At 41.9% G+C, this 144,179-nt stretch overlaps 4 protein-coding genes across 5 annotated transcripts; 3 read left to right on the forward strand and 1 right to left on the reverse strand.

Annotated features, from left to right (window-relative positions):
* Positions 1–1,606: 1,606 nt before the first annotated feature.
* On the reverse strand, positions 1,607–21,675 carry LOC103187850 (tumor necrosis factor receptor superfamily member 11B). The gene is made up of 3 exons (XM_042347001.1): positions 21,666–21,675; positions 17,287–17,664; positions 1,607–2,160 (listed from the first exon to the last, which is right to left on the reverse strand). The coding sequence occupies exons 1-3, from the start codon at positions 21,673–21,675 to the stop codon at positions 1,847–1,849; spliced, it is 702 nt and encodes a 233-aa protein (XP_042202935.1). The 3' UTR covers positions 1,607–1,846.
* Positions 21,676–36,377: 14,702 nt separating this feature from the next.
* LOC103187845 (collectin sub-family member 10 (C-type lectin)) lies at positions 36,378–65,982 on the forward strand. 2 transcript variants are annotated; one of them, XM_007907524.2, is made up of 8 exons: positions 36,473–36,617; positions 40,004–40,155; positions 49,522–49,593; positions 51,456–51,527; positions 53,922–53,975; positions 55,522–55,617; positions 57,718–58,028; positions 65,692–65,982. In XM_007907524.2, exons 2-8 carry the CDS (start codon positions 40,023–40,025, stop codon positions 65,722–65,724), a joined length of 771 nt encoding a protein of 256 aa, XP_007905715.1. In that variant the 5' UTR covers positions 36,473–36,617; positions 40,004–40,022; the 3' UTR covers positions 65,725–65,982. The 2 variants fall into 2 exon arrangements, with proteins under 2 accessions (XP_007905714.1, XP_007905715.1); XM_007907523.2 differs by lacking the exon at positions 65,692–65,982 and having other exon boundaries at positions 36,378–36,617; positions 57,718–58,495.
* A 9,871-nt stretch (positions 65,983–75,853) lies between these two features.
* Positions 75,854–88,216, forward strand: mal2 (mal, T cell differentiation protein 2). Its single transcript, XM_042332454.1, has 4 exons — positions 75,854–76,062; positions 76,919–77,089; positions 86,537–86,689; positions 88,017–88,216. The coding sequence occupies exons 1-4, from the start codon at positions 75,934–75,936 to the stop codon at positions 88,086–88,088; spliced, it is 525 nt and encodes a 174-aa protein (XP_042188388.1). The 5' UTR covers positions 75,854–75,933; the 3' UTR covers positions 88,089–88,216.
* A 50,293-nt stretch (positions 88,217–138,509) lies between these two features.
* Positions 138,510–144,079, forward strand: ccn3 (cellular communication network factor 3). The gene is made up of 5 exons (XM_007907521.2): positions 138,510–138,647; positions 139,075–139,294; positions 140,693–140,944; positions 141,552–141,760; positions 143,629–144,079. Exons 1-5 carry the CDS (start codon positions 138,603–138,605, stop codon positions 143,905–143,907), a joined length of 1,005 nt encoding a protein of 334 aa, XP_007905712.1. The 5' UTR covers positions 138,510–138,602; the 3' UTR covers positions 143,908–144,079.
* Positions 144,080–144,179: the final 100 nt, after the last annotated feature.

Consider the following 144,179-nt stretch of genomic DNA (forward strand, 5'->3'; position numbering starts at 1 on the left):
TAATTCGCAATGCTACACAGAAGTGTATACTTGTCCTGCATGCTGTGCATAATGATATTGAAAGAAATCGATGCATCCTCTGTTGATTTATCCATGAGTAAGGCATCCCAGTCTTTGTCACTTAGATCAGCCCTCACACCCCTTAAATTTACCTGTCTAGAGTTTGGTTGCATGGTTTTGTTATTGACTTATGCTCACTGTAAACTGGTGGATCAACTACATTTACATCCTAAGTGATGTCTGGACACTGACTGGAGTTAAGACAAGGAGCAAAATAATCTTTGTGGGCTCCCTGACCCACTAGCAAGGATGCCACAAACTTACATTAACAAGATCATAATCCTTCCTCTTTGTCCACACTCGTGGTACAAATTCTGGTTAGTTAGGTCATTGCCGGTTTACGTGAACTGAGTGATTCATATTCGCATTTCCCAAAGTTTTATTTTAAAACATCTGTGATAGTTGAGTCAGCTGGAGAGGTAAGCGTGGTCTTCCTGGAGCTGAACTGGCTCCAAAGTGACATGGAATTTCGGAATTGAGATAGCCCTCTTTAGTGGTTTTGGTAGTCTGATTCCTGAGTCAGGCAGATTCACAGTATTCCGGGGCATTGCTGATAACAGCAGATCATTGGCAGGACCTGGAAGGGCAGACCAGTCACTGGGGCAGGGAGTCATTCCACTCAGCTCCTGTTAACCCTTCAAGCTAAACCCCAACTGGGAAGGGTGATCCTAGCCGGACAAGCAGCAGGAAAGCTTTCTAGACAGCAATATCAATGGCAAGCTAAGCGGTTTTAACTGGTTAGACTCCAGCAGTACCCCAACCACACCCTGTGGTCTTAAACCTTGGCTCTTGTCAACCTGTGCCTAATACTTTCCGGAATTAGGTAAACAGGATGTGTCCCTCCAGGAAGAGAGGGCACATTCCACTCCAACAATCTCTGGGATTTCCATGTATAGGTGGGATACATGGCATTCTCAGTTTGGTCAAGCCATGCCACTCTTAACAATTCAATAGTGGCATGGCTTGACGCTGAGCCAGAAAAGGTGGGGTGGGAGTGGGTGATCGATGACATTGTCAAAGAGGAGAGTCTTCCAGTGTGAAGGGTGCTATATAAATGCAAGTTGTGTTGTTGTTGTTTGTTTGAATCTTGGTCCGTGCTGAGTTTGCGAGTCTCAGATTGAGCTGAGTGGCTCCGGTCTTCCCAGGGTTAGGGACGAAAAAAGATGCTCCTAATCCCTCTAATAGTTGTATGCCATTACTGGACTTTTTCCCCTGGAAGGCCAATCAAGTACAAGAGGAACATAACTTCAAAATTAAGGCTAAATGGATTAAAATTGAGAAATGGATGAATTCCTTTTCACAGTGATTATGGAAGAAATTCCGGGGATTCAAGGAGGAGATGCTTTGGAAATAGAAATCTTAATTCTAAATCCTTGTCATGGACATTTCGGGCCCTGGTTCCCTAGCCTCAAATCTTTCTCACAGGATCACTTCAAGCATCTATCCAAGAGTCAGAAGATAATGCATCCTAGTTTTATATAATAAACATTAATTTGATAGTTTAATGAAGAAACACAGACAGTGACAACAGATATCCTCTATTCTACTTTTAGGGGTCAAAAATATGACTTGTGATATCATAGCATTCACCACATTTCTCCCCATTATTTTTACAATGCCCTGTTGTCACCTTTGAAAACATTCTCAGTAGAATTCTAAGGAAGTCTGGCAACAGTCTCTAAAAACAGTACAGATAGGCTTCTCAAGAAAGGATAATGCTCTATCATGTTACCCACAAGTCAAGGCTGTCTGTTGCTTACTCAATACTAACCATTATTCCAGCCTTTTAATTCACAGTGTTTTCAATGGGCATGTTTATATGAAGCCTGCGCAGTAGTTTTTGATAGACACTGTGAATATTGGCTAACTCCAGGCCATACAGTAAGCTCTTCACAGTATCTGCTCCATCATTTTCAATTTTCCATTGTTTCAGAAGATGGAGAAGGTGAATTTTGATCATATTTGTCCTCCTACTCCAATCCAAGTGTTCCACATTCATTTTCTTCCCAGGTAAATTCTCCAGCAGTTTTCTCAGCTGCTGAGATGTCAATTTCTGACGGGTGATAAATGTAAACACCGCCTCATCACACAGTGTGATATCTGTACAAAGCAAGAAAAGTTACTGGAGAAGCTTATCAATCGCTACTTTATTCTTCAACCCTACTGATGTTTTACGGCTCCTTAATTATTTTTGGTCAGCCAGGTATATTATGGAACCCCATCATCATCCCCTTATTCATACAAAGAGTAATAATAACAATAATCCTTGCATTAGATATAGCGACTTATTACGTTGTTGAGGTGTCCAACAACAACAAATTAACAAATTTGTATCTAACAAATCTAAAATAATTTTTTGTTGAGGTAACGGAGAGGGTAGATAAAGGTAGTGCAGTTGATGTAGTTTATATGGACTTTCAAAAGGCATTTGACAAAGTGCCACATGAAGTGGAGTCCTGTAGCTCAGTGGTTAGAGCACTCGCTTTGCAAGTGAGAGACCTGAGTTCAATTCCAGGCAGGGCGAAACCTTGGGCAAGTTTCCTTACTCCACACGCCTAATAATAATCCCTCCAAAACCAAAAACAATAATAAATTGGTCATTTTCAATCTACGACTGTTTGTGGGACGTTGCTGTGCGCAATTGGCTGCCGCGTTTGCCCACAAATATACAGTCAATTCACTTTACAGTGTGTTCTGTGAACCGCTTTGGGACGTCCTCCCGACGTGAAAAGCGCTATATCAAATGCAAGGATTATTATTATTATTATTATGAAAGACTTGTAAGAAAGATAGAAGCCCGTGGTATAAAAGGGACAGTGGCAGCATGGATCCAGAACTGGAAGAACAGAACAGGGGGTTGGGATGGGGTGGGGAGGGTATGTTTGGAGGGCAGGGAGGGTAGAGATAGGAATGGGGGGTTAAAGGAACAGTTGAAGTGGAGGGTCTTGAGACGTGCCTTGAAGGAGGCAAGGGAGGGAGTGAGGCGAAGGGACTGTGAGATGGAGTTCCAAAATGGTAGGGCAGAGAGACTGAAGGCCCGACCTCTGTTGGTGGGGCAGGGCAGGGCAGGCAAGGGACGTGGAGCAGGCTGGAGCCTGCTGACCAGAGGGACAGGTCGATATGGCGTTAGCAGTTCCATGAAGTCGGAAGGAGCGAGCTCTTAAGGGCTTTAAAAGCAAGGACGAGGATTTTGAACTTTATCCTCTGTGGGGATGGGGAGCCAGTGGAGCTGGACAATGGTGGGGGTGATAAGATCACAGAGCTTGAAGCTTGTGGAGGGAACAGTTAAGCCGACAAACAGGAAGTTGGCCTAAATGAAGGAATGTATGAAGGTTTTGGTGGCTTACACTGTGAGATAGTGGTGGAGCTTGGCGATGTTGCGGAGGTGGGGGAAGGCAGAGCGGGTCATGGCACGAATGTGGGGTAGAAATGGCAGTTGAAGGTCAAACAAGACGCCAAGGTTTGAGACTGGCTCGGTGAGGTGGAGTGAGCAACCATGGATGGTGATGCTACCAGTGCCTGAGGTGAGGAGGCGCTAACGGGAGCCAATCAGGAGAGCCTCGGTCTTGTTGACGTTCAACAGGAGAAAGTTAGCTCTCATCCAGGATTTGGATGTAAAGTGGATTGGCTGTATTTGTGGGCAAAATGGATAGGACTGACATACAACTCTTTGCAGTCATTCAAGTTAACTAGTCATTCAAGCTGTTGGAAAGCACTGTGTGTACTTTTCTTTATGGGTACATAATGTCAAAATGTATCTCAGGGAATTAACTCAAATAACTACATAGAGGCTGGGAAAATAGGTTTGATTTTCTGTACACAGTGAAAATTGCAGAGCATCTGAACAAAGTGTGGGGTGAAATTTGGCCCAGTTGGTAGCACTCTTATCTCTGAGTCAGAAGGTGGTGAGTTCAAACCCCGTGTGGGGAAATCTAGGCTGACATTTCAAATAAAGTGCTGTGGATGCACTGCAGAAGTACCTTCCTTCAAATGAGGCATAAAACCAAAGTCCCGTCTGCCTGTTCAGGTGGATGTTAAAGAACCTGTCAACAATCAGCCAAATAAAATTGATCATTCACTTTAAGGCTGTTTGTGGGATGTTGCTGTGAACAAATTGATTGCTGCGTACACCTATAAATACAGTCATACAGTCACTGCATATTGCAGTAAAATTTTGTGCAATATTTTGAGATGTCCCCCTCTCCCCTGTGAAAGGCACTAAATCAAATGCAAAATACTAATATTAATAATTATTCTTGCATTTGATATGGCACCTTATCACGTTGTTTGAAAGCATTCAAAAATATAATAAAATATAATATCATAAAATGCAAGGACATTATATATGTAAATATTATATAGAGGATTTTTTAAAAATTGCAGGATTTTGTAATGTGTTCCTTGTGGTGTTTACGTTATGAAACGTTGAAAATATAACTTCTAAAATACAATCATTCGTTGTAGGATGTTATTCTAGAACAACAAGTACCTTTTGCACAGTTTACCAATAAAGCACAAATTGACGCATTTTATCTGATGACGTGATGTGCTTTTCATGCTACTGAATAAATATTTATCAGGTTGCTTGTCCAGTATTTTCATTTCATAACCTATTGCTCTGATTTAAAGCTAAAGGTTGAACATTACAAAAACTGTTGTAAACTCTTGTAAATAATAATACAATACAAATGTACTTTATATGGCACCTTTCACATCAGGAAGAAGTCCCAAGGTGCTATCAACTGAGCTATAACTTATTAGAAATAACTTGAACTTGAAATCTTTTAGTGCCTTGTATGCCATGATGTTTCTAAGCAATTGTTGTGACTGTATTTTCTAGGCGAACACAGCAGCTATTTTGAATACAAGATCCCACAAGCAATGAGGTGAATGACAAAATAATCTCATGAATTGTTGATAAGAATATCAGGAGGTACTCCTTTCCCTTTTCAGCATAGTTTCATAAGAACTACCTGAACAGATGGACCTCAGTTTAAGATCTTAGCCAAAGGACTGTCCCTCTGACAATGCAGCACTCCCCCAACACCGGACTGGAATGTCAGACAAGATTGTGAGTTTGCAGTTCTCTTAGATCTCTCAAAAGTCTGACTGAAAGATGAAAATGCGAGCAATTGAACTAAGTTGATAACATGGTCACACAAAGAGCCGTGAGGTGAATGACCGACTAAATGATTGTTGGTTAAGTCACTGGTCAAACCTCCTTTCTATTTTCAAATATATTCATGGGAATTTTGATGTAGATACAATAGAATACAAAATTACATTTGTATAGCGCCTTCTACGCTGATCTGAAGCCGACAGAACCTTGGCTTTACATCGCATCCAAAGTACCCAACTACCTATAGTGTGAAACCTTATGTAACAATGTGTGGGAAATGGAAACAGCACATTGGTACAGTAAGTTATTATAGTAAAGAAGATGAGCAGAGATGTGGATAAAGAACATTTACAGGGTGGGCAACAGGAACTTTACACATTATCCGTCATTAAATTATTGAAAGAACTGACATGAGCGTGAGTTGGGGCCACACACAGATATTCCGTGTATGACAGAGTAAGCACAAAATGATGCATTTTTCTGATGATGTGATGTGCTTTTCATGCTATTGAATAAATATTTATCATACTGATTAAATCTGCTCCTTCATGCGTCACAACTTTTGTTAGTGAAAGACTACTCAGTCTTCATGAAAGCAAAATAAAGATTTATTTTATGGAATAGACGAATATCACTCCAATATTTTGTGCAGATATCATTTTCAGGTTTAGTTTTTAGTTGGGTGCAAAATGCAGACAGAACCTTTCTGCCAAGGTGGATGGAGAGGGGGAAGTGATCATAAGATCTACCTGAACAGATGGACCTCAGTTTAAGATCTTAGCCAAAGGAGAATCAAAGAGGCAGGTCTTGAGACCGATGTTGAATGAGGTGAGGGAAGGAGTGAGTCGGAGGGATTCCATACCAAGGGTACCTTATGACCTGGAAGTTGTTCATTTAAGTGCAAAAAGTCATTTGGCTCACAGAAAGCAAATGATCCAGAGTGCGATTGCAATTTGTGCTACAGTGAAGCTTGTTTTATAACAGGGCTGCACTATAATAACAAGATACCTTATTTTTGGTCAGCTGAATGTCTTGACACATGCAGGAACCTTCATATTGTACAGAATTGTAGATTTTCAGCAAAGTCATTTGGAAGTTAAAATTATCGAATCCCGTCGAGTTTTATTTCAAACTCAACATTCTGGCAGACTGATAAAAGATCATTTTGTCTTTTAATAGTTTTCAATTGCAGCTAACTCAATCTTGGTCAAGGATTACTGGACTGGGCAATACACATAATAAACATGCCAAGTATTACAAACTTAACAAAATACTGCTTTATACGTGCAAGTACTTACTGTTATAAATTGGAGGATCTAAACATTCTGAGTCCAAAGCATTTTTGTTCTCACATGGCTTGCAAATGCTATCTTGAAATGCATCTCCTCGAAAAGCCAATTTTAAACCAATAGCAGTGCAATTTGAGTGCTTTTTACAGGGGTGTTTGGCAGACCAAATGGCCGAGAAAAAGCCCTTTGGACACCTCATACATTCTGTATCTGCATATGGTGTTCCTAAAGAAAATATCAGAAAAGAAAATATCACAAAAGAAGTGAGGATGAAGAAGGCCTTTCGACTCATTTCACATCATTTTTTCAGAATACCTATCCTACTATCTTCTCATTGCAGCAACAAGCTGTTGCTTAAAATGAATGCAGTGCTCTGGCCTCGGACCTGTGACCCATTCCAATCTGTGTAAATAAATACTTCCTGCTATCTGTCCTCTTGTTCTTTTGCCTTGACTTCTCTGAAATAATTATTTGGGGTTTACTTTCTCAATTCTATTTGCAATCTTTATAAGGTTCCTTCTGAGACACTGCTTTCAAATCTGAAAAGCCCTATGTTATTGAATTGGCCCTAACAGTTCATTCCTCTAACGTTAGGGATAATAATCCTTGCATTTGATATAGCGCCTTATCACATCTTCTAGACGTCTCAAAGCGCTTCACAGAATATACTGTAAAGTGAATTGACTGTATGTTTACAAGCGAGAGACCTGAGTTCAATTCCAGGCAGGGCGAAACCTTGGGCAAGTTTCCTTACTCCACACGCCTAATAATAATCCCTCCAAAACCAAAAACAATAATAAATTGGTCATTTTCAATCCACGACTGTTTGTGGGGCATTGCTATGCGCAATTGGCTGCCTCATTCGCCCACAAATATACAGTCAATTCACTTTACAGTGTGTTCTGTGAAGCGCTTTGGGACGTCCTCCCGACGTGAACAGTGCTATATCAAATGCAAGGATTATTATTATTTATTATGTTTTGTGGGCAAAACATGGCAGTGAATTACGCACAGCAGGGTCCCACAAACAGTCATGGACTAAGAGATTAAATTTTTTTTTTTTTAAGGCATTATTACACCCAGAAAAGCGATCCACCAATCGACTAACAACCGGGTTCATATTTACTCCTAGATGAACAGAGGCATGTGGAGTAAGGAAACATGCCCAACCTTTCACCTTGCTGGGAATTGAACTCAGATCCTCTCGCTTGCGAGGCGAGTGCTCTAACCACTGAGAACTTCACATACAGCGATCACCATCATTGCTCTGCTTCTAGGGCCAGGACAGTTGCATTATGTTGTGGTGAGAAGGAAAAGTTTTAGACTAGAGCCAAAATACTTCTTGCAACCATTGATTTTAACTCTATGAGAATTAACCTAATTTTCTATTGTATTATCATTGCATTCAGCATTTTGGGAATTCTACCAACATGAAAGACGCTATATAAATGCAATTTGATGTTATTGTTGTAACAGCCTCGAGAGTCATAACTTGTGCTCATGGCCAAACAGACAGTATTATGCCTTCAAGTACAACACAGCTCTTTTCTATCGGGTATGCAATAGAATATACTGTACACAGTTAACGGTGTATTATGGCACAGACCAGTGAGCTAGTCATTGGGGAAGTTAGCAGATTTCAGTAAAACCCATTCCTGGCAACTTTAAACACTACATTGTAATGCTTTTGACAGATGCTTAAATTAGTTGATTTAGAAACCATCCTTTAATAAAACAATGAGGGGAACAGTCAGGATTATAGGAGTCTGTCCTTTAATGAGGATTGTGTATGTATCAAAATGTCTTGGACATTGTTAACATAAGGTTTCTTGTAAAATAACAAAGTTTATGATTACATTTGTGCAGGCTAAGAGCACATTTATGCCAACACTTGCAGTTTAGTTCAGAAACACCCATGTGTTGATGCCTCGCCCTTGAGCTCATAATGTTTCTCTGATTTTCTTTGATTTTCACACCAAATCTGTTATTGCCATGATGACCGGCGGGCACAGTGATTTTCCTAAATAAGGTAGCTCACCAACCCCCCAAGCACCTTGCCAATAATATTTTCAACCATTTGTCTCAAGCTAAACTGATCTGCAAAGGTGTGTCGCAAATTGTAATTACGACCACTTTTTAACAACAAAATTCACCTTCTCCCATTTCTGTTTTTCTCCCCTCTTTCTTGCCTGAAACCAATGACTTCTGTTCACTTCCACTGATTCTTGACAGCCTCCAGTACCTTGCCCAACTAAACGCTTTTCTTGGTTCGATCTGGTCAATTGTGCCGGTTGCTAACACTAGTGATTATATTTTGCACTGCATGTTTATACATCTCTCAGATAAGACCTTAAACCGAGTTCCTTTCTGCCTGTCAGCCAGCATCTACGGAGAAAGGAAACGTTTCAGGTACATAACGCTTCGTCAGAACGTTCTTTCTGCCTATTCAGGTGGATGTTAAAGATCCCATAGCGCTGCTCGAAAAGAGAAGGAAGTTTCTCCCAACGTCTCATCCCCCAGTTAAAATTGTTCATTCACTTCATGGCTGTTTCATGACTGTTTGTGGGACATTGCTGTGTGAAAATCATCTGCTGTGTTTGCCTACAAATACACAGTTACTACACTTCACAAAACTTTTGTGAATCACTGTGAGATGATCCTAGCATTATAAAAATTGTACGAAAAATCCCGTGAAGCACTTTGACACATTTCAGCAATGTGATAAGGCACTATGTTAAATGCAAGGATTATTACTATGGATTTTCCAATTATAAAACTATAACAAAAGAAATTGCTGCTGTTAGTGATCAATGCATGATAGAATCTTTTAACTGTTAACAGGTTATTCAGCAGTGGGGGTTGGGGTGAGGTTGGGGCCCGATCCTGCCCTCACCAGCAGGAGCCCAAAAATCTTCATGAACTTAGACTTGGATCAAAGACTGAAATTGGATTGTCTGGAATTCTGGTAAACAATCTTCAATTGAGTCTTTATTTCAAAGCTGATTTTCCACATTACCTGAATCTATGAAGTACTCTGATGTACTATGAGTGACCCATTGCATAAGTGCAAGTTGTTGTTGTTATCTATTGCCTAACTTTTCACTCTGATAATGCCTCGCATCCCAATAATGCTAAGCAGAATAAACTCATTTTCTGTAGAGAAGCTATTTTATGTCACTCTGGCTCATGCAACTTTAGCTTTGACCCAAGATCTCTTCTAACCTGAAGTTTCATGAGTCGGTGTGACAGATGGGGGTTTCTCTGCAGAAAGCTCAGTTTACCTCATGGATGCATTTTTTGACAGATATGCCATTCAAGTGTTGTGTTTCCAACCGTATGTTAGCATTGCGGTGTTTTACAAGAAGCTTAGGCATTTGTCTTACTCTGATTTGTAAAGATAAAAATAAATTCTCAATGTCAATTCCCATAGTGTAAGATCACCATAGAATTGACTCCCTTAGCCATGAATGTACACAGAGATGTGTTTGGCAATTGATGTAATGACAGGGTGAATTTCCAGGTGTCAATAACATCAGTAATGAAATGGAAATGAAAGGCTTCTCGTTAAACTAAAAACCACAGGAACCCGGGATGGAATATGGGACTGGTTATAAAATAGGAAACAGAACACAATTGCAAGGTGTGTAATGTCAGATGGGGAAGGAGAGACAGAGGGGAGAGTGACAATGGGGGGTGAGTATATTGAATATAGTCCCTCGAGGGACAATGCTTGGCCCGTTATTATTTCTAATATACATAAATGACCTGAATACCAAAACCAACTGTAACCAGTTAAGTTCGAGGAGCTCAGGAGATGTAGCAAAGGTTTTTTGAAAGGATTTAGGTCGGTTGTGCAAGTGAGCAAATACAAGGCAAATGAAATGTAACACTCATAAGTATAAAGCATTCCACATGGGTAGAAAAATTGGGGCTTAAGAATAGAATGAACGAATTGAATTTGAGCAGGGAGATCTTGAAAGGAACCTACGAGTAATGGTAGACTTGTTTCTGTCAAAGTCTAGACAATATGTTGAAGCAATTTAAAAGGCTGATAAAATGCCAACATATAAAAGCAGACAAGTATTAAAGTCTATAGATGTTCTGCTAAGGGTTTACAATGTATTAAACAGACCACGTCATTTGCTCTTATTGAGGTTGCCACCAACCTTTGAGATGTGGAAAGAGGCTAGCAATAGTAATAATAATGCTTGCACTTAATGTAATGCCTTATCATGTCATCAAGATATCTGAAAGTGCTTCACAAGCTTTTTTTACAATGAAGTGTAGTGACTGTATTTGCAGCCAAAATACAGGCATAGCAGACTTAAGAGGTTAATGCACTTGCTTGTTAAGCTGCTGAACTGCAAATTACTAAACCTTGAAAATAGTGGATATGGTCACCCTGTTGAGAAAGGCACTGTATCAAATGCAAGGATTATTACTATTATTACAACAACAGCAAATTACATTTGTATAGCAGCTTTCACATGGGGAGGTCATCACAAGGTGCTGGACAGTAAAGGATTTATGCCCAAGCAGGGGTTGGGATTAGATGGGATGGAGGGCAGGAAGATTGGGCGAATGACCGAAGGAGTGGACGAAGAGGAATGTGTTGAGACAGGCTTTAAAGAAGGCAAGCAAGATGAAGGGACTGTGGGATGGAGTTCCAGAGGGTGGGGGCAGAAAGGCTGAAGGCCTAATGGTGGAGCAGGAAGGTCGGGGATATGGAGCAGGCCAGAGCTCATTGAGCAGAGGGAGCGGATTGGTCGGTATGGACCTGGTATGGTTCATAGTGGATGACACCTGGGAAAATTGTATTTCTTCTCCATAATCTCTGATCAGATCTGGCACCGTGAATGCATATTTTCCATTGCAGCAAATGTTTCATCGACTGGAGGATAATAATAATAATAATAATAATAATAATAATAATAATAATAATAATAATAGGATGAACTTACTGCACCAACCAAACAATGTTTAGTGGGTCTTTTAGATCCAGCTGATCACTGGTACAGTTTTACGAAACATGCATTAAGTTTCTCACACATTCTTCATTGCTTGGATCAAGGATATCTTTTGAAAACTTTTCTTCATTTGATAGCTTCTGCTCTAATAATGTTAACAATACAAAACAATATAAAAAAGGCAAAATACAGATGCTGAAAATCTGAAATAAAACCAGAAGTCACTGGGAACACTTAGCAGGTCAGGCAGTTTCTATGGAGAGAACAAAAAGTGGTTTAACGTTTCAGATTGATTCGTCTTTCAGGAGAAGTGGAGGGTGGGTGACAAAAGGCCATTGACCTGTAACGCAAAACAATATTAATTCCGTTCCACTGGAGGAAAGTGTTGGGAAACAAAAACACAAGAGAATCCAGCAAGCAGAAGAATGCATCCCTCTACCATAAAGTTTCCTTTACCAATCCTCTGCTCCATGTGCTGAATCTGTCGATGTGGGCAAAGTGCTATTTGGTTTTGTTCTGTTCTGTTGTTTTAAATAGTGTCTCTGTACACTTTAAAAAGTTTTGCAATTCAATCTCCTATTGATATTGCAACCTTATTTATAAATTAAATTAAAATTGCATTAAATATTACAAGTACAAGTTACTTATAAGTACCCAGGGATAAATTCACAAAGACCCTGTGTTAGTTTGGCACAGTGGTAGCACTTTCACTTCTGAGTCAGAAGATTGTGGATTCAAGTCCCACATTGGGACTTAGAATCACAAACTCTAAGCTGACACTCCAATGCAGTGCTGGGGTGGGGAGGGGTTACATAGTTGGAGGTGCTTTCCTTCAAATAAGATGTTAAACCAAGTCCCGCCTACCCATTCAAGTGGGCATTAAGGATCCCATTGCACCCACAAATACATAGTCACTCTACTTCACAGTAAAATCCTATGAGGCATTTTGAGATGACCTCCTGATGTGAAAGGCGCTATACCAAGTACAAGGATTACTAGTATTATAATTAAACCTAACTGAATGAACAGAATATTGCTTTGCCCAAAGCAACAATCTCACTACAAAGAACGCACAGAACAAAATAGCCTCTTAAATTTTATCCTTGGCCTTCTACCTAGAATTGATTTTATGAAGTGTCGAATTTAGCTCTGAAGTGAACCACAAGCTGGGAACTGGCAGTGAATGCTCCTATTTTTATGGTTTGGTATTTTAGAGAACCAAGAGAGACACAAATATTGAGCCAAATTCATATGGAGTCCTGTAGCTCAGTGGTTAGAGCACTCGCTTTGCAAGTGAGAGACCTGAGTTCAATTCCAGGCAGGGCGAAACCTTGGGCAAGTTTCCTTACTCCACACAGAGCCTAATAATAATCCCTCCAAAAAACCAAAAACAATAATTAAATTGGTCATTTTCAATCTACGACTGTTTGTGGGACATTGCTGTACGCAATTGGCTGCCGCGTTCGCCCACAAATATACAGTCAATTCACTTTACAGTGTGTTCTGTGAAGCGCTTTGGGACGTCCTCCTGACGTGAAAAGCGCTATATCAAATGCAAGGATTATTATTATTATTATTATTATTATATGACCATTTTATCAGCACTTGCACTTGCAGCTTTAAGAACAATGAATGGTATATATATTTTCCATGAAGGAAATGCTCATTTGTCGGGTCCAAGAATCCTTCAGCACATTGTTTTTAACAGTTTGAAAGCAAAAGTAATATATTCCCTTTTTTGTATTTAACTCTTTTGAGGCTATTTGGTGCTGGGGTAATAACGTTGGTATATAACTGATGCTGGTTTGATTCGATACGTCAGTGGCCTTGCATAGTTACAAAACTATATTCTGTAAAGTTCTTAGTTCTTTTGTGCAAAATATATTTCATTTCTTTCTGTTCTCTTTGCTAAAATAACTTGCGTTTTTAAAACATTTTCAATTGCATATTTTATGATGTAACCTTCTTTGTTTTATAAAGTTTGTGACCAGGAAGAGTTGCGTTGGGTAAGAGTATCTAATGCTAGTGTAAAAGTTGTATTGGCTCCAAGGTAAAAACCCTAATTTTACTGGAAGAATTTTTNGTACCACTACTGAATGAATCATTCCAACTACCTATAATCATAGCCCTAGTTGCAATCATCACAAAGCAAAAGATTACCACGGAGGCAGAACGCTGAGAGGAATAGTGTAACCAGATACTGTACACTGCATATCATTGAGCACAACAACAACAACAACAATATTTCATTTATAGAGCGCCTTTCACGTCGGGAGGACGTCCCAAGGCACTGGACAGTTGGGTCAGGACCCGAGCAGTGGGGAAATGGTCAGGGTGAGGGGAGGGAAGGGAGGGAGCGAGGAGGGGGTAGAGAGTCGAGAGGGGAGCTGAAGGCACGGTCAAAGAGAAAGGTCTTGAGACCGGCCGTGAAGGAGGAAAAGGAGGAGGCGGCGAAGGCACTGGGGGATAGAGTTCCAGAGCCTCGGGGCTGAGAGGCTGAAGGCCCGACCACCGATGGTAGGGCGATTGGGGCGGGGGATGTGGAGCAGACCGGAGCCAGAGGAACGGAGGGTACGGGCAGGTAGGTAGGGGGATAGTAGGTCAGTAGGGAGAGGGGAACAAGACCCCATTTCTAACTACGCCCTGCAAAGGGCAGCAGAACCCAGAGGCAGGGAAGCCTTGGTCTTGAATGCGCAGAGGAAACCCAAACCCCCGCCACAAGGTGCCGGGTCTGTTGATACTGTCATAGGATAATAACATGCTGCGTCTTTTCTGTATTGGGTTTGATACTGTCTGAGATAAGCGTAAATATATATATACTACTATCCCCCTATCTACCTGCCCGTATCCTCCGTTCGTCTGGCTCCGGTCTGCTCCACAACCCCCGCCCCAACCACCCTACCATCAGTGGCTGGGCCTTCAGCCTCTCAGCACCTAGGCTCTGGAACTCTATCCCCCAGTGCCTTCGCCGCCTCCTCCCTTTCCTCCTTCAAGGCCGGTCTCAAGACCTTTCTCTTTATCCGTGCCTTCAGCTCCCCTCTCAACTCTCTACCCCCTCCTCGCTCCCTCCCTTCCCTCCCCTCACCATTTACCCCCTGCTCGGATCCTGACCCAACTGTCCAGCGCTTTGGGATGTCCTCCCGACGTCAGAGGCACTCTATAAATGGAATCTTGTTGTTGTTATATACATATATCAACAAATAAATATATATTTTGTTAAAAATAAATTGTGATGGTTCTCTGCCTTTTGGCTAAGATCAAGTGTAGTATCCGACCTGCTCCATGTCACCCGACCCACCCGCCCCAACATTGGCGGTAGAGCCTTCAGCCACTCTGCCCCCAACCTCTGGAATTCCATTCCCCAATCACTCCGCCTCGCCTCCTCCTTAGCCTCCTTCAGGTCCCACCTCAAGACCCTCCTCTTCAACCCCCCTGACCCCAGCTCAGGTCTGAAATGCTGTACACTGTCCAGCACCTTGGGACGTCCTCCCGACATAAAAGGCGCTATACAAATGTAATCTTGTTGTTGTTGTTATTATCAGTTACTCCTTGAGCTATCAATGCCAGAAAAGTTCTGTTGAGATTGGCTTGTGTTAGTTACCATGACCGAATCTCACACATATCTCGGATATTATGAGAAGGGTTGAGCTCCGGCTACAGCTATGCTTTCGGCCTCTGTTGGTTGGGATTCGCATTGCAGTACTTCCCATCTGAGGAGTGTGATCTGCCCTCACAGAGGAAGCAGATATGGAATCAGAGCTCACTTGAAGGTCACTAGGTTCAGGTTGGGTTTTCCCTGTCAGAGAGGTGATCCCATCACCTGACTTGCTCGGTTGGTCGTAAAGACAGGTTTCAGGTCTGCATTGTCCTTTGACAATTTTGGGCCTAGAGAGTTTGGGGGGATTTGGAGCTTGTCTGTGGGGACAACCCTCGTTCCCTAGTGGAATGTATTCGGTCTAATTTGGTTAATGGGGGTGAATAGTGCAAACCTCATTCACAAAAAAAATCATGGAAACACCCCCACTCTATGTTCTCGTCAAAGTCACTCTTCATCCTGACATGGAAAGTCAGGTTCCTTCATCGTTGCTTGGTCAAAATCCCAGAACACCTTACCCCGCACCATTGTGGGAGGAACACAAAGGCTGGAGCGGTTTGAAAAGAGGGTCACAACTACTTGACAGGTATAAGCATCGGGTGGCTGGGAGTAGATGACGGCTCAGCCTCCCCCAAATTTATCTACCAGCTCACTAACTTTTCTATGGTTTTGGCAGAAAATGTGCACTATAAACCGACCAGCAGCCAAAGCCAGCAGCCTCGCACTGCTGCTACTAAGCAGTGTCGTGTCTTAACCCCCAATCAGGTTCTATCTTCCTTCTGATGCTTTTGTTGAGGAAGAAGAGCTTTGCAGATCCAATGAGAGCACCTTCCTTTTACAGAATGCCTCTTTAATGGGAGCTGGTGGGGGGGAAGTCCTGAGCCCTGAAGAGGGCTCCAGCCAGTGTTCTGAGCAGCCCCACAAGACGCCACTCTTGCCATTCTCCTAACTTTTGGTCCAGTCCTGATTGGCTGATGGATTTATTGTCCATCCCCAGTTACCCTGAGAACACAGTCGATGAGTGAGAATATTCGTTGGGGGACTGAGTAAACCTTAACAGTTATTGTGCTCACCAATATTTCGTGCCAATCAGAATTCTGTTATTTTGAGTTCATTTTTCACAAATTGGAAATGACGCAAAATAAAACAAAAAACAATGTATAAAATAAAATAAAATTTAAAAATATCATTGTAAAACAACACAGGAAGAAATTTGAAAATTAAAGTTACTGCGTTGGTCCCCTTTGAGTCAGGTGAGCCGTGGGCTTAAATGATAGGATTTTTGCAAATAATATTAGCCCTGAAATTTCACCTAGTCTTAGCCTGTCACACCATTAGCCTTAAAAATTTAAGATTTCGCAAAAAAGTTTTTTGGAGGTCTTAAAAAGGGACGTCTGCCATATTCAGACTGAATTTTAGAATTTTCCATAATTCTACGCCATCTTAAATGTTACAAGACAAAATAACAGTAATAATCCCTAAATTTCACAACAGGAGGAGGTCTCAAAGTGTTTCACAGTATATACTGTAGAGTATAATGATTTTATATTTTTGTAGACCAATACAGTAGCCAATTTATGCACAGCAATATTCCAGAAACAGCAATGAACAGTTTTATCTGGGGGCGTATTGGCCAAGAAACTGGGAGAAACTCCTTTCTCTTTTCAAATTGTGCCACAAGACCTGTAACGTCAATGGAGTGTTAGCCTAGACAACGTGAGTTTAAAGCCCTGATGTAGGGTTTGAACCCACAACCTTCTGACTGAGACCACTGTGCTACTGAATGAGTCAGGCTGACACTCTATAGTTTAATAGACTAAAAATAGATGGAATTTCAGGCCTAAGGTGTGAAATTAGGCCTGAAATTCCCCCCACCTCGCTCTCCCCCACTATTGGCGGGTGGACCTTCTACCACTCTGCTCCCACCCTCTGGAACTCTATCTCGCAGTCCCTCCACCTTGCCCCCTCCCTTGCCACCTTCAAGACCCATCTCAAGACGCTCCTCTTCGACTATGCTTTTGATCTCCCTGCTTCCACCCCTGCCCCCCATCTTCCCTGACCCCAAGCCCCAGCTCGGGTCTGAAACACTGTCTATCCAGCTCCTTGGGACATCCTCCTGACGTGAAAGGCGCTATACAAATGTAATTTTGTTGTTGTGTTGAAATTAAACCCCCCCCACACAAAAAAAATGTTTTTCCTCATCATTTTTGTTATCATCAATTTCACCCAATCTTAATTCAAAATTAACCTACTTACCCAGTTTCTTTAAACCAAACCCAGGGGAGCACTTTTTGTGTTTTATACAGAACTCAAATTCCAAATGATGACCTTTGATGCACTCACAGACACGGTTGTGAGTGGTGTTGCATTCGTGCTTAATATACTGATACTCTTTGCAAAACACATTGCAATACTGGCATTCATCAAGGTAATTCCAGTACTCAGTGTAGTGTGCTTCAGGGCAAGCTGAACATTCAGTCATCCTCTCTGCATTGCAGTGACTCTTCACGTGGGTGCCAGGTGGACACTGTTTGCATTTGTAATACCGAGCTGCTCCTTCATCCCAGTGCTGATATAAAGGTTCATGTGAGGAATACACCGGCCCACTGTGGCGTTGTAGTGAAGCCAGTGAAACTACCAAAAATGATGTGATGAGAGGCTGGAAAATAAAATGATAGCTTTACTTAGTTTTGAGCCTGAAATATCAATGGTCGCTAGTTTTAGAGGCAATGGGCACTAAAATGTTCCCAAAAGCCAGTATCCCACTAATTAGCAGTTCAGTGAAACAATCCACTGTCACATTCCGCTAATCAGATATTAGTTGAACTTCTTATCCAAAAGGATGGTATCTTGACTACTTCAACTAACGTGCGCACAGCAAAGTCCCACAAACAGCATGAAACAGTTGAACATTCTATCTGGGACACTGGCAGAAACTCCCTTGTCTTTTCAAATAGTGACATGGGGTCTTTGATATCCATCTGAACTGGCATCTGAACAGGATCTTGGTTTAATGTCTGATTGAAAGTTGGCATCTCCGACTGACTCCACTGTAGTCAAGAGTGCAGGCTCAAAGTGGCACGTACATGTCTACATTTATCTTAAGCATGAAACTGGCACAACAGCAATATGGATAAAGCAGCAAAAACAAAACAACAACAACAAATTGCATTCATATAGCACCTTTCATGTCAGAAGGATGCTCCAAGGTGCTGGACAATCAAGAATTTGTACCCGAGTTGGGGATTGTATATAAGAAGGGTAGGGACCACGGGAAGCGTGGTGGAGTGGAAAGATGACCAAAGGCACAGTCAAAGAGGACGGTCCTGAGATGGACCCTGAAGGAGGCGTAAGAACATAAGAAATAAGAGCAGGAGTTGGCAATTCCGCCCCCCGCCATTTAATAAGATCATGGCTGATCTTTTAACCTAATTCCATTTACCCGCCCTATCCCCATATCCCTTAATCCCTTTAGTTTTTAAGAAATCTATCAATCTCAGTCTTGAATATGTTCAAGGTCTGAGCATCCACAGCCTTCTGGGGTAGAGAATTCCACAAATTCACTAACCTCTGAGTGAAGAAATGTTTTCTCAACTCAGTTCTAAAGGGCTGACCTTTAATCCTGAGACTATGACCCCTAGTTTTAGATTCTCCAACCAGGGGAAACAGTCTCACAGCATCTACACTGTCAAGACACTTAAGAATCTTATAGGTTTCTATAAGATCACCTCTAATTCTTCTATATTCTAGAGAATATAGGCCTAGTCTATTCAATCTCTCCTCGTAGGTCAATCCCCTCATCCCAGGAATCAACCTAGTGAACCTACATTGCACCCCCTCTAAGACAAGTATGTCCTTTCATAGACAGGGAGACCAAAACTGCACACAATATTCCAGATGCAGTCTCACTAAGGCCCTATACAATTGCAGCAAGATTTCCCTACTCTTGTACTCTAACCCTTTTGCAATAAATGCTAACATGCTATTAGCCTTCCTAATAGAGTCCTGCAGCTCAGTGGTTAGAGCACTCGCCGACACCTGAGTTCTATTCCAGGCAGGGCGAAACCTTGGGCAAGTTTCCTTACTCCACAAGTCTAATAATAATCCCTCCAAAAAAAACCAATAATAAATTGGTCATTTTCAATCCACAATTGTTTGTGGGACACTGCTGTGCGCAATTAGCTGCCACTTTTTGTCCACAAATATACAGTCAATTCACTTTATAGTATATTCTGTGAAGCATCTAGAAGATGTGAAAAGCGCTATATCAAATGTAAGGATTATTATTATTATAATTGCTTGCTGTACCTGCATACTAACTTTCTGTGATTGGTGTCCAAAGACACATATATCCCTCTGAATACTAATACTATCTAGTCTCTCCCCCTCTAGAAGTAATCTGGTTTTCTATTTTTTCTACCTAGGTGAATAATTTCACACTCCCCGCATTATACTCCATCTGCCACCTTCTTGCCAACTCACTTAACCTGTCTATATCCCTTTGCATCCTCCTTGTGTCCTCCTCACAGCTTACTTTCCCACCTAGCTTTGTATCATCCGCGAATTTATATACATTAAGCTCTATTTCCTCATCTATGTCATTGATGTAGACTATAAACAGTTGAGCCCAAGCACTGATCCTTTCAGCACTCCACTAGTTCAACCTGCCAATCTGAGAAGGACCTGTTTATCCCAACTCTCTGTTTTCTGTCTGTTAACCACTCTTTGATTCATGCTAATGGAGTCCTGTAGCTCAGTGGTTAGAGCATTCGCTTTGCAAGTGAGAGACCTGAGTTCAATTCCAGGCAGGTCTGGGCGAAACCTTGGGCAAATTTCCTTACTCCACACGCCTAATAATAATCCCTCCAAAACCAAAAACAATAATAAATTGGTCATTTTTAATCTACGATTGTTTGTGGGACATTGCTATGCGCAATTGGCTGCCGCGTTCGCCCACAAATATACAGTCAATTCACTTTACAGTGAGTTCTGTGAAGCGCTTTGGGACGTCCACCCGACGTGAAAAGCGCTATATCAAATGCAAGGATTATTATTCTTATTATTAATATATTACCCTTAATTCCATGAGCCCTAATCTTATGTAACAACCTTTTATGTGGCACCTTGTCGAATGCCTTCTGGAAATCCAAATACACCACATCTACTGGTTCCCTCCTATATAACCTGTTAGTTATATCTTCAAAAAAAACTCTTAAAAGATTTGTTAAACACGATTTCCCTTTCATAAAAGGAAATGAAAGGGAGTGTTGACTCTGCCTAATCATATTATGACTTTCTAAGTGTCCCACAACGACATCCCTAATATGGACTCTAGAATTGTCCCTACCACTGATGTCAGGCTAATTGGTCTATAGTTCCTGATTTTTTCTCTCCCACCCTTCTTGAATACTTTTGCAACCTTCCAATCAACGGGAATTGTTCCAGAATCCAGGGAATTTTGGAAAATCAAAACAATGCATCCACTATCTCTGCAGCCATCGCTTTTAAAAACCTAGGATGCAGGCCATCAGGTCCAGGGGATTTATCAGTTTTTAGTTCCATCAATTTTTCAAGTACTATTACTTTACTGATATTAATTTCTTTAAGTTCCTCACTAACATTAGTCTCTTGGTTCCCTACTATTTTTGGTAAGTTTTTAGTATCTTCCAACGTGAAGACAGAAGCAAAATAGTTGTTTAGTGACTCTGCCATTTCTTTATTCCCCATTATAATTTCTCCTGTCTCTGCCTGTAAGGGACCCACATTTATTTATGTTAATCTCTTCCTCTTTGTATACTTGTAAAAGCTCTTATAATTTGTCTTTATAACCCTAGCTAGTTTACTCTGATATTGCATTTTCTCTCTCTTAATCAGTTTCTTGGTTATCCTTTTCTGATCTCTAAAGCCCTCCCAATTCTCAGGCTTACAACCTATAGGCCTTTTCTTTTCATTTTATACTTTCATTAACTTCTCTAGTTAGCCATGGTTGAACAACTTTTTCTGTGGAATTTTTATTTCTCAAGAGAATATGCATTTGCTGGGAAATATCTAATATATGTTTGAACATTTGCCCCTGCTTGCCTACCGTCATATCTTTTAATCTATTTTCCCAGTATATTTTAGCCAAATCGTCCCTCATACCTGCAAAGTTGGCTTTATTTAAGTTTAAGACCCTTGCGTTGTACTTAACTACATCACTCTCAAACTTAATATTAAATTCGGGGTGAGGCGAGGGTAGGGGCAAGCCAAAGGGATTTAGATCCTGTTCCAGAGCGTGGTGGCAAAAAGGCTAAAAGCACGAGGACTAATAATGGGACGGGCAGGGCGGGGGACGCAGAGCGGAGGGAAAGGGCGGGTTGGTAAGGTTTTAGAATTCAGAAAGGTGGGACAAGACCGTGGAGACCTTTAAAAGCGAGGACAAGGATCTTGAACTTGATTTTCTGGGGGATAAAGAGTCAATGTCGTCGGGTGAGGATGGGGATGATTGGCTCCCAGAGCCTGGTGTGAAAGAAGTGCAAGCTCTATAAGTTCCTGTTGTATAGGTTTAAGCTGTACAAGTGCAAGCTCTTGCTATTTCCCTTGTTATTGCTAATAGCCGTATCCATATCAAATCTTTGCCTCTCCAGAGTTCTTACCTGAACCCATTTTCCACTCTGTCTCTACCTGCATAAAAACTTACATTTTCAGTAAAGAACCCAGAGATGAAGAGAGTTGATGGACCACACGTACAAACATGGGAGTTTGTGGGCAGACTGACAGCAGAGCCTGCATGTCTGAGTAGATCCATTTTTTTATCACTATTATTTATATTCTAGTTGCAATAAATCCATACTCATTAGATGGAAGATACAATTCATTGAAGAAAACATTATGTGCAGCGGAGCTAATTAGCTAAAGTAGTATAGTTACAGGTGATAAATAGTGTTTGTATGTCACATTTTATCATGTTAAATGAAACAAATATTCTCTGACAGATGTAATTTATACAGCACTTACCATTTGGACGTAAAGGCAGGTTCGAAACATATCTGCTTATTGTGTGAATGGTTTAACAGCAAATTTTCTCCTTGAAATTCCTAGTTCTCAGTCCCTATATATAGACCATGAGCTAACTAAAGAGATAAAAAAAATCAGAAGTTTGTGCTGAATTAATCATGTCCCTTTTTGAGTAACACGCCCCTTTCAGATTTTATTTGCATAACTAATTATTCCATACAACAGCACAATACTGTATGTCAAATTCTCACTGCAGAAGGCTCTGGGTTTTAAACGCAGGTCAACTATTGAAACTCTGCAGTATGTGCTGGGACATATTATGGAATGTGTATCCAGTGTGTCAGTCTGTCTCAGGTGGTAGCACTTGTGCCTCTGAAGGTTGTGGGTTAAAGCTCTATGTCAGGACTTTGAAGTCACCACATAGGCTTATATTCTAAAGCAGTGCTGGGGATGTGCCGCATTGTTCGAGTTGTTATCATTAGGATGAGACATTATACTGAAGCCCCATCTTTCTGCTCAGGTGGACGTTAAAGATTCCATGGCACTATGTGAAAAGCAAACAGAGTTTCTCCCTTTCTTGGCCAACAATCCCCTAAATAAAATTACTTAATTCGCTTCCTGGCTGTTTATGGGACACTCCTGTGCAAATTGGCTGCTTATTTGCCTACAAAGTACATAGTCACTGCAGTATATCCTATGAAGCGCTTTGAGACATTCCCCCGAAGTGAAAGCGCTCCAAGACACGGTTGGCGTGAAGGCCGCTATATAAATGCAAGTTGTTGTTGAAAGGTGCTTTGTCAAATGGAAGGATTATTATCATATTATTCTACAACAACAGAAGACTGGAGTGAAAACTGAGACATGTGATGTGCACATCCTTCTCCAAACTTGTCCATCTATCTGCCGTCCGTCCGTCTGTCTGCCTGTCTGTTGATGTGTCCTGTTCCCTCCTGCTCCATCCCCTCCATGATTTCATCACAATGGTTGCGTGCAAAGCTATCCACGCAGCCATTGAGCCTTCCATTCACTATCCTGATCGTAGTGTTTGAGTCATGAAACAGCAAATCTAGGGTTGGGGGTGTGGGGGGATTTCCACTCCGCTGTTCCTTTATTAGTGAAGAGCTTCCAGTAATTCCTTTGCGTTTCTGTGCAGGATATAAAAGAAGTTTCCTGCCTGACAATTCTCCTTTCTTTCTCCTTTGGCAATCAACTTTTATCTCCATGGCAATTTTTCTTGCTTTGTCTATTCTCCAAGGCATTAAAGCCGCATTGCTTGTTTTTAATTAATCTGTGTTTTTGTCTTCCGTTCATTTCTGAACGTATCCCAAGCTCCAGTTTAATCTGTGCATTTATTTGTAGGTGAACTCATGGTTTCAAAACTAAGACTGTAAAACTACAAGGTCTCAGGAGCACTACAGTTGGTCTAAATGCATCAGGTTAGAGAAGGAAAGTTAGCTAAGATTCCAGATTAAGACTGGGGGTGTTAGAAATGTGGACACCTGGTGAGGACAGGATCAGGCTTGGCTAAAAACCCTCTTACCTGCCAGCATTAACTGTCGATGTTCACATGTGAAGAAAGGGTAATGGAGGGCGACCAGGGTCTAGGAACAGTATGCCAACAGAATGAAAAGAAAGTAGAACACCTCAAGCAAATTGGAGGAGAGAAAAAAAAGACTACTGTAGGGTGGGCTACTCATAGGAAAATCATTTTCTTTAAATGTGGGCATTCAGTTCCCAATGTTTTACTTCGGCAATGCGAAATACAGTTATAAACACAGTGAGGAAAATTCCTCAGTTACTGAAAACCTCTACTGTTGCTTGTTTTCCATGTTACAACAAAAACAACAACTTACATTTATATAACGCTCTTCATGTGGGGTAACTTCCTGAAGTGCTTTACAGTGATGGAGTCTGACAACAAGCTAGGGGAAGAGGGAGGCGGAGGTGTCCATAAGCATGATCAAATAGGTCTTTACAACAACAACAACAAAATTATATTTGTATAGCGCCTTTCACATTGGGAGGACATGAAAGGCGCTATACAAATGTAATTTTGTTATTGTTGCTATTCATCAATTGGTGGATCGCTTTTCCGGGGATAATAATTCCTTCAAACTAAATAAAAATAGTTTGGTCACTCAATCCATGACTGTTTGTGGGACACTACTATGCACAATTGGCTGCTCCATTGCGCCCACAAAATATACAGACAATTCACTTGCCAGTATATTCTGTGAAGCATTTTGAAACATCTCCAAGACTTGATAAGGCACTATATCAAATGCAAAGATTATTATTACATTCAGCTGCAGGAAATTTGCATTCATCTAGCCTCGATGGACGTCAGACAAGCTGACAGGACATCGGTGGACTGGGAGTCGAGGCTGGAGGAGAAGTAGATTTGGGTGTCATACATTTGGAAATTGACTCCATGTCTGTGGATGACATCCCTGAGAGGAAGCATGTAGATGAGGAAAAGAAAGGGGCTAAGGATGGAGCCTTGGGGTACATTGTAAGTGACCAGGCAGGAACGAGAGGAATAACGATTGGACGAGATGTATTGTTGGCTGTTTGTTAAGTAGGACTCAAACCATGCATGTGCTATCCCACTGAGGTAGAAGAGGGAGGAGAGGCGGTGGAGGACGATGGCTTCCGATGCTACTTTGCCAAAGATGATGAATGCAAAACTCCGGTTTGGGAAGAGTAGGGAAAACGTCTCAGTGGTTATGATGCAATTAGGAATCTGACATTAGCAAAAGCTTCAACATATCTTCATGAGATATTAGACTTTGATACAGTTGTTATATTATTATTAATACAGTCAAGCAATAACAACAACAAAATTACATTTGTATAGCGCCTTTCACGTCGGGAGGATGTTCCAAGGCACTGGACAGACAGAGTTTCGGATCCGAGCTGGGTGTTGGGGTCGGGGAGGGTGGAGGGCAGGGAGGATACCAGGGAGATTGAAAGCACAGTCGAAGAGAAGGGTCTTGAGGTGGTCTTGAAGGTGGCAAGGGAGGGGGTGAGGTGGAGGGACTGCAGGATGGAGTTCCAGAGGGTGGGGGCAGAGTGGCAGAAGGCCCACCTGCCAATAGTGGGATGAGCAAAGTGGGGGACATGAAGCAGGCTGGAGCCCACTGAGCGGAGGGAGCGAGCAGGATGGTAGGTGGTTAGGAGGTCACAGAGGTAGGGTGGAGCAAGATTGTGGAGGGCTTTGAAGGTGAGAACCAGGATCTTGAACTGTATCCTCTGTGTGATGGGAAGGCAGTGGAGTTGGGAGAGGATGGGGGTGATAAGGTCTTGGAGCTAGTGTGGGAGAGGACATGGGCTGCAGAGTTCTGGATGATCTACAGACAATCTGCAACAATGACTATCAGTTCAAAAGTGTTGCAAGACAGGAAGATATTCATGACTCTCCAGGGAGGCTTATGTAATCTACAGTACGTTAAGTAATAAGAGAGTAAATCCAAAACACCAGGAGCAAAGTTCAGAGCTTTTATGAATGTCACTCTAGTTTCAGAATCCGTTGCATATAAAAAAACACATCGTCATTATGAATTTCTTTCCACCACATTGGTTTGGCCAGTTGAGGTACTGTGTAATGAGATGCATTGCCACACAATGAAATTGTACCTCATCATTTCACAAGCAATTGGAAAGGGTTGAAAAGACTCACAAGTGTAGATCCATGGGGTAGTTGTGAGTGTTCTCGCCTCGCAAGCAAGAGGACCTAGGTTTGCTTCTCGGATGGGGTAAAATCTTATATGCATTACCTTACTCCACACGCCTCTGCTTACCTAACAATAAGTAGGAACCTAGGGGTTAGTCGATTGGCAGATAACTTTCTTGGGGTAATAATCCCTCAAAAAAAATCAATCCATGACCCTCTGTGAGATACTGTCGCGTTTCCCCATAAAATATTCAGTCAATCCACTTTTAAAAATATATTCTGTGAAGCACTTTGAAAAGTCTCAACATGATAAAGCGCTAAATCAAATGCAAGCATTATTATTAGTAGTAGTAATTGACATCAGAGTTTATTCAGCAATACAGGGGAATATCAAAGCTTAAAAGTAATACAGTGTAAGGTTGGACCTTCCCTAAATGAACAGGAATAATAAAGGGTCTCTGATCATATGTAAAGTATTCCACCCTGACTGTTATTTCATAATGGGGCAGCCTGGAAGTTGAATCAAAATGTGGAAATGAGTTGTTTTAAAATTGGAAGTTGTTAACGTTTTGGTGGAACCAGGTGTTTAAATGTTTTGTTCTTCAAATGTGCGTTTGTGTGTGGTGGATCTCTTTATGTGTTTATCTGTGTGTTTGTGCTAGTGTTAGTTAGTGTGCGTGTGTTTATGTGCATGCGGATTTTAACCCCCACATATGTGCCTTGACCCGTTCAACTTTCCCCCACGTCCGCAACATTGTTTGCATTCACCAGTTCCTCTCCCTTGAGGCCACCACCAACAACAACAAGATTGCATTTATAGAGCGCCTTTCACGTCGGGAGGACGTCCCAAGGCGCTGGGCAGTTTGGTTAGGGACCCGAGCAGGGTGGAAATGGTCAGGGTGAGGGGAGGGAAGGGAAGGAGCGAGGAGGGGGTAGAGAGTAGAGAGGGGAGCTGAAGGCACGGTCAAAGAGAAAGGTCTTGAGATCGGCCTTGAAGGGAAGGAGGAAAGGGAGGAGGCGGCGAAGGCACTGGGGGATGGAGTTCCAGAGCCTAGGAGCTGAAAAGCTGAAGGCCCGGCCAACAATGGTAGGGCTGTTGGGGCGGGGGATGTGGAGCAGACCAGAGCCAGAGGAATGGAGGGTACGGGCAGGTATGTAGGGGTATAGTAGGTAGGAGAGAGCAAGGCCGTGAATGGCCTTGTAGGTGAGGATGAGGATCTTGAATTCGATCCTCTGGGGGATGGGGAGCATGTGGAGGCGAGCGAAGGTGGGAGTGATGTGGTCACGAAGTCTGGTGCGGGACAGTACACGAGCTGCAGAGTTCTGAATGACCTGCAGCTTGTGGAGGGAGGTGCCGGGAAGGCCGGCGAGGAGAGAGTTCCCATAGTCCAGCCTTGAGGTGATAAAGGCGTGGACCAGAGTTTCAGCAGCGTGAGGGGTGAGGTAGTGCTGTAGTCTGGCGATGTTTCGGAGGTGATGGAAGGCGGTGGCAGTTGTGGCGCGGATACGAGGAAGAAAGGACAGCTCAGGGTCGAACAGAACCCCGAGGTTCCTGACCGGCTTTGAGAGGTGGAGAGTGCAGCCTTGGATGCTGATGCTGTCAGCGCCTGAGGTGCGGAGGCGCTGACATGAGCTAATCAGGAGGGCCTCAGTTTTGCGCACGTTGAGCTGAAGAAAGTTGTCTCTCGTCCAGGACTCGATGTCAGACAGGCAGGCTGTCAGGACATCAGTGGTCGTGGAGTTAAGGGTAGAGGAAGAAAGGTAGAGTTGGGTGTCATCCGAATACATGTGGAAGTTAACCAAGACTTTTATCCATCATTATTGTGTGTTGCATGTGTGCATTTGGGGGCGGGGGAAGGAGTGGGGTTCCGATTCTGAGTTCATGCATTTTCCCCAAAATAGGCTGATTATGGGATTTAAAAACAAACATGAAATAAGCTGTCATGCTATGTCATGCTTTTCACTACACATTTAGATGCGTAAGTCCTGTGGTTACAGTAAAATGATATTTTCCCACTTAAAAATAACCAGATGTACAATGTATAGTAGAAGCTCATGAATTGTGGTTTTGAGTTACCAGTTAGCAGGGTCTAGACTTTACTCTGACTTTTTTTCTTTTGTCAATAAAATTTCCGCTAACCGCACCTCAGGCCCTGGCAGCATAAGCATTCATGGATGTACACTCCACCTCATCAAGCCAGTCAGGAACCTGGACATTTTCTTTGACCCTCAACTGTCCTTTCTCCCCCACATCCATGCCATGACCCGCTCTGCCGTCCCCCACCTCCGCAACATTGATCGACCCCACCACTGCTTCACCTCTTGTAATGAAGGTTCATTACAACCAGGCTGACCTCCATTATGGGATTTAAAAGCAAACATGAAATAAGCTGCTCTCTATGTCATGCTTTTCACTATACATTTAGATTTGTAAGTCCTGTGGTTACAGTAAAATGCACACATGCCAACACACAGTAAAAAGGACCAACTCCCTGCTTGCCGGCCGTCCCAACTCTTGCTTCTACAAGCTGCAGATCATCCAGAACTCTGCAGCTCGTGTCCTCTCCCACACCCGGCTCCATGACCCCATCATCCCCACCCTCGCCCGGCTCCACTGGCTCCCCATCCCTCTGAGGATCGAGTTCAAAATTCTCATCCTCACCTTCAAGGTCTTTCATGGCCTTGTCTCCTCCTACCTCTCCATCCTGCTAACCCTAATCAACCTGTCCGCTCCCTCCACTCAGCAGGCTACGGCTCGCCCCACCATGGTGGGGTTGGTCCTTCAGTCTCTCTGCCCCCACCCTCTGGAACTCCATATCACATTGGTTTCATCTCACTCCTTCCCTTGCCTCCTTCAAGGCACACCCCAAGACCCTCCTGTTCAACGTGGTTTCAGCCACCCTCCCACCCCCACCTTCCTCGCCTTCCACCCTCCCTGATCCCAACCCCCACTCAGGTCCTAATCCCTGACTGGTCAACGCCTTGGGAAATCCTCCCAACATGAAAGGTGCTTTACAAATGTAATTTTGTATTGTTTCACTGAGACGTCTCAAAGAGCTATACAGAATATATTGTAAAGTAGATTGACTGTATATTTTGTGGGTGAAACGTGGCAGTCAATTGTGCACAGCAGTGTCCCACAAACAGTCGTAGATTGAGAGATCCAATTTTTTTTCACATAGGGTAAAGGCCATGGTCATATGCATATAACCAAAACACTACAATATCAGTTTTACATTACGCAAATATGGCCTAAAATCTGACCATAAAGTGGAAATAACAGTCGCTAATTTGTGTGTGAAAAGCAGCTGATTTTTTTTGAAAATATATATTTATTTATAAATAATATTTAGTACAATAGAAATCCAAAACAAACACAACATCTGTTACAATGTTTCTCGTCTTCCTGATATAAAAAAAATTCTGTTGTTTATGGTACATTCCTTCACCGCACATAGGCTGTGCACACGTTTTTTGGGACACTCCCTTTAAAACATTCGGGAGCTGCCTCTGTGTACACCACATCCATGTGAGTGCCCGCACACACTCTGGTGTGTGAGAAGCATCTGAAGCTATATTTACATTTCGCTGACTCCATTTCATTGCTCTTTAACTTTCCACTATGCCTCATTTATCTCATTGGCGCTCACGTCACTTTGAAAGAAATCATCTGTTCAGTATTCCAGAAAAGGAGGGTACAATATCCAAACATCCTGTCACCAGCTATTGTATTACTCCCCTCTGAGTTTCTGGCTAAGATTCCAGAGTCAGAATGAACCAACACTCAGTCTCTATGACTCACCCTCTCCCTCGCTCCTTCCCCACTTTCAAATTCCACCACAAGGCTTATCTTATGACCATGCTTTCAGTCATCTTCCATCTTTCCCACACATACACACACTGTTCAACTCCCCCCTTGCAGCTCGGGTGCCTAGCCCGCTGCGTAAAGCACTTTGAGACAACCTCCCAACCCAAAAGACACCATATAAATGTAAGTTGTATATTGTATATAAATGTAAATTGTGTATAAATGTAAATTGTACATGTATTTATTTCTCCCTCTCCCCCCACTCACCAATAAAGTTGAAGTTTAATTAACTCTCGAGTTCAGTGCAGATGGCAAGCAATGGAGTGTACATCAAACTTCAGAAAATCTCTCCAGTTTCTGGTCTGCAAATTTTAGTTCATTGACCTTAATGCAGAAAAGAAAACAGAGACAAGAAAGTATGACACTCACTAAATGAGTAAACACTATGAATATATCATCACATTTAATGAACAACAAAGCTCTATGCTGATAGAGCTATGAGTAATGTTTATTATTTTTATTATTCCCACCATTCGGATAAGACGTTAAACCGAGGTTGCGCTTCCCTGTTCAGATGGACATGAAAGATACCATGGCACTATTCGTAAAGAGTAGAGTTTCTCCAGGCTGGAAGCTGCCTGTCTCTGTTTTAACTAGGTGAATAATGAGTCAATAAACATTCCTATGTTCCTTTCAACTCTTGGCAAGTTCTATCCCTTCCAAGAGTATGTGTCTATACTTGCAACTGAAACTCCACTCTTTCCACTTTTATAATAATAATCTTTGTATTTGATATATATCTTGTATCATCAATATGTCTCAAATTGTTTTACACAATTTACTTGAATATGTAATTATGTTCTGATTTTCTGATTAGCCTTCCTCTATACAGCTCAGAGAGTGCAGTGGAATGTGTTCAGGAAAAGCATCAATAGAGATTATATCAGAGCTTGCTTACAGAAATATGTTGGGAAAATTAATTGGTATTTCTGTAAAATGTAATGATATTTACTGTGAATTTGTAGTTGAAAGCAACAGCCAACTTGAGCGCAGAATTTCCCATAACAACAATAAGATTACATTTGTATAGCACCTTTCACATTGGGAGGATGTCCCAAGGCGCTGGACAGAGTACAGCATTTCAGACCCGAACTGGGGTCAGGGGGAGAAAAATGAGGGGAGGGGAAGGGGGGTGGTCAATGGCATGGTCGAAGAGGAGGGTCTTGAGGCAGGACTTGAAGGAGGCTAAGGAGGGGGCGAGGCAGAATGATTGGGGGATGGAATTCCAGAGGTTGGGGACAGAGTGGCTGAAGGCTCTCCCGCCAATGGTGGGACCAGTGGATCAGGGGATATGGAGCAGGCCAGAGCCGGCTGAGTGGAGGGAACGGGCAGATTGGTAGCAGGTTAGGAGGTCGCAGAGGTAAAGTGGCGTGAGGCCATGGTGGGCTTTGTAGGTGAGGACCAGGATTTTGAACTGGATCTTCTGAAGGATAGGGAGCGAATGGAGTCGGGCGAGAGTGGGGGAGATTTCCCAGACTACAGTACAGAGTTTGGTGCGGGAGAGGACACGGGCTGCAGAGTTCTGGATTATCTGCAGCTTGTGGAGGGAGGAGTTGGGAAGGCCGACAAGCAGGGCATTTGCATAGTCGAGCCTGGAGGTGATGAAGGCATGAACAAGAGTTTCAGCGGCCTGAGGGGTGAGGTAGTGGCAGAGTCGGGCGATGTTACGGAGGTGAGGGAAGGCAGAGTGGGTCATGGCTTGATGTGGGGAAGAAAAGACAGTTGAGGGTCGAACAAGACACCTCGGTTCCTGACTGACTTGGTGAGTTGTAGTGTGCAACCATGGAGGTTAATGTTGCCAGAGCCTGAGGTGCTGAGGCCCTGGCGCGAGTCAATCAGGAGGGCCTCAGTCTTGTTCACATTCAACTGTAGGAAATTTGCCCTCATCCAGGACTTGATGTCCAACAGGCAGTCTGTCAGGACAGCAGTGGTCCTGGAGTTGAAGGTGGAGGCAGAAAGATAAGAGTTGGGTGTCATCCGCATACATGTGGAAGTTGATTCAATGTCTGCAGATGATGTCACCAAGGGGGAGCATGTAGATATTAAAGAGGAGAGGGCCAAGGACAGAGCCCTGGGGGTCGCCAGACGTGACAGTGCGGGGGCTGGAGGAGAAACCGTTAGAGGCAGCAAAGTGGAGATAGTGAGAGAGATAGGAAGCGAACCAGGCAAGGGCAGGTCCACGAAGATTAAGTAAAGCGGAGAGGCGGTGTATGAGGATGGAGTGGTCGACAGTGTCAAAGGCGGCAGAGAGGTTGAGGAGGACAAGGAGGCAGATGGAGCCCTGATCACAGATGTTCAGAATGTCATTAGTGGCTTTGACCAGAGCTGTTTCCGTGCTATGGGCAGCGTGGAAGCCGATTGGAGGGGTTCAAAGAGGGAATGGTGAGAGAGAAAAGAGCGGAGCTGGGACATGACGACTCATTCCAGGACCTTGGAGAGGAATGGGAGGTTAGAGATGGGGCGGTTGCTGGAGAGGAGGGATGGGTCCAGGGAGTGCTTTTTCAGGATGGGGTTGATGACAGCGTTTTTAGTGGGGTGGGAACTGAACCGGTGGACAAGGAGAGTTGATGACGTCGGACAGGAGAGGGGTCAGAAGGTGAAGCTGGGAGATGAGGAGAGAGGTGGGGATGGGATCGAGGGAGCAGGTGGTGGGTTTGAGTTTGCGAACAGTCGCGGTGAGGAAGGAGGGAGAGATAGGATCGAACGAGTATAGGGGGTGATAGGTGGGTCATGAGGCAGAGGTGATGTGGGGGTGATGATGGACGGGGCAGAGGTGGCTGAACGTATCCCCTCGATTTTGGATTCGAGGAAGTCCAGCATCTCCTCACAGTTGGAGTTTGAGGAGACGATGGGCGAGGTATGGGAAGGTGGATGGAGAAGACGGTTTGTGGTGGAAAAGAGAAGCCTAGGGTTGTCCTTTGCCTCCAAGATAACCTTGGAGTAGAAGGAGGATTTGGCGGAGGCAAGAGCGCAGGGATAGGTCTTGGTATGGTGAAGCTAAATCTGCTGATGGACTGTTAGAACCAGCATAAACAGCAATTAAGTCAATTAACAATTTTATTTGGGGATTTTTCACCTCTTCCAAAAGCTTCTCCCTCCCCCGCACAATCGCATGTAGCATTCTTCAGGGCTCTATCCTCAATTCCTCTCTTTTACATCATCTATATTTTCTAACTTGGTGGCATAACCTGCAGGCCAGTGGTACACTTCCACATATGTGAAAATGTCACCCAACTCTATCTCTCTGCCTTTACTCTTGATTTAAGCACCACTGCTGACTAGTGCCATGAGATCTTTACTGGTCACCTAACAGGCAGACAAGACCTTGGTTTAACGTTTTGTCCAAAATTGTGGCTCTCCAACAATGCAGCACTCCCCCAGAACTGCAATGGAGTGTCAGCCTCGATTATAAGCTTGAAATACTAAACTAGGGCTTGAATGCATATTCTTCTGATTTAGAGGTGAGAATTCTTCCAAACTGACATCAAACACATAGGAATCAGCCTCATTAAAATTATGCTAAATAAAGGGACCAATACCCATTTGATAAAAATAATCCTTGCATTGAATATAGTGCCTTATCATGTCAAGACATCTCAAAACCCTTCACAGGATATACTGTAAAGTGATCTGATTGTGTGTATTTTGTGGGTTAAACTAGCAGCAATGTCCTACAAAGAGCCATGGAGTGAATGAACAATTTTATCTGAGGGATTGTTGCCCAGGATATTGGGAGAAATTTTATTCACTTCTCGAATAGTGTCAACAAGCTTTAATGTTCAACCAGATAGGCAGACGGGGCATCAGTTTAACATCTAATCCGAAGCAATAACAACAACAAAATTACATTTGTATAGCGCCTTTCACGTCAGGAGGATGTCCCAAGGTGCTGGACAGTCAGTGTTTCGGACCCGAGCTGGGGATCGGGATTGGGGAGGGTGGAGAGGGTGGAGCAGGGTGATTGAGATGGGTCTTGAAGGAGGAAAGGGAGGAGACGAGGCAGAAAGTCTGCAAGATGGCGTTCCAGAGGGTGGGGGCAGAGTTGGAAAAGGCTTGCCCGCCAATGATGGGGCGGGCAAGGCGGCGGATGTGAAGCAGGCCGGAGTATCCTGAGCGGAGGAAGTGGGCAGGATGGTAGGGGTCACAGAGGTAGAGGGGAGCAAGGCCATGGAGGGCTTTGAAGGTGAGAATCAGGATCTTGAACTATATTTGCTTGAAGGAGAGGACACAGACTGCAGAGTTCTGGATGATCTGCACCATACAGAGGGAGGAGTTTGGGAGGTTGATAAGCAATGAGTTTGCATAGTCAAGCCTCGATATTATGAATGCATGTATGAGGATTTTGGCGGCCTGCGGTGTGAGACAAGTGGCGGAGCCGGGTGATGTTCCGGATGTGGGGGAAGGCAGAGCGGGTCACAGCACGGATGTGGGGTAGAAAGGATAGTTGAGGGTCAAACCAGACACCAAGATTCCGGTCTAGCTCAGTGAGGTGAAGTGTGCAACCATGGATGGTGATGCTATCAGCGCCTAAGGTGTGGAGGTGCTGACGGGAGCCAATCAGGAGGGCCTCAGTCTTGTTGACGTTCAACTGAAGAACATTAGCTCTCATCCAGGACTTGATGTCTGACAGACATTCTGTCAGGACAGCAGTGTTCCTGGAATCAAGGGTGGAAGCAGAGAGGTACAGTTGGGTGTCATCTGCATACATGTGGAAGGTTGAAGGCGCTTAGGATGAGGAGTCATTTGGAGCAGGGGGAAAGGGAAGATAGGAAGGTGTAGATGTCGGGGAAGAAGGTGGGGGAGGCCTTGGGGGACAATAGATAAGGAGAATTTTGAGGGTAATTTTGGTGGGGTGATAAAGGGTAAAGTGCTCGAAGGAGGGGAAGGTTCCAGAGGAGTAAGGGGATAGGCCGAGCGGGCTCCGGGAGATGAGAGCCACCCCGTCACCATGGCGGTTAGGTCGTGGGGTATGATGGAATGTGTAGCCAGGTGGTTTGGCCTCTATCGGGGGAAGGTGTCGCCTGGAGTGAATCAGGTTTCAGTGTGGGGGAAGATGTCAATATTTTCGTTGACAATGAGGTCTTGGATGGTGTGTGTTTTATTGGAGGGGGAGCAGATATTTTGTAGGCCGATGGGGAGGGAACAGAAGCATGGCACCTCCAACAATACAACATCCCAGCACTGCACTGTTAGCCTAGACTGAACGAGCCTTGGTACTTGAACCCACAACTTTCTCACACAGAGGCAATAGTGCTACAAACTAAGCAAGCCTGGCACATAATTCAACAGCCAGTAGGCCCCAAGGCAGGTGGGAGATGAAGTTAATGGGAGTTATACCATTATTAAGCAGAACAATAGGGTCACAGCTAATGGTCTTCTTCATTCCAAACCGTGTTGGTCTTAACAGGAAAGGAAACCTCAGATAAGGAACACAATTTAAACCAAGTTGAAGTAAGTTCACTGAAATTACAAAACATAAGGGGAAAATGAAAAGGGGAAATAAGAACAAAGAAATGGGAAAATAGCAACAGTGAAGTAGGGAATAATTGTGATAGCTCTCCAGGTTGTGCTTACACAAGTGGCCAGATTGACCAAGAAGTTTGATAACAGGCCACATCAAGAGCATTATGAAATGCTGCAAATCTCCAATTATTCCTGAAGAATAGCCAAATAACCAAATGTACTCAGTTTCTGATTGGGCGCATTCCTTTTTGTGCTGTGGATGTAAAACAAATTGTACTACATTGTTGTTTGGCATTGTGGCCCTGAGTGATTTTATTTTCAGCTCTTGAGTCAGGGTTTGAGAGCTTCTTAGCAGAATACCAACTGACTTAATTTGGCCTCCTGTTTTAAGCTGCACTCACAATTTCTCGCCAAATGGAGCAATCATTGGCACATCCATTGTGCTGAAGCTATGGGGGGTGGAGGGTCGGGCAGTGTGGAAATCATCTGAATTTCGCATAGGAGAGTTTCATCTGAACTTTTACAAGGAGCTCCAGCAACGTGCATGTTATTGTTATATGAACAGCAACAGTGTTTCAGTGGAAAGGTTCAAGCTCCAGGCAAAAATCTTTTGCTCATACTCTAGGCTGACTTTCTAGTACAATACTGGGGATTTTATATTCACTCGCGCCTATGGTCACCTTCCCTCGGCCTTGGGCTCCACCATTGTTTAGCACTCTGAGATGTCGCCCAACATGGAGGTCGCTAGATAAGTGCAAGTTGTTGTTGTTGTTGTTTTAGCTGGGTTAACCCAATAGCTACTCCAATTGAAAAATGGTTATTCATGTCATGACTATAGGTGGGACATTCCTGTGCGCAAATTGGCTGCCTTGTTTGCTTGACAAAATACAGTCACTATATATCACTATATTTATGTAATGCATTTTGCCCACAAAATATACCATCAATTCACTTTATAGTATATTCTGTGAAGCGCTTTGAGATGTCTCGAAGATGTGATAAGGCGCTATATCAAATGCAAGGATTTTATTATTATTGTTATTTTACAATAAATCTTGTAAAGCGCTTTGAGAGGTCCTCCCAATGTGAAAGGTGCTATATCAATTGCAAGGATTATTATTTTATTACTACTACTGCTAATAAAACTTAAAGAAATCTATAAAACTGACAAAGGTTTTCCATTCAAATGTGGTTTTCATGCTGCTTTTCATCCGTAAATTATGTTTTATTGTTGCACTGTGGCAATGAGGATAGAAATAATTCTCTGCAATCTGTTTTCCTCAAAGAGGATTGTTGGGGACAGGCATTGGCTGTCTGCTTGCCACACAATTTACCGCATAAGCAGTCACTTCTTCAAAGAAGCAACAGTATTACCAGATCTGAATACCACAGATACATCAGAACTGAGCTTCTTTCAAAATAAACATCAAGTGACTGCTGAGGTCTCCTACCACGATAATAAATGCTACTCTGCAATAAACAAATGTCAGTGTGGCATAAACAGCCTGACTACAGATGGAATCTGGATTGGATAATGCAATGAAGGACAGGGATAATATCTTCCATTTTGTGTTGTGCTTTTCAGAGGTAAGCTCCCATTATGCTTGTTCTAAAATGTAGAGCTTGTTTATTTTATTTGTAACCCATTTTATGTAATGTTGACTTACCATAAACCAGAGGTTACTTAATTTTGCATGAAATGATGTGAGTCTGATACAAGCAGCACCATATAAAGTCTTTAACTTTGGATTTTGTTTAACTTTCTGTGATAACTTTTTTTGTATATACAGCGTGAAATTAGCAGGGGTTTAGAAACAAGCTAGAAAGAGGTATTTCACCTCTGTATTTCAGTGCAGATGTGTTTCTGAAGAACTACTATCAAAGCACCTTAAGGCTTTAGTTAAAAGTTAAAATTGATTGCATTAGCTATAATTGTGAGTCAATCACCTTATAAGTTCAATAGTTGAATGATGATTTGAAGTTCGCAGTTTTGCAGTTGCTAGCGTAGCTCTGATTTTCATGAACGTCATAGTAACATTGAGAAAAAGCCAAAGAAACATGAGATCTTTGAAATGCATTATTTTATCAAATGTTTCTCTCCATGATAGATAAACAGCTACACATCTAGCTGGGCCTCAAGGGGAAAGATTAGCTAGCACATGATTAATTTACACTGGGGCCTTATTCTGGCAACCACTCAACAATCAGAGAATACTTAAATATACCCTGTACTTTAAAGCATTTAAATAATGTCACCCCTGTCAGTATATGCTTGCAAAACGGATTACTGCTAACAATACAGCCTTCTTGGTCAGAAACATAGACATGTTTATCAAGGTAATAATCTTCGCATTTAATTCAGTGCGTCATGACTCCTGAAGTATCGTAGTTAAAGCATTTGTGGGGAATGTAGCAACCAGTTAGCTCGTGGCAATGGGCCACAAACAACCATGACATGAATAATAATAAGAATAATATGTAAAATACTGCAGATACCGGAAACCTGAAACAAAAACAGAAGTCTTTAGGAACACTCAGCAGGTCAGGCAGAATTTATGGAGAAAGGAAAGTGAGTCAACGTCTCAGGTCCATGACTCTTCGTCAGAACTGGGGCACATTGGGAGGGAGAGGTTTTCAAGGGCTAACAGAGCGGGGGGAAGCAGGGCAAGGAAGACAAAAGAGAAAATGGGGTAGAGGACAGGGGACGATGGGTTAAAGAGGTGTTCATGATGCAAAACAAAGGGGGTGCGGGGTTGCAACAAAGCAGGGGAATAAATGTGTTAATACTGCAAAACAAAGGGGGAAAAATTGCAACTAAATAGGCAGACCAAAGAGAGAAAAGGTGTGTCTGGGACCCAGATGATGTGGTAATGGTCACAAAAGAAGGGGAGGGGGAAGGTGAGCTGTTATGGTCTGAAATTATTGAAATCAATATTGAGGCCAGAGGGCTGTAAGATCCCTAGCAGATGAGTGAGGTGCTGTTCCATGAGCTTGCGGTATGGCTCATCGGATCAGCGTAGGAGACCGTGGATGGAGAGGTCAGAGTGGGAGGGAGAGTTGAACTGGCAGGAGACTGGAAGCTCAGGGTTATGCTTGTGGACAGAACGGAGGTGTTCGGCAAATCCGTCGCCCAATCTGCATTTTGTCTCCTCAATGTAGAGGAGACCACATTGTGAGCAGCAAATGCAATAAACTACATTGGTGGTAGTATAATAATAATAATCCTTGGGTTTGAAATAGCACCTTATTATGTCTTTGAGACGTCTCAAAGTGCTTCACAGAATATACTGCAAAGTGAATTGATGAATTGACTGTATATTTTGTGGGCGAAATGTGGCAGCCAATTAATTGCATACAGCAGTGTCCCACAAACAGTCGTTGATTAAGTGACCAATTGTTTTTAAGGAATTATTATCCCCGGAAAAGCGATCCGCCAATCAACTAACAACTGGGTTCCTACTTACTGCTAGGTAAACAGAGACATGTGGAATAAAGAAACTTGCCCAACATTTCACCCTACCAGGAATCAAACCCAGGTCTCTCGTTTGCGAAGCGAGTGCTCTAATCACTGAGCTAAAGGATTACAACAAATTATGTAGTTTATCTGGTGGATTTTTGGTTAAAACATGGAGGAAATTCCTTTCTCTTCTCGAGTAGTGTGATGGAATCTGTAATAACATAACATAACATGTAGGAGCAGGAGTAGGCCATTCGGCCCTTCGAGCCTTCCCCGCCATTCAATCATGGCTGATCTTCTAATCTGACTCCAGCTAATAACCGGACTCTGCCTTATCCCCATATCCCTTAATCCCTTTTGCAATAAGAAATCTATCTATCTCAGTCTTGAATACATTCATCCTAACAGGCAAATGGTATCTCGATTTAACATTTCATCTGAAGGATAATACCTGCAACAATCTAATACTCTCCCAGCACTGTACTGCAGTAGACTAGGGTTGTCCAGTACATTAGCCACTAACTACGTGTAGCTAATTGGCAGTCCAGATGTGGCTAAATTGCATTTTTGATTAGTAAATAGAAAATGAGTAATAGACACCATCGTTGGGCATGTGATCTTAATACTCATATTTGTACGTGTATGCATGTGTATTTTGACCTTGTTCATTTATTGGTAAGAAGATAAAATGGTAAGATGAAAGTAACGTGTGCAAGTTTTTTTTATTGGTTAGTGTGCTTTACTTCCTTGGTTACTGCTTCTTGATTATTTGCTTATACAGTGTGTAACATGGATGAAAGTATGGATTTAAGTAGCATGGAAACACGAGCAAAATAAAATTTAAAAAGATTTGGTCACTCGATCCACAACTGTTTGTGAGACACTGTTCTGCGCAACTGGTTGCTGAGTTTCACCCACAAAATATACAGTCAATTCACTTTACAGTATATTCTGTGAAGCATTTTAAGGTGTCTCGAAGATGTGATAAGGTGCTATATCATATGCAAAGATTATTATTATATTGTATGGAGAGGGGAGCTGACAATCATGGTTAGCTTGACTAATTGGAATAACCACTCCAGGCCAGCAGAAGAAAGCAAGCAAGTCCAGCCAATAATAAGCGGCATCAACAGGGCAGGTCATGGCAAAGGGCAAGCAGCAGCCAACCTCGCTCTGGATGGACAGCAGGGGCAGGTCTAGTGTGTCTCACAAAAGAAAAATAAAGAGAAGACTGCAAAGTTTCAAACTGTATTGTAATTGATGTTTATTAAGTAGATGTTTGGAATGCCGCAAATATAAATTAGGCTTAGACCTAGATGGAATTACTCCATCTAGTTTGCACTGTAGACTACTTTGATATTTTTAATTTGGGAAATACATTTTTTTGTGAGTCTTGCTTCACACCCAGGCTTTTATTTTGTTCAGATGGTTCCATTTGAAATATTTCCTAGAAATTTATCATAAGGGAAGCAATCTAATACTGTGTGCTACAAGCCTTGCTTATGTTTCCTTGCAGGAAGTTAGAAACAAGAGGCATGGAGTTTCAACAGATAAAGAACCTCTTATTCTTTCTTGTATTTCTGTACCTACAAATGCTGTTCCTCAATGCTGCCCATCGTCCTTCACCAGATGTCTGTTCAACTCATATGATCTTACCAGGCCCAAAAGGTATCTATCCAGAATGCTCTTCAGAAAAGCACTTCAACTCTGTCCTATGAATGTACTTATTGATCTTGCTTGTTCATTGTCTTGTCACTGAGATGAATTAATAGAGGGGATACTGGAGGGAGGGATTCCACCCCTCTGCATCGCCTCTCTCACCATACTCCTGGTGACTGGGTCAAGAGATATATTGACAGAGGCCTGGTACCAGGAGACAGAACTGCCCACTCAGCCAAACCAATGTGGAATCCTGTAACTCAGTGGTTAGAGCACTCGCTTTGCAAGTGAGAGACCCGAGTTCAATTCCAGGCTGACTCCACGCGCCCAATAATAATCCCTCCAAAAAAAAACAATAATAAATTGATCATTTTCAATCCATGACTGTTTGTGGGACATTGCTGTGCGCAATTGGCTGCCGCGTTCGCCCACAAATATACAGTCAATTCACTTTACAGTATATTCTGTGAAGCACTTTGGGACGTCTAGAAGACGTGAAAAGCGCTATATCAAATGCAAGGATTATTATTATTATTATGGTGCGCCCTGCAAGGCAACTCAAAGAAGCAGATACAGCAATTAAAAAAAGGAAGCACAAAAATAAATACTAAAAAGAGCAGAGAAATCAGAGTTGTAACGGCTTCCTTTACAAAGCAATGCATTTTGACCATTTCTCTTTAAACATCAAGCAATTAGCAGTCATTGCTTCATCAGGACAGTTTGTAAACAGTGACAAATTACATTGTGCCATTTTATCATTAGCCGTTACACAAAAGGGTCAAATGACAGATCAAACTCACACTTCCAACAATTGTTTGTGGTAAGCCGGTGTCTGACAGTTCAACTCTATGAAAGATCCCATTTCAATACTAGATAAAGGAGTTTCTCCCGGTGTCCTCGGTAACAAACTCCCAAATAAAATTGCTCATTCACTTTATGGGTCTTTGTGGGAAATTGCAAATTGGCCCCCACATTCGCTCGATATATAAGTCACACCACTTTACAGTAAATCCTGTGAAACACTTTGAGATGTTCATCGGACATGAAAGGAGCTGTATCAAATATAAGAATTATATTAATTAGAACATTGGGAAAAACTCCCTTCACTTTCAAATAGTGTTAGGGCATCTTCATAAGATGTTGTTTTAAAAGAAAATTAAATAATAATAATTTGGTCATTCAACCCTCGATTGTTTGTGGGACGCTGCTAAGCGCAATTGGCTGCCCTGTTTCGCCTACAAAATATACGGTCAATTCACTTTACCGTATATTCGGTGAAGCGCTTTGAGATGTCTCGAAGATGTGATAAGGCGTGATATCAAATGCAAGGATTATTATTAATATTAATAACAACAAGATTACATTTGTATAGCACTTTTCATGTCGGAAGGATGTCCCAAGGCGCTGGACAGTGTACAGCATTTCAGACCCAAGCTGGGGTCAGGGGGAGAAGGGAGGGGAAGGGGTTTGGCCGATGGCATGGTCGAAGAGGAGGGTTTTGAGGAGGGACTTGAAGGAGGCTAAGGAGGGGGCGAGGCGGAGTGATTGGGGGATGGAGTTCCAGAGGTTGGGGGAGAGTGGCTGAAGGCTCTCTCGCCAATGGTGGGGCGGGTGGGTTGGGAGACGTGGAGGCTGGAGCCGGCTGAGCGGAGGGAGGAGGCGGGTTGGTAGGGGTTAGGAAGTCACAGAGATAGGGTGGGCGAGGCCATGGAGGGCTTTGTAGGTGAGGATCAGGATTTTGAGCTGGATCTTCTGAAGGATAGGGAGCCAATGGAGTCAGGCGAGAATGGGGGAGATGGGGTCACATATTAAATGCGTCATCTGAATGATTGCACTTCTGACAATGCAGTGGAGACTCTCCCAGTACTGCAGTAGAGTGTCAACCTAGGTAGGAAACTTAAAGACCTGACATAGAACTTGAACCTACAAGCTACTAACTCAGAGGCAAGATAACTACCAACTGAGGCAAACTGACACCTAAACGCGACTCTGTTTTCAGTACAGTGTCTTGGTGCAAGCAGCTCTTTAAGGTAATGTTGGCAGTAAGTCATCAGATCAAATGGTTTTGCAGTCACTGTCCGATTCTAGTTTATCTTGCTTTTCTTTAAAACTGGCACCATTTAAACTGGAAATCTCTAAGAGAAGGGAATAATCAGATACTTCTCAAAAAAAATTTCCCCAATTCTTAAGCGTAATCAAGGGAAACTCCAGTTGATTAAAATAGAAACAAGATCGGCATTGCTCAGCTATGACATTTCTTACGTTAAAAGACCCTATCAAGATATATTCCTTTTTGGGCTCCCTTTATTAGATATCATGCAAGGGAAAGACAATTTATTTTTAGTTGGTAAGAACTGTAAAAAAATAGTAACAGGGATCTGAGATGACTACCAGCTCATGTGAGGATGTGGTCAGCTTCCACTCGTTCTGTATCTCCCCACATAAATACAGCTGTGTTTATAAACTCTTTCTCCAAATAGGGCCAGTGCAGGGTAACTTCCCTTCAGCTGCAGCCCCTGTGTAAATGGTGCTTCCAACATGCTAGTATCTAGCATTGTACAAGCATAATAGTGTCATTATAATACATTACAAATTTACATCTACGCATTTCAGTTTGGGAGGACACATCAAAAACCTTCTCAGTAACATAGCTTTGGTTCATAAGGTCTGAGACGCTACCCCGCATGAAGGGCACTATATAAATGCAAATGTTTGTTGTTCTTGTAAGATCAGGAGTGGTGTGTTGCTGTGACATGTTGGGAGTCCCAGGAGTGTGGCAAGTGGGAAGGGGTAAATTTTCATGCAAGATTTCTGACATGAAAAGTGACCAAATTCAGCCACCACTTCCAAGTCCACACCAGGCTGACTTGTCAAATTACTCTATCATTGCCGGGTCAAAAACCTGGACTCACGATTGAATAAGGTTATGTCACTGCTATTGCCACAAGGACAGCATCAACAACAATAACTTGCATTTATACAGCGCCCTTCACGCAGAGTAACATCTCGGAATGCTTAACAATGGCGGAGCTTCACGCTGAGCCAGGACGAAAATGAAGAGGATGGTCTTCAGGTTTGATCTGAAGACTGACAAAGACTGGGCAAGGCAGAGTCCACAGTTTTGGAGCATGCAGAAAGCCAGTTTAAAGACAGCAGAAGTTTAAAGAGCAGACCCAGTGTCACCCACGTGCCCAGAAAGAGTTAAAATAAAAATTGTTCCTCATTGAGGAGGTCAGAGCAGAGACCAGGGACTTCCCTATTATGGGTCAAAAACCATTTCAATTTACTCTCAGATGCTTACAGTATAACAAAGGGACAGGAAAATAAATTGATTTTGTAACACCTGCTCCGCCCCAACCTGTGTGTAGTGCATAATAAATTTAGGGCATTGAGCACTTTAACATGAGAGATTACCAGTCGCTGATGTACTTATGGTCTGCACATTAGCCTCTACCTTTTCTGAGGAAACATCATTCGAAAAATATCAGGAAACAATCCCTTGTTTCTGTTTAAAGAATCATTCTCGGTAAATTGCGTAAACACTTGCGTGGTTTCTCTCTGTCAGAGTTTACTTTCCCACAAGTGTGATTCAGAATGCATGTTGGTGGTCTCCCTCTCACTCATGGAGTATATTCAACCCATGCTACAAAATAGTTCCAAATATTATTAAACAGCCATCGGCGTCTTTATTGCACAAAAATCCTTAGCAGAATAACATGACATGAGTTTCTCTGGTATTAATTTTCTCAAATGATAGCCAGAAATATATGATCAAAAGCTCTCATTATTAAAATATTCATTGAGTTTTATTTCCTGAAAGTGCTGAGGGAAACTTGTTTTGGAAACTATAAATTGCACCGCAAAGATAATACTTACCAAGGACAGTCCATTAAAAACAGTGAGTTTTGGATGTGTGTGCATGTGCTTGTGCGTAAGGGTGGGGGGGTGGGGGGGGTTGGGGAGGAAGTGAATTGAATATCTAAAATATGTAATTGACAAAAGAAGATTACATAATTATTTGTGATCTTTTTCATTTGCTAACAGCCCATATTTTAATCCAAGTGAGATATTCCACGTCCCTCATCCCCTCCGCTCCACCATCAGCCAGTACACCCAAAGCTTTGGAACTCTCTCCCTCAATCCCTTTGACTTGCCCCCCCTCCTTCCCCTCTTTTAGATCAGGACTGAAGACCTTCCCCCCACCCCCCCCCCCAGGCTCGGCATTGGGCTCCCCCACTGTTAAACAATTCGAGATGCTCCCCACGAGAAGGGCGCTATATAAATGCAAGTTATTGTTGTGACAATGAAACAAATTGTTAATTGTTTTTATTGGGGTGTTCCATTTCCCCACAAAACAAAGTTATTGAAAATTGCTGAGACTTGACAGATCAGACAACAGGCCTGAAATCCCATCTGTAATACTTAGCCTTCAAGACCATTTTGTTTTAAAATTTAAGATTGAGCAGAATTGTGGAATGTTCTAAAATATAGTCTTAATTTGGAAGCGGTTCTATCGAACATCCGTGGAAAATGGGCTACCAAATTAAAACTGTATTTTCCACAATTTTGCATAATCTTAATTTAAAATAATGTTAATAATAATAATCCTTGCATTGGATATAGCGCCTTATCATATCATTGAGACATCTTCACATTAGCGCTTCACAGGATATACAGTCAATGACTATATTTTCTGGGTGAACATGGCAGTTAATTTGCCCATAGTCTGACTATGGAGTGAGTGACCACATTTTATTTCAGGGATAGTATGCCACAACGACTGGAGAGAAAAACTCCCTTTTTTTTTCAACACCATCATGGGATCTTTAATATCCACTTGGATAGGTAGTCAAGGGCTTTGGTTTAACATTTCAGACAAAGGACGACATCACCAACGATGCAGCACACCTGAGCACTGCATTAGAGTATCAGTTTAGAGTTCCAAGACCCAATCCACAACCTTTTGACTCAGAGGCAAGAGCTCTCATTATGAAAATATTCATTGAGTTTTATTTCCTGAAAGTACTCAGCCAGACTGACACAATAGTCAGACATAATAATCTTATTTAAGACATGATACAGTTATTGGCCAAGGCTGAATGGAATTTCATTCTTCATATTATTGCAACTTTTGGTACTTTTTGTACCATCACCTCCTATTGATAGCTTGGCAACAGTTCACACAAGCAGAATTCATATCCCCGTGACCTTTAATTACAGTAGTATAGGAGTAACAGTTAACCATTTGGGTATGCATTTGACAAATCCAAATTGCATAAACTCTGTTTTTGCTCATAGAAATTGCCATGTGGCATATGACTTAAGGATATACCCCCATAATAAAGTTCTACCCCACCCCATATAAATGTTCTGGCCCTACCTCATACTGATATTATGGTCCTACACATACAGATGGTCTGCTTACTGAATTATAGTCCTGTCCCACCTTACCAAAGCTCTCTTTGAAAGTTAGATATGACTACAGTTGAACTACCTCTTGAATTTTATGTATGGTCATCTTCCCTTTTCCCCTTCCCTTCTCCCTCTGGTACACTAACCTGGTAGATGGGTGATCATTAAAAGTTGCAGCAACTAAGAAAAGTCCTGGAGCTCAGTGGTTTGAGCACTCTCTTTGCAAGCGAGGGACCTGAGTTCAATTCCAGGCAGAGGGCGAAACCTTGGGCAAGTTTCCTTACTCCACACAGAGCCTAATAATAATCCCTCCAAAACCAAAAACAATAATAAATTGGTCATTTTCAATCTCCGACTGTTTGTGGGACATTGTTGTGCGCAATTGGCTGCCGCGTTCGCCCACAAATATAAAGTCAATTTACTTTACAGTGTGTTCTGTGAAGCGGTTTGGGACGTCCTCCCGACGTGAAAAGCGCTATATTAAATGCAAGGATTATTATTATTATTATAAAACCCCCAATTTGTTTTAGTTGCTGCAACTTTTTAATGATTACCCAAGTACATGCTTCCATTGGATCATCCACCTGTCCATCAATCTACCCCACAGTCCATTGGACAATTTGCCTGTCCGTCAAGCTATCCAGTGATCTCTTTGGACCACCCATTTGTTGATAGGATGGTCCAATGGGAGCACAGGATGGGTTGATGGACAAGTGGATGTTGCAATGGAATACATATTCACTGTAGGTACTTGACCTTGAACTGACCAAACCAAAACCACAAGTCAACTTTGGTCACAACTTTTAGATCAACAAATCATGCTTTTCCTGCAGCCTTATATAAAATAGCTATTACATATAACACTGTAAGAAAGTATCTACAGTATATACACACATAAGGATACCTTACCTAATTCCAGATAGCATATCAACAAATCAACATATTAATAACATGTTGCAACATTTGAATCAAAGATATTTAAAAGGTTTCTGTTTAGACAGTTTAGTCAATTTAAAATGCTGGCTTTTGCAGCTGCAGGCTTTGGATGAAACTCCTTTTCAAAGCAGTCCAGGGAGAAAGAGATAGCTTTACAATGTAACTGAGAATGAAGAGTGGAAGTAGTCTGAAGCAAGCTCAGTAACTTCATTATTGAGAAGAGGCTTTTGTGTTGAACTCAATGAAGAATGTACGAGAACAAAGAACCCAGTGACCTGCTCAGTTCCAAGGAGACCCTGCTTACCCCCCCCCCCCCACCCCACCCAAAAAAGGTAGCAGGCACCACAGACACATAACTTAACAGATGAAGGTGTAATAAATTATCTGCTAATACAGCTTAGCTTTCTCCTTTATACACCTGTCAATAACCATTCCCATTACTTAGACGTGCTGTTGCTAGTGTCAGATGTAGATATAACAGAAGGGGCTAAGGCTGGAGTGGAAAAAATATGGCCCACGGGCCATATCCGGCCCGCCAAATGATTCTATCTGGCCCTTCATTGTGTCTAACAATAGAAAAAATTATAGTTTATTCAGTCCCAGAAAGTCGCACAAATTTTGCATTTGAATCAGACCGGGAACAGCAGCCAATCACACTGCTTAGTTGTGCGCACGCTCCCTTAAATGTTGAATCAGGCCGATGTCAGAAATGTATGGATCGGTAAATTTTCAAACACGTGCGCTTGGCAACCGAGGCAATACTTTTCACTGAAGAGGACGTTAATTCAACATGAGTTTATCAAAGAAGCGGTAAGTGGACACTGAAGGCCGAATATTCAACAAAGAATGGACTTCTAAATTTTTTTAAACCAGTGTGGGTGGAAAATAAAACAAATAAAATAAATAAAATAAAAATAAATGAAAAAATAATAAAGAAAGAAAATAAAAAGTGTGCAGTTACAAAATAAACTAAGCAATTTTGCATGTTTTTCACTGGCACTCGATGAGAGTTGTGATGTCAAAGACACAGCCCAGTTGATAATTTTTATTTGAGGTATCACCAAACATTTTGAGCTCACAGAAGAATTGGCATCAATGCAGTCAATGAAAGACACGACAACTGGAGAAGACTTTTTGGAGGCAGTAAATAAATGTATTTTAAAATTAGGAGTGGAGTGGAAAAAATTGGTGAATGTGACCACCGATGGAAGTCCAAATCTGACAGGCAAAAATGTTGGGTTACTGAAAAGAATTCAAGATCAAGTCAAAGAAACAAATCCAGAACAGAATATTGTGTTTCTGCACTGCATTATCCACCAAGAGGTCCTCTGCAAGAGTGTTCTAAAACTAATCAATATTGTGGACACAGTTATGAAAGTGGTCAACTACATTTGAGCAAGAGGATTAAACCACAGGCAATTTGTAACTCTGCTTGAGGAATTGGAATCCGAGCACACGGATGTTCTGTATCACACAAATGTTCGATGGCTTAGTTTAGGAAAGATCTTGAAAAGAGTGTGGGAACTGAGAACAGAGATTGATTTATTTTTGGACATGAAACAAAAAGATTTGGATATCTCACAACTGAATGATGCAAATTGGCTCTCTGATTTCGCAACTGCTGTTGATATCATGAGTCACATAAATGAACTGAATTCAAAACTGCAATGGAAGGGGGCCTTTGTGCATGATTTGTATTGCAGTGTTAAGTCATTTACGACAAAATTATTTATTTTATCGGGTCAGATAAGAAACAGGCAGTTTGCCCATTTTCTAACTTTGCAGCAGATTACTGGTTGCGATCAAAGCCTTAGAAAGTATACTTCGTCACTATTTGACTTACATGCCGAATTTTCTCGCAGATTCCAGGATTTCAATTTGATCAAAAATGACCTGTCTTTGGTCTCTTCACCTTTCTCATTTGATGTTGACAAAGCCCCATTTGACCTCCAACTCGAGCTTATTGACCTGCAATGCAATGACCTGACCATTGCTTGCGGAGCAATTCAAATCAGTGCCGCTTCCCAGTTTTTACGCCTCTCTTAATGAATATACCTTTCCAAAAATAAAGGCTCATGCCCGGAGGATGCTTGTGCTGTTTGGATCAACATACATATGCGAGGAAAGATTTTCTGTGATGAAATTCAATAAATCAAAACATAGGTCTGTGATGACTGATGACCACCTTGCAGCAGTCCTCCACATTACAACGGAAACGATGCCTGACTTCAAATGCCTGGTTAACGCACATCAGCGCTTTCATTCTTCCCATTGAGTGAGCTTCTCACATTCTCATTAATATGTGAATAAATATCGAATAAATGTCTGCTCACTGAGTTGTTTTTATTTGACCTAATTTTAATGAATGTCAATTATATAGACTTTATTTTATGCATGTACAAGTGTAAGACTTGATTTTGAACTATTAGTAAGCATTTGCATCTATATTAAGTGCGTGGTCAACCAACACAGGTTTATTGAAGCAGAGGAGAATTCTCAGCAGCCCCAACTGTGACAAGGCACATTCCTTCATCAACAAAATCCCAGAGGGGTGCATGCACCTGAGTTAGCAGTTGGTACTCTCTTACAAGTGTTTGCCCTCATAATCTCCCCTCAGCTGTAGATTACAAGCTTTCAGGCCAGCCAGGTGGCTTCTTCAGATTTCTTTGTTCCCTGGCCCTCCTTCCTACAGTCCCAGGGAGAGGGAGCAGAGAGTTCTGAGGGCTTTCATGGAAGCATAGGCTCTTGGCCCCTTCTCAAGTACAACCCAAGGACCTTGTTCACTCCAGTTCTTATGGGTCTGTTACTGTATCATGGATTGTTTAACATTCAACTAAACAGAGAGCTAACAGCATAATTTAATGTTTCATCTGAAGGACTGCAACTCTGACATGCAAAACTCTCAAGATGATATGGTGCTATAAAAATGTGAAACCAAGTTAGAAGCTGGTTTCTGTTTAAGGGTTCAGTGAAACTTTGAGGTGCTGACCAACTAATACTGTCCTGGTTTGTCTTATATTTCCAAAGGTGACCAGGGTGAAGAAGGTGACTGTGGTGAGCCTGGAAAAATAGGCAAAGAAGGTCCACCAGGGAAAAAAGGTATGGATCACTGTAACAAGAAGTTAAGAAAGAAAAATACTGCTGTTGTCATTTATATTGGGTTATAATCCCATGTTGGGATTTTGGACTCACAGTATGGTCTTAGATTGTGCTGCATTGTCAGAGATGCCATCCTTCGGATGCCATTAATACAAGGTGTCATCTGCCTGTTCAGGTGGATGTTAAAGATCCTATGGCGCTATTCAAAAAGAGAACAGTTTCTCCCACTGTCCTGGCCAATTCCCCAAATAAAATCGTCATTCACTTAAAGGCTATTTGTAGGACTTTGCTGAGAACAAATTAGCTGCCACATTTGCCTACAAAATACACAGTCATTACACTCTACAACAGTGATGGCCAACCTTTTTGGTCAGCCAACCAAACTCATTTTCTTGATGGAATATTTCTGATTTATTGCTGCACCAACAATATCTCTATTCAGTAGCTATTGATTTTACACAGACTTACCTAGACTGGAGGTTCAACGGGCCACTTCTTGACGCCCCAGTGCCCTGGAATACTGCAGACCTGCCTGGTCAGGAACTGGACTACCAAGACTGCCACAAAGGGTTGGCTCGATTTTGACATTCCATTGCCAGGCATGTCACCTTGTAGCCAGTTCAACTCCAAGGAGACACCACTTACCTCCCCTCCAAGAAGGATAGTCACTAGTTGGTTGTTCGATATCCTGCAAGCATGGGTTTGAGCCCTGACTAGGTGGATGGTAGGTACAAGGAACTCCCTTCGACTTCCCGGTGGGCAACACACCTCAGCATGAAATACGTGAGAGCATTGTCACCATCTTCCTATCCATGGCTCGGGCACACTTCCCTTCCCATTGAGTAATAGTTCCACCAATTGGAGTTTAAGCAGCAGCTGATTGTCTCTTTGCAAGACAATCCAGGTGGATTCCAGGTGCTGGTTGTATGGACGTGTGTTCATGAACTTTACTCCAGGTAATGCCTTACACCAGCTGTTGCCCCAAGCTCAGAGTTTCCTCATCAGCTATCTGGTGCCTTCAGCATGGTGGAAGGACCTTTACAGGACAGTTTGTGATGTGCTAGCCACCTTGATGTTCTTGAGGTCCAAGTCCACTGCTGCATACCAGGCTTACTCAGCACCAGCTGCTCAATCCGGGTCCTCATGCAGGGGACCTTGGCAAATAGACTGTGAAGCTGACTCCTCTTCCAGGGTGCTTAGCAACAAGTCAGTGTAGGCTGGAGCCCTCGCTCTCTGTAGCCACTTCCCATGTTTGCAACAAATCCACCTCACTGCTTGATCCTGGACTTTGCAGATGGGTTGGAGGAAGCCTCTCCATTGCATTCCTGGGAGCTCAGATCCAAAAAGCAGGTCTGTTTGCACATAGCTCCTCTACGCCACTTTGTATGTCTGAAATCAGTGAACTCAGTTTGACGACTTATCAAATGCAAATGAGAGGATTGCTATTTAACTTGGGACTTGACAACAACCTGTTCCAGCTTTAATAACAAACACCATGATTCAAACCTGAAATGTGTGGTTTGAATGGTACTGCACTTGACAGTCCATACCTTTAGCAATAAAGCTTATTTTTAATACCTTTGATGGCAGATTTTAACTTTAATTGTTGCCAGATCCAAAACCTCAGTTTAACATCTCATCCAAAGGACAACACCTCCACAAATGCAGCACACTCTCAGCACTGTATGGTGTGTCAGTTTAGACTGTGACCTGGAATTTCCAATGTGTCTCAACTGGATGTTTCCCAGACTCTTCTTCCTCAGTCAATTGTCATCCTTGAAAACCTTGTGTAAAATATATATATTTTTAGAAGCAGCATATTAATAATTGAATATCCAACATATTTCCCTTTTGTTTTGAAGGAATGACTGGTGAGCCTGGTCAGAATGGAGATATTGGTAGAATGGGTAAAATTGGTCCAATTGGCTTGAAGGGTAAGTTTAGAGTTTGAACACAACGTCAAACTTTGAAGTTAAGTTACTTTCTTTCCACAAAATAATAGGGGTGAAATTAGTCCTGTTATGAAGGCTTATAATGCCTTATCACATTGAATGCATTCTCAGATGCCACAAATTTTGTCCCTGGTTAATAATTATTAGCAGTCTTAGTTCACAAGTTACAAGTTATCCATCTTTACCAATATTTCACCCCTTTTAGTCATAGAATGTTACAGCACAAAAATTGGGCATTTAACCCACCAGGCCTGCGCCAATGTTTTTCTCTACACAAGGCTATCTGAAGCCCACAGATGCTCACTTCTAATTTGAGTAACATAACAAATCAAGACAAGACTTCCAAGACTCAAGCTGCAGTTAATAAAACTGCAATGTGCAATGTTGGTTTGTTAGCAGATTCTTGGCAGGTTTTGCAAGTAAGTTCTTTAACCAACTAGTACTGAAAAATATTAAAAAATTGTAATTTTGAATTATTTGTTGTCCAAAATTTCACAGTCCAAAATATGTCTGCACCCATTGGAATAAACTTACCAACTGTTAATTAAAAGTCTTATGCTTTTCTTCCATTCTAAATTATTTTACTCTTGGTTCCCACCTCCATGCTGTCCCCCTTCAACAACCACAAAATTATATTTATAGAGCGCGTTTCACATCGGGAGGACATCCCAAACCGCTGAACAGTCAGGTGTCGGGGCCCGAGCATGGGGAAGGGGTGGTGTAGGGGTGAGGGAAGGCAGAGAGGTGGGAGGGAGACCAAAGGCATAGCCGAAGAGAAGGGTCTTGAGACTGGCCTTGAAGGAGGCAAGGGAGGAAGCAAGGCAAAGGGACTGTGGGATGGAGTTCCAGAGTGTGGGAGCAGAGAGGTTGAAAGTCCAGCCAACGATGGTAGGGCGGGTCGGGTGGGAGACATGGAGCAGGCCAGAGCCCGCTGAACAGAGGGAGTGGACAGATTGGTAGGGAGTCAGCAGGTCAGAGAGGTAGGAGGGGGCAAGGCCATGGATGCCCTTAAAGGTGAGGACGAGTATCTTGAACTCGATCCTCTGGGGGATGGGGAACCAGTGGAGTTGGGCGAGGATGGGAGTGATGGGGTCAAGGACCCTGGTGCGTGAGAGTACAAGGGAAAGGTTCAGCTGAGTCCACAAACCTCTTTGTGGATGATGTAAATGAGGGTAAAGGCTGGCAGGAATTGTATGTTGTAAAGCACCAAAGGTAGTTTTTCATCCCCAATACATGGAGCGGAGCGTTCTGCCATCTTGAGGTACATTGTTTAATCTCAGCACATAACATTCACTACTGCTTGAGATATTAAAATACAAGAGTCAAACTGAGGATTCATCGGGGTATGGAGAGGCATCAGACAAAGCTGATACACCGAACCCTTAAAATATCTAAAATAATAATTTTGACTATATATTATGAAAAGTCATGAACATAATCATAGAATTAAATTGCTATTTTTGTCATCATTTTCACTTGAAGGTTTAAGACGAACGCAATTCATCTATTAAAATCCACCCTCTTTATGCAAAGACATTTGGCAAATCTTTATGTTTTGTTAGAAACACACAGTGTAATGACATAAGTCGCATTGAAACATCATTGTGGTCTAATATGTGATCTTCACAAACCAGATTTGTGATATTAAATTGAGACTTCTGCTTTGCAAATAACTATTCTAAGTCTTCAAAAGAGTCACAAATGCCAAATTTCAAAAACTAACACATGCAGAAAGTAGTTGATGAACTACTTTTTTGCCTACCAGCCGTTTGGCAGATTTATTGACAGTTAATATTCACAGACCAGAAGAAACAGTTAGCATTTGTTAATTAATATGGAAATTTATTCCATCTAGAATTTGGCAGATTCTTAAATACAGCGTTAATTTTGAAGCCAAATTTGTGTAATTTTGTTTAAGAAACTACAGAAAACTGACTTCAAAGACTTCAATTCAACAATTTGCCAAATTCTGACCAATCTAAAATGTTACATAAATAGAGTAAATCCAGTCTCAGGTGGAATTTATTCCCATATATCACAAACATGTGAAGTCACTATGATGTAAAATTGACATTGTCTCTCTCCAAACAAAAAATTCCAAACAAACTCCTGTCTCAGAACTATTTTGTTGACTGCATTCTTGGTTATCTTTCCTCTCTCCACCAACTTCAGCTTCCATCCCCAGCATAGTTGCCCACCCAGCACCTTTAAAAGCTATGAGACATCCTCCTGATATGAAAGGCACTGTGTAATTGTAAATGGAATTGCATTATATTTGTATGAAAATAGTATCACTTTAACTTTCAGCACTTTGTGAAACTGATCATCTCTCATCCTTCAATTGTGCTATAAGACTCATTGTAAAATTTAACTTAGGCAATAAAGGAAACACTGGTTATCCCGGACCTCCCGGCCGAAAAGGTGAACAAGGTACTGTACTATTAAAATAATGATATTTGAAGCTTGAAGGGAGGTATGTGGATAAGGCTGGGCAGTGTGATTGAATGAACACCTTGTTCTAAGAGCTGGTGGAAATTGATGGGCAAAATAGCCTCCTTCTGTGACTCCTTGCATCTGGTGTAGGGCCTATTATGTTGAAACATGTCAAGTTGACATGTTTAGCAACAGAATGTCTGAATCGAGAGAAGCCCCTGTGATGATCCCAGTTGTCCGGTTCCTGAGATTTATTTTTGGTCAGTCTGGTGTCTGACACATGGAACCCATCACCATGCTGAACGGTATCCAAACCAATGAGAATTCTATGCATCTCATCTTCACATGGAAATTCCCGAGATAGATTCTTGGAATGGAATGCGATCATTCTCCTTGGAGAGATACATCCTGCTTACCTAATTCCGGAAAGTATTAGGTGCAGGTTGGCAAAGACCAAGGCTTCGAAACCCCAGTTGTGTGTTGGAGTACTACTTCTCTTTGACCGTGCCTTCAGCTCCCCTCTCGACTCTCTTCCCCCTCCTCGCTCCCTCCCTTCCCTCCCCTCACCCTGACCATTTCCCCGCTCCTCGCTCCCTCCCTTCCCTCCCCTCACCCTGACCATTTCCCCCCTCCTCGCTCCCTCCCTTCCCTCCCCTCACCCTGACCATTTCCCCCCTGCTCGGGTCATGACCCAACTGTGCAGCGCCTTGGGACGTCCTCCTGACGTGAAAGGCGCTTTATAAATGGAATCTTGTTGTTGTTGTTGTTGTTGTTGTTGTTCTAACCAGCTAAAACCGTGTAACTTGCAATTGATATTGCTGCGTGGCAAGCTGTCCCACCTCTTGCTTGCAGTACTCCAGGGACCTGCTGATGACAGGTAATCTTATGCATACGAAAGTATTTTCCACATATGTCAGTCTGATAAATACAAAGAGGTTACTAATTAGACAACACTTTATTTATGTGAACATACCATGTAATATATGATCACATCTGGACGTCAACAAGGAACTGGCTCTTGTAAAGATCTAACTGATGTGAAAATGTGAATGCTGAGGTAATCAACACCGTAAGGTAGTAAACTGTTAAAATGTGAAATAATAATAATAATCCTTGCACTTGATATAGCGATTTATCTCATTTTCGAGATGTCTCAAAATATTTCACAGAATATACTGTAAAGTGAATTGACTGTATATTTTGTGGGCGAAACGTGACCAAATTTTTTTTTCTCTCTCAAGAGCTTCCTCTTTGACCATGCCTTCGGTCCTCCTTCCATCCCTTCACTGAACAGCACCTTAGGTCGTCATCCTGACATAAAAGGCACTATATAAATGCAATTTGTTGTTGTTATTGCTTGTTCATGGATTTTTTTCATGTAATTATTAATATTAAAATTGTTAATGATTACTTCCAACTTATGTTGATGCTTAATATTTGTTTTCTGGGCTAGATAAGACAAAGTAAGCGCAGGGAATGCATTCTATTTGCTCTTCTTGGAAGTGTGCTGCATAAACACAAGTTGTTATCATTAAATTAACAGGTAGTTTTTGTGACTGTGGAAGATATCGGAAAATAGTTGGACAGATGGACATCAACATTGCTCGCCTGAACAGCACGATGCATTTCATAAAAAATGGTAAGTGGCTTTAAAAAATCTTCACAGTACATTTCCACATGTTCAAAGTAGACTCAAAGGCACTCTTGAATATAGTGGATTCCTGGTGAATGGTGAATGGTATTCTTGTCTGAAATATATATCACAAGATTGGTCTGGATGAAGAAGGCCCTTCGACCCATCTGATCTCATCCTTCCAGGATACCCACCCTATCGTCACCCCATCACTCCATCAAGCTGCTTTTTAAATGAGTCCAAAGTGTCCTGGCCTCTACCACTTTTCCTGTAAATTGTTCCAGTCATTGATTGGTAAGAGCTCTGAGATGCTACCTGCCTGAAGGGAACAATATAAATGTTGTTGTTATTTAACTCTGAGTCATATTCTCTCAAGATGTAGCTTTTCGAATCATTGCTCATAGCTCATTCCTCTAAAACTTGGAATCATCCTCATTGCTCTCCTCTGCACCATCTCTAAGGCCTGCACTGGAACTGTGTGCAGTATCCAAGGTGCGGTCTGACCAGCGCACTGTACAGCCTGAGTGTGACATCTGGGATCTAAACTCATTTGATTTAGCAATCTAGCCCAGTATCCTGTTAGCCTTGTTTATTGGTGCTGCCTCCCCCAACTACAATTGAAACCCCCAGCACTGCATTTGGGTGTCAGATTAGACTGTGGAGCTTGTATCCTAGACCATTCGACTTTACAACAACAACAAATTACATTTGTATAATGCCTTTCACATCAGAAGGATGGCCCAAGGCGCTGGACAGTCAGGGATCCGCACCAGAGCTGGTGGTTGGAATCAGGAGGGGTGGAGAGCAGTGAGGGTGGGATAGGAGAGTGACTGAAGGTGTGGTCAAAAAGGTGGGTCTTGAGACGGGTCTTGAAGGAGGCAAGGGAGGGGCCAAGGTGGAGGGACTGTGGGGCAGAGTTCCAGAAGGCGGGGGCAGAGAGACGAAAGGCCCGCCTGCCAATGATGGGGTGGGCAAAGTGGGGAATGTGAAGCAGGCCGAAGCCCACTGAGTGGAGGGAGCAGACCAGTTGGCAGTGGGTTGGGAGTCACAGAGGAAGGGAGCAGTGAGGCCGTGGAGGCCTTTGAAGGTGAGGATCAGGATTTTGAACTGCATTCTCTGAGTGATGAGTCAGGCGAGGATGGGGGTAATAGGGTCTTGGAGCTTGGCAAGCATTGTAGAGTTCTGGATGATCTGCAGCCTGTGGAGGGAGGAACTGGGGAGGCTGACAAGCAGGGAGTTTGTGTAATCAATCATGTGATGAATGCGTGGATGAGGATCTTGGCAGCCTGCAGTGGGAGACAGTGGTGGAACCGGGCAATGTTGCGGAGGTGAGGAAAGGCGAAGCGGGTCATGGAACGTATGTGGGGTAAGAAGGACAGTTGAGGGTCGAACAGGATGCTGAGGTTGCATATTGGCTCTGTGAGGTGTAGAGATCATCCATGAAGGGTGATATTGTCAGCGCCCAATTTCTGGAGGTGCTGACGGGAGCCAAGCTGGAGGGCTTCGGTCTTGTTGGCAGTCCTGGAGAAAGTTAGTTCTTATCCAGGACTTGATGTCCGACAGACAGAGTCTGTGAGGACAATAGTGGTCCTGGAGTCGAGGGTGGAGGCGGAGGGTGTCATCCGCATGTGGAAGTTGACCCTATGTCTACTCAGAGGTGAAACTTTTACCACTTTGCGAGGCTGACACACTGAGATGGTATCAAATCAGAATAATCCTTGTGTCTTACATTTCACTCCAGAATCATACCTTGCAGAAACCTTCACTCCCATTTTCTATGTAAAAAGGAATGTTGCTGTACATCAATTGCACTATAACTGTTGCAGAGTGGAAGTTTTGATCAAAACTTTTGTAAAGAGAAAAATCTAAGTTTGCCAAACCCTTTTCAGTTAGGCTGGTGCCCCTTAATAGGAAAAGTGCAAGTATTTTGCAAATGTTGAACTCAGATGCATTTAGGAAGGAAATATTTGAAACATGTTTCTAATTATAACATTTTCAACCATAGACCACAAAAAATACATAAACCCAAAACACATGCAGAGACTTGATCGAAATCATCAGCCATAAAATAAAGTAAAAGTTTCCCTTTGTTTTATTCCTCTGAAGTTATAGCAGGTATCAAAGAAACAGAAGAAAAATTCTACCTGATTGTGAAGGAAGGGAAGAATTACAACGATGCCCTGATTCATTGCCGGGACAGGGGAGGATCACTGGCTATGCCAAAGAAAGAAGAAACAAATGCATTGATTGCTGCCTATGTGAACAAGACTGGGCTATCCCGAGTATTCATTGGGGTAAATGACTTGCAAAAGGAAAGGCAATTTATGTACACTGACTATACCCCTCTGCAGAACTACAGTAACTGGAGACCAGGGGAACCCAACAATGCATTTGGTGGTGAGGACTGTGTGGAAATGGTAAGCAATGGGGGCTGGAATGATGTGGAGTGTCACCTCAACATATACTTTGTCTGTGAATTTATAAAGAAGAAATCATGACCACCCTTCTCCAGATACATGTGTTACTGTTCTGTATAACCTAAGATAACAACCAGTTATTATAAAGCAGTGTAATGGCTGTTTAGATCCTTTGGTTTGTAATTATAATGGAGCAATAGCTAAATAGTACAACATATACTGTATATCACATATTAATTCATCAAACCATGTGCAACGTCTTTTATCCAAAAGAAAATAATGGAGAAGCATTTTGCTGAAAGATAGGTTACATTAGGGGTTGCCAACCTGCTGCCTGCGGGCCACATTACACATTCATAAAATAGTCACGTTAGGCAAGTTGGCAATCTCCTGGTTATATTGCTGTTGTGAATTTTGCTGTAACTATATTTTTGGCATGTTTTATAAATTTAGTAAAGAATGGTACTTTCCCTATGGGATGACCTAGTCTATTTTCTCTCTATATATACACACTAAACCCCCAGCTAATCGAACTAATAACGGGGGAGGGAGGAGGAAGAACCAGCCCGTCAAGCGGGAATTACTGACTAATTGTAATTATTTCAATCCCGCGAGCCGAAGATAGCATATAAGGCGATTCAAACTGAATCAAAGTTGCTATCCCTGGCCAGCGAGCATAGTGAGGTTGGGGCATGTGCTAGGAGAGGGGCCAGCAAGGAGTCTGTCTACATGTGGCCCGTGGAAATTATTAAATCTTTTAGGTTTCGGCTAGCTATGATTAAGCCAGTGAGTTACTGTAGTGGTACATCTCCACATCAGATGACAACTGCAACCTTCTGCATTCCTATGCAATCTGAATAATAATAATCCTTGTATTTGATATAATGCCTTATCATGTCTTCGAGACGTCTCAAAGCACTTCACAGAAACTACTGTAAAAGTGAATTGGCTGTATACTTTGTGGGCAAAATTTAATAGCATTTGCGCACAGCAGTGTCCCACAAACAGTTACGGATTGAATGAACCAAGGGATACGAAGCAAAGGTGGGTAAATGGAGTTGAAGTACAGATCAGCCGTGATCTAATAGAATGGCAGAACGGGCTCGAGGGGCTGAATGGCCTCCTCCTTTTCCCTATGTTCAAGGCACCAACTTGTCAAAGTGACCTTTTAAATATCCACCTAACCCCCCCTCCCCCTCAGCCGAGAGGTTGGTTTGGCCGCTGACTGAGGAGAGACCTACTATATTGTATATTATAGAATAGGGCATTTGCAACAAATTTCACAATCTGAAAATCATAAAATGGAAGTCACAATTAATGCAAAAAATCTGGTGTGTGAATATAACATTTCAGAACCACTCCCCCCACATTACTGAATCCTGTAGTATTAACTAATTATAAAAGGGTTAATAAAAGTGCGAGGTCCCATCTTTAGATATCTGGAGGCAAACCTACTGTCGGAGACGACAGTTAAGACAGAACCAATTCAAGGCAGTTATTTATTGCTTTCATGTAGTTGACATAGTGGTTAAAGTACTCAATTGTGGAAGTGTTGAGTTTGAAGGTATGGTCAGTAATGGAGTTAACCATTGCATTGAAGCCTGGGACAAAAGGTGTGACCAGAAAATAACAGCTTATTCTGTTTAGCAGAAAATGTAAATTAGGAATCCGTGAACAGATGAACCAAAGTCACTTGTATTTTATATTTTAAAGTCCGTTTACTTGATAAGACAGAAAGACATACCATTTTGTATTGAATTAATAAGCATAGTTACAATGGGTCATGTTACAACAGACAATATTGCCTGTTATGCTCTCATATAACAATGTCACTGTAAGGACAATATCAAAGTCAATATCAAAGTTCATAAGCAGTAGGCGAACATATCTTGCTTGTCTTTTCTTTGCAACACAAACAAATAATTGCAGACATGTTGATCCAAAGGACCAAAGTTGAATCTCTAGCAGTTGTGTTGCAACAGTATTCTTGGATCATTGCGATCTATTTTTCTTCTCTCTTGTTTTTTTTACCCCTGATGTTGCTGGAATTTCCGGAACCTTGAACAGTTGAGGTCGGGTGTTAGAGCGAGGGAAACAAAGGATGCACTCACTCTCACCAGCTCGAACCAAAGCTCAGAGGTGACCAACTCTGACTGAACAAAGTATAGCTTAGCTATACTGTACATCTTTGATCATTGTCCTTTTTAACAAGACGGTCCATACAAATCTGCACGTTCTCTCCCACCTGATATTGTTTACAGACAAGGACCATCCTTGGATGCAATACCCATGAACTGATTCTGATTAAAACAATACAGAACTGATACATGAACAATTAACAAGTGAGTTGCAGCTGCGATAAATACACTTCTTACTTCTGAACCAATTTAATTCTTCAAGTCACAACATACTGACATTTTCCCACAACATTTGATCTAGAGTTGTACACCAATTACCTCATGTACACATCACCCTTAAATATAATTTCTACAATTCTGCTGAATCTGATTAACCTTATAGTGTCTACAAATCATTTCAATACTGACTAACAAGCATAAGATATCTTCAACCAGATCAAAACAACCAATAATCAAGATTTTCATTCCAGTTTAGTTGACAAACTGTAACTACTAAAACTAACTGCATTCCTAACTGTACTAAAACAATATGTCACACAATAATATATCTTTAATAACAGAAGGGATCAAGAAGATACTGGTTAATAGCGTGTTTTGCCTTTGTGTAACAAGCGCTAGGAACGTCCTGTCGACATGAAATTGCAAATCAACTTTGCTCACACCTCTCCCTCCACTCCCTACTTGAACCTCTCCAGTCTGGTTTACGCCCTGTAACAAATGACTTTCTCTCTCTCTGTGACCAGGGCTTCCTCTGCCTCCTCATTTTCTTTGACCTTTCTGCCGAGTTCGACCCAGTCGATTACACCATCCTCCTCCACCGCCTCTCCTCCCTGATCCACCGTAGTGGTTCAGTGCTTTGGGACGTCCTCCCGACATGAAAAGCGCTCTAAAAATCTAATTTTGTTGTTTTGTTGTTGTCTTACTTAACAAACCACCAACAATACATCTCGGCAAATGGTTTTTCTTCCCACTCAGTCACCTGAGGGGTGCCCTAAGGCTCCATCCTTGACCCCTTACTTTTCCTTCAGATGAGACATTAAACTGAAGCGCTCTCTGCCTGTTCAGATGGATGTTAACAATCCCAAGGAATTACAGTATTCAAAAAGGGAAAGGAGTTTCTTCTGGTGATCTGGCCGAGAATCTCTCATATAAAGTTGACCATTTGGCTGTTTGTGACACATTGCTATGCATAAATTGCTGCTGTGTTCTAACAATGTTCCTCCCGTTTGCTCTACTGATTTACGTTTCACCTACAAAATACATGCAACACTTTACAGTAAACTCTGTGAAATGCTTTGAGAAGCTGAACAAAGGGATAAAGCGCATGATTATTTATAATGTATCATTTTGCTACGGGAAAGTATACCAGTGTTCGCTTCTACTGTTCAGGCTGGTTCAGGCTGCCCAACCTGGGTGAGGGGTTGGGGGGGAAGAGAATTCCTCCTGGGTCTAAGACTTGAAGACTTTTTCTTAGCGGACAAATAGCCTGCAAATTTTAAGAACTATAGAAAACAAGCTTCATCATTAAGAGTGAGTTAAAGAATTGTCCAAGTTTTCTACACCCTGATATGCTGAGAAACAAGTCTACAATCAGACCCAGGTAGAATTTCTCCCTGCTGGTATATTTCAGATAGCATGATAGAATTGATTCATCTGTAAACTGCAGCACATAGCTCCCTCTGGTGTTCTGGTTTGTGAATGTTTCCTTATAAAAATAGTAATAATCTTTTAATTTAATAAAGCGCCTTATCACTTCTTTGAGATGTCTTAAAGCACTTTATAGAATATACTGTAAAGTGAATATTTTGTGGGCAAAACGCAGCAGCCAAATGCACACTGCAGTGTCCCACAAACATTGAAGTGACCAATTTTTTTTGAAGGAATTATTTATTAATTAGGAAGGATGAAACTTGCTTGTGTTTCAAATAACGGTATGGGCAAAGATTCACCATCCTTCCTCCAGGCAGAAAGCAATATACCTCCTGCATCTTGGTACTATTTTTTATATTATTATTATTACTTGCAACATCAAATTGTAATTTTTTGTTATTTGTTTGCAGATTAAAACCGTACTCTACAAACGGAAACAGTTAACAGTGTAAAGATAGGCAATTATCCAGGCTAGAAAAGGCTATACCACCACCAAACGTGGCAGAAATGTTCCAAAATAACAAGGATAGGATGCAAAGGATGGCTCTGACTTTCTGTTGCACTTCATACATAAAAAGGATTGTTTCATACAAACTAAGTTTTTGAAGGTATCGGAGGGGTCAGACCCCCTACTCTCAGGAGGCCATCAATACCACACTTAGCAGTCTGGTAGAAGATGCACAGGAGTGGTCTGGGGAAGTCTCCCTGCAGTGTCCTTATCCTTTCATGATACTGTATGTTGAGTGTAGTCAGAGCATTGAATGAAGTCTAGATATTCCAACCACAGAAATGGTTTATACAGCAGCAGGCAATTGGACCCTTTTTTTAAGTTGTTGTTTGCTCCTCTACAAAACCATCCATCCTAGACCCAATTGCCTGCTCTTTCTCAAGTTTTGCCAGACAATTACTGGGTGGCGAATGTAATATCTAATTTTTAAAAAGGAGATGGAGCTAATCCAGGAAACTGTGGTGGGCAAGGTATTCAAGTCAATAAATAAACAACAACAAGAAGTTACATTTGTATAGCGCCGTTCATGTCAGGAGGACATCTCAAGGCACTGGACAGTCAGGGATCCACACCTGAGCTGGTGGTTGGGATCAAGAGGGGTGGAGGGCAGACAGGGTAGGGTAGGAGGGTGACCAAAAGGCATGGTCGAAGAGGAGAGTCTTGAAGATGGGTCTCAAAGGAGGCAAGGGAGGGGATGAGGCAGAGGGAATACAGGATGAAGTTCCAGGGGGTGGGGGAAGAGAGGCTGAAGGCCTTGCCCGCCCCAATGATGGGGCGGGCAAGGCGGGGATGTAAAGCAGACCGGAGCCCACTGAGCAGAGAAAGCAGACAGGTTGGTAGGGTTTAGGAGATAACAGAGGTAGGGAGGAGCGAGGCTGTGGAGGGTTTTGAAAGTGAGGACCAGGATCAGGAACTGTATCCTCTGAGTGATGTGGAGCCAGTAGAGCCGGGCGAGGATAGGCGTGATAGGTTCATAGAGCCTGGTGCGGGAGAGGACACGGCTGCAAAGTTCTGGATGATCTGCAGCCTGTGGAGGGAGGAGTTGGGGAGGCCGACAAGTAGTGAGTTTGCATAGTCGAGGCTGGATGTGATGAACACGTGATTGAGGATCTTGGCGGCCTGCAGTGAGAGAGATAAAGGATGAAATAACATCCTGAAATGGAGAATATAATAAAAAGCAACTAGCATGGATTTCTAAAAGGAAAACTGTGCTTGATCAATCTTATTAACATTTTGAAGACACAGTGGATAGAGTCAGGAAATGTATTATGTGTGAGGTATGTGGATTTTCAGAAGTCCTTAGATAACAACAACAACTTTACATTTGTATAGCACCTTTCATGTCGGGAGGAAATCCCAAGGCACTTAGACAAGGTGCAAGACAAGAGGCTCATAGCATGCGGAAAGGATTTTTTTTAGCACGGGGAAAGTTTTTTTAACAACAACTTGCATTTATATAGTGCCCTTCTCACAGGGTAGCGACCCAGAGCGCTTGACAGTGACAGAGTCTGACGCCAAGCCAGGGGGAGAGGAACGAGGAAGGTGACCATAAACACAATCAAAAAGGAAGGTCTTTAGTTGGGATTTGAGGGTGGGGAGGGAGGGGGCAAGACAGATGGATTGAGGGAAAGAGTTCCAGAGGTTCGGGAGGTAGTGGCTGAAGGCACGGCCACCGATGATGGAGCGGAGGGGACAAGGGACAAATCGGAGGCAGGATGGTGGAGTGGGGGATAGGTAGGCAGGTGGAAAGGATTCTTAGCACCTAGAAAGGATATTTTTTAGTACGTGGAAAGGATTTTTAGCTTTCAAGTATGTGGTCATATGGGTTTCAGTTGCATTTCCGTAAAGAATTCTGATGAAGGGTTGTGCACCCTGACTCACTTTCCTTTCTCCATAGATGATGCCTGATCTGCTGAGTGTTCCCAGAGACTTCTGATTTTGTTTAAGAATTCTATAACATTTGTTTGATTTTTAATCACAGAAATTGCTTGAAATATTCTACAGAAAATCTACTTTTTACTTTTTTGGAGGGGACACTAAACCAGGTTAACATTTATGCCGCTAAAAATCTATGCTTTTAAAACTGATCAATAACTTTTTTGCTGAAGATCTACTGCTTTTGTCTTCTGCAAGGTTGGTAGTTATGCACACCTGAAGTCTTTCCTCTTCGACCATGCCTTCAGTCATCTCCCCTCTCTTTATGGCTGTTTCAGCATCAAACACTCTGAGACCCTACTGCATGAACAACGCTATATAAATACAAGTTATTGTTGTTTTTAATGAGCAAAGGACTTGAAATGGGAATCTGGCTTTTAGCTACCTTTCGCCAAACAGCAGATCCATTTGACAAAGCTGAACACCAATTTAAAGAATGCATACTGAGGAAATGCAGCAGGGGAATATTGATGAAATAAAATTCCTTTGCAATCCACTCTGTCTATTTTTTTTAAAAAAGGAATGAACTATGACAGGTTGGCTAATGCATTTCACTTACAAACACTGCTTTCAAAGCAAGCAAATTTGCATACCTGCACCTAGAAACAAGTTGGACTTGTTTGGCATGTTTCCCATTAGGTAACACAGTTTCAATTGTTTTCCAGCCACCCAGATTGGCACTAACCTGAAAACTGCAGTTTTAAACCTTGAGTCCTGGCTGTAAACGACTATCCGAAGTCAGTTTATGTTTAACCATAGTAACAGTGGGAATGTCAGGTCCAACTTAATTGTTAAAACACCAAATAAACACTCTCAGGCCACTTTCGTTTTGATCAAAAAATACTGCAGTGCCACTGCTTAATTTTACCTGTACTATTACCACTTGGTCAACACATTTCCATTGGAACACCTGCAAAGGTATTTTTCCCACAAAATATACAGTCAATTCACTTTGCAGTATATTCTGTGAAGGGCTTTGAAACGTCTCGAAGACATGATAAGGCACTATATCAAATGCAAGGATTATTATTAGTAGTAGTAGTATTCCAATGCTTAGTGAGGAACTCTTCCTTCCAAATTGCTACTTGTACAATTGACTATTTTATATGCACATTTTGCTTGTTCAATTGAAGTGAATTTCTAACTCTCACAGGACTGTATGTCTTGTCTCTCTCACTGGGAGTGGCTTACATTCAATTGCAATACACATTCCATTGTAGCAAGAGTAACTTTAGTCATTGCAGTTAATGATTAACGTAAAGCAAATAGGTACCAAGCGACAAATAAGGTTTGTTTAGCTTTTTAAAGAATGCAAAGTTCTTAGGTTACACTTTCCCCCACTTAGATAAATATAAACGATAACACTGAGGGGGTTAAGCATTAGTCTGAACAATTTACATGTGATTAAAATTTCTGTGTCTTCGTTGTACAGGTCACGATCAGCACCAACACAAGGGAACGGTGAGGGCCTGCCTCAGGCTCGCACACGCTGGGATCAGGGACTATATAATGAGGGACAAGCTGAAGTTCAGCTCAACCACGGCAAAGGCCAGATGCGGCCTGACCCCGGCAGGAGCCGCACCGGCACAAACCACTCAGGGCACACCCACTGGGTAGCCCATCAGCGCACCCAAAACTGACTGAAATAAACATAAGGGTACAGAAGGACACTCGAGATGTAACCAAAGAGCATCCCGAAAATGTATATACGGTAAACATGTGTCCGTACGGTGCCCAATGGGCACCTTCCGAAAGTGGCAAGTGCGCCTTATCGGGGGGGGGTGCGGTGGGCACATGGATGTGATGCACACAAGGGCGACTCCTGACTGTGTTAAAGGGAGCGTCCCAAAACACATGTCCACAACCTGTGTGCAGTGAAGGAAAGTACCGTAAAACAACGGAATGTTTTTGTATCAGGAGAAAAGGGAAACATTTTAACAAAAGATGTTGTTTTTGTTTTTAATATGTGTTGTACTAGATATTATATTTATAAATATATATTTTCAAAAGTGAAGATCAGCACCAACACCCATTTGGTCTATTATTAACCAGCAATGAATAATGAGCATTTTTTAAAAAAAGTACTGCATATTGACGCTGCAAATTGCTTTTCATTGAATTTGAAAAGCACGTTACCTGTATTGTTTCATTTGTGGAATTTTTCCCTTACTTATAACTTGAGCAGTACACAGGGTATTAGTTCAAGTCAACTATTGATATTTACACTACTAATGATAGGCAGTGCCTATCTGAAGGCAAGCTAGTTTCCAGAGGCAACAAGCAATGTAAAATTGATCATCTTCCCAGCTCTGGGTTGGCGAGATCTGATACTAGTTCCACTTTATATTGCGGATTTCTAGAGTCACAAACACCAATAGGAAAAGTGGATCCACCTCTTTTGTACGGCCACAAACAAATGTGGCATGCACAGAAGGCCTAAAATCATCACGTAAGTATATGCAAACCACTATTTTTAATATTTATTTTGTGGGAAGGAGTTGTCAGTTATTCAAATTATGGTCATTGAGCTCAGCAGATGCATTTGACAACCTTTGCTTCAGAATTTTTGCCTGAATTCAGTATAGCAGAGATCTCAAAACAATCTCTAAAGGTGATGAAGTCAAGACATCAGCACATTTGCGAAGCGGCATTTGCTATGGGCAGTTCCCTGTTAGATCCACCTTTCCCATTGGCTTTGAGGTCACTGGGACCATCTACAACCTCAATATATAAACATAATAGGGTTTTTAATCAATAGATTCTCCAGAAAACATGAAAAGTTGTGACCAACAATAACAACTTGCACTTTTATAGCGCCCTCCACACAGGGTAGCATCTCAGAGCGCTTAACAACAACAACAACAACAAGATTCCATTTATAGAGCGCCTTTCACGTCAGGAGGACGTCCCAAGGCGCTGCACAGTTGGGTCATGACCCGAGCAGGGGGGAAATGGTCAGGGTGAGGGGAGGGAAGGGAGGGAGAGAGGAGGGGGAAATGGTCAGGGTGAGGGGAGGGAAGGGAGGGAGCGAGGAGGAGGAAGAGAGTCGAGAGGGGAGCTGAAGGCACGGTCAAAGAGAAAGGTTTTGAGACCGGCCTTGAAGGAGGAAAGGGAGGAAGCAAGGCGAAGGCACTGGGGGATGGAGTTCCAGAGCCTCGGGGCTGAGAGGCTGAAGGCCCGACCACCGATAGTAGGGCGGTTGGGGCGGGGACGTGGAGCAGACCGGAGCCAGAGGAACGGAGGGTACGGGCAGGTAGGTAGGGGGATAGTAGGTTGGAGAGGTAGGAGGGAGCAAGGCCGTGAATGGCCTTGTAGGTGAGGATGAGGATCTTGAAATCAATCCTCTGGGGGATGGGGAGCCAGTGGAGGCGAGCGAGGGTGGGAGTGATGTGGTCCCGAAGCCTGGTGCGGGACAGTACACGAGCTGCAGAGTTCTGAATGACCTGCAGCTTGTGGAGGGAGGTGGCGGGAAGGCCGGCGAGGAGAGAGTTCCCATAGTCCAGCCTTGAGGTGACACAGGCGTGAACCAGGGTTTCAGCAGCGTGAGGGGTGAGGTAGTGCCGTAATCTGGCGATATTCCGGAGGTGATGGAAGGCGGTGCCAGTTGTGGTGCGGATGTGAGGGAGAAAGGACAGCTCAGGGTCGAACAAAACGCCGAGGTTCCTGACTGGCTTTGAGAGGTGGAGAGTGCAGCCTTGGATGCTGATGGTGTCAGCGCCTGTGGTGGAGCCTGACTCCGAGCTGGGGGTGGGGAGGTGGGAGATGACCATAAGCACAGTCAAAAAGGAAGGCGTGACTTGAAAAAGGGGAGAGAGGGGCAAGGCAGAGGGATAGAGGGAGAGTGTTCCAGAGTTTCGGGGTGTAGTGGCTAAAAGTGTGACCTCCGATGGTAGGGTGGAGGGTATGAGGGATGAGCAGGATGCCGGTGCCAGTCAAGCAGAGGCGCCTGGTGATGAATTGGGGAGCGAGGAGGTTGGAGAGGTAGGGAGGTGCCAGAGAGTGAATGGATTTGGACACAAGTGTGAGGATCTTGAAGTCAATCTGTTTGGGATGGGGAGTCAGTGTAGCCTGGCCAGAAGTGGTGAGATGTGAGTACTGAGTTTGGGCCGGGTCAGTATGTGGGGGCAGAGTTCTGAATGACTTGGATCTTTTGAATAGTGGAGCTGGGGAGACCATCGAGGAGTGAGTTTGAGTAATTCAGGCGGGAGGTGACAAACGCACGCACGAGGATTTCGACTGCATTTGGGGGTAAGGTACGGTCAGATGTGGGCAATGTGGCGGAGGTGGAAGAAGGCGGTCCTGGTCAGGGACCAGATGTAGAGGAGGAAAGACAGCTGGGGTCAAACTGGACACCTAGATTATGCACTGGTTCAGTGAGTGCGAGGGAGAGGCCAGGGAGGTTAGATCCGCAGGAGTGAAGATGTTGACGGGAGCCAAGGAGTACAGCTTCTGTCTTGTCCACATTCAGCTGCAGGAAGTTTGCACTCATCCAGGCCCTGATGTCTGCCAGACAAGCTGATAGAACATTGGTGGACCTGGAGTTGATACTGGAGGAGGCAAAGTAGATTTGTGTGTCATCCGCATATATATGGAAGTTTACCCTTTGTCTGCAGCTGACATTGCTCAGAGGGAGGATATAGATAAAGAAAAGAAGGGGGCCAAGGATGGAGCCCTAGGATACCCCGCAGGTAACCGGGTGGGGGTGGGAGGAGAACCCATTTGCTGAGATGAAATGGAGGTGGTTGGTTAATACTTTCAAGGGTTTTATTTGGTCATCCATGTCTGACACATGCAGCAACCCATCACTATGCTTAAGAGTATCCAAACCAGAATGAGAGTTCTATGCATGTCTGTCACCTGGACATGGAGTTAACAAGATGCTCATGTACCAGAAGATAGGGATGAAGGAATTACAATTCATAAGACATTCTCCATTTCCAGCCTTTTGTTTCCACAAGGAATCAAATGTATGATGATTCCCAGACTGATACTCCATTTTAACTCGATGAAGCATGAATTTCCCCAAATTCAGTTGGCACCTGTAAATTCCTCTATAGTCATCTCTCCCCCCACCCCCGATGACCTTCTCAAACATGCTTGCAGCCTCCACTCAGTTGGCACTGGTCTGCTTCGCATCCCACCTTTTGCAGGCAAATATGATTTTAAAAGTCATTACCATAATGTAATTTCCTATCAACTTAACATTCAGCTAAAAGCCACAACTTTCTGGTTCTGATTTCACCAAGAGCATTATTTTTTAAAAAACTAAATAAAATGTATCATTAGCTTTCTGGAGGGCTAGAATATCATTTTAAATAGCTCAGATACTTCCCTCCAGGTCAGTTAAAGTGACACACACAAACAAAGTATATGCCACAGTACAATAAACTGACCAGAAATGTGTTAGAAATGTGTCAGAAATGAGTCCTGACCCAACTGTCCAGCGCCTTGGGACGTCCTCCCGACGTGAAAGGCGCTCCATAAATGGAATCTTGTTGTTGTTGTTGTTGTTAGGAAGTCTATCAGGTAAGCTTGCCAAAACACTCCTCAGCCCATACCTAAGGGCAGCGTGGAGTGCTTCTAAATTTAAAATCAAAGCAGTATTAGTACCTTATTTTAGCAAGTAATTAATGTATCTGTTTCATTTTGCTATTTTAAAATAATTCTAATGACTAGTTCAATTTGACTCACCAAGCCGGTACACAGATGCCTTGCCCGATCAGGTCTCTTTCAAATCCGATTTGTGGTCCTAACCAGACTGACTTTCTCCAAGAATTATTATTAATATTATTATCATCATCTCTGGATCATCACTTGCCTCCGTCCCGACCTCGCTACCAACGCAGCCAAAACTCATCTACAACTCTGTCACTTCCACATTTCTCACATTCTCTCCATATCAACCTCCCAAACTCCTCCTTCCCCAAACCCCATCAATTCTCTGCACATCTTGTCATCTCTTCTGCACTAGCCTCTGCATTCCCATAAACCCCATCCTCTACAAGCCTTCCTGTCCAACTTCAAAATTCTCTGATGACGTTCAAATCCTTCTAGAATTCAGTGACGTTTGCGAATGAAGTTGAATCAGTGAATGAGGTTATTAAACTACACATTTTCAAAAGATTAAATTAATTCATCAATGCCTTCAGGTGACAATGTCAACCTGGCTCAGTTGGTAGCACTTACTCATGAGCCAAAAGGTTATAGATTCAAGCCCAGTGTCCTGGCCAACAATTCCCCATGACCGATTATGGGACATTGATCAAATGTGCAAATTGTCTGCTACATTTTGCCCTCAAATTACATCCATTCACCCTACAGTGTATCCTGTAAAGCGCTTTGCGATGTTTTGACAACATGATAAGGTGCGATATCAAAAGCAAATATTATATAGCTAATCGCTTAAAAAGTAAAGATGTAAAAATGAATAGAGAATAGGGAAATGAGATTACACTGAACAGGTGCAGTGGAGGTAGGGAACTTGTAAGACATAAGAAGATTCTTTCTGTGTAGAAATGTCTGATACTATGAATAAACTGCAAGTGCAATAATCAATTTCTTTATTGTCTTCTAAACTCTTAAGTTGGATTATTTTCATTGCAAACATCCCCAAGTTTCAAACATCTATTTTTCAAATAAAACAACAATGTTATTTCACAATAAATAATTTAAGGCAGGCGTTATATTTTCACGTGGACCGTGCAGATTAATTTTCAGGTGTGGCTGTCACGACCAACAATGACAATCAGGATGATTCATTTTGTTTTCTAAGTAATGATAACTTCTTTGAAAGATTGTACCACTTCACGATTACTAGGATTGAAAATGAATTATCTTTATTTAAAAAACATTTGGCAATAATTTTGTTTCTAGTTGCCAACTTTTCTTATTGCTATTAAGTAAACTCTCTCCTCCGTCTCCCAAATACGTTCAGTCTTCCAACCAGCAGCATCCAACACACAATTAAGTCTATAAAACACCTGCAGAATAATATTCCAGTCCACATTATAATAAATAGATTTCGCAGAGTACTAGGCTTCAAACTCATTCATCCATATGATGGTTCTGCAGCTTTATCAACCATCCTCACAGGATTGCACTTTTCTGCATAATCAGCCTTACCGGCTGAGCAACCAATGCTTACGTTTGCTAATAACCTCAACAATTAGCAGTAAAATTAGGCACAAGTACTGAGTCATAAATGTGTAATATATCATAATAATTCTTGCATTTAATGTAGCATCTTATCATATTGTCGAAATAACCCAAGCCACTTCATAGAATTTACTCTGGTGTAGTGACTGTGTATTGACAGATGATCAGTGCAGCCAATTTGAGCACAGCAATGTCCCACAAACATCCAATAATTGATTGATCATTTTTTATCTGGGGAATTGTTGGCCAGGATACTGGGAAAGACTATCTTCTCTATTCGAACAGTACCATAGAGTTTTTAACATCCACTGAAAAGGCAAATGGGACCTCAGTTTAACATCTCATCTGAAGTTTACAAAGATAAATGGACTGTTGTAGGGTTTCCGTACCCATATATTGCAACCTCTCCAGGATCAATCCATTTTAAAGTTTAAATAAAATGGGAATGTATAGGTATTTGCAGAACAGAAGGCCATTTATATCACCCTTTATATTGCATAGAACATAACAGTACAGAAACAGGCTATTCAGCACAAGTTGTCTGTGCCAGTGTTTACACTTGCATGGCATCTCTTACAATGCAGCGTTCTCCCAGCATTGCATTGGAGTATCAATCCAGACTTATGATCTCAAATTCCTGATGTGGGGCTTAAACCTGCAACCTTCTGACTCAGAGATGAGAGTGCTACCTACCTACTGAGCCAAACTGGGTAACAAATATATATTAAGACCTCTTCAGACTTAGTTTCGTTTTTTGAGCCCATTGTAACACGCCCCAGGGATCTTTATAGGTCTCTTTTTTGAGACCTGTAAAGATCCCTGGGGTGTGTTGTTATCAACAACCTAGTTAACAAGCCACTGTTTTCCCTTTCCAGGTTCAGTCAGGAAGATACTCTTTAATCTGTACTCCAGTGGGAAATAGTAGCACTCCATACTTAATTGGCAGATCAGTGGAGTGCCAACTGTAGTACTGTACAGTATTGAGTTTGTTTATTGACTCACTGTAAATTAAATTCAGAGATTTAACTCCTTTTGAAATCGATAATAGTTGTATTGTATTGGAGAACCACAATTAATTATTAGTCACAGGGGTGGGGTTTCTAGCTTTTACCTTTTACTAGCTTGCAAGTTTATTGCTACACTTGCTGTCACTGGCCCTTAGATACAGTGTCAAACATTTGCTGCAGTTGCTTAGAACAAATCTGCCCATGTATCAAATCTCAAATCTGTATTCTTTTTCTAAACCCAGTTAAAAAATGAGAATATGACCTTGAGAAAAGATCATTACGGCCAACCCACGTTTCTTATTCCCTTCTAATTACTTTAATAATAATAATCCTTGCATTTAATATTGCGTCTTATCACATCTTCAAGACATCTTAAAGCACTGCACAGAATATACTGTGTATTTGGTGGTGAAACGCGGCAGCCAATTGCGTACAGTTTTCTCGCAGTCATGTCTGGTGTCAAGGGCATTTTAACAGCATTTATTGTCAAATTAGTCACACTGATCCATTGCTTTATTTCCATTCCATCTTCAATCCTCCAAAATGTATGAAAGATTCAACTTTATTCAACTTTATTCGGGACGTCCTCCCAACGTGAAAGGCGCTATACAAATGTAATCTTGTTGTTGTTATTCAGATTCCTGTTGCAGTGTACATTGTTCCCCTCTCTCCAAACATTATACAATGTATCTAATTTTAGTTAGTGAGTGGATTTTTTTAAGGAAAAAAAGGCAACTTTGTTGGTTGCCTATAATAATACAGGTAACAATGAAGATAATGATTGATGATCTGAAGGCACTATGGGTTGTAGTGGTTAAAAGAAGTATTCACAAGATCATAAGACTGGTTCAGGTGAACTTTAATCCATTTGACCTCACCCCTCAAGAATATCCCTCCCTCCCGTTACAGCATCAAGCAATGTTTTTAAAAAGATGAGCTCAGTGTCCTGGTCTCAGACACCCTTCCCGCCCACCTGTTCCTGCTGTTAATTACCCACTTCCTGGTGTCTTCCCTGAGGTTGTCTTTCGCAACCAGATCATTCTTGTTCTCCCATCTTGGTGGATCCCAAAGTAGGATTTTACAGGGTGTTCACAAAGAGCTGTTCCTCCCATGTTGTTCTTCTACGGTGCACTGACCAACCACCAAAACACGTGGAAGAACGATAATTATAATGAATAATAACCCTTGCATTTGATATAGCGCTTTTCATGTCTTCTCAACGTCTCAAAGCGCTTCACAGAATATGCTGTAGTGAATTGACTGTATATTTGTGGGCGAAACGCGGCAGCCAATTGCGCTCAGCAGTGTCCCACAAAAAGTCGTGGATTGAAAATGACCAATTTATTATTGTTTTGTTTTGGAGGGATTATTATTAGCCGTGTGGAGTAAGGAAAGTGTGTGTGTGTGTGGTGGTGGGGGTAGTGTGGTGGGGGTGTGTGTGGTGGTGGTGGCGGGAGGGGGTTGTGTGTGGTGGGGGGTGTGTATGTGTGGGGAGGTGTGTGGCGTGGGGTGTGTGTGTGGTGGTGGGGTGTGGGGGGCGCTGTGTGTGGTGGTGGGGGTGGTGTGTGTGGGGGGCGCTGTGTGTGGTGGTGGTGTGGGGGTGTGTGTGGTGGTGGGGGGTGGTGTGTGTGGTGGGGGGTGTGTGTGGTGGTGGTGGTGGGGGTGTGTGTGGTGGGGGTGTGTGTGGTGGTGGGGGTATGTGTGTGGTGGGGGGGGGTATGTGTGTATGTGGTGGGGGTGTGTGTGTGGTGGGGGTGTGTGTGGTGGGGGTATGTGTGTGTGGGGGGGGTGTGTGTGTGGTGGGGGTGTGTGTGGTGGTGGTGGGGGGGTGTGTGTGTGTGGGGGTGGTGTGGTGGTGGGGGTATGTGTGTGTGGGGGGGTATGTGTGTATGTGGTGGGGGTGGTGTGTGTGGTGGGGGGGGTGTGTGGTGGTGGGGGTGGTGTGTGTGTGGTGGGGGGTGTGTGTGGTGGTGGGGGGTGTGTGTGTGGTGGGGGGTATGTGTGTGTGGGGGGGGTTGTGTGTATGTGGTGGGGGTGGTGTGTGTGGTGGGGGGTGGTGTGTGTGGTGGGGGTGGTGTGTGTGTGGGGGGTGTGTGTGTGGTGGGGGTGGTGTGTTGTGGTGGGGGTGGTGTGTGTGGTGGTGGTGGGGTGTGTGTGGGTGGGGGGTGTGTGTGTGGGGGGGGGTGTGTGTGTGGGGGGTGGGTGGTGGTGTGTGGTGGGGGGTGTGTGGTGGTGGGGGTGGTGTGTGTGTGGTGGGGGTGGTGTGTGTGTGGTGGTGGGGGTGTGTGTGGTGGGGGGTGTGTGTGTGGTGGGGGGGTGGTGTGTGTGGTGGGGGTGGTGTGTGTGTGGGTGGGGGTGTGTGTGTGGTGGGGGTGTGTGTGTGTGGGTGGTGTGTGTGTGGTGGGGGGTGTGGTGTGTGGTGGGGGGTGTGTGTGTGGGGGGTTGTGTGTGTGTGGTGGGGGTGGGTGTGTGTGGGGGGGGTGTGTGTGTGTGGTGGGGGTGTGTGGGTGGTGTGGTGGGGGTGGGGGGGGTGTGGTGTGTGTGGGTGGGGGGTGGGGTGTGTGGTGGGGGGGTGGGTGGGGGGGTGGGGGTGGTGGGGTGTTGTGTGTGGTGGGGGTGGTGTGTGTGGTGGGGGGGGTGTGTGTGGGTGGGGGGGGGTGTGTGGTGGGGGGGGTGTGGTGGGGGGTGGGGGGTGGGTGGGGGTGTGTGTGTGGTGGTGGGGGTGTGTGTGTGGTGGGGGGTGGGTGTTGTGTGTGTGGGGTGGGTGGTGGTGGGGGTGTGGTGTGGGGTGGGGGTGTGTGTGTGTGGTGGGGGGTGTGTGTGGTGTGGGGGGGTGTGTGTGGTGGTGGGGGTATGGTGTGTGTGGTGGGGGTGGTGTGTGTGGTGGGGTGGTGTGTGTGGTGGGGTGGTGTGTGTGGTGGGGGTGGTGTGTGTGTGGTGGGGGGGTGGGTGGGGGGTGGGGGGGGTGGGGGGGGTGGGGTGGTGGTGTGTGTGGTGGGGGGGGTGGGGGTGGTGGTGGGGGGGGGGGTGGTGGTGGGGGGGTGTGTGGTGGTGGGGGGTGTGTGTGGTGGGGGGGGGTGTGTGGTGGTGGTGGTGGGGGGGGTGTGTGTGGTGGTGGGGGTGTGGTGGGGGGTGGTGGGGGGTATGTGTGTGTGGTGGGGGGTGTGTGTGTGGTGGGGGTGGGGGGGGCAGGGCTGGGGGGGGGGCAGGGTGGCAGGGCTGGGCTGGGGGGGGGGGCAGGGTGGCAGGGCAGGGCTGGGGCGGGGCAGGGCTGGGGGGGGCAGGGCTGGGGGGGGGGGGGCAGGGCAGGAGGGGGGGGCAGGGGGGGGGGGGCAGAGCTGGGGGGGGGCAGGGCAGGGGGCAGGGCTGGTGGGGGGGGCAGGTGCAGGGTGTGGTCTGGCTCCTGTGTTGGGCTGTGAGCTGTGGCGGGGAGTTGAGGCCACACCTGCCTTCCCCGCTGCCGCGCCCACCTGCCTGTTGCCTGTTGCCTGTCTGTCCCCACACGAACCGTCATGTCGGCTCCCGCTCCGAACAACACCGGCGTCAATCCCAACATAGCCTTCCCCGCGCCTCGCATCACCCTCCCTGTCGGCCTCCCGGTGCTGCAGACATACTCCGGGGTCCTGATCTGTCTGGAGATTGTAAGTCCCCACTCTGAGCGGTGCCTCTCCCCCCAACACACACACACACACCGCGTGTCCTTCACCTCTCTCTGGATCTCTGTCTGTGTCTGTGTCTGTCTCTGTGTCTGTCTCTCTGGGTCTGTCTCTGTGTCTCTGTCTGTCTCTCTGGGTCGGTGTCTGTCTCTCTGGGTCTGTCTCTCTGGGTCTGGGTCTGTCTCTCTGGGTCTGGGTCTGTCTCTCTGGGTCTGGGTCTGTCTCTCTGGGTCTGGGTCTGTCTCTCTGGGTCTGGGTCTGTCTCTCTGGGTCTGGGTCTGTCTCTCTGGGTCTGTCTCTCTGGGTCTGTCTCTGGGTCTGTCTCTCTGGGTCTGGGTCTGTCTCTCTGGGTCTGGGTCTGTCTCTCTGGGTCTGGGTCTGTCTCTCTGGGTCTGTCTCTCTGGGTCTGGGTCTGTCTCTCTGGGTCTGTCTCTCTGGGTCTGGGTCTGTCTCTCTGGGTCTGTCTCTGTGTCTCTGTCTGTCTCTCTGGGTCTGTCTCTGTGTCTCTGTCTGTCTCTCTGGGTCTGTGTCTCTGTCTGTCTCTCTGGGTCTGTCTCTGTGTCTCTGTCTGTCTCTCTGGGTCTGTCTTTCTCTCTGTCTCTCTCTCTCCTTTTCTAACATTGTTTTCTCTTTCCTTTTCAAAGTCACATCTCTTGTCTTCGCTTCTATATTTAAAAAAAGTTTTTTCTTTCCTTCTCTGCAGTTAGTTATTTTTCTCTCTCTCTCTCTAAACTTAATGTACTTCCTCCTCTAAAGACACTGACCTCCACTGGTCAGGGCCTTGGCATGTCCTCCCGACGTGAAAGCCGCTATAAAATGTAATTTTGTTGTTGTTGTATAGCTATTCGGGGCGCTGGTATGGATCCTTATCGCTGCTTCCAATGTCCCGGTGCCTCTGCTACAAGGCTGGGTGATGTTTGTGTCCATCACCGCGTGTGCCTGTTCCATCCTCTACCTGCTTGCCTACATCTTCGGGATCGTGCTCCGAGTGGAGGTGGACTGGAACTTCCTGGTAAGCTTTATTGATGATCATTAACCACTGGATTATTCGCCATCAAGTGTGTAAGACCAAGCCTGTCACTTAATCCACTGGTCAACTTTGGTGTTCCTAAACTGAAAGGGAAGGAGCCTCCTCTCTGGAGATTTCTAGCTGTGCAGCGCAGTAAATGTTCACACTGTGTGGCTGGATTGTTTGCAGGAGCCGAGAGGTGGGCAAGCAGGTATTAAGGGCATCCTTTTTGTTTCATGCCACCCGGTGGTCGAGGTGGCATTGGGATTTTCTGTGTGGCAGTGTGGAAAGGCACTGCTGTGGTGACAAGTCATTAAAGGAATGGGAGGCAAGAGTTCCTGTTTGCTTTCTTTTGCAGTCCAGCACAATACCGGTGGGAATGTTATCTTCAAACATTTTGCCTTTCAATTTCTAATGATTAAGTGGTAATGGGAGAATCGAATGTTTTCAGTTACAAAATACTTTTGGCATTCGGCCCACGTGCCTGGGTTCAGTAAGCTGCCCCAAACTGAGCTAATTGTTCGAATTCACTTTCACTGTTGTTTACCTGTAGCATTTCATGTTTTCGTTCTTCAAGTGTTTAACAAATTTTGTTTCTTATGCTGTAATAGTTTGGTTTCAATGGCAAGTTCCTTTAACGTACATCCTGTTAACCCTTTCTGTGAAACAATTTCTCCTGATCCTTAAATTTGATATGATGCCTTATTGTGTCGTTGAGACATCTCAAATTGCTTCACAGGATTTTACTGTATATTTGTAGGCAAACGTGACAGCCAATGCATGCACAGTCAAGCCATTCATAACTTTGAACCCTTATTGAAACCCCAAAAAACACTTCCTAGCTTCCCTTATAGTTAGAGCTGGTAAGGAGTAAAACATTACCTGGATTTGATTGTCTATGAGTGCAAAACGCAGATTGCCTTCATTTTACATTGATAAATAGGGTGCAAATGGATAGTTTTGTTTCAAAAACAGAAGTCTCTGGGAACACTCAGCAGTTCAGGCAGCATCTATGGAGAAAGGAAAGTAAGTCAACGTTTCGGTCCACGACCCTTCATCAGAACTGACAAAGGGAATGCCATTTGAAATGATTCCGTTCCTTCCTGAGCTGAATGTGTTATGAAGTAATTATGGTTGTGCTCTGAAAAGAGTGATCTTGTTTGTGGTCTTGGTTTGTTACCCCACAGACCTGTGAATTCAAGTGAGACCAAAACATCTGGAGGATTTATGCTATCCATTTGTTAGTGAATTATTGTGAGAATAGCAGCGATTTTGCCAGCAAGCGTCAGTATAAAAGAGGTCACAGGCAGGTTGGTTACACTGGGGCTGTGCTGACACCACTTGGAGTGCTACATGATCTGGGTTTGTGACTATGATATCTCTTTAGGATTCATAGGAGAGTGGAATGGAAAAGATGGACATTTGTCAAAATATTGGGAAACTAGTGTTTCCTGGTGAGAATTTTTATAGATAGCACGGGAGACACATTTTTTTTGGAGGTCCACTTACCCCTTCTTTCCTCGTCCCCAAAGATCTACTGACTCAGAACAATCCAACGTGCCATCAAAGTGGTCAGATCATGGCTATGACTAGAAAGGAGTTAATTAAGGGGACAAGGGAATGAGAACCTCGGCTTTTCATTTTCTTTACCCTTTGAAACCCTATTTAGTCAATTCAGCTGAATATTCAATATTTTATATATAAATTAATTTAATGTGCACAGAGAGTGTTGAAAAGCTCATACTTACAAACCTGTCTGGAGAACCAGAGGTGAGCGGAAGAGAAGGCAGATGTAAACAAACCCTGTGCATTATTTTTAAAAAAGATTTACTGCTGAAAAGATGTACATGTGTTCATAAGTTTCGGTTTTCAACCTTATTTGGTGGACAATGCAAGCCAGAGAAACTCGTCCCATTTTAAGTTAAATGGCTGCAGAAACATGTATAGATGATTGTTATAATAATCCATGCATTTGATATAGCATCTTTCATGTCAGGCGGACATGTCAAGGACTTCACAACATTTTAAGTGTAGTGAAATGTAGTGACTGTGTATTTGAAGGCAAATACTGCAACCAATTTCCATGCATCAGTGTCCCAAAAACAGTGAAAAAATGCAGGACTAACTTTACATGAGGGATTTTTGGCTAGGCCAGGAAAAACTCAGGGAAAAACTAATTTATCTTTTTTTTTGAACTGTCATGGCATCTTTAGTGTCCATCTAAGTTTAATACTTCATCCGAAGGACAGCTTCTTTGACAATGCAACACTCCCCCAGTACTGAACAGGGATATCAGCCTAGTGTGTGAACTCAAATTCCTGATAAGTGTCTTGAATCCAAAATCTTCAGACTTTGGGGTGAGAGTGCTACCAACCAGGCCAGTTCCATGACAGCCTAACAATTGCTATTAAATCAATAATGTATTTTAATTTACTAAATGACTGATGTTCTGGGATCTTGTTTTTTTATAAATGTTACATCCTTTGGACACAGCATCAGTTTTGGGGGAATGGGATTGTTGGAATTAGGGGTGCTACATAATGTGTTTGGTATTTCTCCAGTTTTGACTCATATATTGCAATTTTGTGTTCAATATTTCATCTGCTATGCTGCTAATCAATATCTGAACAAAACCTTTGAATAAAAGTGATCTGACAACAACAGCAAACTATAATATAATAATAATCCTTGATTTGATATCGCGCTTTTCACATCTTCGAGACGTCTCAAAGCACTTCACAGAATATACTGTAAAGTGAATTGACTGTATATATGTGGGCTGTATTACATTTATTATATTTATTTATTATATTTGTATAGTGCCTTTTATGTAGGGAGGACGGCCCAAGGTGTTGAGATTATAGACGTGAGATTACTGATTTAAATTGAACCCCATATTGTATATTTGGCGTAAATTGCTTAGTGCCGCACCTAGGGGCAAAGTTTATTTCTAAATACTGCTCTCTGAGCCTGAATGTAGTTAAGACGTGCAGCTAAGAATCCTATCAGTATAAACTGGGACAAAGGTGTAGTGAAAAGCTAAACAAAAAAAACAATTTTATAGAACTGCCTTTTGAGATTTATTGTAGAAAAACATTAAAATCAATCTCAAATTTCAGCTGCAAACTGTGAAAAATTACTGACTTGTTTTACAAGTGAACATTGAGCTTGTAGTGTGTGTGAGGTGTGTTCCTTCTGTGTTGGATGCAAAGCAGAAAAACAAAATGAAATAAAAACAGCAAATAATCTGAGGAGTAAGGTTTGGAAGCCCGCAAGGATAATAATGATCCTTGCATTTAATATAGTGCCTTATCATGTCATCAAGACGTCTTAAAGCGCTTCACAGAATATACTGTAAAGTGAGTTGACTGTATATTTTGTGGTCGAAATGCGGCAGCCAATTACACACAGCAGTGCCCCACAAAATCGTGCATTGAGTGACCAAATTATTATTTTTTTTGAAGGAAAATTACCCCTGGAAAAGCGATGCGCCAATCAACTGACAACCGGGTTCCTACTTACTGCTAGGTAAAGAGAGGTGTGTGGAGTAAACTCCCACAGCTCTAACCACTGAGCTACAGGACTCCACACCGGAAAGCATTTCAGACTTGAGGCCCTTATTTCAAATCAAGGCAATATTATCAAATATCCAGAATATGCATCTTACTGTTGACGTTTAATAGCACTGAAGGTATGCCTGACCGTAATAGCTCAGGCTATAATGTGAAGTCACATCAGTAAAATAAATGATAACAATCTAACCATGCACTTTAAGAAATTGTGTTCCAACCATGTTGATAGAATTTTGCAACAATTTGCATTTATATAGTGCCCTTCATGTGGAGAGTAACATCTTAGAGCTTTACAGTGACTGGGGAGGAGAGAGGTGATGGCGGGCATTGTCTAAGACAAGGGTGGGCAATTATTTTGTCACTTCACAAGTTTTGGTAAGCTTCGCGGGCCACGCACTTAATATAGATGCAAATGCTTAATAATAGCTCAAAATCAAGTCTTATACTTGTACATGCATAAAATAAAGTCTACATAATTGACATTCATTAAAATTAGGTTAAATAAAAATAACTCATTGAGTAGACATTTTTTCGATATTTATTCACATATTAATGAGAATGTGAGAAGCTCACTCAATGGGAAGAATGAAAGCGCTGATGTGCTTTAACCAGGCATTTGAAGTCAGGCATCGTTTCCGTTGTAATGTGGAGGACTGCTGCAAGGTGGTCATCAGTCATCACAGACCTATGTTTTGATTTATTGAATTTCATCACAGAAAATGTTTCCTCGCATATGTATGTTGATCCAAACAGCACAAGCATCCTCCGGGCATGAGCCTTTATTTTTGGAAAGGTATATTCATTAAGAGAGGCATAAAAACTGGGAAGCGGCACTGATTTGAATTGCTCCGCAAGCAATGGTCAGGTCATTGCATTGCATGTTAATAAGCTCAAGTTGGAGGTCAAATGAGGCTTTGTCAACATCAAATGAGAAAGGTGAAGAGACCAAAGACAGGTCATTTTTGATCAAATTGAAATCCTGGAATCTGCGAGAAAATTCGGCATGTAAGTCAAGTAGTGACGAAGTATACTTTCTAAGGCTTTGATCGCAACCAGTAATCTGCTGCAAAGTTGGAAAATGGGCAAACTGCCTGTTTCCTATCAGACCTGATAAAATAAATAATTTTGTCATAAATGACTTGACACTGCAATACAAATCATGCACAAATACCCCCTTAACAAATTGTGAGAATGATTGTATATGACTCTTTCTACTACTATTTTATCTTTAACACCATGACCTTTCAAGTTTTGATAGTGTATTATGACATACTTTACACTCTTATTTTCTCAAAAATATATTAGTTTAGATTAAGTTAAACACAATCTGCCCTTCAAGAATCCATGCTTGTCCATCAAGATGCTTATCAATTCTTGCCTTATAATAGACACCCAACATTTTAACCACCAACAATGTGAAGCGAAACCAGCCTAAAGTTTCCAGATTTATCTTATTCCCCTCCCCCATCCCATTTTGAACAACGACACAACATTACAATCCCTCGGAATTCTTTTAAGTACCTATGATAATTTCAGTCAATGCTCCCACTATTTGGGTTTAACCTACCTCAGCACTCTATGATGAAATCCTCCTGTCTGACCCTGTAATCTTCTCCACTTTGTTCTGTCAACCTTTTGGCCACTACTTTCTTATTGAAATAAATTATAACAGCTGCACCTTGACATCTACCTCCTTTCCCAGCAACTCCCCATCTGCAAATGTAGATGCAAAGTACTTGCACATCAGCTGTTTCTTTGATCTTTCCGTGATTATCCTTGTCATCTTTAAAATAATATTTTCCTTGCTTTATTGTCCTCGTTTGCCTTTTTTCATGCCTTAGCTCTAGTTATTTTCTTTAGCTCTGCCCAAATTTGTATATGATTGTATATGACTCTTTCTACTACAACAACAACTTGCATTTAAATAGCGCCCTTCACATGGGGTAGCATCCCAGAGCACTTGATAGTGGTGGAGTCTGACCCTAAGCCAGAGGGAGTGGGGAGGTGACTGTAAGCATGATCAAAAAGGAAGGTCTTTAGGTGGGACTTGAAAGTAGAGAGGGAGGGGGCAAGGCGGAGGGATTGAGGGAGGGAGTTCCAGAGTTTTGGGGCATAGTGGCTGAAAGCATGGCCACCAATGGTGGAACAGAGGGAGTGCAATGGGGGTTAAGCAAACCAGATAGGTAGCGAGGTGCAAGGGCATGAAGGGATTTGAAAACAATTTTACTACTATTTTATCTTTAATACCATGACCCTTCAGGTTTTTATCATGTGTCATGAGATGCCTTATTAAAGGCTTTCTGCACATCCATATATACACTTCTATTTCCAACACTTTAGCTAATCTATTACTTTTAGATGCCATTTGACATATCGTATACAATATTTTGAGTTTATTTTTGTCTTCTTGTTTACAATTGTACCAGCCTCAGCTCGGGTGCCCATCCTGCACTGTGTAGCACTTTGAGACGTCCTCCTGACGTGAAAGACACTATATAAATGCAAGTTATTGTTATATACATTATCCTAATTTCCTTAGTTTTTTGTGTCTTATAATGATTAAAACCTTGTTTTAAAACTTCAATGACTTGGACTCCTTGTTAATCTACAACACTCTGGTTTCGAACCTCAACTTTTATTTTTCTCCTTGCAATTTCCACTTGCTGGTCTGTAGTTTTCTCTACGAATGTATCCCACCAATTTATTTGCACTGAACATGTTCATTCCTCATTCACATAAAATTTTCTCTTTTCCAGTCTTTTTGTGGTCTTATTTTGACATTTGATGTAATTGTATTATGATCGCTGTTCCTGTGTAATCATCACAACAGCAACGATTTTTACATTTATATAGTCATCTTAAAGCTCTTCATAGACCCAACTGGGAGTCCGAGCTGGATTCTAATAGATACTGCAGCATTTAGTGGTATAGTTTCATCTATAGTAAACTCCTGATAACTCGTCGGTCCAAGGGAAAAGAGCTCAGTGACAAATTATCAGAAGTGGCAAGTTAGGTGTATATATATCAATAAATGCAGCCAGGATATTGACAACGTGATGACTTAACTGGTAATGACAAGTTAAAACAGGGTTGAGATATCAGGAGTTTACGATATTTCTAAGCAACATTTGTTTATATGAATCCTGGCCTGGTTGTGCCACAAAGATTTTGAGAATGTAACAGTCGACAAATCTTTTGGACGTTTGTCATTTTCATTTTTACTCAACTAGCTCCCAATCACAACGTGCGAAGTAACACTTAATATGATGTTTGGGAAGCTGTCATTGATTTGTCAGCTTATGGCTTGGTTGTATCATAGATCTGTTGGAGAATGTAACAATGGATAAAGCTTTTGGATGGATGGATTTCTTTCTCGCCATTCCCTCTTTGAACCCGGAAAGAGCACGGAAACAGCCCTGGTCAAAGTTATTAAAGACATGCTGAACATCTGTGATCAGGGCTCCCTCTGCCTCCTTGTCCTCCTCGACCTCGCTGCCGCCTTCGACACTGTCGACCACTCTATCTTCATACACCACCTCTCTTTACTTAATCTTCGTGGATCTGTCTTTGCCTGGTTCGATTCCTGTCTCTCACCATCTCCACTTTGTTGGCTCTAATGATTTCTCCTCCAGCCCCCTCACTGCCACGCCTGGCGTCCCCCAGGGCTCTGTCCTTGGCCCTCTCCTCTTTAATATCTACATGCTCCCCCTTGGTGACATTATCCGTAGAATTTTGGGTCAACTTCCACATGTATGCGGATGACACCAACTCTATCTTTCTGCCTCCACCCTCAACTCCAGGACCACTGCTGTCCTGACAGACTGCCTGTCGGACATCAAGTCCTGGATGAGGGCAAATTTCCTACAGTTGAATGTGAACAAGACTGAGGCCCTCCTGATTGGCTCACGCCAGCGCCTCAGCACCTCAGGCTCTGGCAACATCAACCTCCATGGTTGCACACTACAGCTCACCAAGTCAGTCAGGAACCGAGGTGTCTTGTTCGACCCTCAACTGTCTTTTCTTCCCCACATTCAAGCCATGACCTGCTCTGCCTTCCCTCACCTCCGTAACATCGCCCGACTTGGCCACTACCTCACCCCTCAGGCCTCTGAAACTCTTGTTCATGCCTTCATCACCTCCAGGCTCGACTATGCAAATGCCCCGGTTGTCGGCCTTCCCAACTCCTCCCTCCACAGGCTGCAGATAATCCAGAACTCTGCAGCTTGTCTCCTCTCCCGCACCAAACTCCGTGACTCCATCTCCCTCACTCTCGCCCGACTCCATTGGCTCCCTATCCTTCAGAGGATCCAGTTCAAGATCCTGGTCCTCACATACAAAGCCCTCCATGGCCTCGCCCCAACCTACCTCTGTGACCTCTAACTCCCTACCAACCTTCCACTCCCTCCGCTCAGCCGGCTCTGGTCTGCTCCACGTCCCCTGACCCACCTGCCCCACCATTGGCGGGAGAGCATTCAGACACTCTGCCCCCAACCTCTGGAATTCCATCCCCCAATCACTCCGCCTCGCCCCCTCCTTAGCCTCCTTCAAGTCCCACCTCAAAACCCTCCTCTTTGACCATGTCATCGGTCACACCCCTTCCCCTCCCCTCCCTTCTCCCCCCCTGATCCCAACTTGGGTCTGAAATGCTGTATACTGTCCAGCGCCTTGGAACGTTCTCCCGACGTGAAAGGCGCTATACAAATGTAATGTTGTTGTTATTGTATATCATTTTCATTTTTACCCGCCTGGCTCCAGATCACAATGTGCAAACTGAAGGTGGGCTGTTAATCAGATGTTTGGCAAAGATCATTTGTTTAAACAGACCCTGGCCTGGTTGTGCTACAAATGTCTTTGAGAATGTAACAGTTGACAAAGCTTTGGGATAATTGGCATTTTCATTTCTACCCAACTGACCACCCATCTCCCAGCAGATTCATTTCAAGATCCTCATGCTCACCTCGAATCCCACTTTTGCTTTCTTCTCCAGCTCAATTCTCCCATTACTTTTGCTGCACAAGCCCAGGCTTGCTGCATGTCCCACGCCCCCTCTGTCCCACTCATTTGTGCCTTCAGTCATGATGCCCCCACTCTATGGAACTCTTTCCCAAAATTCTTTCATCTCACACCCTCTTGCACTGAATTCAAAACGTTTGTACCTCTTTAACCTTTTCTGTCACCTCCCTATACCCTCCTCCTTCCCACTGTAATTGCCCCTCAACATCCAGGTAAATGCTTTTAGATGTTCTCCATGAAAGGATCTACATAAGTACAATTTATTGTTAAATTAGCCACCTTTTCCCCCAGTGCAACTTGTTCTTCTGCTTTTTATTTGTTTTTCTAAAGAAAGTAACTAATTAATTTTCTAAAACTTCTTCCCTCTGGCATATCTCTCTCTGTCCTAATCTGGTCTGTAATGGGGTGCAGTTCCATGGGCCCCGGTTGCCTCCTGGGTATCCCATCCAACGGGTCTTTATTCATGTGTGAGTCCTGAAAAGTACGCTCAACTTTAGTGAGCCTGGCCACTCCCCACCTGGCTGCCTGCAAGCATTCAACCAGCAGAGGGTACTGAAGAGGGATTTAGGAACAGGAACCCTGGCAATGATTTGCAATAGTGTCTGGCTAAGAAATGGCTTAAAGATGGCTTAAAACCCTGTTTGGCTAATGCTTTTTGTGAAGAGTCCATAGTAAGGGAGGGAGCTCTACAGAAGATTTTCTCCACATTCAATCTAATATTATTGTGTGATAGATTTTTTTTTAAAAACTTGTAGGCTAAGATTTAGTAAACACTGATTTTCCATTCAACATTTAGTAGAAATACTGTACAGTATTGGAAGTGACTAAATTTGGAATACTGCTAATTGTTCTATTTGATTCACAGGATTTTGCCTACCATTTTGTTGCTTTCGTGTGCTATTTTGGAGCATCATTACTTGAAGCTGCAACCACCGCTGGAGCTACTCACAGCATTATTCATAATAATGTTAGCACTCTTCTAAGTCAACAAGCATACAGTCTTAATGTTGCTGCTACAGTAAGTATTTTTGTTTAAATTCATGCAGGTTCAACCCAACTAAATTACGCTTAACGTGCTACAAATTACTGTTCTTTCCTAATTCATTTTAGCAAGGTAACGGGGCAAGAGGGCACATGTTCAGTGTTGTAAAGGGCAATTTCAGGATAGACTCTAGGATGTATTTCTTTAAACAGAGAATAATTAATGACTGGAATGTAATACCGAGAAAGGTGGTTGAGATCCTGACACTGGACTCACTTCTGAAACAGATTATTGCTGCAATGGGAGGACAGTCGGGTGGGTATTCTCGAAGGTTGAGAATAAAGGGAATAGGGCCTATTCATCCATAACTCTCCTGTGAAATGGGCTGAAGGACCTTGCCTCTCTTTAATCCATCACCTCTCGTGATCTATTCATGTTACTTTCACAGTTAATTAAAACTGGGAAGAGAAGGTCCCTCTAGCACCTTTTAGCTTTGCCTCCTTTTAACTCTTGTCTTTCTAAATTCCTGCTTTTACTTTTAACAAGCAAATACATCTCAGTGCTATTCCATAACTTTTTACCAGTTCTTCCTTCATCCTTTCCTGGCCTTGAGACTATTGTCTACTACAGTGGTGGCCAGCCTGTTTGGTCGGACAACAAAATATTTTTTTCTTGATTGAATATTACTTGATTCATAGCTGCAGCATAAATATTGCTACTCATAGACTTACCTAGGCTGGTGTGAATGTTCGACAGGCCACTTCTTGGTACTCCCATGGGCCATGGGTTGGCACTATTGGTTTAATGGATTGTGCCAACTTCAATTCAGCCTTCAGTTGGAAGGCTTTTTTTGCAGAGAAGACCACATGACAAACCACCCTCAAAAATAAATTATGTAAATAAATAAATACTGTACTAATTTGGTGTTCAAGTTCAATTTGACTCAAGTTCATTAGGAAAGTGGGCAGTTAAATGCAGATTGAACAAGCTTTCTGATGAATGAATCATATAACATGTGCAATGATCATGTGATTTATAACTTGCCACAGAAACTAATGAGAGGTGAGCGTCCCTCTGATAATGCTGATTGTACAATTTTTCAAGAAATGTAACTTGAATATTTGAGCTGATAAATATCCCTCAACTTGTACTCCTTGCTACCTCTGTGGATATCATGTGATGTGGTATTCATCTATACAAAAGCAGAAAAGTTTTAGGTCAGATCTTTGGTCTGTGAAGAATACAGTAATTGAAAATTGATGGAGAAATGGTGGAGTTGTTTTATGTATTGTAGAAACCTAAGCCAAATCAAAATGTTCTTTAATTTGATGTGATTGATTTTTTTATTTTTTCCCCCCCACAGATATTTTCTTTTGTTGTTACTATGTGCTATGTCTGCAGTTTTCTTCTTGCTTTAAGAAGATGGAAGCTGTAACTGGTATTCTGAACTGTTTGAAAAGATAGAGTTGGTTGGAATCATCACCTTCAGATAAAACATCTTTCAAACGCCAAAGAATGGAAATGACATATTGAATGAAGAGGCAAATCTTTTCACAAGCAGTTCTGTCCTTGTTGCAGTGATGTTTCTGTTTATAAATAATTGTATTTTCGTGGTATTTTCAGTGTTCTGAAACTGGTAAGAGTTGAGTAAAATAGTTTTCCTTCTTTTCCGGGGTGCACTATGAATAGGTTTTTTTATATATGTAGTTTTCACTGAGCAACCTGTTACAATGACAATGATACCTTTAACTTGCAGAATAATTTAGGTATCTGAAGGTTGATGGTGTGGTGGGGGGGGATGCTGTATTCCAATTTGGTCTGTATTGTCCGTATAAATTATAAATGCTCTCGCCACTTTCCCCTTGAAAATGATTTATGTTATTTGGATGTCTAGCACCATTCTATTACGTTAACTTGTGTAGAACTAATAGTTGAGGATGCCATCATATATTATAATCTGATACTGTTGGAGAAAATGAGTGTACGCATATCAATCTGTTTAGATTTGCTTTCTCAGTAGTTGCACGTGCTAAATCAGTCTTTTTTTTTAAAAGGGAAGAAATAAAGATTTTGACAATGCAACTATTTTGTACAAGATTTCGACATTCTGAAAATGTCAAATGCCAATTGCATTTAAGGATGCTCTTGTGTATTTTATACATGCTAACCTAAGATGGAGTTTCATTAAGTGAAATCACGATTCTAAATCTGTTACTAATGTTTTGTCAAGGTCCACAGTCCCAACCAACACCTTGCTCAAGGGCCATTTGATATATGTTGCAACACTGTACCGTGTGACGGGACATGGGCTGTATCTGATTCTCCCTATGCTTGAGCTCTAGATTTCAATCTCGATCCTGGGGATAGTTTGCTGTTAGAGGAAGACAGATATTACTCTATAGGAAAACGTATGTCACACCAACAGTTTACTGAGTTTTGCTGTGTACCAAAAAAAAGCATAGCCATTATTAGCAGGTCTGGCAACCTTCCACAACCTATTGAGGTTCGAACACGTTAAGGTGCAGAAGTGAAGAGTCATTGGAGTTGAAATGGCCTCCAAGCCATATTATGGGTACACTCCTATTCATTAATGTAAACTGATGCTCCTCATGATCTAATAAGTTTTTTCCGAATGATGCTTGGAGCTTTCACTTAGCTCTGTATAACTGATATCAGACTGACAAACAACAACAAAAAAGCTTTTCATTTAAATGTTTGTGCAGCTTCAACATGTTTCATCTGGTCACAAAAGTTACATGATTAAAATTTGGATCAGATAGCCCAATGCTGAAAGTATGACCTGGTTTGCTTTCTTTGGAATGTGTACAAAGGTTTCACTGTTAGTTTGATCTGGATAAGAAGTGAGATGAGTCACTGTGACCATAAAAAAAACTAACATTTTTAATAATTACAGTTTTAGATAAAACCACTAACTGATATTTTTTTCCCTTCCGAAATTATTTCCTCAGGCTAGATTTTCTGACTTTAATACTGTGCTGTACAATAATATACATCCAACCATTGTTTTCACAATGACGTTGCTAAATTAACAAGAAACATGGTGAGCTTTGTTCTATAAGAGACACCACTGTACAAGTTTTCATCAAATAACATTTTGTTATTTGCAATAGCTGACTGTTGTATTTCTCCTAGAGGCTGTTTGGAGCTGTAAATATTTGTCCATAATGTACACGCAAGAGAGGATCTCAAACTGAAACCCTCTACACCAAGTTTTTATATACTGCATATACACAAATGTAATGGTTTACTGACAAACTTTTCCATTTTTTTTCCCCAACGGTTCTTATCTCTTTTTTCTGAAATATTTTAAATGTTGCACTGAATGAAAGTACTAATCCACAAATAAAACGCTAACAGTTTAATCTGTGCACCTGTTGGTCTTTTCCTTATCTCATACAGCATTTTAAAGTAACAGTCTTTCCATTGTCTGGAATTTAGCTCATAGCTCTAGCCAATTGATTTTATTTTGAAAAACATTTCAGTTTCACAAAAATGACTTCCTCCATTTTCATTCTTAAGTAATTTAAATCTTCAATCACAATTGATGAACAGCGATGACATCAAATAGCATTTTTATAAGCCACTTTCACATCAGAAGGATGTCCCAAGGTGCTGAACAGTCGCGGGTTTGCACCCGAGCTGGGGGTTGGCTGAAGGAGAGGAAGGTCTTAAGATGGGCCTTGAAGGGGGAAAGGCAAAGGGATTCTAGGATGGAGTTCTAGACGGTGGGGGGGAGAAAGGCTGAAGGCCCGACCACTGATGGTGTGGTGGGCGGGAGACACGCAGCAGGTCATTGCCCCCGAATTGGTAAGGTTGGTAAGGTCTTAGTGCTTGCAGAGGAGGGAGGAGCAACACTGGAGGGCTTTAAAAGTGAGGATGAGGATTTTAAACTCTATCCTCTGGGGGATTTGGAGCCAGTGAAGCTGGGCGAGGATGGGGATGATGGGTTTATGGAACTTGGTGTAGGAGAGATGTAAGCTGTAAGAGTTCTTAATAATCTGCAGCTTGTGGAGGGAAGAGTTGAGAAGTCAGGTGAGCAGGAAGTTAGCACAGTCGAGCCTAGACGTAATGAATGCGTGGATGTGGGTGTCAGCAACCTGATAGAGGAGAGATATTGATGGATACAGGCAATGTTGCGGAGGTGGGAGAAGGCAGAACAGGCACGAATGTGGGGTTTAAAGGAGAGTTGAAAGTCAAAAAAGACACCAAGATTCTGTAGTGGTTTGGTGAGGTGGAGAGTGCATCAATGAACAGTGATACTGTCAGTGCCTGAGGTAAGGAGGTGTTGACAGGAGCCAAGCAGGAGGGCCTTGGTCTTGTCTATTCAACTTGAGAAAGGGGTGGGAAGATTACCAAGGCGAGGTCCTAAAGGAAGGTCTTAAGATGGAGCTGGAAGAAGGCAAACAACAGCAACAAAATTACATTTGCATGGAGCCTTTCACGCCAGGAAGATGTTCTAAGGTGCTGGGCAATCAGTGTTTCGGATCCAAGCTGGGGGTCGGGATCGGGGAGTGTGGAGGGCACGTGGGGAGGGAGGATGTTCGAAGGCACTGTCAAAGAGGAGAGTCTTGAGACAGGTCTTGAAGGAGGCAAGGGAGGGGTTGAGATGGACAGACTCCGGGTCGGAGTTCCAGAGGGTGGAGCAGAATGGCTGAAAATCCGTCCACCAATGGTGCGGCAGGTGAGGTGGGGGACGTGAAGCAGGCTGGAGCCCGTTGAGCAGAGGGAGCGGGCAGGTTGGTAGGGGGTTAGGAGGTCGCAGAGGTAGGAGGGAGCAAGGTGTTGGAGAGTTTTGAAGGTGAGGACCAAGATCTTGAATTGTATCCTCTGTGTGATGGGAAGCCAGTGGAGTCAGGTGCAGATGGGGGGATAGGGTCAGGGTCATAGAGCCTGGTGCGGGAGAGGACATGGGCTGCAGAGTTCTGGATGATCTGTAGCCTATGGAAGGAGGAGTTGGGGAGGCTGACAAGCAGGGAGTTTGCATAGTCAAGCCTGAATGTTATGAGGGTTTCGGTGGCCTGCAGTGTGACACAGTGGCAGAGCCGAGCGATCTTGGGGAGATGGGGGAAGGCAGAGCGTGTCATGGCACGGATATGAGGTAGAAAGGATAGTTGAGGGTCAAACAAGACACCAAGCTTCTGTACTGGCTTAATAAGGTGGAGTGTGCATCGTTGGATGGTGATGCTATCAGAACCTGAGGTGTGGAGGCACTGACTGGAGCCAATCAGGAGGACTTCGGTCTTGTTGATGTTCAACTGAAGAAAGTTAGCTCTCATTCAGGGCAGACGTTCTGTCAGGACAGCAGTGGTCTTGGAGTCAAAGGGATGGAGTTCCAGAGAGTGGGGACAAAAAGGCTCAATGCCTGGCCGCTGATGGTGAGGCATGCAGGGCAGGTCACATGAAGGAGATCAGTGCATGCCTAGCGGAAGGTGAGGGCGGGTTGGTAGGGTATTAGAAAGTTACAGAGAAAGGGTGGGGCAAGACTATGGAGAGAGCCAGTGGAGCTTGCAAAGCTGGAGATGATAGACTCGTGGAGACTAGTGCGGGAGAGGGCATGAGCTGCAGAGTTCTGAATGGTCTGCAGCTTGTGGAAGGAAGAGTTGGGAAGTCTGGTGAGCAAAGAGTTGTAATCAAGACTGGATGACTCAGCAGCCCAAGGGCAGAGGTGGAGGTGGGCAATGTTGCAGAGGTAGGGGAAAGCTGAACAGGTCGAAGAAATCTAGCACATGCTCAAGGTCAGAAGAAGAAATGTGAATGAGAGTTTCAGATTTAATTACAGAGAGAGGTGAATATGTCTAGCGGAGACAATGAAGGAAGATTTTATCAGCAAACTGCACACCAATGAAAAGGATTGCAAGAGACTCTGTAATACTTTGCAATGAAAAGATTAAGTCATTAAGGGCACTGGTTTGTTTGCATTTGACACATAACATAACATGAGAATTGCATAACACATGAGTTATTAGCCCAACCCACATTTTAGACTGCAATGTTTGACTTTGCAAGGGCTGCAATTTTGTACACCACCGCCCTAACTTATAGAAATGTATTAACCTGTCGAAATGTTAGGGCGTTTCGCCCACAATTATACAGTCAATTCACTTTACAGTATATTCTGTGAAGAACTTTGAGACGTCTCAAAGACGTGATAAGGCACTATATCAAATGCAAGAATTATTATTATAATTATTAACCTGAGCAACTGTAATCTCATTCACACTTCCTTTACACAGCAGTCTGTCCTTTTGTCCTTCCTGCCTGAATTCAGTATCTCTGCAACAATCTTTCAGCTTCATTTAATCCCTATATAGGTTGATGAGTATATTATTTTGAAAATTCCCTCAAGTTCCAGAACCACTCAAATGGGGTGGGGTTCGATTTTTGGTCTGTTGCAATCTATAATGTAATAATAATGATAATCCTCATGTTTGATAAAGCGCCTTTGTCAGGAAGTTGTCTCAAAACACTTCACAGGATTCAGTGTAAAGCTGTGTATTTTGAAGGTGTTAAAATGGAATGCTAATCAAACCTTCTCCATGACCTGCACGTTAATAACCATGTTAATCAGCTTGTCGTGACTGGCGGCATATTGGATGGGCTGACTAACAGGCAGCTAGCAAATGCTTATCTTGCTGAAAGATTAGCACTTGCAACCTTTCAAACAAGGGCCTCTCCATAGGATAGCATTGGGGACATTACTATTGCATATCTGGGGGTGCTTTAAACACAGGGTGTGGTATAACTAGAATATTTGTGTCACATTGTCGTCAAACCTGTTCGATTCATGCCTTATTGTGGTGACTACTTTGAGAATAGGCTGCTGTAAGTGACTGAATATTGCAGGTGAGTTAATACAGTTGACTGGCAAACAAGTTGACATTTGATAGTGTCTCAAAGTCACCTTTCAAAGGAGATTGTTCTTTCAGAGTTTTTCAGAAAGATCAGGGAGACCTACTATATAGGCTATTCAGGAGGAAATAAGAAAACAAATAAACTGGGCATAAGAAAAATAAATAATGATCATAGAATTATTAATGTGTATTTGTGCCAGATAAACAATACTGTGAACAAGTATCATATTTGTATCCATTCTCTCTGCCAGAGTCATGTTGCTTTTGAACTGAGCTACCTTTCTGCTGCCAACTAGTGCCACTGCATTGCTAAGGTGCCTCCTGTCATGCACATATGCACAGCTGTATTTCAAGGGGGTAAAGTAAGTGCTGTACATCTCATACTTGTAACCAGTGAGAGAATATAGTGAAGTCCCTCTGCCACAGCTCACACTTGTAATCCGTGGAAGCAACAATGGAGTCCCAGCTGCCTCAAATGCTCATTCACTTGCAATAAATGTGCAACTTTCTGCTCGCCTACCAGCACCTGGGATTCAGCAGTCCAAAACCCCTCATACTACTTTGAGAAGCAGAGAGGTCATTTAGCCACATTTTTGCTGCTGCTATTTTATGTAGTTTATTTATTAAATAGAAATATTAGAGGGTGAAGGCAGGCATTGTAATGGAGAAGCAGTGCTCTCTGCTTAAATTATGGATAATTGCAATCAGATCACGTATACAAAAGCTCTGGGGAAATCTGTCAGCATCTGGTCTTCTGCTAAAATTTCAACACTTCTTGTGTTCCCAGTAACATCCAAAGTCAATTTATGAAGAATCTGCCTTTGTTTCAATCATTTCTGATGGTTGTTTAGTTAACCCACTTAATATTTAAATAAGTTGAAACCTATTCATTTATAATAATAATAATCCTTGGATTTGGTATAGCACCAGATGAGCGCAAATTTCCTTCAGCTGAACGTTGACAAGACAGAAGCCATACTCTTTGGCTCTCGTCAACGTCTAAAATCTCACGGCTCTCACCTCCTTCACCAATCCAACCTCCCGCTAAAACTCTCTAAACCCGTACGCAACATAGGCGTCAGGTTCAACCCCCAATTATCCTTCCTCCCCCACATCTGGTCCCTCACCAGCACCACCTTCTTCCACCTCTGACGCATTGCCCGTCTCCGCCAATACCTCACTCCAAAAGCCTTTGTCACCTCTTGGCTGGACTATTCAAATGCCCTCCTCGCCGGTCTCCCCTCCACTACCATAAAATCCAGATCATTTAAAACTCTGCCGCCCACATTCTCACCCGCACCAAACTCTGCTCCTCGATTACCCCAGTCCTCGCCAGACTGCACTGGCTCCCTGTCCCAGAGAGGATCGGCTTCAAGATCCTCACCCTTGTATTCAAATCTCTCCACTCCTCTGCATGTTTCCTACCTCTCTGACCTCCTCGCTCCTCAAAACAGTACCCGTTGTCTTCGTTCCTCCGCGTCTGGCCTCCTCCCGAGTCCTCCGCTCCACCCTCAGCGGCCGTGCCCTCAGCCACTATGCCCCGAGGCTCTGGAATTCCCTTCCTCACTCCCTTCACCTTGCCCCCTCTCTTCCTATTTTCAGGTCCCTGCTGAAGACCTTTCTCTTCGACCGCGCCTTTGGTCACCTTCCTCCTCCTCCCCCTGGCTCGGCTCCGGGATCTGTTGCTGTGAAGCGCTCTGAGACGCCGTCCAGAATGGAGGGCGCTATATGAATCCAAGTTGTTGTTGTAATAGCACCTTTCACTTCCGGAGGACATCCCAAAGCACTTCATACAAGATATACTGTAAAGTGGAGTGATGGTGTTTTTTATGTGTAGGCAAATGCAGTATCCAGTTTTCCACACAGCAATGTCCCACAAACAGCCATGGAGTCAATGATCAATTATATTTGTGGGATTGTTTTATCAATGACCAATTTTATTTGGGACAGGACACCTGGAGAGACTCCCTTCTCTTTTCAAATAGTACCATGGAACCTTTAATGCCCACCCAAACAGGCAGACAGGGCCTTGGTTTAGTGTCTCACCTGAAGCACCTCCGGCAGTGCAGCATGTCTCCTGCATTGATTTGGAGTGTCACCTTAGACTATATAGGTTCAAAGTCCTGACCTGGGGCTTGAACCCACAATCTCCTGACTCAAAGGCAAGAATGCTACTAACTGAGCAAGTCCAACACATACGTGGAGACCTGTAGCTCAGTGGTTAGAGCACTTGCCTCGCAAGGGAGAGACCTGAGTTTGATTCCCTGCAGAGCGAAATGTTGGGCAAGTTTCCTTACTCCACACACCTCTGTTTACCTAGCAGTAAGTAGAAACGTGGATGGTAGTTGATTGGCGAATCACTTTTCTGGGGGTAATAATTCCTTCAAAAAATATATAATAAATTGGTCACTTCAATCCACGACTGTTGTGGGACCACTGCTGTGCACATTTGGCTGCTGTGTTTCGCCCACAGTCAATTCACTTTACAGTATATTCTATAATACGCTTTGAGACGTCTCGAAGACGTGATAAGATGCTATATCAAATGCAAAGATTATTATTATATGTGATCTGGTGTAACCAGCCTTTGGGTATTAGATGTTTCGTGAATACAGTCATATTGTAAATAACTGAATAGCCATTAGTTCACCTATTCAATAAATGAATAATGATTTATTCTAGTTTCTCAGGGTTGCAGGGGGGTTACTTTTGAACATCTGAGTTAGTTGCCAAATCTACCAGTGGATTCAGAAGCTTTTGTTCGCAGATGGGAATTCGCCTTAAGGTGTGAAAGGCAGAATCCATCAAGGAGGAATAACATTTATCTGTTTAAGAAACAAGAGAGATGCCAGCTATTCATTTGGAATATCAGTGTAGTCTACGCACTTCCTTTTCTCACAGTTAGCTGTGAATCAAGGTGCAGAGTATTCCACAAGATTTTAAAGTACACCACCCAGTGGATGCCTTCCACGTTGTTTAATTATAGTCTCAATTCAATATGCAACTTCTACAATATTTCACCCAACCTCGGTCTCTGGTCAGACCTTTATACTGTGAGAGTTCAGTCCATCAAGTGATTGATACTTAATCTCACCAGGCCTAGTGATTGACACTTCATCTAATATAGAAGTTCAAAGTGAAAGCCAATAGATGACAGACGCTAAATCAGTGATTACAGATACAGTATTTTAATCTCTGGATTGACCACTAGAGGGTGATGCGTATTCACTTCTGTACTTGATTCTGAGCAGGAACATTTTTCACATAAGATAACGAGAGATTTAGATGAAACCTCATCTTTGGTCCATTTGATCTCATTCTTCCATAATACCCACCCTACTGGCTCCATATCACAGCATCAACCTGTTTTTTCAAAAAAAATTCAACCACACTTCCCAGCAACCTGTTTAAATCGTTAATTATCCTCTTTGTAAAAAAAGGCTTCCTGGTGTTCGTGATTAAATTGTCCTTTGAGACCCTGACCTTATGTCCTTTTCTTCTGCTGTTTTAGTGCATCCAAATGCATTGTTCTAGATTTAGTTTCTCAATCCCATTTAAAAATTTGCATACCATTATACAGTCCCCTCTGTTCTATCTTCAAGACAAGCTTGTCTAAATAGGTGCTCACAACTCATTACTCTGACACTGGGATCATCCTCATTGGTCTCTGCATTGACTCTACAAAATGGGCAGCCTGTTTATGTTGCAACACTAAGAATTGTATCCAGTACTCGAGGTTTCCCTTTGGGTCACACAAGCAGAACTATAGAGTTGTCAATTGTGTGGGGCTGGGTTGTTTTCACCTGATGAATTTATCACCTGTCTAACTATGAGCAGAATAAATTTTTGCAGGGGTCAGCAATGACCAATGTGGATACTGAAGTATAAATTAGTTTTAGACTTCATTCCATCCCTCTGTGGAGTTGAAATTTGCGTGTTTGTGTGTACGTACATGGTCTTTAGTGTCAATTAAAATGTTCCGTAAATAATAAGTCATCATATTTTATATGATACATATAATTTTTCGGTGATGTTCCACCATAAAGTTTAAAGAAGTAATATGACAACTCTAATGGTACAATCTTAGTTACATTTACATGCATAAATCGCTAAAAGTAGGCCGACAGATACAAAAAACTATCAAGAAGGTTAATGGGGTTCAGGTATTTATAAATAGGAGTATTGATTGTAAAAGTGGGGAAGGTAAGTTAGAGCTGTAAAATGGAACACCTTTTCCATTCCAAGCATACAGTTTCAGCACCAGCAAATGTAAGTCAAGAATGTTAAGATTAGATGCAGAACAAAGTTCCTGTAGTGTGTCCTAAAATGTTCTTATTCACAACTTAAGAAGAGCATTTCCTCCCATGTAAGTGTGACATTTCCATTTCACACCTTCATCAATCCCTTATACACTCATACCTAACAAGCCCTGGTTAAGATTGTTCAAGCTTATTTTAATTATGACTCTTGGGACCTGGAAACACAAGTGAATTTTATGTCCTGTCTCTCTGGGTTTGAATCAAACTATGACCCATTATGAAAGACTGAGCAATCGCCAAATCCCCCAATGCATCTATAACCCATAGTGGAGTCCTGTAGCTCAGTGGTTAGAGCACTCGCTTTGCAAGCGAGAGATCCGAGTTCAATTCCAGGCAGGGCGAAACCTTGGGCAAGTTTCTTTACTCCACACGCCTAATAATAATAATCCCTCCAAAACCAAAATCAATAATAAATTGGTCATTTTCAATCTACGACTGTTTGTAGGACATTGCTGTGCGCAATTGGCTGCCGCGTTCGCCCACAAATATACAGTCAATTCACTTTACAGTGTGTTCTGTGAAGCGCTTTGGGACGTCCTCCCGACGTGAAAAGCGCTATATCAAATGCAAGGATTATCATTATTATTATTATTATTTAGTAAACAATCAGACACGTCCTGTCTTTCCTTTGTTCTCCGTATTAAATGGTAACATTACATCAATAAATGTAATACTCCTTTAAAGTTACATGCAAGAATTCTTAAGTTAGTGGGAGTCGTATAAGTAACCTTTCACTTAGGACCTCTGCACCTTGGTTCACAACTAACTGTGAGAAAAGGAAATGCGTAGACTACACTGATACTCCAAATGAAAGCTGGCATCTCTCCTGTTTCTTAAACAGATAAATGTTATTCTTCTTTGACGGAATCTGCCTTTCACACTTTAGGACGAATTCTCAGGCATAGGATGGAGCTCTGGATAAGTGCTTTTCAAACATAGTTCAGACAGGGAGCATTCACATTGAATATTTGTTTGCCACAGCTGGTTTTAAGTGGAACGTATTTGAAAAGGCAAATTCTAACTAATAGTAAAGAGTTGGGAAACCATCAGTCTTGCAGAATCCTTCAATAAATATCCTTCCAGTGAATAAATACTGTAGTATGATTAATATTTGAAAGCTTCTTTGAGAGTTCTGTTCTTTTTGAAAATCAAAAGCAATTGGAAAATAAGACAAAGTAACTCCAAACTTTTTTACTGCTGTATTTTATGATACAGTGAAATGCAATTCTTATTTATTATATTCTAAGTAGCTAATTTTAGTCAGATTTAAAGAGCCTGCTGGTGCAATGCCCCATCCATCATGTGTATTTAGTGTGTAATACTGCGGTTTCAAAATTCTGTACTGCTTATATTCGGTAAAGAATTCCTTTGGACACCAACTGAATCTAAGCAATGGAAAATTAATGCTAATATTAATTGTGATGTATCTTAGTCATTTCTAATGGGGATGGGGGGCACATGTGTTATTTGACTGTATATTCCCCCCTCCCATAGTTAAGATTAAAGTAGATTAGTTCGGTGGTAAATTCACCTATGGGGTCCATCTTTTAATCCAGTCCAGACTGATAATGGAAGGCTTCTATGTTTCTTTTGTAGGAAAAAAGAGTATATCTTTAGAAATGGGTGATACTTTTAAATTACAGTTTATTACCTTGATTTGATACGTTTTGTGACAAGTACCCATAGATCTTACCAAATGTTCCATCTCCATCCCCACCCCATTTCAGAACAAGAGATGGTGTTTAGAGTGAATAATATTAATAGATCATCTTAAGTTTAATGTGAAATGATGGAGTATAGTGATTAATATTGTATATTTTAACAGAAGGTCTGACTTGTGCCTTGTGCTTGTGAAGCTTTGCCATATATCTCACAAAGTTACAGAGCAAAAACATCGTTATGCAAAGCACAACCAGATGCTATGTTAGGAAAGTAAATATATAAATAATAATAATAATCCTTGCATATGATATAGTGCCTGATCACATCTTCGAGACGTCTCAGAACGCTTCACAAAATATACTGTAAGGGAATTGACTGTATATTTTGTGGGGAGAACCCAGGCAGCCAATTGCGAACAGCAGTATCCCACAAACAGTCGAGGATTGAGTGACCAATTTGTTTTTTTAAGGAATTAATACCTCTGGAAAAGCGATGTGTCAATCAAATAACAACATGTTTCTCCTTACTGCTAGGTAAACAGAGGCATGTGGAGTAAGGAAACTTGCCCAACATTTCACCCTGCCAGGAATCAAGCCCAGAGTCTCTCGCTTGCGAGGCGATTGCTCTAACCACCGAGCTACAAAGGGCTAATGGGTCTTTTTCAGAATACTTTCCACACTTTGTTACTGATCCTGGCTATAGTTCTGTCTGCAGATGGTTGTAGCATAAGGCCAGAATCTTCTGGGAAAAACGATAGGAACTGAGTTTCCTCATGCCAGGAATGTTGATGATACATAAGGGAAATTGTTAGTAGTCGATATAAAAAATGTTTAAAGCTTTATTTGGCACCGAGATAGGCGCAAATTGTCTGGTAAAATCAGAACTTGCTATATGCTCGTTTCTTGAGGCCTTTACGGATCTTGAAGAAACCTTCCTACAGGTATCTGAAGGATAACATGACAGCTGAGGGTTAAACACATCCAAGTGGAAAACTGGATAGGTGGTGAAGAGCATCAGTACGTTAAGGTTAAAGGAGAATTCAGCTCGGGTTTAGGCAGAAATATCACAGCTGACCTTCAATAAATGTAGATAAATATTTGGTAGAATGCAAATAGCACACAAGGTTTTATATAAATATTTATATTATAGGAACATTGAATTCAAAAGTGAAGAGGTTTATCAGAGACATAATCTTTTGAAGCCACGTCAGTTGTACAGTTTAAAACGGAATTAGAGAGGCACTTGAAAAACAGAATTTAAAAAGGGCGTGTGGAAAAAGCAAGGATGAGATTAGAGTAGATACCTCCACAGGGTATTGTAGGATTTCTGTAATTAATGTGTTAAATAATATTATATTTGCTATGTTAATATATATTTGAAACATATGATCATTTCTCATATGAGGGGAGCTGGTTGTGACTAGCTTCGAAGATGATCCTTGCTCAAGGAGGAGAAACAAAAGACTGTTTATCAACAACAAACTGTTTTCATTCCTTAGCAGTCATTTTCTCATGGAAAAATGGTCTACAACTGGAGAGAGAACTATGTTACATTTGTTTTTACAAATTAACCATCTTGCAAAAGACAATAGGTGAACGGTCACCAAATCAACAGTATAAACAGAGATCGATTCAGAAGAGAAAGGGAGAAGGAAGAAATTGGAACTTGGAGTCGCAAACCATATTCCAACAACACTAAACATACAATAATACCTGAATACTTTTGGGTGATATCGAGCTGGAAACCATCCAACAATATTTGGATACCTTTTGAGGATTTATATTTGGATTCAAATGGGACATTAAATTGGACATTGCTCCTCTATCTCTCCCACAGCATTTGTTTTGGTCAACTTAAATCATTGTGAACGACAGTATATGTGGATATGTGAGCATAATTAGATGTATTCTTTTAATTACTTATAACTATTATTAATCTGAATTAATAAACCTTGATTAATTGTATAACATTTGTATCAGTCCTTACTTCACCACAGGGTCATCAAAATAAATTAACCCTTACATTGACACCTAAACAGGGATCCTGTTGTGTTTGAAGTGGGATAAATACAAATATTTAATATCATTTAGAAATCAAGTATTGATGTAATTTAATAAGTTACGTTTAGTGAGTTGGAGATTGTTTGTTGGTGTATACTGATGGGGTGGAGTTAATTATACTGAGACATGGCATTTATCCGGCTGGCCAATATTATGTGTTGTATAATTGGATATATTATCAGATATTGTCTGATTCCATTTTGTGGCTAATGATCACAGGGACATTCATTTACTTCATTGGCTCTATCCTCTGCTTTCTCATTTACTTGTTTATTGACAAGAAAAAATGTGTTAGAGGGGCAGAAGTCAAAGTGAGAGAACTTGAATCTCAGAATGCCCTGGCTAGAGAGGCAGAAGTCAAAGAGAGAGAACTTAAACTTTGGAATGCTTTGGCTGAGAGGGATACAGAAATTCAATTATACCGAGATACCATCACCGAGATTAGATATATTATGAAAAAAGAGCACGAGGAGCTTTTAGAGGACACATCAACAAGTGACACTTCAATTGAGACATGTGGAAGGCTTTGTGATGTCTTAAAAAAAAGGGATAGTGAAGGTTAGCGAACCTAAAGCTCACCTGGAATTGAAAGAAACTCCAATGCAGTTTAAACAAGCAGAGATAAAGGAGTTGAAACTGGTTAGTTATCAACGAGAAGTATATGAGTTAAGGGATGTTCTAGAAAAGGCACAAAATAGGGAAAACAAAAAGAAAAAACCTTTGCCATTGCATCCAGTCATTCAAAAAAAAGTGAAGGGTGAGGGCGATGTGGAGCAAGAGTTAGCAAGAGTGAGAATACCATACAAAACACTGCAGCTACAAGGGATGGCAAATTTGATGGAGAATGAGATGTAATCTTGTTGTTGTTGTCATTTCAACGAGGTAAGATGTATAGCAATACGGAATACATGTGATGTCACAGAACATTTTGGTTTATTAGTAGATACATTGTCTACATCAATTTTTAATACCTTACCATTAGACATGAAATATGGGAAAGGCAATCTAAACGACTTAAAAAGAAACATTTGAAATACTGTAGGATATGATAGAGGAGATCCCCGTAGAGTGTTGCACAAGCGTAGGCAGACACCAGACAAACATCCCAAATGTTACATACTCAGATTATGGGAAGCATTCAATTGAACATTTGGTTCAGGACTAGATCATAGTGATCTGGATCAATTTACCGAAAGGTGGCACAGAGTGATTATTAGCCAATCCCTACTATCTTATAAGGCTAATTTTGAAGAAACCTGGGCTAGGGAAAATGAGGACCATAATGAGAAATGGATTACAAAGAAAATGATAATGAAGTGGGAGGCAAGACAGGGTGAGAAAGAAAATTTAGAAAGTCATAAAGTAGCCACATTAGTGGAAAATAAACCTAAAGAGGTGTGGAAAAATAGGGATGTTTGCAGAAAGGTAAGAGACAGACAAATTTCCATGGCAAAGAAAAGGAAGAAACTGTAGGTGCAAAGACACGAGTGGTTTGTTACCACTGTGGGAGCCCGGGACATTTCAGGTCTGAGTGTAAAGAAATAGAATGCAAAACGTGTGGTAAAAAGGGACATATTAGTCCTGATTGTAGATCCAAAATAGTATATCAGAATTGTGGTAAAATATTGTAGACACGAAGAGAAAAGTGCTGGTTTGGATCTAAAAGACATGATAGGACAAATGAATTCAGAGTTCGGAGAGCTGCAAACTGAAATGAAAGCTTTTCAAAGCCAGGCAACTGTGGTCCCTGGTGTTCTTCCGATGTATAACGTACAAGAAGGAGATAGAGTTCATGGGGCCATTCAGAGACCTCCACTGAGATAATGTGCCCAGTAGAAATTGATAATCATGGAAGACCATGTATTAATGTTGCGATAGGAGGTCATTATAAACTATTTTTATTGGACACTGGTGCCTCTCGAACTGTTATATATGAAAAAATCCACAAAATTCTCAGTTTGCATCTAAAACAGTTACTCAATTAGGTGGGTTTACAGGCAATTGTCACCTTTATGCTTTATTACAAAAACATGCTGAATGGAATTGTTCGCCAGCCTGTACTGAAGTAGTACAAAAATTAAAACAAGCTTTAGCGTCAGTGCCAGAAAGGGAAGCATCTTTTTATTTAGAAGTAGCAGCCACAGATTTCGCTATTTCAGCAGTTTTATTACAGCAGAAGCATAATAAACCGTGTCCAATATCATACGTATCCAGAGTATTGACTCCTGTAGAATAAAATTTTTAAAAATGTGAAAACATTTATTAGTCACTTTTTGGGTTTACAACATTTTGAATACATTGTTGGTTTATCACCTATGATTTTGTAAACCAATCACCTCCCGACAGAATTGCTTTAAGATGGTCGATTAAAAGATGGATTAGAATCAAATGTCCATCTGGTTCGATGGACTTTGTTGTTACAAGGACGAGACAACAACAACAAGATTACGTTTGTATAGTGCCTTTCATGTCGGGAGGACGTCCCAAGGCGCTGGAGACATTACGATTAAACATTCCACTGCTCTGCCATTTTGGGCTAACAATTTGCTATATGAAGGAGATACTCATTATTGTGACATAAATAGTCCAACTTATCTGAAGGGTCCATTCAAGGCGATTGAAATTCCACAATCCATTACTGTCTATGTCGATGGTTCTATTTCAGTAGTGGAGGGGGCAAGGCAAACTGGATTGGGATTTATGTTCCACAAATGGATTTAAAAGTAGGAATTTCTTTACCTGATCACTGGTCAGCACAGGGGGTAGAATTAGCTGCAATCGCATATGTTTTGCAGAACATCGTCATGTATCCATTACCAATTACTAACTATTCGGATTCCATGTATGTATGTAATTCACTTACAGCGTATCTGCCAATATGGAAGGTGAGGGGGTTTGTATCGGTAGATGGGAAACCACTCCCTTCTGGAAAATTACTGCAAGCTATTATTAAATTGGCTTTACCATATGAGTCTCAAATTGCAATTCAAAACGTCAAGGCGCACAAAAAGAATATACCTCATGCAAAAGGTAATAACAGGGCAGATAAATTGGCAAGGAAAGGGGCTACCAGTGACACAAAATGGGATCCAGCCATATTGTACCAATCTCTGGAACAAGTGGCCACAATAATCTCACAAGAAAAACCTGTAGATTCAAAATGTGCCCAAGAGACTGTTGTGGAAATAGTACAAACTATTAAAGCTCTAAATTCAAAATAAGCCATGAGTAATCAATATTCAAGACATGTATCAACTTTAAGAGAAACATGTGGTTTCTTGTTTTATAAAGATTTGTGGGCGGTTCCGATAATGTTTCAGAATGATTTCTTACAACAAATACATGATGTGCCAACGTCTGGACATCAATCCAGTGCTACTACACTAGAGTGATGACAACAAATAGCCTGGTGGCCAAAATGTACAGAAGATGTAAAACGTTACTGTGAAAATTGCCAAATGTGTGCACAAATTAACCCTGATTTAAATTTAAAGGAAGCATTGTTGAAACATACTAGGTCAGTAGAGGGGTCCGTGGACACAATTGCAAATTCATTTTATTGGTCCACTTCCTCCTACATTTCATAACAATTGTTATGTATTAGTGGTAGTTGACAACTTCACTATGGGTTAAAGCGTTTCCAATGTCTCATAATACTGCATAAGCTACAGCAAAAATTTTAGTGAATCATATATTCACTCGATGGGGCCTTTCAGTAGCTATTGATTCGGATCAAGTGTCTCACTTTACAGGAAAGGTGATGGGATGTGCAATGCAGTTGTTAGGAATTACACAGAAATTCCATGTTGCATATCATTCTCGATCATCGGGAAGAGTGAAACGTATAACCCAAACTCTAAAAATCATGTTGTGCAAATTTATCACTGAAAAGGTAAAATGTTGGGATTAATTGTTACCATTTGTGCTGATGGCAATCAGATCAATACCTTCTCAGACAACATTTTCACCATTTGGGAAATGACAAGGAGATTAATGCGTACATCAGAACATCTATGGTTCACTGATATGTCAGATCCTGAAATTCAGGCTGTGACACATGAACAATATGCAAGGCAATTGTATATACATTTGAAAGAAATACATTTGTTTTCTGCATCAAACATTGTCTGTTCTAAACAGGCAAATGCTATGTACTTTGATCAAAAAGCAAAACTGGTAGAGTGGGAAATTGGTCACCAGGTTATAATAAAAAAGCTATGATCTAAAGGGACCATTCTCCCCTCGATATGCTGGATCACACTATATTGTGGATAAAGCAAGTGCTTCAGTGTATCGGTAGCCAGTACTACCAAGAAGAATGCTCGTCCAAAGTGGTATCACTGCAATCGACTAAAATTGTATAAAAGCAGTGATGATGAACCTGATTGGAACCCTGCTTTGCAGAATGTAAAACTCATGTGTGTGTTAAGTGATTATCCAAAAAGAAGTGAATACCTTCACATTTGGGATGATGTTGTTACACCTTTTGAGGAAGGTCAGTTGAGGAGAGGATCTGAAGAGTCACTACATTGACCATTGAGATCTGTTCATTCATCAGAAGATGTAAGTACAGAGGTCGCAACGACATCAACAGCAGTAGATCAGGGAGGAATAAAATCTTGGTTAAGAAGTAGAATGAGAGAAAAAACTAAAGAACAGAAGGCATGGATATGATCAACATCCCAGTAAGAGAAAGAAAAAGACAAAAGGACACTAAGGTTCATTGTAAAAATCAATAAATAGGAGATTACTGAAATCCCCCCGAACAAAACGGGGAGGATAATTTAACTTTTCTTTTTATGTTATAATGGAAAAAGCATGGGAAAAAGAATGATGGAAAGGCAATTGAAAAATAAATTAATTTTGATAATATAATTTTAAAAAATGGTAACTAGTTTAAAAGTAATAATCAGAGGTTTTTTTTGAAAATTCATAGAATACAAACAGAAGTCAGGGGCATTTACATTCTATATATAGCACCCGGCTGTGAATCAGTTTTATTCAAAATTAGTGTAAAAACACATAAACTTAACTGTCTCTAAAACTGGTTGAAAAAAATTTATTTCAAATTTGCTCACAAGTGAGCAAGGTCAATTCAGACCTGATTTGGTGTGATCCAACAACACCAACTGCTGAGGTTTAAAAACATATTTTGGCTACAGAAAATATTCTGACAAACATTCTAAAAACAAAAATTCAAGGAAACAAAATGTGATGGCAATTGGCCAGTCAAAGCTCAAGGTAAATTTAAACAAGATTAAATTGAAAAAAACAAATTGATCTCTAAATTCATATAACAGACATGATAAGTTTCCTAGGTCTCTATGGGGTATGTTGTGACTCTTTGAATGAATATTTGGGGAAGTCCAGCAGTCACAGCATGAGTTTGAGGCCACTCTGCATATTATTGGTTGACTCAGGGGCCTCCCTGACTATTCTTTGAAAAGAGCAATCCGAACATTCACAATGGTCCTCAGCTAAAGTTTTTCCCCACAGGAGGTTGTGATTGAATGGTCCATGTGTATACCTGAGCACAAGATATTAACCTTTTTAAATTGTGTAAAAGACGTTAGTATGGAATTTAGCGTAAGCTAGTAGCAATTAAAGTTTGCAAAAAAGCAAGTAAACAAAGTGAAAGTTGTCTTTATATGTTCATGTAATTTATGTGTTAAAAAAAGAGGACCGTGGTGACTTTGCTCTGCACGCAGAGTATCGCCACATCCCAACCATATTCCATAAGTTTTGGATTAGTTTAAAGTACCGGATTGTCATGGGTCTGACTTTGCTCTGGACGCAGAGTATAAGCCAGATCCTACTCAAGTTCCATATGTACTGAATAATAGCAAGGGAAAAGATAAACAAAGTGAGCAATAGTTAAAGAATATGGGGGTCTGCATAGAATTACAGATACGAACAAATAATTTGGGACATGTAATGCAAGCTCGAAACGACAGGGTAGAGTAACCATTGATATAAGAGAGAAAGTTAATAATTTTCTAATCATAATGTTAAATATATTCACATTTTAGTAGTTTTAATTGATATAATTGTTACAGTGTCAATTATCTTAATATTACTTGATTTATTCTGATTTATTTTATGTATCATTTATTTTGTGTATTCCAGTATTTAATCAAAGAAGTGTGCCCATAAAAAAAGGAACACCCACCGAAGTGATATTTAATTTTTTGTGGTAATACAATTTAAGTATGATCTTGTTAGTTTTTTATTTATATAATTATTAATAATGATTTACTGTAATTGTTGGGAAAAAACTGATGTAAAATGTTTTTTATGAACACTTAAGAATCATAAAAAATGTTAAAATAGGTTGGAGATCGAATGTGGTGAGAGAGATGGAGCAGAATGGTACTGATTTTACATTAATTACAATAATAAAAGTGGGTTTAAGTCTGTAACCTTAACCCATTTCAGGGTGGACGGTAGGATTTCTGTAATTAATGTGTTAAATAATATCTCAATTTATATTTGCGATGTTTATATATATATTTGAAACATATGATCAATCTCATATGAGGGGAGCTGGTTGTGACCGGCTTCGAAGATGATCCTTGCTCAAGGAGGAGAAACAAAAGACTGTTTATAAACAACCAACTGTTTTCATTCCTTATCAGTCATTTTCTCATGGAAAAGAAGAGAAAAGAAAGGGAGAAGGAAGAAATTAGAACTTGGAGTTGTGAACCATATTCCAGCTTCTAAACAAGGAAGATCAAGAATACGATTTTAAACAACACTAAACGTATATCGAACTGGAAACCATACAAAAATAGTTGGATACCTTTTAAAGACTAATATTTGGATTCAAATGGGACATTAAATTGGACATTGCTCCTCTATCTTTCCCACAGCATTCGGTTTGGTCAACTTAAATCGTTTGAACTACAGTATATGTGGATATGTGAGCATAATTGGACGTATTATTTTAATTACTTATAACCATTATTAATTTGAATTAATAAACTTTGATTAATTGTACAACATTTGTGTCAGTCCTTACTTCACTGCAGGGTCATGAAAATAAATTAACTCTTACAGTATCAAGCATAGTAAACGCTTAATAATAATACTGCTTGTATTTTTAAAAAACAGAGCATTAGGGGATATGGAGATAGGGCAGGTAATTAGAGTTAGGTCAGAAGATCAGCCATGATCTTATCGAATGGCGGGGCAGGCTCGAGGGGCCAGATGGCCTACTCCTGCTCCTAATTCTTATGTTCTTATTTGATATAGTGCCTTATCATGTCGTCAAGTCATCTCAAAGCACTTCACATGATTTTACTTTAAAGTGGAGTGACTCTGTGTATCTTGTGGGCGAATGCTCACACTATGTGCACAGCAATGAGCCACAAACAGCTATGGGGTGAGTGACCAATTTTATTTTGGGAGATTGTTGGCCAGGACACTGGGAGAAACTCCCTTCTCTATTTCGATAGTACTATGGGGTCTTTAACATCCAACTGAACAGGCAGATGGCACATCAATTTAACATCTCACCCGAAGGACAGATAGTGGGCCAAATGGCCTCCTGTTGAAATGTCTATCTTTGTCACGTCAGCACTCAAATGCAGTTGTCTAAACTATTACACTGGAGTAGTTGCTAAGTAATGCAATTGTTGAGAAAAATGGAATTAAGCTGAAGGACTGAACATTTGCAATATATGCTTCAAAATATCGTGCAGTAAATAAAACTTCTCAGTCGACCACTATGGCATCAATTCCCACAGCACATAATTAAATGACATTTACCATACTGTTTTGAACCAGCTTCTTGTGCTTACTTTGGCCAACTTTCAAAGTTGACATCATATTCTTCTTGATTTATAAAGCTGCTCATGGTATTGGGGCACACGGGCTTTGTAAGTGTAAAATGAAGCTTGCGTGTCTAACTCGAAGCAACAGTTCAAGTGAAGCCACCATCATCTGCGTTGCAGCTTGTCCGGACCACAGACCTGCAGTAATAAAACCATTGCGTAGAAACATAAAATACAAAACATTGTGTTGGTTTAATTCTTTGTCTTCACATGTTTGAGTTTTAAATTTATTAATAATAATAATAACAATCCTTACATTTTGAATTGCGATTTTCACATTGGATAAACTATGCTCTGAGACACTGTCTGGCGTGAAGGGCACTATATAAATCCAAGTTGTTGTTATACCATAAAGTGCAGTGACTATGTGTTTTGTGGGTGAACGTGGCAGCTAATTTGTGCATAGCAATGGAGGAATTAAAATAAGTTTGCTAATCTTTTGTAACAATTATTTTTCTAGAATTGTTTTAGTGGATTCTTTTTCTTTTCAAAATAGATCACAAAACATAATTAGAAGTCGCTGGGAACACTCAGCAGGTCAGGCAACATCTATGGAGAAAGGAAAGTGAATCAACGTCTCGGGTCCACGACCCTTCGTCAGAACTAGGGCATGTTGGGAGGGAAAGGCTTTTAAGGGCTAACAGAGAGGGGGAGGCAGGGCAACGAAGACAAAGGAGAAAATGGGGTAGAGGACAGGGGATGATGAGTTAAAGAGGTGTTAATGATGCAAAACAAAGATGGGGATTGCAACAAAACAGCCAGACCAGAGAGAGAAAAGGTGTGTCTGGGACCCAGATGAATGGTCACAGAAGAGGGGGAGGGGGAAGGTGAGCTGTTATAGCCTGAAATTGTTGAAATCAATATTGAAGCCAGAGGGCTGTAAGGTCTCTAGTAGATAGATGAGGTGCTGTTCCTTGAGCTTGCGCTGTGGCTCATTGGAACAGCGTAGGAGACCATGGATGGTGTGCGAGTGGGAGGGAGTGCGAGTGGGAGGGAGAGTTGAAGTGGCAAGAGACTGGAAGCTCAGGGTTGTGCTCGCGGACAGAATAGAGGAGACAACATCGTGAGCAGCAAATGCAGTAAACTACATTGGTGGTAGTTCACATAAATTACTGTCTCACTTAAAAGCTGTAAAACATAATGCCTAGTGGAGGAAGGATCATTAAAATGTGATCCTGATGCTGTATCCTGGTTTCTATGCTGTAAACTGATCACCATGTTGTAAACCTTTGATATACACATCTGTGAATATCAGGTTAGGACAGGATTGAGCTGGGCTAAAATGACCAACAAAGTCAAATACTTTGCCGGCACTCAATATTTATGTTTGGATGTCAAGAATGCACTTGGATAAGGTACTGAAAGGTTTCTAGCTCACAAGTACAAAGACTTACACAAACAGAAGTCATGAGAGAGAAAATTGGAGCAATATATTTGAAATCAAAAACATAGAACAAAAATCACACTGACTCGGGATTTTTGTGTGTGTCAAATCCACAAATGCAGCAATTTGGGGATTTTTAAAATGTAAATATCCCACGTGTTCCCTTAATTCTAGTACTGTTAGTCGTGGAACAGAGCAGAGGAAGGTTTTACTCTGCCTTTGGTTGTGTTTTACCTGTTTTGGGACTGTTTGGTGCTGAAACTGGATGCCAGAAGTAGAAAAGCAATTCACGTTCTAACACTGTAATCATTCAAGTTAATGAGTACAAAAACGCACACACACAAAAAAAGCAGCCACATAAATAAATCTCATAGACCCTTGCAAAAATGCAGGAATACTTGAAAATAAGTCAATGAGTTCATCCGACTTTTACAGGTCTGAGTTACAGCCCATTTGGGCCAAACAGAAATGGAAACTGTGTAAAAGTTCCCCTTCCTCTGATAATTACTGTCAGAACTCAGTCACTGTCTATTTATCCTGTCGAATATCCATGGTTACCAACCATAAGAGAGTTCCATTTTCAATATCCATTGAGCTCAACTCTTGGCAGAATGAACATCCTTTGAATTACATAAAACACACACATCTTTTTCATTGTGTTTTTGGATCTTCAATAGAGTTTCTTTAGCTCCAGGTTCTGTATGGAATTTAGCACTGCAAAGGAAAGGTTGGGTGGACTGACTGCACACCTCCTATTAACCAGTCATCTAGCGGCATTGATCAAATGACATTGATCAGAGTTGTGCTATGTATTGCAATCCTGAAAATCACAAGACCAGTATAATATTAAGATATCAAGAGCATTCTTTGCCAATGTGACGAGCTGCTAAGGTGGCAGCCTGGCTCAGCTGGTAGCATCTTGCTTCTGGGTCAGAAGAGAGCGAGCTTAAGTTACTAATTAAATCTTAACCCAGAGATGAATTGCTGCCTGGTAAAATATTATTTAGAGATTAGTAAAAATTAAACAATTCACAAATATAATAGGGTTTTTAATAGAGTTTTTCTCATTTTGTCATAAATTGGGTGAAACTAGTCCATATCTCAAGGACTGAGTTTGTGACACTTTCCAGCATTTCTTTGTAAAGTGTTTGAAAACATATTTTCATGGAGACTATGGTTCTTGGAAAAGTGCTCAATCACGTAAATGGCAGTGTAAGTGGTGTTCCTTGATGCCAGATAAATACTTTGTAATGCAAAGCGGGCGTCTTCCAGGAAAACCCGTATGCTTGTCACGTGAGATCTTGGGTTCCAGATGATCTGATCAGAGCTAGTTCTGGCATGTCTAGATGGCATTTACAGTGCCACATTCCTAAAGATACTATTTCAACCCAAATAGCTTGACAGTAGGGCAGGTCGGACGGGAGACCTGGATCATTGGTGATACGTTTCCTCTTTGCTGAGGCAACACGGAAAAGCACAATGGGTGAAAAAAACAATCCTTACAACCTGTGTATATCCTGTTAGCAGAACAAGACATTGTATTACTTAGTCCTATTTTTTCCTTCACAGTTTGCTTACCTTTCAGTGTCCTGATGTGCAATTCTTCGGATCAATTCATTCATTTCATTTACACTTTGTGAAAACATTAATGTGCAAATTGACATCTGTGTTCATTTACAAAGTTACTACATGTGGTAGAAATTATCTGTGAAATACTTTAAGATATAATAGTTACTATATAAATGCAACATTATTATTATGAACTGTTCTGTCATGGGAAAGACGGTAGGAGGTCAGAGGTTTTGAGAAAAAACAACGAATAGATTAAAAATGTAATACATAATTCATTTAGCTTTTTCATGGCAGGGGCTTAACATGCAGTATTAAATTGGCCTGAAATTCCAACTGGTGTTATGCACAGTGCCTTTGACAATTGGGCGATTATAATGGGGAAATCCCATTTGCAGCTGACATTACTAAAGGCGTTACACTTCAACTGAAATTTCCAGCCCAAATGTCAACTAATCAAAAAATAATAATTGGCTATTATTGGAATAGGTCCTATTTCGTTCTATTCTCTTCACCTCTCTTCACCAGAAGTCTAGTCACCTTGTACAATAATTAGTGCCACAGGATTGTTTCAGTGGGGAATTAATTCACTTCTAGATTGTTAGATTGTTTCAGTGTTGAGCTCATTCACTTTTATGCGGAGCTGGCTGCTGTACAGATTGGCATTTATGTCAACATGCAGATTTAGCTCCTTTAAGTATCGTTAAGCATCTTACGAAAACACAGACATATTTTCAATGGATTTACAATAAACCTAGACAGGTTGCTGATCTGGAATGATCTGGTTTTATTCTTACAGAAAGCTGCATTATCCATCTCTTGCTGGTAGATTTCACTGGATATGCAATTCAGATAAATTACACTCTCAGATCCATATGTTAACCATAAAATTGATGAATTTTCCAGTGATATTTTTTTCCTAATGTAGCTTTTTGACCCTAGACAATGACAGATTAATTTTCTATTACTATAGCTAGACAAAGTATCTGTGGATTATAGACAAAAAATTCACAATGATGTTGTGCAAGGAATGAGTTAACTTCTTATTGTATGATGTTGAATACTGACTGGTCTGTTTACCACATTTTGGTATTCTGAGTTTTTAAGTTCTTTTATAACATAGAATGAATCACATAAAAAACATGGAAAAGTTAAAACTTCAGAAAGAGCAACTTGATATATTTATTCTTAAGGGTACAATTCAACAAAACATTATTTGGAAAAATATATCAGAAATCTACTACAGTCAGCACTTTGTTTATGTTTCTTGCTCTTTATTGCACGGTTTTGAAAGTGTGACTTTTATTAAGATCTTTATTAAAGACGGCAGTACCCATTTGATTTCAGATATTGATACCATCTGAACTTAGTTTTGGAATAGAAATGTGTTGTAAAATCTTGTTTGTCAGCCTGGCTCAGTTGGCAACACTCTCGCCTCTGAGTGAGAAGCTTGTGAATTCAAGCCCGGAATCAGGACATGGAACTCATAGAGTTTAAGATGACTCTCCAATGCAGTGCTTAGGGTGTGCTGCATTGTTGGAGGTGCTGTCCTTTGGATGAAATTTTAAACCGAGGCCCTGTCTGCCTTTTCAGATGGACCTTAAAGATCCCATGGCACGACTCAAAAAGAGAAGGGAGTTTCTCCTGGTGTCCTGGCCAACAATCCCCCAAACAAAGTTGGTCATTCACTTCATAGGTAATGTGCGACATTGCTGTGCACAAATTAACTGCCACGTTCGCCGACAAAGCACTGTCACTGCATTTTACAATCTATACTGTGAAGCACTTTGGGATATTCTCCTGATGTGAAAGTCGCTACACAAAATGTAAGCATTATTATTATTACTTGTAAAGATAATCGTGAAACTGCCCTATGCAGACAATTCCAAGGGAAATTCCAGTTTTACTGATACTGGGAAAAATGTTGGCAATATCTTCTTTGCAGTTTACACCTCTACTGAGAATAATGATGTAGTGGAACTTAACTATAATTCTTCTCATGTTGCAAGTTAATTACTGATGGCTCCACTCAAACTTTACAGTTCCAGTGACCAATGCAACAGGAAATGTAATTCATCACTGATCTTAGAAATTAACATTTTAACAGTGCACTTCTTATACCCTTGGATAGTTTGTTCCCTAAAAGGCTGGATTTGTGAAGAATCTGAATGTGGCATACATTTCAAATGCAGTTCACTTAACACTAGGACCGAAGAACTCTCACTCACATCTTCTTTTGAGTTAACCCGAAGATAATTTCATAATAGTCTAAGCATTTGAAATAACACGTTATCACATCAGTGAAACATCTCAAAGTGATTTACTGTGTAATTGTAGGTGAATGCAACAGCCAATTTGTGCACAACAATTTCCCACGGACAGCCATCGAGTGAATGACTGACTTATTTATCTGGGGTATTGTTGGCCAGTACATCAGGAGAAACTCCCTTTCAATTAGAAAATCAAGTTTGTTGTGTGGGAAAGTTCTCTTCACGTAAAATTGCTCAAAAACAATCTGTACTGATATGGTAGCTTTTAAATAGGAGAATTATTATTATTTATCAATTATTTTTCTCAGTTCTTTTGTATAGCCTGAGAATTAGTGATATGATTATTATATGTGTGATTTATAAACACAACCAAACAAAAATTTCCATAAAATGATTTTAATGAATAGTTTATTTTCTCTGCCCCCATTCTATGGAACAACGTTCATCTTAAGCCATTTGATCGCATTTTGTATTTTCAGAAGTGGTATTTTCTGAACAAAATGAATAGAACATTAGATCTAGAGGGTACTCCTGTGTTGAGGCAATATTACCATATAGCTAAAGCTGATGTTGGTCTCATACAGCATTTTAGTGGCAACAAGTCTGCAGATTGTTTACGCTATTGTGTTGTTTTTTTTAGATTTTCTGCAGAATCCGATTAACAGAACTGATGGTTATGTCATGAAAGAGCAGAGCTGGTGGAAATTCATCACTAACAGAAATGGTGAAAACAATAATGGAATGTTTTTCTAGCTAAGCCAGCACAGAAGTGGTAGGGGCAAACTGCCAGTCAGAGAGGCGATTGTAAACCAGACATAAATTTAATCCCACAGCCGAAGAATCCTGGTGCTTCATCAATCATACTTTATTTCCTTGCTTTTTATTTCTCCCAATTCAATCCTATTTATTCATCCCTATCCCTGTTCAGGAATTGACATGAAAATGCTAGCCACAACCTAAGTCAAACACAGATCAAATACGCACAATGAGGAAATTTGTTTTTGTTGGCTTTACTGTCCACCGAATGCAGCTGTATGGAAAAAGTAGTAATGTGCAATGTTATATACTGTACATGCATTACTCAGCATGTGGAGAACTAATTAAATCAGATGAAAATGATCCTGTCAGTTTCATTCTGGTTCACTGAAAAGCTAAGTGCTAACTTTCTATAAAGGTTGGCACACAATAATAACCAGCACCAAATGGGAAGTTGTTGCCTCCAATATAATTTGTCTAAAGTGTGACAACTCTTGTGAGCTAGCTTCTCATACTGCTCCAATTACACAAGCTCTTGGTGTATGTATGAAACACCCATCATACTCCATTGCCCCATTGCCATTGTACCCAGTTCATATGTACCCATATGTATATGTATATTGGCGGTCGCGTTTCACCAACAAATATACAGTCTATTCTGTGAAGTGCTTTGAGACGTCGAGAAGACGTGAAAAGCGCTATATCAAATGCAAGGATTATTATTATTACACCCACGATATGGCTCGCTCCCCCTCACAGAGTATGCTGGGTAGCCTCTGTGTTCAATCCTCACTGATGAATGCATGTCCCTATAACTAGGTGTATCTTGACTAATGAGTTCCTGCATGTTGACAGGTATTATTACCAATTGCTATTTAAATTAAAGCAAAGTGGGAAGCTTCAGCCAATCAGAGTTTTAGGTTACACCTCTATAGCCTAGGCTGAACCTCTTTGTGGATTCCCTCCTTTGATTTATACAGAAAGCTCGAGTAAGCACGGTTAAGTAAGCTCAACAGAATTTTATTGTAGCTTTGATGAAATCCACAACCCTTGGAATTAAATCTTAAATGACACAATACATATCAACAAATGCAATTATGAGATAACAAACATTAATCATACTTAAACTACACACACTAGCAACCACTTGTAATGAAATTCATGTAAAGTGCAAGAAGAACCAACCTCTGACTACTATTCATCAATAGTCAGAGCACATACCTTTGTTATCATAAGGTAGAAAAAATAGTGATCCTGAGCACATGGCGCTCATTCTTTTATGGGCACTGAGCTTCTCTCCGAATTAGGGAACCCAATGGTAATTGTATTTCACCAATTACTTGATGTAATTGGTGCCTTTTTTATGGTCCAATCAGCGCCTCCCCTCAGTTGCCCGATAGGGGACAGGTTTAGTTCCAATCCTTCATTTGTATATTAGAATGTAAGTTACCCGCCAAATTGTTGCAACCGACACCTTTGGAGATCTGATGCCAACATAAGTATAAAAACAACGCTAAATACATTTAAAAAATTATTTAAAGGGCCAGTTCAATATATTTATAATGCACATGTGCCAGTTCTACCAAACTCCAGCACTTTCCGAGTTTCCCCGAGCACAATCGGTAATTACTAACCGCACTCACACTGGTTAATGCTTTTAGCAAACACATAAACTTCACAGAACGTATTTTAAACAGACAGGCTTAGAACCCAAAGGGGTGACTGTGACACAGTCAAATGGAGTGATTGTTTTAAGACCAGGACAAGGCGAATGACCAGGATTGTTGGTAATCGCAATTGGAGAGCTCCTTTCTTTTCTAAAAATGGTGTCAAGGAATCTTCAGGGTCCACCTGAACAGGCAGACTGCTCCTTAGTTCAGCATCCCATTTGAAATACAGCACTTCTGACAATACAGGAACCCCCTGTTATTGCCCTGGGATGTCAACATAAATATGAGCTCAAGTCCTGATGTGGGTATAAACCACAGCACCCTGACCTAGAGTAAAACACCGAAAAGAATCACCAGGACTGTACTAAAAGCCATGATTTGGAAATTCGGACAGATTGTTAGTTAAACTGTGTGCAGCAAATTCCTTTCACAATCTATCCAAGGTCCTAAAGCTTTATCCAGTGTCAGCAAAATTATAACACGTATTATTTAAAAGGGTAATATTTTAGTATTACCCGAATGTGCTGTGTGAAAGAATTAGACCAGATTTTTTTTTCCTGTACAGTGAAGTTGAGAGGGCTCCATTAACATCACTCTGACCCATAGAAAATCATGAGAAATGCACACAAAATACAAGCGGGGAATTGTGATGTTGGTTAATGGGAACAAATACAGTTTGATATCTTATAAAAAACACACAGGAAGGGTGATTCAGGCCCAGATACTGAACTTGTTTAAAAAGCCACTTAATGAGACGATACCAGGACAGGTAGGTGGATTCTGGAGGGACGAGATGAAGTGGACTGAGGGCTTTCTTCATCCAAACCAATTTTGTAATCTTGTGAGTGCATTATGAAAGATCACATTTTTCACTCATTTACTGTGAAGGATGCTGAACTCATTTAAGAAACAGCTTTATGCTATAATGGGAGAACGGTAGGTTAAGTATTTTTGAAGTATAATTTTGTTCATTCACAAAATATTGTAAACACAGTCACACTACTTTATCATATACATATAAAGTGCTCACATTGAGGTGTCCTGACAAAATGATAAGGTGCTATATCAAATGCAAGTATTATTTGTTTGAATCCACAACCTTCTGACTCAGAGGTGACAGTGCTATCAACTGAAGCAGATTTACAAAGTCTGACACAGCAATCTGCAAAAGCAGATCTTTTATATGTTTTTAAGTTAATAGGGAAGATAGGACTCTGAGTCAATCTTTGGATAAAGCCTCAGAAGATGAAAAAATTGTTCTCAAACAATTGTACCCATCTCATGTGTTTTGATGTCATTATCCGTTTTGATTTCACAGTGCATGTGGGAGAAATATTGGATATTGGTTTGTTTTTAATGTGGTTCTGCACTGGGAGCAATATAAGTTTGTAGGTTGACGCAATTAGCTTGGCTGGGGCCCAGGGTCATAGGGATGGGGCAGGGAATTACTAACAGTCCCAATAGTTAGGATCATGTTGCTGACCAGAATATGTTTTCTACTTGATTTAGTTACATTTTTGGTGTTATTTTGTTGATATAAGTTGATAATCTAAACATTCATGATGCATCTTGTTCATACGATAATCTGTAAGGATTTGAACCATTGTAATGTAAGGTGGTCTCTCCTGAGCAGCACTGATTCCCAGTGCTCTGAGATCAGCAACAATCACTCCATGATTGGTAATAATAAAGATGACAGAGGCTGAAATCTTCCATTTCATTAATTCCACGTTGACCCATAGAAAATAAAGGGAGATGGACATCAAGTACAATTGGAAAATAGTTATTCTGAAGTTGCTATTGATCGCTTTTGACTAAAATTTCTGTCCATGTGATAATTAATAATAATAATCATATAATAACCCTTGCATTTGATACAGTGTCTTTCGTGTTAGCAGGACGTCTCAAAGAACTTCAAGGGATTTACTGTAAAGTAAGCGTGGTGGATGCTTAATTTGTAGGCTCTTTTTTCATCGGACACAGCAGTGGGTAGAGCACTTTATAGACCTCAATAAAAGAGTACATTTTTTCTACAGTGTGGGTTCGGGATTCATTGGAAGTTTAATTGTTACACCATGAATCACATTTCACCCACAATGTCGCCTGTTGCAGGAGAGAATTAGTGTATTAGAAACGCTTTTGAAATCTGGTAACTGGTTACATTTAAACTGGCACTCAATATTCATCAATGTACTTTAATAGTCACAAATAGAAAGACTAAGCGGTGTCTGCGTTTCATGGCAGACTTCAAGACTGTACAGTTTGTTATGTAATGTCTGTATCATACCTAACCACATATATTTGTAGTGTAATGGTCGTCCTAGTAATTCCACTATTAATCATATAGTTGTATCGAACTTTTGAGACTGAAATGGCTCCAACATCTGCCAAAATCCAGTCCCAAAGGTCCAATGTAACAACCTTGGCATTGGAACAAATAAAGTCAGCACAAGCTGCTGATTCCATCTTGGTCTTTTACTCTTCAGCTGCAGTTTTAACTCCGCAAAATGATCACCATGATGTCATTACATTGCACATTACAGGCAAGTCACCAGGGTTAAAACTTGTAGCTGCCCCATACTATGGACGGAGATAGAAACTGAAACCACCCTTGATAAGTAAACACAATAACAAACAAATGTATTGACAGAGAGGCTAAAAACACACACTCGCAGCACTAGCAGTCAATCCTAGAGAAAATATTCAATGGCTGGTTGCACTACTTCTTACATTTTTGGAATATCACCTGCCTTTGTCTCTATTTCAGACCAGCACAGCTGTAACCTATGCTTTTGTTACCTCAAGATTAAAATTCTCCAAAGTTTCCCTCGCCAGCCGCCCTGGCAAAACCCACCACAATACCAGTAAATGAAAAGAGAAGGGAGACATTTCTCCCCATGTTCTGGTGATTCACTGATTTGCTAGTGCAAAGTTTAAGTATTTGGCTTCAAAAAAGTCACAAAATTTGACAGTAATTACTTATGAAATACTTTGAAAAATGTTATCTTGATATTTTATAAAATCCCAAGGCCTTCTATCTGCAGGTGCTAGATATAATTTCCAAACCTAGACTGATATATTTGCTCATTACCCATGATTTGTGAAAAAGATTAGTCTGATTACATTCCTGAAGGAGCACACAACTTGAGCATTAACTGTTCTGCTGCATTTGCAATTAAGCTTTTTTAATTACTCCTTTGTCAAAACTGCTTTACTGCTGCAGTATGTGCGGAATTGAGTCTTTAAACTAATCTGCATTAATAGACGGTTACATGGAATACTCATATTAATGAATGATTAGCAGTTTCATAGATTATCATACTTAAATCTAATTTCAGCTTGTCAAAAAAGAGTGGAAAAGTTTAGGGAAGTGTTTCTGTCAATGCTGAACATGTAACCATAATGATATGCTTAATGGAGTCGGTCTATACAGTATTTTGTTTCATTAGCATTGATGTAATTTCTGTAAAGATGGATGTGATCTATTGTGCCAGTCTACTGCAAAATTATTTCCAATTTAAGGCTGAATGAGATCTTCCACAATTTGGGGCAATTTAAGATTCTAAGGTGAGATGATTTTACAGGCTAAGACTAGTTGGAATCTCAGAGCTCAAGTAGATTTTCCCCTAAAGATGAAGTTGATAATATGGCAGAATACCTTGAAAATGAAAATAGAGGAGGGAAGTGCAGAAGAGAAGAGAGGAAAGAGAGTCACCAATTTCAACCTTGGGCCAGTATTTATAAAGAGTATGCACAAAGCTACATCGCCCATTGATGTAAACCACAGTAGTCCCTTATCGGAATGTGCATCACTGGACTGAATATAAAAGGCATGTTGTGTTTTGGATAGTTCATTCTGATGGACATGTACATGTGGAATTCTTTAGCTTCTTCTGCAAACTGTCTGTGACACAGGAACGTTGAGAAGTATGTGCATCACTAAATCTCTGGTGGTGTGTGTTTAGTCTTTCACCTCTTGCTCAAAGTATTGTCATCACCCAGCTCCTGAGGTACACATCTGGACTGTGGTGTACCTCTTGAGAGTCAGAGTTTTGTCCGTCTGTTCTTTCCACACAAGGACCAGGAGACCATAAGCTTTTGATTCTTAAATAGTTTAATACAACGGAACTCTGAGAATGACATTATTACCAACAATGTATTCTAAAAGATTAAGCTTTTCTTTCAGTCAATTCTGAGGATGCTATAGTTTATGCTTTTTATTATGGCTTTGAGAATTGTGATAGGATTTCTTTTTAACAGCAGATATATAAATATGGCAAGTTTGGAAATATCCAGTGTATTTAAAGAATATTGCTGAGGAACTGGGTGTTTTAATGTTGGAAGAATGAAAGAGGAAAAGGAAACAGAAACAATCCACTAAATTAGGGATAGAGGAAGTAAAAGCAAGTAGAAATATCAGGTTAGAGAAACACTGTTGCATATACAACTACCTTAAATTCAAGCTACATGTAGTAATTAATCTTGGAAGAGTTACAAAGCAGTCAGCATTCCTGTTTTTTAGATTAGAAGTTCTTATTTGACTAACAAATATTTGTGTTGGCGCCTCGTACTTAATGGGATATTGTCAGGGCAGGAAACGCATATTCAACATATTTATCTTTTCACCCACTTATAATTTGTTGCTTTTAACATTCTTGCTTAACACTAAGTGAAAAAGGTAGGTTATCAAATTAATGGTTTGTTCCAAACTCTGCCAGGGACATTTGAAATAACAATCACTATTATAAATAATGGAGGAAGAAAATGGAATCACTGAAAAAATGTTTTTAGACCATGAAAAATGCTAGCGCTGAGTAAAATGTAAATTGAAAACGGATAATGGGAATATTTGGGGACAAAACATGAATCAGAACTTGGGGCCACCGTCCAAAGCACCATTATACATCTTAACATTTGACTGTTTCAGGATTATACAGAGGAAATAATCCATCAATGTTCAATCATGGCATTGTAGTACATTTAAACAATTACCAGTATCTTCAAAGATTTGTTTCCGTTACAGGGATGTAGTAGGGATTATAATTAAGTTTATTGGTTTGACATTGTAAAATACATGGTTAGTATTGGAGAACTAAGTATAGAATTACAATTAAATGTTACATCAAATATTGTTATTTGGGATGCACTGCATTCAGCAGAACTTGGATATAGTTTGTCTCTCGATAATTTTTTGGAGTCCTGTAGCTCAGTGGTTAGAGCACTCGCTTTGCAAGTGAGATACCTGAGTTCAATTCCAGACAGGGCGAAACCTTGGGCAAGTTTCCTTACTCCACACGCCTAATAATAATCCCTCCAAAACCAAAAACAATAATAAATTGGTCATTTTCAATCTATGACTGTTTGTGGGACATTGCTGTGCGCAATTGGCTGCCGCGTTCTCCCACAAATATACAGTCAATTCACTTTACAGTGTGTTCTGTGAAGCGCTTTGGGACGTCCTCCCGACGTGAAAAGCGCTATATCAAATGCAAGGATTATTATTATTATTATTACAAGCTGTCAACATTATTTTGAATTTATATTTTCTGCTAGATGTCAGGACTGTACTTTACTGCTGTGCTGTGTTAATCTTGTGTGCAGGTTCTACCCTTCTCAAATTCAGTCCAGAAAGGAAACCAAAGCTGCCAGAAACTATTAGTGACCTGCAGGCATGTTATGGGATTGTTTTTCATTCTGTTGCTTTTCCAAAATTTATAGCTGATGTTTTCAAAGATACAAAGAAAGTGACTAATTAGCAGAGTATAAATAATAAAAATTTCAGTGGCCTCTCTTGTTACAGACTCTACTAAGTCTAGACTTATTAAGTTTACCAAGAGCAACTGCTGGCAAAAGCAAATGTGATCTGGACTGCAGTTCAGCAGGTTACTGATCCTCTTGTGCAGTCCTGAACAAGGCCAACATAGTGGGAATTACTGTAATCATGTAACATGGATCTAAAATCCCTCAAGTAAAAGAGCTCTAAAAGGAAATTTGCATTTTGGAAAACAATCCAAAATATACAGTCAATTCACTTTGCAGTATATTATGTGAAGCACTTTGAGACATCTTATTGACGTGATAATACGCTATATCAAATGCAAGTATTATAAAAAAAGGCAAATCTTCCCTTTTCTCCTCTGCCTTTAAATCATTTCTAGATGTATTAATTTCCCTATTCTTATCATTGAGAGGCACACATCTAGTCAGGTGCTCTGCTAATTAACAACAACAAGATTACATTGGTATAGCGCCTTTCATGTCGGGAGGACGTCCCAAGGCACTGGATCACAATTGTCACCTTTACAGCGCCTTTGGACATCCTCCCAACGTGAAAGGCGCTATATAAATGTAATCTTGTTGTTGTTGTATAGCTGAGAAATAAAGCAGTGTCTCATTGGATTACTCATATTTAGCAAAATTTCCAAATCCTTTAAGTCAGGTTCAATGAAATGGGGGTTAACTTTCATTGATTTATTGATTAAATGATGCCCTACTCCCTCCAATGCACAACTAATGAGACTGCACCACAATGACAGGCTCTTTACTGCTGCCGGGCATCTCCTACTCAATGTTTCTGGTAGATTTAACACAGCCTTTGAGCTGAACCCCACCCAGAATTCTGTGTATGACACAAAGAGTCTGAAGTGTAGGGAAAACATTCAAATGAAACAGGTAAATGTCTTATTTTTTTAATCGAAGGTCATTGATTAATTTTTTAAAAAGTTATTTGCACTTTGTCTTTCTTGGGTCAGCTGGGACCTCAGTCCATTCCCCAATGAGAGGCCAAACAACAGACCTTCTCCAAAGCCATCAATGTTTTTTTCCAAAATCAGCTAGGACTAACAAAGCCATATTGAAAACCATAAGTACCTAAAACAAATCAATACTCAGCTTTAAAGAGGCAACATGTAGGGAGCCTTTATGTACTCGGGAGAGGAAATATCCTGCTTCCGGTCTCCTTGTGAGAATAGATCGAATTACAGCTGTGATGCTTTCCTTGGTGAAATCACCCACAAGCATTTAAATACTGCATGCACACGTGAAGAAGACACTTGGGTGAACCTCAGAGGGCACTTGGCAATAGGGGATCTGCGATCCTGCCTGAAGATTGAGGAGGAAAGCAGAGAAAAGTGAACTGGAAGGAAAATTTGAGAAAAAAAATACGAGTATAGAGGAAACAAGATGTATTTGTCCTTCAATTAAAAAAGTATAATAGTGCACTATATAATTAAGATAATTGCATATTTGTCAAGGTCGCCCCTTTGTTTTCTATGCCTGTCTCTTGTACAGTATAAAATATGTTGTATAAAGTTTATGTTGGCTAAAAGCATTAGCCGGGGTGAGTGCGGTTAGTAATTATTGATTGCGCTTGGGGAAACTCAGAAAATGCTGAAGTTGGGTAGAACTGGTGCATGTGCGTTATAAGTATAACGACTGTGCTGGTCGGGCCCCGCGCCCCCCTTCTTTACATATAGCCCACAACTGGTCACTTTCAATATTCACACATGAAGAGAGGCCTGGATAAGATGTATTTAAACGACAACTTATATAATAATAATAATGAATTATCCTTGCATTTGATATAGCGCTTTTCACGTCTTCTTGACGTCTCAAAGCGCTTCACAGAATAGACTATAAAGTGAATTGACTGTATTTTTATGGGCGAAACGTGGCAACCAATTGTGCACAGCAGTGTCCCACAAACAGTCGTGGATTGAAATGACCAATTTATTATTTTGTTTTGGAGGGATTATTATTAGGCGTGTGGAGTAAGGAAACTTGCCCAAGGCACCACAACCAAGGCGGTGAGGACAAGACAAGGCCTGGAGGCAGCTGAGCTGTGTGGTGGTGAGTCAGTGCGAGACATCTGGAGTGTCAGAGGACTTGGCTCTTCCCAACTGTTCCTCACAGTCTTATCTATGTCCCGTGTCAATGAGCTGAGCCTAACTTCAGAGCAATTGTACATCCCCTGTTTACATGTGTAGCTGCTCTTGATCACTGTGGGTGTTTCAGCTGAGCTTTAGTGAACGTCTGGGCACAGTTTAGGGCTGTTCTCTCAAGTGGGGGTCTCTCATTGACCATCATTTGATTGCAATTCATAACAATAATTTCCTTTGACTGAAAATTGTTCCACGCTGACAATTTTTCCTCTTGTAGATTTCAGACTCGCCAAATTCCATAGATTATTTTGGGATTATTCAACAAAACAGATTTTACAATTAATTCTTTCAGTCCTGGGTTGGGATGTCAAAATGATGTATACATAATCGAGCACAAATTAATGTATAATTATCGAGATATTACAATTAACATGAGAGCAGCCCAAAATGAGATTTCAGTCAACATGTGATGGTTGATGGCTCTGATGATTTAATTATTATAAAATGTTTTCAGACTTGTATTTGTAAAATATTATAAAAATAACCTAAATAACTACCAGTAACCCATTATTAGTAATCCAACCATAATACCTCTCTCCTAAGAACATTTTTATGTTGTTTACAAACTGAATTTATAAATTAACAGAAAAATATTAGATTCCAAACATTAATTGTACAGTTTAGTTTATCATGGATTTGCTGTCCCATATAGGATTGGCGCTGTCGGTGACTCTTACAGACAGGTATTGGCCACAGCAAGAATTTTCCAAACTACCTTATATCTGGAATTCGAGTTACATCATTAAACTTTAATTATGCTGTTAGGATTTTTCCTAAAGTGACTCATAGCAAACAATCTTTCTTCTTTCTTATAAAGTATTTATTACTGTTTAAAATATTTTCTTTCCGAATTTGCAGCCTCTTAGCTTTTAATACTTGCTGTTAAAGCTCACAGTTTATTTGAGCGGAATTTAACCCTCTACCAACTCAATAAGTAAACAAATTGGGTTTTGATTGAAGTAGTGCAGTAATTCTGCCTGAGTACTGAACATAGGATAAAATATGATTTTCCTCTGGTTAGCTAAATGCTGCCAGTGGTGCAGTAAACGTAACCCAAATTAATTGCCAAGTGTCAACAGTGGAAGTTGTCATCTGATGGATGTTTTAATCTCTGGATGGACATGCCACTCTCTGGCACCTTCCTACCTCTCCAACCTCCTCACTCCCCAATCAATCACCCAGTGCCTCTGCTCAACTGGTACCGGCCTCCTGCTCGTCCCTCGCACCTTCCATCCCACCATTGGAGGCCGCGCTTTCAGCCACTACACCCTGAAACTCTGGAACACTCTCCCTCAATCCCTCTGCCTTGTCCCCCCTCTCCCCTTTTTCAGATCCCTTCCTCTTCGACCGTGCTTATGGCCACCTTCCCCCCGGCCCCCCCACTGACTTGGAATGAGACTCTGCCACTTTTAAGCGCTCTGAGACACTGCCCTATATAAATCCAAGTTGTTGTTGGAATGTTATTTACACTGAGCTTACTCACCAAAATTCGGGTGAACTGTGTGTGCATCTCCAATGCAAACTAAACACAAGAGAAAAAGTTATCTTGCTCGGATTGTCTTGCTAGACAAATCCTGTGGGGAATGGAGATAAACTGAATCAGTCGATAACTGAGACAACAACTAAAAATTCCATCTAATTTACTCTTGAACAGAATACGGATCTAAGCATATGCATTTTTAACAAAAATGAAAAGTTTAAAATGTTGATACTTTCACAAATGATTGTGCACCTCATTTTTCGCTTTGACGTTACAATCAAAGCATACTTACAGCAGTCGTCTGACTATTGCACATCTTTGCTTGTACCTATGAGCCACTTCAAGGTACCTCTATTTCTAATGGACAATATCACTACACAGAAATATATGCTATTATTGAGTTACTTACCTGCATGTTGTATAGTAGAATAATTGCAATTTTGTCAGTAGTAACCTGCAGATGTAAATATTATCAATGATAGAAGGCTGGGGAAAAGGCTAATTAGGAATCCATGGAATAAAGTCTGAGTTTCACAATTTCACAGCACCAATCTGATAGTTTTCTATCTACAGTCATCAGTTAGATTGGTTGTCTAGATTATCCCTGCATACTATTTAGACCGGTGGCAGATGCAACTGAAGACGTGTATTACAACAGGAACCCATTCAGTAATATTAAACAGCCTTCATACATTTGTCCATTAATTTTACATTACAGCTCAAATGAATATTGTTACAATGATTTCTTTCAAAATCCATTTTTTTATATTTACATTATATTGCGACCCCATTTAAAGGTGACTTTCATTGAAATATTTTATTTGTGGTTACTTTGTTGGTCTTGGTCATTCAAAAAGCAGATGTGTGACAGATAGATTTTTCATCTTCCACAATCCATTGGTGAGTTGATCAGGATCAATTGGCTCTGGTTGTTTCCGTTGTTCAACTCTATCCCTCATGGTGTCATGACATCTGTTCTCAAATTGTGTTGCACGGTGCGTATTATTATATGACAGTTTATGCAGAATTTATTTTCCCCCAAAGAGTCAATGATAAACACCTTCAGATGTTCCTTTAAATAGACTTTGCATCACGTCTAATATCTGCCTTGCTTTCCTTTTCTCTGTTAGCTCACAGTACCAGATCCATTTTGGCATTCTCCAATGTGACTATGTCCTGCTAATTGCAAATGTGTTCTGATCAGCAAGTCTCATTGCCAATGACTAAACAAGCTTTGAATATATGGGAATTCAGTTTGAAAATATTTGGCAAGAATTTTACAAATGTAAACATAGTGCTGGGACACACACTGTACAAATAATTTTTTCTCTCTTTTACTCTTTCATCATCTTTGCGTTAACAAGCATCCCGTCCTACTTCAGATATTCTGCAATCAACCTACAATGATGCCTTTGCTTATATTTCCAGCAGCACCCACCAATAACAATGTCTTATATACTAGGGTGATGGTTCAAAGCACTTTATAATGAGACCTTGAACATGGTGACAAGTGAGGTTAAAACATTTTTTGATCACCCACCTGGTTGAAAAGGTAGGCTAAAAATCTTGGTTGAAGGACAGAAGCGGGGTCTCATTGAAGCTGAGCTCCAAGGTGACATGCTTTGCAACAGAATGTCAGAATCGAATCAATCCTCTGTGGCAGAAGATTGACTCAATTCTATGGCAGAGGATTGATTTAGTTCCTTAGCCAGGCAGGTCCACAGTACTCCAGACAGTGATGTCAGATCAGCCAGCCGAGCTCATCAGCAGGACTGGTAGCAGGGATTCTTTCCACTCAGCTCTTGTTGACTCCACAAGCCAAAGCCCTAATGGGTAGGGTGGTCCTTGTTGGATAAGCAATGGGAAGCCTGACAGTGCTTTCAATGGCAAATTGAGGTTTTAGTTGGTTAAACTCCTACAGTACACTACCACACATGACACAGGTTGGTTTAAAATCTCTTAAGCATGGTGATGGATTTCTGCAGGTGTCAGACACTCCAGCGAGTACTACCATTGGTAGACAGAAGGGCATCTGAATGTCAGAATTAGCATCTTGAAATTGGAAATTAAGACATTTATTTGTTTTTTAAAGGTCTTCCTTTCCATAAAGGGGGAATTTCAATAGTATTTCTTAAATAATAAATGTTGTCTCTTACAAAGGATATACTTAGAATGTTGTAAGAACATTTACAAACATCAAAATTATGTTTTCTAATAAACTTAAAAACACTAAAATCATTATTGATTTGCTTCAGTAAAAAATGCTCTGGCAGGAACAGCCTGTATAAGTCCATGATCATATCTCAAAGCTACTACCATTGCTGATTAATTCAGCAATTTTATTTTGGTGTTCTTAGGGACTTCACACTAAATTCAAGGTCCTTAACTATTTCAGTAACAAATACTGTAATAATAAAATAAATCCTTGCATTTGATATAGCACCTTATCAGATGTCTCAAAGCTCTTCACAGAATATACTGTAAAGTAAATTGACTATATTTTGTGGGCGAATCGCGGCAGCCAATTACGCACCGCAGTGTCCCACACATGCTCCGCAAGTTAACTATAATTTGGAAATGATTATCTCTGGGCAATTTTATCAATTGTTTCTCAAAGCTGTAAAACTCTGCATATAGTAAAGTTATAGGAGCAGATGGTCTCCAACAAGATTAACATTTCTGTAATTCTGTTAATGACTAAATAACCCCATATCCAGAAAGCCTCAGATACAATAGAAACTAGGAGGGGGGATTTTGATTGTTTTCCAGCATCAGTTAAAGAGGGTTACTTGCTTTCAGTTTTACAGTTGATCTCCACACTAATTGGGCATGGTCTTATTGTGAGTGTGGAAACAGTGTGGATAATTCATCATCAAGCAAAATACAAATTGGGTTTGGTGCTAGCCAAACTGCCACAGTGACAGATACCACATTGTGCCATTCCTTTCCTCTCTCGGTGACTTTCTTTTGACTCTTTCTCACACATTCTCTAAAACTGCACGGGACTTATAACAACTTGGCCAATGAACATTACCTCTCATGTGCCCCCTTCTCAGCAACCTTCCACACAACTACATTTATCCCACTTTTTCTTTTGCCAACATCACAGCTCCACTTCCCACACAAATGAGAAAAAGTGGACAGAAAGAATGCGGATATGTGGTATTCTATTTGGCATGTGGTAACCACTTTCACTTTGTTATAATTAGGTATTGGATAAACAGGATGAGTGCCTCCAGGGAGAGAGTGCGCATTCCAACAATCTATCTCTGGGATTCCCATGTGTAGGTGGGATGCATGGAATTCTCAGTCAGGTTTGGATACTCTTAAGTATGGTGTTTCCGCATGTGTCAGACCAAAAAAAATTGTTATAATGTCAACACTCAAACCTCTCCACCCACCTGAGGATCATAATCATTTGGTATTTTTCCCAATTGTACAATGTGGAATCAGGAATGCTCAACAAACTGCTTGAAATGGATTAATCTGGATTAATTTTTTATAATCAATGCTTGGAGATGAAACTTCGGGTGGCCTATTCATCCAACATCCTGTGCTAGCAGGAATTTGATCCCAATGAGAAATGATTTTGATAGATGTATATTCTAATGGTTTTCAAGAGCCAAAGAACATTTATGTGACATTATGTATTTCCCTGAGCAATCATTGGCAGACAAGGCTACTCGCTGTGCACAGTCCAACACAAACATCCTGGTAAGTTCTGATACAGTACAATGTGCTCCAGTTGTTTTGCCTGTCCCAGGAAATCATTTAACACTAATAATAAATAATAACCCTTGCATTTGATATAGCTCTTGTGTCAAAGTGTGTCTCAAAGCTTTTGTAAAGTGCAGTTATTGGATAATTATAGGCAAATGCAGCAACCAATTTGTGACCAGGAATGTCCCACATATAAAACATAAACAGAGAGAGCTGGGAAAACTCAGCAGGTCAGGCAGCATCTATGGAGAAAGGAAAGTGAGTCAACGTTTTGAGTCCACAACCCTTCATCATGACCTGTTCTTACGAAGGGTCGTGGACCCAAAACGTTGACTCACTTTCCTTTCTCCATAGATGCTGCCTAACCTGTTGAGTTTTCCCAGCTCTCTCTGTTTTTGTTTCAGATTTCCAGCATCTGCAGTATTTTGTGTTTTGTTCATGTCCCACACATAGTTGTGAATGACCCATTTCATTTGGAAGATGTTGGCCAAGACACAGAGAGAAACTCCTTTCTCTTTTTGAATAGTGCCATGGAATCTTTAACATCTTTTCTGAAGGATAGCACGTCTGACATTGCAACACTCCCCATGGACTGCACTCTGAGTCTGGGCAACAGCTGTTGGAAGGCGTTAGCTGGAGTCCCAGTTTTTGAACATGCGCTTATAAGAAAAAGATGGATTTTCACATGAAGGAGAGAGTAATAGAAGGGTATTGGAGAGAGTAAGGAATGAGTGCAGACTTGTGTGGCATATAAACACCGGCACAGACTGGTTGGGGCGAGTGGCCTGTTTCCATCTTGTATGTTCTTTGTGAAATGTTTTCCACAACACAGTTATTGGGGTAAACAACATTCTTGACATCAGCCTTAATATCTACATCCTTGGTGACATCATCCGCAGACATGGGGTCAACTTGTATGCGGATGACACCCAACTCTATCTTTCTGCCTCCACCCTCAACTCCAGGACCACTGCTGTCCTGACAGACTGCCTGTTGGACATCAAGTCCTGGATGAGGGCAAATTTCCTTCAGTTGAATGTGAACAAGACTGAGGCCCTCCTGATTGACTCGCGCCAGCGCTTTAGCACCTCAGGCTCCGGCAACATCAACCTCCATGGTTGCACACTACAGCTCACCAAGCCAGTCAGGAACCGAGGTGTCTTGTTCGACTCTCAACTGTCTTTTCTTCCCCACATTCAAGCCATGACCCGCTCTGCCTTCCCTCACCTCTGTAACATCACCCGACTCCGCCACTACCTTACCCCTCAGGCCGCTGAAACTCTTGTTCATGCCTTCATCACCTCCAGGCTCGACTATGCAAACGCCCTGCTTGTCAGCCTTCCCAACTCCTCCCTCCACAGGCTGCAGATAATCCAGAACTCTGCAGCCCGTGTCCTCTCCCGCACCAAACTCCGTGACTCCATCTCCCCCATTCTCGCCCGACTCCATTGGCTCCCTATCCTGCAGAGGATCCAGTTCAAACTCCTGGTCCTCACATACAAAGCCCTCCATGGCCTCTCCCCACCCTATGTCTGCGATCTCCTAACCCCCTACCAACCTGCCCGTTCCCTCCGCTCAGCCGGCTCTGGCCTGCTCCACAAAACCCACCCGCCCCACCATTGGCAGGAGAGCCTTCAGCCACTCTGGAACTCCATCCCCCAATCACTCCGCCTCGCCCCCTCCTTAGCCTCCTTCAAGTCCCACCTCAAAACCCTTCTCTTCGACCATGTCATTGGTCACACCCCTTCCCCTCCCTTCTCCCCCCTGACCCCAGCTCGGGTCTGAAATGCTGTACACTGTCTAGCGCCTTGGGACGTCCTCCCGACGTGAACGGCGCTATACAAATGTAATCTTGTTGTTGTTGTTGTTGTTTTATTTGAGACCTGGAATAAAATACATGGTCGAAAAAGATGCAAGATAAGGTCAATAATATAATAATTCATTTGTGGATATATTAATATAGCCAGGTTCATACAACAGACTTATACTAGGTCCATGCACCAAAATTGTTTTTCACAAGTCAAGAGGGTGTTAAGCAAGGCTAAAGCCGGTATAAATTTTAAAAATATAGTCACTACACTTTACAGTAAATCCTGCAATACGTTATGAGATGGTTTACCTTCGTGGAAGGAGCTACATCAAATGCAAATTATTGAATTACATAACAAGATGTGCACCCACCCCACACACACATCCAGACAGACACACACATAGACACACACACAAGCACAGACACACAGACAGACAGACAGACACACACACACACACACAGACAGACACACACACAGGGTTGCCCAGAACGCTGCCACCCCCATCTTCCTGGTCTCTGTCACACTAGAGGAGTCCCTGTCGCCCTCAGGGCCACAGTGAGCAGATCACTGCCTGCCTGCCTGCCTCACTCACTCACTCACTCCCTGTCTCACTGTCCCACTCACTATCTCACTCACTCAATCTCTCTCTCAATCGCTGTCTCACTGACTCACTGTCTCCACTCACTGTCTCACTCTCTCACTCACTGTCTCAATCACTGTCTCATTCTCTCACTCACTGTCTCACTCTCTCACTCACTGTCTCACTCACTCACTGTCTCACACACTCACTGTCTCACTGTCTCACTCACTGTCTCTCTCTCTCACTCACTGTCTCACTCACTGTCTCTCTCTCTCACTCACTGTCTTACTTACTCACTCTCTCACTCACTCACTCACTCACTCAATCACTCACTGCCTCACTCAGTCACTCACTGTCTTACTCACTCTCTCTCTCTCACTCACTGTCACTCACTCACTCAATCACTCACTGTCTCACTCAATCACTTACTCACTTACTCTCTCACTCACTCACTCAATCACTCACTCACTCAATCACTCACTGTCTCACTCACTCAATCACTCACTGCCTCACTCACTCACTGCCTCACTCCCTGTCTCACTGTCTTACTCACTCACTCTCTCACTCACTCACTCACTCAATCACTCACTGTCTCACTCAGTCACTCACTGTCTTACTCACTCTCTCTCTCACTCACTGTCACTCACTCAATCACTCACTGTCTCACTCAATCACTTACTCACTTACTCACTCACTCACTCATTCACTCACTGTCTCACGCACTTACTCATTGTCTCACTCACTGTCTCTCTCTCACTCACTCACTGTCTCACTCACTGTCTCACTCTCTCATTCACTCACTGATTCATTCATTCACTCACTCACTCTCACTCACTGTCTCTCACTCACTCACTCACTCACTCACTCACTCACTCACTCACTCACTGTCTCACTCTCTCTCATTCACTCACTGATTCATTCACTCACTCACTCACACTCACTCACTCACTCACTCTCATTCACTTACTCACTCACTGTCTCACTCATTCACTCACTCACTGTCTCACTCACTCACTCATTCACTCACTCACTGTCTCATGAACTCACTCATTGTCTCACTCACTGTCTCTCTCTCTCACTCACTGTCTCTCTCTCTCACTCACTCACTCATTCACTGTCTCACTCCCTGTCTCACTCTCTCTCATTCACTCATTCACTCACTGTCTCACTCACTCACTCACTCACTCAATCACTCACTGATTCATTCACTCACTCTCTCACTCTCTCTCAATCACTCACTGTCTCACTCTCACTCACTCTCTCTCATTCACTCACTCACTCTCACTGTCTCTCTCTCACTCACTCACTCTCATTCACTCACTCACTCACTCACTCACTGTCTCACTCACTCACTCATTCACTCACTCATTCACTCACTCACTGTCTCACTCACTCACTGTCTCACTCACTCACTGTCTCACACACTCACTCATTGTCTCACTCACTGTCTCTTTCTCTCACTCACTCACTCACTCACTCACTCATGCACTGTCTCACTCACTGTCTCTCTCTCTCACTCACTGTCTCACTCACTGTCTCTCTCTCTCACTCACTGTCTTACTTACTCACTCTCTCACTCACTCACTCACTCAATCACTCACTGCCTCACTCAGTCACTCACTGTCTTACTCACTCTCTCTCTCTCACTCACTGTCACTCACTCACTCAATCACTCACTGTCTCACTCAATCACTTACTCACTTACTCTCTCACTCACTCACTCAATCACTCACTCACTCAATCACTCACTGTCTCACTCACTCAATCACTCACTGCCTCACTCACTCACTGCCTCACTCCCTGTCTCACGGTCTTACTCACTCACTCTCTCACTCACTCACTCACTCAATCACTCACTGTCTCACTCACTCAATCACTCACTGCCTCACTCACTCACTGCCTCACTCCCTGTCTCACTGTCTTACTCACTCACTCTCTCACTCACTCACTCAATCACTCACTGTCTCACTCAGTCACTCACTGTCTTACTCACTCTCTCTCTCACTCACTGTCACTCACTCAATCACTCACTGTCTCACTCAATCACTTACTCACTTACTCACTCACTCACTCATTCACTCACTGTCTCACGCACTTACTCATTGTCTCACTCACTGTCTCTCTCTCACTCACTCACTGTCTCACTCACTGTCTCACTCTCTCATTCACTCACTGATTCATTCATTCACTCACTCACTCTCACTCACTGTCTCTCACTCACTCACTCACTCACTCACTGTCTCACTCTCTCTCATTCACTCACTGATTCATTCACTCACTCACTCTCACTCACTCACTCACTCACTCTCATTCACTTACTCACTCACTGTCTCACTCATTCACTCACTCACTGTCTCACTCACTCACTCATTCACTCACTCACTGTCTCATGAACTCACTCATTGTCTCTCTCTCTCACTCACTCACTCATTCACTGTCTCACTCCCTGTCTCACTCTCTCTCATTCACTCATTCACTCACTGTCTCACTCACTCACTCACTCAATCACTCACTGATTCATTCACTCACTCTCTCACTCTCTCTCAATCACTCACTGTCTCACTCTCACTCACTCACTCTCTCTCATTCACTCACTCACTCTCACTGTCTCTCTCTCACTCACTCACTCATTCACTCACTCATTCACTCACTCACTGTCTCACTCACTCACTGTCTCACTCACTCACTGTCTCACACACTCACTCATTGTCTCACTCACTGTCTCTTTCTCTCACTCACTCACTCACTCACTCACTCACTCACTCATGCACTGTCTCACTCACTGTCTCACTCTCTCATTCACTCATTCACTCACTGTCTCACTCACTCACTCAATCAATCACTCACTGTCTCACTCACTGTCATTCTCACTCACTCACTCACTCCCACTCACTCACTCTCACTCACTGTCTCTCTCTCACTCACTCTCACTCACTGTCTCTCTCTCACTCACTCACTCACTCTCACTCACTGTCTCTCTCTCACTCACTCACTCTCACTCACTGTCTCTCTCTCTCTCACTCACTCACTCACTGTCTCACACACTCACTCATTGTCTCACTCACTGTCTCTTTCTCTCACTCACTCACTCATTCACTGTCTCACTCACTGTCTCACTCTCTCATTCACTCATTCACTCACTGTCTCACTCACTCACTCACTCAATCAATCACTCACTGTCTCACTCTCTCTCAATCACTCACTGTCTCACTCACTGTCTCACTCTCACTCACTCACTCACTCTCACTCACTGTCTCTCTCTCACTCACTCACTCTCACTCACTGTCTCTCTCTCACTCACTCACTCACTCTCACTCACTGTCTCTCTCTCTCACTCACTCTCTCTCACTCACTGTCTCTCTCTCACTCACTCACTCACTCACTCTCACTCACTGTCTCTCTCTCACTCACTCACTCTCACTCACTGTCTCTCTCTCACTCACTCACTCTCACTCACTGTCTCTCTCTCACTCACTCACTCTCACTCACTCTCTCTCATTCACTCATTCACTCACTGTCTCACTCACTCACTCACTCACTCAATCACTCACTGATTCATTCACTCACTCTCTCACTCTCTCTCAATCACTCACTGTCTCACTCTCACTCACTCACTCTCTCTCATTCACTCACTCACTCTCACTGTCTCTCTCACTCACTCACTCTCATTCACTCACTCACTCACTCACTCACTGTCTCACTCACTCACTCACTCATTCACTCACTCATTCACTCACTCACTGTCTCACTCACTCACTGTCTCACTCACTCACTGTCTCACACACTCACTCATTGTCTCACTCACTGTCTCTTTCTCTCACTCACTCACTCACTCACTCATGCACTGTCTCACTCACTGTCTCACTCTCTCATTCACTCATTCACTCACTGTCTCACTCACTCACTCAATCAATCACTCACTGTCTCACTCACTGTCATTCTCACTCACTCACTCACTCCCACTCACTCACTCTCACTCACTGTCTCTCTCTCACTCACTCTCACTCACTGTCTCTCTCTCACTCACTCACTCACTCTCACTCACTGTCTCTCTCTCACTCACTCACTCTCACTCACTGTCTCTCTCTCTCTCACTCACTCACTCACTCACTCACTGTCTCACACACTCACTCATTGTCTCACTCACTGTCTCTTTCTCTCACTCACTCACTCATTCACTGTCTCACTCACTGTCTCACTCTCTCATTCACTCATTCACTCACTGTCTCACTCACTCACTCACTCAATCAATCACTCACTGTCTCACTCTCTCTCAATCACTCACTGTCTCACTCACTGTCTCACTCTCACTCACTCACTCACTCTCACTCACTGTCTCTCTCTCACTCACTCACTCTCACTCACTGTCTCTCTCTCACTCACTCACTCACTCTCACTCACTGTCTCTCTCTCTCACTCACTCACTCTCACTCACTGTCTCTCTCTCACTCACTCACTCACTCACTCTCACTCACTGTCTCTCTCTCACTCACTCACTCTCACTCACTGTCTCTCTCTCACTCACTCACTCACTCACTCTCACTCACTGTCTCTCTCTCACTCACTCACTCTCACTCACTGTCTCTCACTCACTCACTCACTGTCTCACACACTCACTCATTGTCTCACTCACTATCTCTTTCTCTCACTCACTCACTCACTCACTCATTCACTGTCTCACTCACTGTCTCACTCTCTCATTCACTCATTCACTCACTGTCTCACTCATTCACTCACTCACTCACTCAATCAATCAATCACTGTCTCACTCTCTCTCAATCACTCACTGTCTCACTCACTCTCTCACTCACTCTCACTCACTGTCTCTCTCTCACTCTCTCACTCACTCACTCTCACTCACTGTCTCTCTCTCACTCACTCACTCTCACTCACTGTCTCTCTCTCACTCACTCACTCACTGTCTCTTCCTCTCATCCACTCACTGTCCCACTCACTGACAGACCAGGCTATGGTGGGGGGGGGGGGGGTGTGGGTGAACAGCCAATAAGCGCCGCACAGGAGCGGAGCAGTGGCTTTATAAACTGCTGCAGTGACAGCTCCACAGTGTGTGATACAACAGCCACAGACAACAGCCACAGACAACAGCCACAGACAACAGCCAGACAGCCACAGAGAACAGACAGACAGCCACAGAGAACAGACAGACAGCCACAGAGAACAGACACAGACAACAGCCACAGAGAACAGCCACAGACAACAGACAGACAGCCACAGAGAACAGACAGCCACAGAGAACAGACAGACACAGAGAACAGACACAGACAACAGCCACAGAGCCACAGACAGACAGCCACAGACAACAGCCACAGACAGCCACAGAGAACAGCCACAGAGCCACAGACAACAGCCACAGACAACAGCCACAGAGCCACAGACAGACAGCCACAGACAACAGCCACAGAGCCACAGACAGACAGCCACAGACAACAGCCACAGAGCCACAGACAGACAGCCACAGACAACAGCCAGACAGCCACAGACAACAGCCACAGAGCCACAGACAGACAGCCACAGACAACAGCCAGACAGCCACAGAGAACAGCCACAGAGCCACAGACAACAGCCACAGAGCCACAGACAACCACCACAGAGCCAGAGACAACAGCCAGACAGCCACAGACAACAGACAGACACTGTCAGTGAGAGAGAGAGAGAGAGAAAGAAAACAGTCAGTGAGAGAGAAACAGAGAAGTCAGTGAGAGAGAAAGAAGTCAGTGAGAGAGAGAGAAAGAGAGAAAGAAGGCAGTCAGTGAGAGAGAGAGAGAGAGAGAAGTCAGTGAGAGAAAGAAAGCAGTCAGTGAGAGAGAGAGAGAGAGAGAGAGTGAGCAGTCAGTAAGAGAGAAAGAGAGAGAAGTCAGCAAGAGAGAGAGAGAGAGAAAGAAAGAAAGCAGTCAGTGAGAGAGAGAGAGAGAGAGAGAGCAGTCAGTCAGTCCTGGTGTATGGTGTAGACTGTAAAGGCATAGGACAGACACCAGGTTTGAAAACGCCAAGTACTGCTGCAGTATGAGGCACTTGGTGCTAACAGCTGCGTTTTTCCTTTTAAATAAGGTGAATAAATGCGTTTAATACCATGGCCTTTGAAGTCATTTAAGTGCTGCTGTTGCTGACAGTCGGAGTGTTGTTTGACTCTTTTACTCTGTGGAGTACGATGTTTGTAAACATTGAAGCTAATGGCAAAACATTCCATTTAAACATTTCAAAAAATAACATGATGTTTTTACTGAATGGATTCTCTTTTGAAATAATGAAGCAAATCTGCATATTTAATAGTGATAATCCTTGCATTTCATGCAGCGCCTTCGGGACGTCTCAAAGCGCTTCACAGAATATATTGTAAAGTGTAGTGACTATGTATTTTGTGGGCGAAACCCCACATATTTATGTTCAGAGTCCATTGATGTTGAGCTCTGAAACCAGGGACTGTGTGGTTTAGTGTTGTAATGTTAGTCTGATGTTGGTTTGTTGTGTTGTACAGATGTTGCTGACCCAGTGCTGCTCTAACACCTGCCAGTGCCCAAAGCATGGGCCGAGCTGTGTGCCTGGGGTCCGCCTGGTGCTGGACGGCTGTGGCTGCTGTCAGGTTTGCGCTAAGCAAGCGGGCGAGCTCTGCGGCCAGGGAGACACGTGTGACCCGAACCAGGGGCTGCAGTGCGACTTCAGCTCCGACCCTCGGCACGGCCTGGGAGTCTGCATCGGTGAGTTGATTATTTTATTTAACGCACACGCTAGTTTATCTGCAAACTAGACTCTTGCAACCCGCCAGCCTTTCCAATGTCCCTTTTCAACAACAGTGTACCACAGTCCTAAATGTTATAAAGTGCCCGCTTCGGGTCAGTTAGCCAGCGCGCGTGCTTTTCTTGCTACGTGTTGAGCAGTTTTATAACGTGCATATTTCTATTGTGTGGCTTTTAGGCTGGATGCGTTATACTTTAGAATACTTTAGAATGGATGCACGGATTTCTGCTCAGCACTAATGGTGCAGTGGTGGCTGAATAAGTTGTTCATATCATGTCTGATTACTGTAGGGTCTGCAAGGACTATTAACGTCTTTTTTGTCTACACAATAAAAACCTGACTCCCAGTCATCCCCCTTTTTGTATCAATCTGGGGAAAGAAAGGAGATTCCCCCCCCAACCCCCCAAAAACCACCATCACAAAAAATCAGTAAAAATCTGCCACTGATCTGTATTTTCTGCCCACGATAAAAGTAGCCAGAGAACACTCAAGAATAGAATAACTCTAAACAGCTCCTTCGCTCTCAGATCGCAAGCAGTGATTGTGAACTGGTGCCAAGTAATACATTTAGGGCATCAAGAAACACATCGTGAAGTTCTTGTACACAGCCCTCCTCACTCAGGTCGCCTGTGCTCAGTCGCACAGATTTGTGCAACAGATATCGATCTATCTGCAGTTACATCCAGGAAGCAAAAAAAGTCTGAAAATTTATTGTTTTCTATACTGTTCGACTTGTATCAAGTTGGGTATAGGTGCAATATTTTTTCTCACTGTTTCAGTGTTGAGAGAGGGGGAAATCAGCCAAGGTTAATCACTCCTGTTGTTAGCAATGCAGTGACCTCTGCTGGAGACTTTTTATTTGTGAGCATCAGCAGAGAAGAGGGTAGAATTGTGATTCCCTCTTGTGTCATGTAACCTGTTGATCCCAATAGTTTAGTAATGTGAAATTGCTTATTCATTGTGAACTTGCTGTACGTTTGCCAAATCTCACACTGAGTCATTGTTAAATGTTTAGCGGTGGCTGAGGAAAGCTGGATCTGTCTGGTGGAGCACTGCACACTTAAATCAATGTGTAGTCATCCAGTTAGCCTCAGAAATCAATGTCTGTAGATGAAAAGGCAAATGACCATAAACCTCCTCATGAAATTTTCAAACATAATTTAATATGAGCATAAGTTTAACAATAGCACGATCAATGAAACCCAGCTCAGTTGTTCCACTCATCTGCAGTGTCTTTATTTCCTTCCAGGTTAATTCATCAGAAAATGCACTGTTGTTGTTTTATAGATAGCACATTAATAAGAAATAATATAAACATAAAAGTAGCCCGTGGCTAACCCATGGCATTTCTGTTCTAGCACATGAAGGTAATATTTGTATGTATGATGGAGTTGTCTATCGAAATGGTGAGACTTTCCAGCCAAGCTGCAAATATCAGTGTTCCTGTAAAGATGGTCTGATCGGCTGTGTCCCCCGCTGTAACCTGGATGTCCTCCTGCCTGGTCCTGACTGCCCCTTTCCCAAACAAGTACAAATGCCAGGAGAGTGTTGTGAGCAATGGGTGTGTGACCACAAAGAGTCAACTTCTACTGGGGGATTTGCAATGGCAGGTAAGAAATCTTTTTATTTACAGCTTTCCCCCCCTCACTACCACCAGACATGAAAGGTGCTATATAAGTATAAATTGTAATTGTATTGTAAACTCTCAGGAGACGTTGTTGACTTCAGAGAGGATAACATTTGGAGAGAGTTGTGGACCTAAAGCTGCGTCAAAGGTTGCAGGTTGTGCTGTGCCGAGTCAGTTAATCTCAGCCATGGCTACAGTGGATTGCAGTACAATTGGGTTAAGATCCATTGGGCCAGTGAGGGCCATATTAGCCCGAGATCTCACCATTGATGGTTACTGAGAACCTGTGCTGGAAATGTGTGCAAATCAGGTGAGGATGGGATTAACCGTATTTAATTTGGATCTTGAGGGGAATGAAAGAGACTGGCACATTTGTAATTGTGACAAAGAGAAAAGCCATTCCAGTTCATTTACAGGGGAGTGATTGTTTATGTACTTATGTAGTTAAAGGGAGTGATTCTGCAATCCTTCTTGTAAACCTTATTACAAACTCACCATCAAGTTTTATTAAATTTATCAATAAACAGATAATTACTGCCAAAGAGTCTTAGAGTAGCTGAAATAACGTTTTATTTTAAACTTTTCCTCAGCTTACAGGCAAGAGGCAACTTATGGAGTGGATCCATTTAACCCCAGTCTGAACTGTATAGAGCAAACCACAGAGTGGAGTGCCTGTTCCAAAACCTGCGGCATGGGCACATCTACTCGTGTGACTAATAAGAACCGTCACTGCGAGATGGTGAAGGAAACACGCCTTTGCGTGGTGCGGCCATGTACATATCATAAAGTCATTATAAGGGTGAGTACAAGTACTTAACACAGAAGGCTGGTCTTTCAACCTTAGTCATTTTGCTACCGAGATGCAGAAATGTAATTGCAGAATGACATGATCTTACAGAAGGTGTCTGGTCGCTTTAAGTACCTGCAGTAATGTGCCTCATCCTATTGAGCATCTGCCTGCAATTTTCTAGTTTGAAATAACTATGACAGGAACTTGTGAACGTTTCTAAGGCTAATGTTTTTGCTCTTCAGATATCCTGATAGAAATAGTCAAGAAGTTTGAGTTACGGCTCAAAATGTGCAGGTTTAAATGGAACATAGCTGCATAGCACCAGAAATCCCTTAAATGGGAAAGGCAAAGTGACTCACATGGCCATTTGCACAGCCCTGGCAAAGATTGGAACAATGATCAAAGATACATCCTTGCACTCTTAAAACTCAATCTGCCTCAAGAGCCTGTTCGTATCGATTGATGGTGGTGGGTTTCCTCACTGCTCAAAACTCCAAATACAACTCAACACCTGACCTCCAGTTAACTATATATCTGGTCAGAGCCAACCCTCCACTAAGCCAATAAGCCATGTGGATCTGGTTTCACAAGAGGCCCATGCTCTCAGACGACTTCTCTTTGGGTGCTGCTATTTTCTTGAGTCTCCCTCTCCCAAGAATCACAAATCCTATTGTGCAAATGCCATTGCGTGGTCTAGTTGGTGCCTGGAACAGCCACGGTTAATAATACTTGCATTTGATATAGTGATTAAAATCCAAGCCATTGCATAAGTGCTTTACAGTAATTGCTGTTAATTGCAGCGATGGTGTATTTGGAGGCAAAATCAGCAGCTAACTTGTGCACCCAATGTCTCACAAACAGCCAGGAGATGAATGACCAATTTATTTAGAAGATTGTTAGTCAGGACAAAAGAGGAGACTCCCTTCTCTTTTCCAATAGTGCCATCGGATCTTTAACATTGACTTGAACAGATAGGACCTCATTTGAATGTCTTATTTGTAAGTCAGCACCTCTAGCAATGCAGCACTCTCCCAGCTGCACAGCACTGGGAGCAGCCTACACTGAGCTCACAGCCCACTGCATGGGGCCTCCCAAAAGAGACAGTTAGCTCAGATATGACTTACGTAGATCCAAGGCCACTGCCCCTAGCCTGGTGCCTCTGTCTCCCAGCCATGGCTCGACGTGATTGTCTAGTGACCATCTTTGCCTCAATTGACATTGACCTCAAATTTAAATTTCAAAACTCCGGTTTGAGGTTGGAAAAATATAACCAATAACAACAATAACTTGGACTTATATAGCATCCTCCATGGAGGACGCTTAACAGTGGCGGAGCCTGACACCAAGCCTGGGAGGAGGAAGGGTGGAGGTGGCCGTAAGCACAGTGGAAGAGGAAGGTTTTCAGGCGGGACTTGAAAAAGGGGAGAGAGGGGGCAAGGCAGAGGGATTGAGGGAGAGTGTTCCAGAGTTTCGGGGCGTAGTGGCTGAAAGCACGATCGCCGATGGTGGGGGAATCCAGTATATTTTGTTCAAAACTTACGTTTAGTATCAGCTGCACACTAAGTCTGACCAGGCATGTGCAGGTGGTTTTCAGTTTTTACAGTAATCAATAGCAGCAACATTTAATGTTTCAAATTAATTCAACAAAATGAATTGATGCTGGCAAGAACTTACTGATTGGATTACAAAATGTACTTTTCCTATAAACTTCCACCCCTTACACTGTAATTGTTACACATGAAAACTAGATTCTGCCCCATGAACACACAGAATAACAAGGTTTATATTACCCTAGCTAATGGAATTAGAATAAAATTTGTATTCTATTCTGCAATGACAATGCTTATCTGACTTGGAAATTCTTGTGCCTTTTTCAGAAAGGTAAGAAATGTGTCCGAACACCAAAAGCAACTAAACCAACTCACTTTGAATACAATGAATGCACGAGTGTTCAGTCCTACAAGCCCAAGTACTGTGGCGTTTGCAATGATGGAAGATGCTGCACACCTCACACCACCAAAACATCACGGGTAGATTTCAAATGTCCTGGAGGAAAAACGATTGAAAAACAAATGATGATCATTAACACATGTGCCTGCCATTATAACTGTCCTCAAGATAATACTGTTCTCCAACCAGGAGTGTTGGGTGCCTGAGGTTTTGCACCCATAATTTTAGAGCCAATTATTGTAGCACTGTTTAGTTCAGTGAGATTGTCTAAGTGCAGTTAGTAGCTTCAGTTTGTATCTCCATGAACTGGAAGAACTAACTCTGTATATATTCACACATGTATATTTTATTGAATTATGTATTTAAAGATTGTTAGTAATAATAATCTTTGCATTTGATATAGTGCTTTAACACATTGTCAAGAATTCTCAAAGCGCTTTACAGGATATACTGTAAAGTACCTGTAAGTATTTTGTGG

This window comes from Callorhinchus milii, unplaced genomic scaffold (assembly GCF_018977255.1).
Source record: "Callorhinchus milii isolate IMCB2004 unplaced genomic scaffold, IMCB_Cmil_1.0 Scaffold2, whole genome shotgun sequence".
Taxonomy (NCBI): Eukaryota; Metazoa; Chordata; class Chondrichthyes; order Chimaeriformes; family Callorhinchidae; genus Callorhinchus; species Callorhinchus milii.

What these genes read in the sequence shown, in the direction of transcription:
- ccn3 (XM_007907521.2), top strand. Translation starts at nt 138,603, where the DNA reads ATGAGGCACTTGGTGCTAACAGCTGCGTTTTTCCTTTTAAATAAG. An exon ending in CGGCCTGGGAGTCTGCATCG is followed by an intron (nt 139,295 to 140,692) that starts GTGAGTTGATTA and finishes TTTCTGTTCTAG; the next exon opens with CACATGAAGGTAATATTTGT. An exon ending in ATCATAAAGTCATTATAAGG is followed by an intron (nt 141,761 to 143,628) that starts GTGAGTACAAGT and finishes TGCCTTTTTCAG; the next exon opens with AAAGGTAAGAAATGTGTCCG.
- mal2 (XM_042332454.1), top strand. Translation starts at nt 75,934, where the DNA reads ATGTCGGCTCCCGCTCCGAACAACACCGGCGTCAATCCCAACATAGCC. An exon ending in TCCTGATCTGTCTGGAGATT is followed by an intron (nt 76,063 to 76,918) that starts GTAAGTCCCCAC and finishes GTTGTTGTATAG; the next exon opens with CTATTCGGGGCGCTGGTATG. An exon ending in GTCTTAATGTTGCTGCTACA is followed by an intron (nt 86,690 to 88,016) that starts GTAAGTATTTTT and finishes TCCCCCCCACAG; the next exon opens with ATATTTTCTTTTGTTGTTAC.
- LOC103187845 (XM_007907523.2), top strand. Translation starts at nt 40,023, where the DNA reads ATGGAGTTTCAACAGATAAAGAACCTCTTATTCTTTCTTGTATTTCTG. An exon ending in GATCTTACCAGGCCCAAAAG is followed by an intron (nt 40,156 to 49,521) that starts GTATCTATCCAG and finishes ATATTTCCAAAG; the next exon opens with GTGACCAGGGTGAAGAAGGT. An exon ending in CGGCCGAAAAGGTGAACAAG is followed by an intron (nt 53,976 to 55,521) that starts GTACTGTACTAT and finishes TTAAATTAACAG; the next exon opens with GTAGTTTTTGTGACTGTGGA.
- LOC103187850 (XM_042347001.1), bottom strand. An exon ending in GTTTGGTTTAAAGAAACTGG is followed by an intron (nt 2,161 to 17,286) that starts GTAAGTAGGTTA and finishes TGCTTTGTACAG; the next exon opens with ATATCACACTGTGTGATGAG.